The 121,896-nt window shown below is 41.8% G+C and overlaps 2 long non-coding RNA genes across 2 annotated transcripts; both read right to left on the bottom strand.

The window, feature by feature from the left end:
* Positions 1-123: 123 nt before the first annotated feature.
* LOC122199551 lies at positions 124-2,786 on the bottom strand. Its single transcript, XR_006193557.1, has 3 exons — positions 2,522-2,786; positions 1,149-1,172; positions 124-147 (listed from the first exon to the last, which is right to left on the bottom strand). It is a non-coding gene; the product is annotated as an uncharacterized LOC122199551 (long non-coding RNA).
* Positions 2,787-42,020: 39,234 nt separating this feature from the next.
* LOC122199548 lies at positions 42,021-121,578 on the bottom strand. Its single transcript, XR_006193554.1, has 11 exons — positions 121,487-121,578; positions 115,013-115,158; positions 86,662-86,683; positions 82,584-82,717; positions 80,822-80,919; positions 75,307-75,388; positions 73,677-73,844; positions 72,999-73,075; positions 66,249-66,423; positions 64,018-64,077; positions 42,021-42,050 (listed from the first exon to the last, which is right to left on the bottom strand). It is a non-coding gene; the product is annotated as an uncharacterized LOC122199548 (long non-coding RNA).
* Positions 121,579-121,896: the final 318 nt, after the last annotated feature.

Here is a 121,896-nt window from a genome sequence, read left to right on the forward strand (position 1 = left end):
GAATATTCTCCCGCACTGAGGGGCAGTGCTATTGCGTGAATATACTCTGGTGACGAGGGGGTGTGGAAGCATGACCTAACCCTTACCCTAACCATTAATGGTAATGCTAACCTGAACCCTTACCTTAAGAGTTGTCTGCTACTTCAGCTGTGAAAGGGAAAAGAACCATTCATGAAACGTCACATTTAATAGTGGCATCACTATTCGGTCATTGATGGGTGGCCCTCTGCATGGGTGACCTCCTCCCACACCAAGGTGGGGCTGTGCACATGTGTAAAAACCCTCCCATGCTGAGGTGGGCAAGACACATGCATGAACCATCTCCCATGCATAGGTGAGGTGTGCCCATGAGTGAATACCCTCCCACACCGAGAGGTGGTGGTGCACATGTATGAACAATCTGTCCTGAAGTGGGGACCTACGCATGTATGAAAGCCGTCCCCAGCGGAAGTGGAGTGGAGCATATGCTTCAATATTTTACCACTCTCAGGGGGTGGGGTGAAAGGGTGAACACTCTCCTTTGCTCAGGATAGCAGGGTAATGCGTGAAACATTCCCATGCTGAGAGGGGAGAGCAAGCATGACCTAACCCTTACCTTAACCCCTAACTGTAATGCTAACCCTACCCCTGACCTTAAGAGAATTATGCTTCTTCAGCTGTGAAAGTGAAAACAGCCGTCCATGAAAAATGAGATTTAATAGTGACGTCACTACTCCCTTACTGAGTAGTGGTGCTGTGCACAAGTGTCCCTCTCCAGCACCTCAGGGGGGCAGGGCACATGCGTGAACCCCCTCCCGCACCTGGAGGCATGTGCGTGCACATACCTGAACACCCTCCCAAGCCAAAGGGGACTGTGCGCATGCATGAACACCCTCCTCAGCCAAAGAGGGCAGGGCGCAGGGGCAAATGCCCTCCCTCGGCTAGGGTTGTGGTGCCCATGCGTGAACACCCTCACACACTAGAGGGGTGCAGGCTCATACATCAACACGCTCCCCCGCTGAAGGGGGCTGGGTCCTATTGATGAACACTCTCTCAAGATGTGAGTGGGCGTGGAGCATGTGTGAACACCCTCCCACTCCTAGGGAGGGTGCAGGCATGGCCTATCCCTTACCCGAACCATGAACGGCAATCCTAACCATAACCCTTACCATAAGAAATGCCTGCTTCTTCAGCTGTGAAAGTGAAAAGAGCCATTCATAAAAAAACACATTAAATAGTGGCATCACTACTCCTTTGTGGAGGGGAGGCAGGGTGCATGCCTGAACACCCTTTGGCACCAAGCGTGGCGGGGGTCAGGTGTGACCTTCCTCCCTTGCCAAACGGGGGGTGCAAGCATGACCTAACCCTTACCCTATCCCTCAGGGTAATCCAAACCCTAATCCTCATCATAAGAGATGCTGCTACTTCAGCCATGAAAGTGAAAAGACCCATTCATGAAATATCATATTTAATAGTGTCATCACTACTCCCTCACCACAGGGGGGGCCGGCACATGGATGACACCCTCCCATGCTGAGGGGAGGCAGTGTGCATGAGTGCCTCCCTCCCACACCTAACGGGGGGTGTAAGTGTGACCTAACCTTTATCCTAACCCCTAACTCTAACTCTAATCCTAACCCTAACCCTAACTGTAACATAAGACTGCTTCTTCAGCTCTGACAGTGATGAAAACTATTCAGGAAATGTTAGATTTAGTGGTGGCATCACTACTCCCTTGCCGATGGGGGAGTGCTAGCATGACACCCATCCATCGCCGATGAGGGGTTCAAGCATTACACCCCTGCATCGCCAAGTACGTGTATCAGGCTGTCCTAGAAGGGCGAAAGATATGATTCGCGTCCTGTAGGCGGTTGTTAGGGCTGTAACGATGAGCATTCATAGTAGGGCTCAGGCACTGGTATATGATCTTAAGATCTGAATACGAAAAAAAGCAACCAACCCCTAAGTTATGACCTGGTTAATTTCACAATAGAAGCAATAATGCTAGTATGTGCAACAAGAAGTATTTGTCCTTGCAGAAGCGTCTATCAGAGCAGATAACCATGGAATTACCCATAAGATAAAAATAACCTAACTGTAAAGTCAATATCAAACGAATTGTTGACCCAACACAGATAGGCAATCAAAGAAAAATGAAAAGAAATAAAAGGAACTCAGTGAACACAAACCCCGCCTGTTTACCAATAAAATCACCTCTAGCATTTGTAGTTTTAGAGGCCCTGCCTGCCCAGGGACATTTGTGAAATGGCCGTGCAAAGGTAACAAAATCATTTGTTCCCTAAATAGTGACTCATATGAATGGCCACACGATGGTTGTACTGTCTCTTCCAATCAGTGAAATGGAACTTCCTATGAAGAGATGGGAATAAGACAAGACCCTATGGAGCTTGAATTCACTGGCCTACAGAGACAACATCAATACAACAAATAGGGACAACACATCTCCCCATGGGCCAACATTTGGGGTTGGGGTGACTTCAGGGAATAATATTCCTTCTGAGGGATTTAGATGTACACTTACCAGTCAAAAGTACAAACTCACTTATTGATCCAAAATACATGACCAACACCTTAGGTTTGATACATGTACCCTGTTGGAGTTTCCTTTTGGGGGTAGGTGGTTGTTGTCTCCACATTCAGTGCAGGGTTATGAAACAGTGGTGGTGGGTGTTTTCTCCTCTTCCATAAAGAGTTCCAAGGGGACCATTTGTGGGAGCCAAGCAGTAGCTGGTCTGCTCCTGAATCCCTCTCTGCTTCGGGTTCCCTGTTGGGCGTCGTAGCAGCGGCCTAGTGGAAACATGAGAGAAGATGTCAGAAGACACTCAGGTAACCAAAGATGTGAAGGAAGAACCTCCTGAAATACCATCAGAAGACTATGGGACAGTGACACCATCCACAGTTACAGTCCAGCATCCAGGAGCATGTGGGATGCACTAGAGGAATGCAGTGTTACAGTGGATGAGAGGTGTCCGGCTCGTAGAAGAAATGTTGCGCACCCCTGATGCTGGTTGGGGAAATGTCGTATATGTCATCAGCTACGCCAAAGACAACAAAAGAATAATGGACGAGGCAGACACCCTGCTTCTTCAGGAATGAAACTGAAAAGAGCCATCCAGAAAATATCGGATTGAAAATGCTTTTAGGTACATTAATTTTTGAAAGAGACAAAGAACACAGGTGGGGCATAGGCAGAGAAGGAGAGAGACAGATGGTATCTGAAGCAGGCTCCAGATTCAGAACCATCAGCACAGAAGCCACCCAGGGCTCAAAACCAGACCGAGAGACCATGACCCAAGACGAAGTGGGACACCTAACGCAAAGAGACACCCAGGTGCCAAAGAAAACATCTGAATTAAAAGGAATATTACTGCTACATCACGGATAAAGGGGAGGAGATGGGACACATTCGTGAAGCCCTCCCACAACAAGGGGGATTGCGACCATGACCTAAACCTTACACTGACACCTAATATTAATGCTACCATAAACCTTATCTTATGAAACGCCTGCTTTTTCAGCTGTGAAAGTGAAAAGAGATATTCAAGATTTAATACTGGCATCAGTAATCCCAATCTAAAGAGTGGTGAGGCTCATGGGCGATACCACCTTACGCAGAGGGTGTGGTGGGTCGCATGTGTGAACACAACCCATGCACCAAAAAAGAAATGGGCGATATGTGAAATCCTAACATACCAAGAGAGGGCGCGGTTATGGTGTGAAACACTCCAGAGCAAAGCTGGAATGGGGCGAGGTGAGAACAACCTGCAGTGCAGAGAGACTGGGGTGATAGAATGAACACAATCCCTCGAAGATAGAGGGTGGTGTCCACGCATGAACACCTTCCCGCTCAAAGTGGGGGTGCAAGCATGACCTACTCCTTGCCCAACTCCTAACCCTATCACTAGACAAAATCCCACCCATAAACCTAAAACCTAACCATAACCATAACCCTAATGCTAAATCCTGCCACTACCCTTCCCCTAACCCACACCTAACTCTAACTAACCATTAACTTAAACATAACCTAAACTAACCCTAACCTTAAACTTAACCCTTTAACACTAACCCTCTAACACTAACCCTCTAACTCTAACCATAAAACCCTAGCCTTAATGCTCTAACTCTACCCACTAACCATAAAACTATAAACCTAAGGCCCTCTCCCCATGGGGATCCATATCGAAAGACTGACAACAGCATGCACATGGGGACCAGAAACAGTTCATGAACACTCGGCATGGAACGTAGACATCACCATGTATTTCCAAGTGAGGCTGCAGCTGCACAAGAGGATTCCTGAGGCCTGATATGTGACCCATACAGTTGTCTGGCCTTGGAACCCAAAAAATAATCCTGACCAGCACCCTCCCTTGTATACTCCACTCAGCCTTTTAGGGAGACAACTACTCTGCTGTGGGTTCAGTGCCTGGAGCCTCCTGGGACCTAAACTGAATGCTAACCAGAACTGTACGCTAAACCTCAACCTAAACCTAACCCTACCTCTCACGCTAGACACACATATTTACACCAGACCGGATACAGTTGTCTGTCCTTGGGACCCAAAGACTAATCCTGACCCACAGCCTCCATTGTGCACCAGAGCTGCACAGAGCTGCTGTGGGTACAGCGCCTGGAGACTCCTGGGGCCTAACTCTAAACCTAACCGTAACCCTAACTATAACCTTCAACCAAAACCTAACCCTATCTCTCACACTAACTCTATACCAGACCCATACCCTCGCAAGGGCTCTCACTTCAGCCCTCCATGAAATTCACGAGACTGGAGTCCCTCTGCCCTGGTGATGTCCCGGCACTGAATCCTAACCCTAGCTATGTCTCCTTCCTCATGGGGACCCAATTCCAGTGACGGACAACAGCACGCACATGGTGTAGAGAAGCGGTGCAGGATCACTCGGCGCGGAACCTGGAACATCACCATGTCATTTCCAAAGCCCAGAGGCAGCTGCACAAGGGCACCACTGAGGCCCAACTAAGGAGTGTCCTACACCCGAGGATTGCCTTGACACCCTAAGACTAAGAATGAATGGCACCATCCTTTGTGCCCTCCACTCAACCCTCTAGGAGACCTCTGCACTACTTAGGTTTCTGCACTTATGCGCCTCCTGGAACATACCCCTAACGCTCAACATGACCCTAGCCATATTCCTCAACATAAACCTCACCCCAGCTGTAACACTAACGCTACCCCTGACCTGCTACCACGCATGGCCCTCACTCAGACTCAATGGAGATAAATGGAATGTTGTTGCTTCAGCCTTGCTTATGTCCCTGGATCAAACTGTAACCCTAGCTATTTCTCTATCCCAATGGGGATCCAATTCGTAACGCAGAGAGTATCATGCACATGGGGCCCAGAAGCGGTTCAGGATTACTCCACATGGAACGTGGACCACCACCATGTCATGTCCAAATACCAGAGGGAGGTGCAAAAATGCTTGCTGAGGCCCAAATGAAGAGTGGCCCACATGCGACGCTGGCACTGGTAACCAAAGACGAAGCCTGACCAGCACCCTCCCGTGCGCCCTCCACTGAGCCATCCCGGGAGACCACCGCACTGCATGGGGTTCATCACCTGGGGACTCCAGGAGCTATCCCTCACCTTAATCATGACCCAAACCATACTCCTCAATCGGAACCTCACCCCAAGTCTAACGCTAACAAGAGGCTGGCCTTGGCACCCAAAGTCTAAGCATGACCGGCACCGTCCCATGCACCCTCCTCTTAGTCCCCCAAGGAAACAACTGCACTGCCTTGGCTTTAGCACCTGGGCCTCCTGGAACCTAGCCCCAACCCCAGCCATGACTCTCCCCGTACTCCTCAACCTATACCTCACCTCAACTCTAATGCAAACCCTACACCTGACCCTCACCCGTGCATTGGCCCTCATACAGGCCCCCATGGAGATAACAGGACTGGTGTCTCTTCAGCCCTGCTTATGTCCCTGGACGGAACCTCACCCTATCCGTGGTTCTCTCCCAATGGATATCCAGGTCCTAATTCTGAAACACCACACATATAGGTCAAAACCCCTGCAGTATTATTCGGTATGGAATTGGAACATCATCATTTCGTTTCCACTGCCGGGATGGAGCTGCCCCAGGAGGTTGCTGAGACCCAAATGAAGTGTGGCACACATGGGAGGCTGGCCTTGAAACACAAAGAATAAGTCTGAACTGAAGGCTCCCATGCAGCCACCACTCAGCCTTCCGTGGAGACCACTGTGATGGTAGGGGTTCACTGCCTGGAAATTCTTGGGCCCTAACCCTAACACTAACCACGACCCTCACCATACCCTGAACCTCAAACTCATTCCAACACTAACGCTAACCCTACAACTGACCCTCACCTGCATACTGGTCATCATTCTTCACCCCATGGAGGTAAGTGGAATGGGGTAGCTTCAGCCCTGCTTATGGCCTTTGTCTGAAACCCAACTCTATCTAAAGCTCTCTCCAGATGGTGACCCGATTGTTAAGTCTAAGCATACCTCACACATGGGGTCCAGAAGAAGAGGCGGATTACTCGGCATGGAATATGGAATATCACCAGGTAATATCCAAAGCCCGGAAGTTGTTTCAGAAGCTGTTCCTGAGGCTCAACCAAAGTGTGGCCCACAAAGGAGGCTCGCCCTGGGTCTCAAAGACTAAGCATGACCCACACCCTCCCACGTGCTCACCACTGAGCCCTCCGAGAAGACCACAGCACTGCTGGTGCTTCAGCGCCTGGAGCTACCTAGGACAAACCTAACCATTATATTTACCGGAGCCATACACATCATCCTCAACCTCACCCTAACTCTAAAGGTAACCCTACACCTGACCTGCACCCCTGCATGGGCGCTCATTCAGCCCTCCATGTAGATAATGGGACTGGTGTCGCTGTGGCCCTGCTTATGTCCCTGGACCGAATCGTGACCCTAGCTATGGCTCTCCCCCAATGGGGATCCAGTTCCTAACTCTGAGAACACCATGCACATAGGGCCCAAACCCCTGCAGTATTCTTCAGAATGGAATTGGAATATCATCATTTCATTTGCACAGCTGGGATGGAGCTGCACAAGGAGGTTGCTGAGGCCCAACTGAAGAGTGTCACACATAGGATGCTGCCCTGGCATGCAAAGATTAAGTCTGAACTGTAGGCTCCCATGCAGCTTCCACTCAGCCCTCCGTGGAGACCACTGCTCTGCTAGGAGTTCACTGCCTGGAACCTCCTGGGACCTAACCCTAACAGTAATGGTGACCCTCATCATACCCCTCAACCTAAAGTTCACACCAACTCTAACCATAATCCTAAACCTTACATGCATTAGTGCATGGGCCCTCACTTCAGCCTTCCAGGGCGATCACGGGACTCCTATCCCTTCAGCCCTATCTATGTCCCTGGGCCAAACCCTAACACTAGCTAAGACTCTCTCCCGATGAGGACCAAATTCATAAGTCTGATATGACCACACACATGTGGGCCCAGAAGCGGTGCAGCATTACTTTCCATGGAAAGTGGAACGTCACCAGGTTTTAGAGGGAGGTGCACAGGGGGTTGCTGAGGCCCAACTGAAGAGTGGCCCACACCTGAGGCTGGCCCTGGCAACCAAAGACTAAGTTGTACGACACCCTTCCATGCACCTTCCACTCTGCCCTTCAGGGAGACCACTGCACAGCTATGGGTTCAGCATCTGGGGATTCCTGGAACCTAACCCTAAACATAACCAGGATCCTTGTTGTCCTCCTCAACCTCAACCTCACCCCAACACTAATGCTAACCCTACATCTGATCCGCACCCGCACATGGGCCCTCATTTAGCCCCCCACAGAGACAACGGGACTGGTGTAGTTTCAGCCATGCTTACGGCCCTGGACTGAACCCTAACTCTAACTAAGGCTCTCTCCCAATGTGGATCCGGTTCCTAACTCTGAGAAAACCAGGCACATAGGCCCCAAACCCCTGCAGTATTATTCAGGATGGTATTGGAACATTATCATGTCATTTCTACTGCCAGGATGGAGCTGCAAAAGGAGGTTGCTGAGACCCAACTATAGAGTGGTACACATGGGAGGCTGGCCCTGGCACACATAGTGTAAATCTGAACTGAAGGCTACCATGCAGCCTCCACACAGCTGTCCATACAGACAACTACACTGCTTGCATTTCAGAATCTGGGGCCTCCTTGGCCCTATCCCTAACCTTAACCGTGACCCTCACCGTACTCTTCAACGTAACCTCACCCCAATTCTAAAAATAACCCTACAGCTGACTAGCATTCAGGCATGGGCCCCCATTTCAGCCCTGAAGGGCAAACACGGGACTAATGTCACCTCAGCCCTATCAATGTTCCTGGCATGAACCGTCAACCTAGTTATGGCTCACTGCTGATGGTGATCCAATTCCGAAATCTGAGAGACCACACACGTGGGGTTCAGAAGAGGAGCTGGATTCCTCGGCATGGAACGTGGAAAATGACCAGGTAATTTCCAAAGCCCAGAAGGAGCTGCACAAGGGGGTTGCTGAGGCCCAACCAAAGTGTGGCCTATACCCGAGGCTGATACTAGCCTCTAGAGATTAAGCCTGAATGGCACCCTCCACTGAGCCCTCTAGGGATACTGCTGCACTGCTTGGGTTTCAGCACCTAGGGCCTCCTGGAACCTAACCCTAACCCTAAGCATGACCCATGCCATAATGCTCAACCTAAACTTCACCCCAACTCTAATGCTAAACCTAAACCTGACACGCATCTGCTCATGGGCCGTAATTCAGGCCTGCATGGAGATAACGGAACTGATGTAGCTTCGGCCCTGCTTATGTCACTATACCAAGCCATATCTCTACCTAAGACTCTCTCCAATGATGACCCAATTTTTAAGTTTGAGGATACCACACACATGGGGTCCAGAAGAGGAGCAGGATTACTCAGCAGGATTATATCACCATGTAATATCCAAAGCCCAGATGTCATTGCAGAAGGGGTTGCTGAGGCTAAACCAAAGAGTGGTCCACAAAGGAGGCTCGCCCTGGCACACAAACACTAAGCACGACCCATACTCTGCCATGTGCCCTCTACTGAGCCCTATGGGAAGACCACTGCACTGCTGATGGCCCAGTGCATGAGGCCACCTGGGACGTAAACCCAACCCTAATACTTACCAGAACCATACACATCATCCTCAACTCACTCTAAGTCTAACGCTAACCCTACACATGATGCACACCCTGTGCATGGTCTCTCATTTAGAAATAAATGGAGATAATGGGATTAGTGTCGTTTGGCTATACATATGTCCCTGGTTCGAAACTTATCCCTAACTATGGTACACTCCCGATGCAGATCCAACTCCTGAGAAGACCACACACCTGGGGCCCAGAGCAGTGCAGGATTACTCAGCATGGAATGTGGAGCATAATCATATCATTCCCAATTTCCTCATGGAGCTGCACAACGGGGATGCTGAGGTCAAACTGAAGAGTTGCCCACACCAGAGGCTTGCCCTCGCCTTCACAGACAAATTCTGACAAGCATGATCCATGGGGCTTTCACTCAGCCCTTTTGGGAGACCACATCCATGCTGGGGTGTTTCCACATGGATCCTCCTGGGACTTAACCCTAACCGTGAACTTCAACATACCCCTCAACATTAAAATCACCCCTACTCTAAACATAACCATATAATTGACATACATCCTCGCATGGGCCCTCATTTCACCACTCCAGGGAGATCACGGGACAACTGTCGCTTCAGTCCAGCTCACACATCTTGATTGAGCCCTAACTATAGATAAAGCTCTCTCCCAATGGTCACGCAATTCTTCAGTATGAGGACACCACACACATGGCGTGTCCAGAAGAGGAGCAGGATTAATGGATATCAGATGTGGATTATCACCATGTAATATGCAAATCTCAGATGTAGTTGCAGAAGCAGTTGCTGAGGCTCAACCAAAGAGTGACCCACAATGGAGGCTCGCCATGGCACTCAAAGAATAAGCGTGACTGACACCCTCCCCTGTGTCCTTCACTGAGCCCTCTGGAGAGACCACTGCACTGCTGAGGGTTCGGCACCAGGAGCCACCTTGGACGTAACCCCAACCCTTAAAGTCACCAGAACCATAAACATAAATCTCAACCTCACCCCAACTCTAACGCTAACCATACACCTGACAGGAACCCTTGCATGGACCCTCATTCAACCCTCCATGGACATAAAGGGACTGGTGTTGCTTCAGCCCTGCTTATGTCCCTTGTCCAAACCTTCACCCTAGCTATGGCTCTCTCCCAATGGGGATCCAGTTCGTAAAGCTGAGAACACCACGTACACAGGGCCCAAATTCCTTGCAGTATTATTCGGTATGGAATTTGCACATCATCATGTCATTTCCACTGCCGGGATGGAGTTGCACAAGGAGGTTTCTGAGACCCAACTAAAGAGTTGCACACACAGGAGTTTGGCCCTGGCACGCAAAGACTAAGTCTGAACTGAAGGATCCCATGCAGCCTCCACTCAGCCCTCTGTGGAGACCACTGCACTGCTAGGGGTTAAGCATCTGGGGCCTCCTTGGAACTCTCTGTAACCCTATCTGTGACCCTCATCATAGTCCTTAACCTAAACCTCACCCCACCTCTAACACTAACTCTACACCTGACCCTCACCTGTGCATGGGCTCTAATTGAGCTCTCCATGGACTTAACAAGACTGGTGTAGTTTGGGCCCTGCTTACAGCCCTGGACATAACCCTTACTCTAAGGCTCTCTCTCAATGGTGACCCATTTCTTATGTCTGAGGATACCACACACATGGGGTTCAGAGGAGGAGCAGGATTACTTGGAATGAAACATGGAGTATCACCATGTAATATCCAAAGCCCAGATGTAGTTGCAGAACCAGTTGTTGAGGCTCAACCAAAGAGTGGCCCACAAAGGAGACTCGCCATGGCACTCAAAGACTAAGCATGACCGAAACCCTCCCATGACCATTCACTGAGCTGTCTGGGGAGAACACTGCACTGCTTGTGATTCAGCATCTGGAGCCACCTGGGACGTAAGCCAAACCCTAATAGTGAACAGAAACATACACATCAACCTCAACCTCACCCCAACTCTAACGCTAACCCTACACCTGACCCACAGCCGTGCATGGCCCCTGATTGTGCCCTCCACAGAGATGACAAGACTGGTGTGGCTTCGGCCCCACTTGTATCCCTTGCCCGAACCCTCACCCTAACTATGGATCCCTCCCAATGGGGATCCAGTTCCTCATTCTGAGAACACCACACACATAGGGCCCAAACCCCTGCACTATTATTTAGTATGCATTTGGAGGATCATCATGTCATTTCCACTGCCAGGATAAAGCTGCACAAGGAGGTTGCTGAGGTCCCACTGAAGAGTGGTATACATGGGAGGCTGGTCCTGGCCTGCAAAGAATAAGTCTGAACTGAAGGTTCCCATGCAGTTTCCACTCAGCCCTCCATAAAGACTACTGCACTACTAGGGGTTCACCGCCTGGAACCTCCTGGGTCCTAACCCTAATACTAACCGTGACCCTCACCATACCCCTCAACCAAAACCTCACACCATGTCTAACCATGACCCTACTCCTGAATTGCATTCGTACATAATACCTCATATCAGCCCTCCAGGGCGATCATGGGACTCGTGTAGCTTCAGCCCTCTCTACATCACAGGGCTGAACCGTAACCCTGCTAAGCGTCTCTCCCAATGAAGACCAAATTCCTAAGTCTGATATTACCACGCATATGGGGTCCAGAGGCGGTGCAGTGGTACTCACCAAGGGACGTGAAACATCACCAGGTAATTTCAAAAGCCCAGAGGGAGCTGCTCAAGGGGGTTGCTGAAGCCCAACCAAAGAGTGTCCCACAGCCAAGGCAGGCCCTAGGTCCCAAGACTAAGCCTGACTGGCACACTAACATACGTCCTCAACTCAACCCTCCAGGGAGACCACTGCACTGCTTGGGGTTCAGAATCTGGGGACTTCTTAGACCTACCCCTACCCCTAATCTTGACCCTCACTGTACTCCTCAACGTAAACCTTACCCCAACTCTGATGCTAACCCTACACCTGACCCTCACCCACTCACAGGCCCTCATTTATCCCTCCATGAAAGTGACATGACTGGTGAGATTCTGCCCTGCTTTTGGCCCTGGAAAGAACCCTAACTCTAACTAAGTCTCTCTCCCAATGATGACCCATTTCTTAATTCTGAAGATACCATACACATCATGGGGCCCAGAAGAGGAGATGAACTACTGGGCATGGAACGTGGAGTATCACCATGTAACATCAAATGTCCAAATGTAGTTGCAGAAGGGGTTTGCTGACAGCAAAGCAAAGAGTGGCCCACAAAGGAGGCTCGCCCTGGCACTCAAAGACAAAGCATGAGAGATACCCTCCTATGTGCCCTCCACTGAGCCCTTGGGGGAGACCATGCACTCCTGGTGCTTCAAAGCCTGGAGCCACCTGGGATATAACCTCAACCCTAATAGTGACCAAAACCATACAAATCAACCTCAACCTCAAACCACCTATAACGTTCACCCTACACCTGGCCAGCACGCATGCATGGGTCCTCATTCAGCCCTACATGGAGATAACGGGACTGATGTCTCTTCGGCCTTGCTTATATCCCTGGATCGAACCCCCACCCTAGCTATGTCTCTCTCCAATGGGGATCCAGTTCCTAACTCTGCGAACACCACGCACATAGGGCACAAACACCTGCAGTACTGTTCAGGATGGAATTGGAACATCATGATGTCATTTCCACTGCCGGGATGGAGGTACACAAGGAGGTTGCTAAGGCCCAACTAAAGAGTTGCACACAAGGGAGTTTGGCCCTGGCACAAAAAGACTAAGTCTGAACTGAAGGCTCCCATGCAGCCTCCACTCAGCCTTCCATGGAGACCACTGCATTGTTAGGGGTTCAGCATCCGGGGGCTCCTTGGACCTACCCCTAACCCTATCTGTGACCCTCATCATAGTCCTCAACCTAAACCTCACCCCAAATCTAACGCTAACTCTACATCCAACCCTCACCCGCACATGGGCTCTCATTCAGCCCACCATGGAAATAACAGGACTGGTATAGCTTTGGCCCTGCTTTCGGCCCTGGAAAGAACGCTTAGTCTAACTAAGGCTCTCTCCCAATGAAGACCCATTTCTTAAGTCTGAGGATACCACACACATGGGTTCCAGAAGATGAGCAAGATTACTCAGCATGGAATGTGGAATATCACCCATATAATATCCAAAGCCCAAATGCAGTTGCAGAAGGGGGTTTCTGAGACTCACCCAAAGAGTGGCCCACAAAGGAGGCTCTCCCTGGCACACAAAGACTAAGCATGACTGACACCCTCCCATATGCCTCCAATGAGCCCTCCGGGGAGACCACTGCACTTCTGTGGTTCAGAACCTGGAGCCACCTGGGAAGTAATCCTAACCCTGATAGTGACCAGAACCATATACATCAACCTCAACCTCACTCCAACTCTAATGCTAACCCTACACCTGACCCACACCTATTCATGGGCCCTCATTCAACCCTCCATGGAGACAACGGGACTGGTGTCACTTCGGCCCTTCTTATATCCCTGCACCAAACCCTCACCCTATCTATGGCTCTCTCCCAATTGGGATCCACTTCCTAACTCTGAGAACACCATGCACATAGGGCCCGATCCCTACAGTATTGTTCAGACTTGATTTGGAACATCATATCATTTCCACTGCCGGGATGGAACTGCACAAGGAAGTTTCTGAGGCCCAACTGAAGAGTCGCACACACGGGAGGCTGGTCCTGGCATGAAAAGACTAAGTCTGAACTGAAGGCTCCCATGCAGCCTCCACTCAGCCCTCAGTGGAGACAACTGCACTGCTAGGGGTTCACCACCTGGAACCTCCTGGGTCCTACCCCTAACACTAACCATGACCTTAAACATACCCCTCCACTTAAACTTCATACCAACTCTAACCATAACCCTACAACCATAAACCTGCAGGACACAGGGCCTTGTACATAGTGAGTACTCAGCACACACATGGTGCATCAATGAATGCATGCTCTGAAGCCAGACCTCTCAGATTCCCATTCAACCTCCACCACTTAAGGGCTTTGTGATTGGGCAAGTTATTTAAACTCTTTATGTTTCTTTGCTACTAAGAAAAGGGTACCAGAATCCTTACTTAATTAGGGTGTTGTAAGGGGGAAATGAGCTTGCACATAGTAAGGGCTCATTCAACAGGAGATTGGCAGCAGCAGCAGCAGCAGAAGCAGCATTCACAAGCATCATTTTCTGTCACACACAGTTAGGGCCACAATGCCCTCTGGTGACAACACAGCGTAAATGCACATGCATATGCACTTTGCCCTCCCTCCACCCTAGGTGGGAGGCTGGGGAGATATGGCCTGGAAAATCTTTTTCCTGCACCTGCCTTCCAGGTGCCCACACACAGACATGATGCCCTCTGTGTCCTCGTCCCTACCTCCCTTTTAATCAGCTACTGCCAGATATTCCATCAGGGCATTCTCCACCTCACTGACCCGATTCAGCACCTGGAGGATCAATGACTCCTTCTCGGTTTCTGAGCAGCTGGCAGGCCTGGGTGACCCAGGCCATCAAGTGTCATATTTTGGAGTGTCACATCTTACTTTGGTATGTGGGATAACTGTCTCAGGGAGCCCAGATACCTGTGACCTGCCTCTGTTTTGGGCCCCAAATATGAAGAATGGGCACTCCATGTAATAAATATGACGGTCACAGGGCATCTGGGGGGCTGACTGGGTGAAGCATCCGACTTCAGATCTGGTCATGATCTAGCAGTTTGTGAGTTCGAGCCCTGTATTACGTTCTGTGTTGACAGCTCAGAGCCTGGAGCCTGCTTTAAATTCTGTGTCTACGTGTCTTTCTGCCTCTTCTCCTTTCACACTCTATCTCTGCCCTCTCAAAAATAATAAGCAATAAAAAAAAAAGAAATATGATAGTCGCATGCTCCCCAAAGTTTCTTACCTCACTGTCTCTGGTCAGGGAAGAGGACACATATTTAGTCCTCCCTGAGCTCTGGGGCTTTGTCTGAAACCTTCAGGGAAGCTCTGCATTCTATTCCTCATTATATGAGCATGTTTTAGGAAAAAGAAGAAAAGACTCTCTATTGTTAAATATACATGGAAATGGGGTGCTGTAGGATAATGTAAACTTTTTTTCTAGAAAAATCACTTTATTTTACAAACATGTCCCATTCCTCCTTCTGCCTTCTCTCCAAGACTACTGAATATTCATTCAACAAATGTTAAGTACCTGCTATGTATCAGACATGATTCATCATCTTGAGGACACCGTAGAGAACAAACAGATAGGGTCCCTGCTCTCAGTAAGTTACATTCTCAAAATGATAAGAAGGTTACCACAGATTAAGCTGTTACAGTATGCAAGCGTAGTGCAGATTCATTTCCATACATCATGACTTCATAAAGGATTAGAAAATACACAGTTACTTCCCCAGTTTCTCTAAGGTAACACAGACTCAAATATGAAGTAATTTGTCCCATGTCACCAGTTAGTGTTGGGACTCAGTTGAATTATCACCTGTTTCATCCTAATGTTCAGGCTGCATGTTTTTTTTGGCACATGGACTGTAATCATAACAAAGTCAATAAGATTTTCTGATCTGAAGTTGAAGACTTCCTCCTACATGTCCTATTGTATTGCTACCTCAGCTTATGAGTTTCTTGGTTAATGAAAATGCCTCACTCTTGGGGCGCCTGGGTGGCTCAGTCCATTAAATGTCCGACTCTTGATTTCGGCTCAGGTCATGATCTTAACGTTCATAGGATCAAGCCCCACATAAGGCTCTACGCTGAGTGTGGAGCCTGCTAGGGATTCTCTCTCTCTTCCTCTCTCTGCGCCCCTCCCTCTCCCTGCACTCTCAAAATAAGCCAATAAACTTAAAAAAATATGCCTCGCTCCAACGTGTAGGCAGGTAACACACAGAGGTATGAACAAAGTCAACATTTCTTATACTTTGAAGGATTTTCTAAAATAATGTGGAGATACTCTGAACTTGAGATCCAAGACCTAGCTTTCCCGTGTGCTAAGGAACAATTGAAGGAACATGTAACTGAAGGAATATGTTCCCCTACATCCTTGTCTGTATCCAAGCTTCTGATTCATTCACTCACTCACTCATTCATTCATTCATTCATTCATTCCATGAATACTAACAGAAAGCCTATTCTCTTCTAAGCAAAGTACATCGTGGTGAACCAGAACACACGGCCCAGACTCATGGGATTCAGATACAGCAGAGGAAAAAAATTTAGCCTAATAACCGTGTAGTAAGAAAATAGCCACAAATGAAAATAAGTGCTATTAAGGGAAGGACCAGATAAGGCCACGAAGATACGTTTAGAAGGATATTACCAATTTTAGGAGAAAAATGATACCTTCCCTAAAAAGTCCTACTTGCCCTGATATCTGAAGGATAAATGGGACTTTACCAGGTGGGGTGGGGTGCCTGGAAGGGGGAAGCTCGCACCAGAGGAACTCTCAGAAGGGTCATGCACACACTACTGAGTGTCGGGGGTTGGATGTCAGGGGTCACTGAGAGGTGGGCTTGGTCTAGACCTTCCAGGCCATTTAGAGCCAAGATGATAACTATCATCCAACATCCATTCCCCCTTCTCTGTCACAGTAAGACAACAAGCTGAGTGGAGGATGAATAATCTGAGGCTCCAGAGAAGCTGAACAACTTGTAATGATCACAGAATCAATCTGGGTTGGATATTTTAATTGAGATCTTGACATACTGTGGGATGATTCATTGAGCACTTTTATGTAGATATTTTGTACTTTAATTTTTTTTTAGAAAAAGAGAGAAAAAGATATTTGCACACCATGAAATTTATCGTGGTGGATTTTAGTATATTCATAAGGTTCTACCAACATCACTGCTAGATGCACTTTCTTTTAAGTACTCTTCATTCTTATCAAAATTGTTTTTAAAATAATATTTGAGTTTATAAAATACAAAATTTAATTTGCACACATACTGAAAAACAGTTCAACGAATTTTTTACATGTGCATTCATCTGTGGAACCACCTACCACATCAAGATGCTTAGGACACCTCCAGCCACCTAGTTGGCTCCCCAGGCCCTCTCCCACTTGGTATGTTCTCCCTGAATGACCACTAACCATTCTTAAAGCCCCTTATAGTAGAGAACAAGAAGGCAGTGACTTAGAAGGGTCAGGTGTTGATCTCACACGTCATGCAGCAAAGAAGGGCTGATGAGGGAGGCCTTGCTCCATCACACACGCTTCCTCCTCGAAGTGAGTAGAAAAGTCCTGAGAGGCCTTGTCCATCTCAGAAGGGATGAAAGCAGCAACTATCGTGGCCCTGGTGGTGTGGGCATTAGAAAATTTCATCTTAGCCCTAAAACAGTCAGTTGCTTCAGACTGAACCATGCGGAAGAGATCATCCGGATCCTCATTAGGATCCACGGGTAGGATGATGCTGAGGGAACCAGCACTGGCCACTAACACAATGATATATCCTATGGAACCTGTTGCATGTACCACTGATCACTGTGATGGCTTTGTCATGCATCAGCACAGCACCACACACATTTCCTAACCCACATGTAACCTCCACACAACTGCAATGACTAAGTCATGCTTCCCCCAGGATCCAACTAAACCTTGTACAACTGAAAACACACTAAATTCTTTCCGTAGAAAGTTTTGTCCTTGGGTAATGTTCTCGTTTATTCCTCTCTAATTCATTCAAGTGTCTATTCCTCACCCTTCTTGCAACATTCTTGATGCTGGCCTCTGCTGCCAATGGTCTATGAGGTGTGAGATTTCAGGATGCTAAGAGGACTGATGCTGTAAAGTATTGAAATCATTCATAAAATGACAAAGGAGGATGTCATAGAGTTAGATCAGAAACATCGGAAGGAGAGAAAATGAACAGGAGGAATGATGTGACAAGCCCTTTAAGAAAAAAGAAAACGAGCAGATTCCATATCCTGAGAACATTTCTGAAGCCTTCAAATATTTTTCATAAAACAAGAACCATTTTGGGGTTGCTTGAGTGGCTTAGTTGGTTGAGCGTCTGACTTCATTTTGGCTCACGTCATGATCCCAGGGTCATGGGATGGAGACCTGCGTTGGGCTCCACACTGAGCATGGAACGTGCTTGAGATTCTCTCTCTCTCCCTCTCTGCTCCTCCCCCTGCTCATGTGCGCTGTCTCTCCAAAGAAAATTTTTAAAAAGAAACATTTTCATGATAGTATTGTACAATTAGGAATTGATTTCAAAACATTAAAGTATAGTTGACACATAATTGTTGTCAGAAAATTTGCATCCAAACTCTCCTGCATCAACACTTGACTCATTATGACTTTATGCCAGGAATGAGCACACAGTTGGAACTATAGCTTCAAAGTTATTACACAAAGTAAGGTAAAATACACAAGATGTTTTCAGGGCAAATTCTCAAACAGTTTGCTTTTTTTTCTCAACCCTAGTATTAAGTTTTGGATTCCAATACTTCAAATAAAAAATTAAAGAGCAAAACCAAGTAAGAAGTCATCCTCATCAAAGAACAAAAAGAGAATCCACAGACTGATAGAAAATATTTGTAAAGCACACACCTGTAAAGGACTGTTATCTAAAATATGCCTGGGGCGCCTGGGTGACTCAGTCGGTTAAGCGTCCGGCTTCGGCTCAGGTCATGATCTTGCGGTCTGTGGGTTCGAGCCCCGCGTCAGGCTCTGTGCTGACAGCTCAGAGCCTGGAGCCTGTTTCAGATTCTATGTCTCCCTCTTCCTCTGACCCTCCCCTGTTCATGCTCTCTCTCTCTCTGTCTCAAAAATAAATAAATATTTAAAATAAATAAAATAAAATAAATAAAATAAAATAAAATAAAATAAAATAAAATAAAATAAAATATGCCAAGTACTCTTCAAGCTCAACAGAAAGAAAAAAACAACCTGATAGAAAAATGGGCTATGACTTTTACAGATGCTTCAACAGAATGATACACACATAATAAATAAGCATATGATAATGTGCTCTACATCATATGTCACAAGGTAGATGCAAATTCAAACAGCAGTGATATACCAGTACACCTGTTAGAATGGCCAGAATCTAGGAGACTGATTACACCAAATGTTGTTGTGGATGTGGAGCCACAGAAACTCATACATACCTGGAGGGATTGTAAAATGATGGTATAGCCACTTTTGAGAGAGTTGGGTGGTTCTTACAAAACATTATCCTATGATCCAATAATTGTGGTCCTCAGTTACTTATCCAAAAAGTTGAAAACTTTTACCCACACAAAACCCTGAACATGGGTGATAAGAGCAGTTTTAATAATAATTTCCAACAGTGGGAAGTAACAAAGGTGTCTGTCAGTAGGCGAACGGATAAGAAAACCGTGGTACATCCATGGGGTGCCTGGGTGGCTCAGTCGGTGAGGTGTCTGACTTCAGCTCAGGTCATGATCTTGTAGTCTGTGGGTTTTAGCCCCGCATCGGGCTCTGTGCTGACAGTTCAGAGACTGGAGCCTTCTTCGGATTCTGTGTCTCCCTCTCTCTCTGACCCTCCCCCACTCATGCTCTGTCTCTGTCTCTCTCTCTCTCTCTCTCTGAAAAATAAATAATCATAAAAAATTAAGAAAAAAAGAAAGAAAACCGTGGTACATCCAGACAATGGAATATTATTCAGGGCTATAAAGAAATAATGTATCAAGTTATGAAAAATCATGGAGGAAAACCTAAACAGATGTTATTAGGTGGAAGAAGCCAGTCTGAAAAGGCTAAATGCACTGAGTCCAACTATATGATTTTCTAGAGAAGGAATGATGATGGAGATAGTAAAAAGGTCAGTGACTGTCAAGGCTTAGGGCAGAAGGAGGCGGAGGGATGAATAGGTGCAACACAGAGAATGTTTAGGGCAGTGAAACTAGTGGGTATGATAGTATAATGGTGGATACATGTCATCAAAAGTTGCCCAATCCAACAGAATGTACAGTCCAAGAGTGAACCCAAATGAAAACTATGGTATGTCATTCATAGGTACCTAGTGTCAAAGACATAACCTGTGTGGGATTCCACCCAGGAGTTGTGGGGGTGGGAGCGAGGGTGGGGATGGCGTGAATTTTTAGTAATGGACCTTCTCTAGCTGCTTCATTGGTTCCCAAGGACTCTCCTTTGGCCTACCTTTCAACTGACTGGAACCAATTAGGATTGCAAGGTTTACAAAAGGACGGTCTTCTGTAACACTGCAAGACCTCATTATTCCTTAGGATATGAGGGGAAATGGCCCATTAATGGGACATTAAGCTTCAGTATAACCTTTCCATTAGATCTCTTCTGCAGGAAACAGGGCACATGGACTGAGGTACTCTATGTCCAAGCCTGAATGGCCCTATATCGGGACCCTGATCTAAGGGCCTCTTGCAGAATGTGATTGGCCACTAACCAGGCTGATAAATTCCCTCCTGATATATTGGATGATTGTCTAAACAGGACTCCTCTGAATAAACCCAGCTTGCTGGAGAAACACAGGCCATCCCTATCAAAGGGGATGCTGACATTCTTCGTTCCTCCTTACAGATTCAGGTTCCTCTGGCTGTAAGTGGGAGCGACTCCTTCATTCATTTCCCAGGTTAATGGCTATGATAATTGGAGCCAATTGTCTCTGGTGAGTCTACCTTGGGACAGGGAGTTTAAGGAATATTCTCAAGCAGCTGCCAAAACTCCTTTGTTTCAGAGAAATTCCCTGTCTTCTCTGGGCAGATATGGACTGCCCATTTCCCCTTTTTTGTGTGTAAAAAACATCTTCATCTGGTCATCTGTCTGATGACAGGCGTTAGGACCAGAAAAGCCCTTTCTCTGCCCTCTGGGCTTTGTCTTGCCTCCATCCAGCTTTCATGGCAGCAGGAAGATGGTCTCCCATCCCTGCCTTCCCCTCCCCCTCCTCCTGTTTCTGCACCACCTTGGGTACTGCCTGCCTGACTCGTTCCTCTACCATCCTGGGTGCCTCTGGCACCATTGGCTCCTCCTGCTCCCTTCACTGTCGAAGAGAAAAGAGCACCCCTTGGACTTTAAATGCTCACTTCAGATTCCCCACCAATGTCCCAGGTACAAATTGACAATGGGGAACAAATTGGTTGACTTTTAAGTGGACACAGGTGGAACATACTCAACATTTAAACTAATTTCAGTTTGTTGGTTTAATTAAGATAGACATGTCTTTGGAGTTGTCAGCATGAAATGTGAAACTTTACCAACATTTGCTCAAGGTCACATAAGCTCCTGTTATCTCTGTGGCCATTTCTTAGCAAAGGGATGACTTGAAATGATGGTTACTCTCATCTGTCTCAAAGTTTTCATGAGTAATTGTTTTGTTTGTTTTTGTTTTCTTTTTTTAATTTTTAAACGTTTATTTATTTTGAGACAGAGAGAGACAGAGCATGAATGGGGGAGGGTCAGAGAAAGAGGGAGACACAGAATCTGAAACAGGCTCCAGGCTCTGAGCAGTCAGCACAGAGCCCGACATGGGCCTCGAACTCACAGACCACGAGATCATGACCTGAGCCGAAGTCGGACGCTCAACCGACTGAGCCACCCAGGCGCCCCTCATGAGTAATTGTTAAGATAGCTATCAAGAGGTTTGGTAACCTGAAACGCTGAAGTTTTGCTAAGTTAAATGATAAATTGGGTTGAATTCAATCGGTATCTAAGCATTTTCCAAATGAGATAAAATACGAAAGCAATGTTTCCTGAACGTAGTTTTGTGCTTTCAGCTTCTTATTGCACAGAACCTGAGGATACTTGGGTTTGTTGGTAAATATGCTTTGTGCTTTAATGAAAGTTTCTACTATGGAAAAATCTCTGTTTTAAAATTTCATATCTAGAAAAATTATGATGTAACAGTTCACAAATGGTCACTACTTAGTTTTCACTGGAGACTAAGTTTTCAAAGAGTTAAAATTCTTCTGCTAAATGTAATTAGGTTTGATGGAAATAAGGAAAGCAACTCTGAATTTTTTTTTTTTTTAATTTTTTTTTTCAACGTTTTTTTTTTTATTTTATTTTTGGGACAGAGAGAGACAGAGCATGAACGGGGGAGGGGCAGAGAGAGAGGGAGACACAGAATCGGAAACAGGCTCCAGGCTCCGAGCCATCAGCCCAGAGCCTGACGCGGGGCTCGAACTCACGGACCGCGAGATCGTGACCTGGCTGAAGTCGGATGCTTAACTGACTGCGCCACCCAGGCGCCCCAACTCTGAATTTTTTTAAAAAAAAGGTTGTAAAAGTTTTATGAAGGGAAATCTTTGGAAAGGAATTTTATGTGCTGTTGGAACAAGGTTGAAATAAATGGATTTTAACAAGTACACTGGTATAAGATTGAAATTCTACTTTTCTCTCTGTTAAAAAAGACAAAGGTTGCTTGGATTGTTGGTTGGCTCTTGATGAAAAAAAAAATGTAAACAAAGTTGTTTTTTTCTTCTCTTTTGTCTCCCTAGATAACCAAAGTTTCTATGTTTTGTCGTTACCAGGTCTTTGGTTACTTAAAAATGGTTAAAATTTCTCAATATGAAAGGAGCTAAGTTTTACTCACAACTATATAAATAACCCTACATATTTGCCTTCAAAATCTATTGCCACCTTCATTAAATAAATAATTAAGTTTTAAGTTTTATATTAAACCATAATCCTATTTAGACATGTACTTTAAAACTTTCTGAGGGTTGGGTTGCCTGAGTGGCTCATTCAGTTAAGCATCCACCTTCACCTCAGTTCATGATCTCACGATTTGTGAGTTTGGGCCCCACATCAGGCTCTGTGCTGACAGCTCAGAGCCTGGAGCCTGCTTTGGATTCTCTGTCTCCTTCTTTCCCTTCCCCTCCCCCGCTTGTGCTCTGTCTCTCTCAAAAATAGAGAATTTTATTCTCTGAGGGTTTTAACAAACTTCCCCAAGATGTGAATTGTAAATGAAGTCCTTTTGATTAATTAGGCTTTTTTATTTGGTATGTTAAATTACTTGGAAAGAACTCTCAAACAAATAATGATAAACCTTAGGTTGTATTGCTTGGGTAAATGCTGTAAGTGTTCAAATATATATATGAAATTCCAGAAGTTTTAATATGCTTTGATAATAAGGTCATCACTTGATATTCTGATTTTTGAAGTGTTCTGTGTCACAGAAATAACTGAATTTTCTTGTCAAGTGCATTACAGTCATTTGTAATTTGCAAAAGGAGTTTCATCTTCAAGGAGATTCATAAAAAGAACTTTTTTAAAAAAACAAATATGGTTTTTTGATATCTTCAAAATCATAAAAGTGAAATGGTGAAGACTTTCTAGAACTAAAAAGCTACATTCAAACTGAACAAAAGATTAGCAACATGACACTAAATGAACTGAAAAAATACGATTTTTATGACTTTTGTTTGAAACATTATTTGTTCTCTAATGTTTGCTCTTCCAGATTAGGAAGAGCTAAATCAGGCTTGAAGCTGAGCATGTAGTCTCCTTGAGGTTCTCTCTCCCCCTCTCTCCCCTCTCACTCTGCCTCTGCCCACTTTCCACAACTTGTGCTCACTCTCCTTAAAATAAAATTAAAAAAAAAATCCCAGTACAGCTCTTTCTGCCCACAGGTTCTGTCCCTGTGCTATAAAAAAAAACAAAAACAAAAACAAAAAACAAAAAACATTTTTGCACCAAAGACATCTCAAGAATTCTTTCTTAGCCATTCGCTCTCTCAAACCCAAACCTTCAAAAGATTTTTTCACATTTCATCAAAAACATGTATGAACTTGTGAAAATTAGTAACGGGAAACCTGACAAAATGGATACAGGATGTTTTGGTAGGGGCAGCTCTCCCACCCTACCATGGAAAATTAATTGTAGACACAACAGGAAGAGAAGGCCTTGACCTTACAAAGACTTGACCTTGCATGTGGACACTAATCTACTACTCCAGCCACAGGGGAGAAACTCTTTCCTCACCAACACCATCTCTGCAACAGCTCAGACAATGAGAAGTCACCACATTTCAAACCCCCATTTTACTCCAATGGACTTTTCATCATCGTTCCCTACTTACCCCCTTTCTCCTTAAAAAAGCATTCCTCTCCTTTGTTTCCTGTACTTGCTTATGGTTTTGCCACAGCTTGTATGTCCCAGATTACAATTCTCTTTCATACCTCAATAAAAACATCTTCTTCTGGTAAAATAACTGGTGGTTTCTATTTTTAAGGTTGACAATTCTTGGTGATCAGAAGTGGGCTCCAGAGAAGACCCCAACTGCTCCAGAGCTGGCTAGCAAACGGGTGCAGTACCCATGGACCTTTTTGAGTTGTTTTCATGCCTACCCTGGGGTTTTAAGGACAAGTTTTATCTTGGATTTCAAGCTCCATATCTCATGTCTCAGTTCTCCAGGATTTAATTGGGATCTATATATGATCTTTTTTTTTTTTTTTTTTTTTTTTTTTTTTTTTTTTTTTAATCATCTCAGAGGGTACTCGTTTGGTCTTCAGTCTAAAGGCACTGTGCTAGCTTTTGGTCTAATTCCTGTTTTGAATCAGACTGCACCTAATTGAACTGGGCTAGCCCTCAGTCTGAGTCCTCTTCACAATCAGACCTTTCCAGTTGGAACTGTGCCAGTCGGAATTGTGAGGCCGTTGTTCCTATTCTCCTTTGCAACTGGACTGTTCCCATTGGAACTCTGCCAGTTAGAAATATGTTATCTTTCAGTCTATGATCTGTTTGGGGCTCGACTGTTCTCTCTGGAACTGTGCCAGCCTTGGGTCTGATTCCTTCTGGAAATAGGGAATCCCTGAAAAATTTCTAAGAAATGGGATCCCACACATCAAAATGCTTTGAGGGCATCCTGCCTACTGGGACTCTGGATGGTTTTATGTTTAAAAACTATGGTCCCTCTCCATATGCACATTTATAAATGAATAGATTGACTTAACCAGAAGTAATTTAGAACTTCAATGGCCAAGATGGGGAACTTTCGGTCATCTCAAACTTAATTTTCTCAAAGCTAAATTGAACAACTATGGTCCTAAAACTGACAAAACTGAAAGAGATGCCTATTTCAATAGGTATTTTGAAGCTTCCAAACACTATCAAGAATCAAAAATTACATCTCTCCAAATACAATTTACAAACTAAATGACGCAAGCATAGATTAAAAACACAAAACGTGGCTTCTGAGTCCTCTTCTTCCCTTCCCCCACCTTCTCTGTCTAGACAGGAGGTAACCACCTTGTGCTCAGGCCACACCTCAGGCCCTGCCTCTGCTGACCATTTTCCTCTGTCTGACATAGTGTGTAAGGCCATGACTAAGGCCCCAGGTTTTCCTTAAGTCTCCTTTCCTGTTGTTTTGTTTTGATTTGTTTTTATCTCAGTTGTAATGTCCCCAATTGGCAGCTCATAAGACCACCTCCAGTATCCCTTCCAGGTCAATAGCCAAGTTTTTCAGCTTCCTCTGAATATCTGGGGGCAATTGAGTGACAAATTTGTCGTTAAAATCATCTCAGACTCAGGGGTGTCAGGGGAGATAGCCATATATTTAAAGAGAGCCTCCCTCAACCTCTCTAGGAAGGCCATCAGGCTCCCATTTTGTGTTTGTAAAATAGTGCCTAATTTAACATAATTTAAGGGCTTAACCTTCGACCTCATCAATGTCTCTAAAGCACAAGCTTGGAAGTGGTGGCAATACCATTTCTTAATGGGATGGTCATAGTCCCAGGTAGGATCTTGGGATGTAATTACCTGGGCCCAGTAGGAAACTGGAAGTTCCCTATAGGGCCTCCAACCCCATGATAATTAATGAGTTGTATTTATCTTTTTCTTTTAGAATTTATGGATCAAAATCATCCCAGTTTTTCAGAATGCATCCCACAGGAGTATTGGCCTTGGTTGGGGAAATGCCCATCTATAGGAAAAGGAGGAAGAGGCATCCCTTATCTTAATTTTCCATAGCTGGCCAGGAGAAGCTTCATGTCCTGACCCTGATAGTGGGACAGGAGAAGAAGCCTCATCTCCTAGCCCTACATTTTGTCTGGCTATTCGACTGGCAGCCAAAAGCTTTCTCAGTCTCATGAGATGCTGGGAGCAGTCACTCTAATCCAGGCTTGACCCTACCTCCTAGAATTGACCTAGTCTTCCCTGATTGCTCCTATCCCTCCGTTTTCCATGTGCAGGACTTTGGGGGTATCAACTACGACCAAGCAAGACTTCTCTGGATGTTGAAGGATGCACTAATTTTATTTTGGCCCAACAGTAATCGACTTTACAAATATATTTGAAAAGGCTTGCAAAAACCATTTTTTAGGACAAAATCGGCTGCCAAGAGGACTAAAAGGGCCAAAGTACAGGTCTATTTCCTTGCCTTTTTCAGCAGTGCCCAGAGCAATATGTTCCACCATTTAGAGGATCTAGGTTGTTACAAACTGGCAGACACTGGGCTAAGTGTAGCAAAATGGCTCCTATATATTCTAGTACAAGCTCTTTATATATTATAGTGATCGATCCCTTAAATGGCACAGGCATCCATTCCTATCTAAACAGAAACAACCCAAATGTGGAGCATTTGGAATCTGGCAGCGAGGACACTGTCACCATCTCCCCAGGATTTGGATCAAAGGAGGGGAAATTTCAACCAAGGCTAGAGTAAAACAAATCAAAAGAGTATGCTGTCCTGCCCTTTTGGTTAAAATCACATTTCTTCTATCTTTTTGGGCAGACAAAATGGGGGGGGGGGCTTTGCTTACCCTTTTTTTTTTTCTCAAAAGCATACCAACAATCCAAGAAACCTTTGCTTTTATTTGACAGAGACTAGGGCAGAATTTTAATCTTATACCACTGTACTTTTAAAATCCATTTATTTGAACCTTAGTCCACCCTGAACACATATAAAATTTATTTCCAAAGATTTACCCTCGCAAACCTTCTACAACTTTCTTTTGCTTTCAGATTGTGACCTAAGCCCCTTTTCTTCAAACAACCAGTCTCATTTGGGACAAAATTACTTTCTTTTATCTTCAACAAAAATCTATTCCCATTCCTTATATCTTTCTTATATATCTCCTACTTTTCTACATAATAAATTTCTTATTTGTATCCGTCTTAATTATATTAAGCAGAATTTTAACTCATAGAAACCTTAGTCTCCAGTGAAAACTAAGTAATTATCAATTGTAAACTGTTACAGCAGAATTATGCAGATGGCAAATTTATCAATTAAGCAAAAGCATGTTTTCGAAAGACCCAAATATCCTTTGTTTCTGTGCAGTAAGAAGTAAAAAGCACAAACCTATGTTTAGCAATCAGAGCTCTAGCACTTTATCTCATATGGAAAAGACCTAGATATTCAACGAATTCAATTTCAATTTATCATCCTAGCAAAACTTATACTTTTCAGGTTACCAAAGACTTTGAAAGCTATCGTCACAATTACCCATGAAAACTTTGAGAAAGAATTAGTCATCATTTTAAGTTACCTTTTGGCTAACAAATTGCAACACAGACAACATGAGCTTATTTGACCTTTAGTAAACCTAGATAGAATAAAATTTTGTATTTAATGTTGATAACGCTACTTTTTATAAGCCAACAAACTTAAACTCCTTTACATACCTAATTAAGTTTCTCTTGCATCCAGTTAAAAGAAGCTCAATTTGTTCCCTATTGCCAGTTTTTACCTGGGACACTGGTGGGGAGATATGAAGTGGGTGGTCCAAGGGAATGCTCTTCACTCCCTGACATTAGAGGGTGGGAGAGGAAACCAATGGTGCCTGAGGCATTGAGGATGGTATAGGAGCCAGTTATGCAGGTCTCACCCAAGGTGGTGCAGAAACAGGAGGAGGGGTGGAAGACAGAAGAGGCAAGATTCCGCCTAAAAGCCTGAGGCAGATAAAAGCCTAGAGGGCAGAGAGAGAGGTCTCCTGGTCCTAAAGTCTGTCAACTTGAACAGATGAGCAGACGCCAGGTTTGTTTCCACCAACAAGTGGAATTAGGCAGTCCATGTCAGGCTAGAGAATACAGAGAACTTCCACTGATTAAAAGGAGTTTTGGCAGCAGCTTGGGAACATTCCTGAAACCCTCCATTCTGAGGTAGACCAACTAGAGATAGTTGGCTCTAATCACCATAATCATTGATCCAGGAAATAAATGAGGAAGAAGCCCCCACATGCAGTTACAGTAACCGGAAGGTATTAGGAAAAACAGTAAACGGGTGTTAAAGTCCCCTTTGTTAGGGATAGTGTGTGTCTTTTTCGTTCCCCAGCACCCTGGGTTGGGTTTTGGAACACTTGTATATATTGCTCAGGGTTGTCTGCAACTTTGCTCAGGCCCTTTTATTTGCTTAGAATCTTGCAACAAAAATGGAACCTTCATGGGACCAAATTCACCATGAAGCATTTTAGTCAATAGATACATTGAATGTGTCTTCCTCTTGAGGAGAAGATTTTTCATCTCTGAAAATCCTGGATAACAAGGGTATGAGGGTCTAACAGGTGGCTTTTCCTAAGAAGAGCTCTCTGAGAGCAAGTCTGCAAGAACTTGCTTTTCTCGACGCCTTTAAGGTCCAGAAGGTTGGCACCTAACTTACAACTCTTACATGAGGAAATTTTGACCATTTGCCCTCTCATTTACAATATAGATCTAACTTTAAGATAGTACTGACTGAATGCCTCCCTCAGGAGACCAGGAATCTCTATCCTCAAAGAGGATTCTTTGAAGGATTTTCTAAAATAATGTGAAGATACTCTGAACTTGAGATCCAAGACTTATAATTTGACAACAGTAACCAAAATAGCAAAAAGGGGAAACAAATGATCCTTTGGTACCTTTTCTGTGCCGTGTCTGTGCCGGTACTATAGGTGAGTCTGGAAGTACTGATCATTTATTCCTATTGGATCAGCTACCATCCTCTATGGGCAAAATCTTCAACTGATATTGGCAGAATCCACAGTGTACCTCCCATCAAGATTCAAATCGATCCTGCAAAACTTCTCCCTAGAATTAATCAATATCCTATAAATTAAGAAGGCCTTCAAGGCATCAACATCATAATAGAATGTTACAAGCCTCATGGTCTCATGATCCTCTGCAGTAGTCCGTATAACACCTCTCTCATACCTGTGAGAAAACCCAATGCTGAGGAGAGTATTTTGTCCAGGACCTCCGAGCAATAAATAGCACTATAATCCCTCGACATCCCCTTCCTTCCAAACCTCACACTCTACCAACATTCACTCCACCTGAAAGCAAAGTTTTCACTGTACTTGACCTATGTGGTGTAGTTTTTAGCATTCCAGTTGATAAGGATAGCCAGTATCTTTTTACCTTCACATGCAGGGAATGACCATACATTTGGACTGCAACCTCCCTGGGTTTCACAGAGTGCTTCATGTTTCCCACAAACCTTAAAGGCTTATTTGTATGATAGAAAGTGTTCTGGAGCCTATACTTTGTTACAATGTCTAGATGATTTGCTTCTTTTCTCCCCTGATCATGCCTCTTCACACGAAGACAGCACCCCCCACCCTGGGAAAAATTTGGTTTTAAAAGGCCCATAAAGTCTCCAAAGAAAAACTGCAGTTTGCTCAAACTCAGGTTAGATATTTAGCTCACCTGTTCTCAGAACAAGGCCCACATCTAGATCCAGGCAGACTCAAGGTATCCACAACATCTCACAACCTAAACTAAGAGCCAATTACAAGGCTTTCTTGGACAGGCTGTCTACTCTCAAAACTGAATTCCCAACTTCTCTCTTAAAGCTCAGCCCCTATATGCTCTACTAAAAACAAAATAACAATCCTAATCCTACTATTCGGAAAGAGGGGGATGACACAGTCTCGGAAGACTTATACCTTTATGTTCTGTGGGCCATTAAGTATAGAAGAGAGCCTGGTCCTTTCCCACGACCACCTTGCACGTCATACCCCATGGACAGTCCTTTTACACCAGTCATGGGCTATTAGCCATCTCTCCTCCACCTCTTTCATTTGGTAAGATGACCTGAACTGGATGAGAACTTGTAAAGCATATTCACTTTCTTCGTGAAAAACTTGGAGGGAATGATGTAGAGATGCTTGTGAGGGCTTGGAAATTCAATGCAAACCTGCCTGAGGACAGTGTAACATATCTCAAGTTTCTCAGGACATATGTACAATGGTCTGTGTCAGTTCCCTGTAATGAGGTCAGCTGTACATTTCTCTTGTCAAAAAGAAAGAGGATTTTTACACAAAGGCAGATGTATTGGGAGTACAGTTGCATATTTTACAGATACAATTTTTTGAGTTCTGTGAAAGATAAGATGCACCCCTAAGTATAGGTCCCTCAGGTGTCCTGTGTGAAATGGGGCACATGCATTATATGACACAGACCTTGTAGTCACCATAATGGAAACACCAGTGAAGGAGTGGGGGAAACTTGAATCACACAGGAATAGAAGGGAAGTTGAGGACAAAAGCATAATTTGAGGAGGTGCAGAGGGGAGGGTGCTGGGGTCAGTGAGATGCAGTTGGAGGCCATTCGTGACCACAGCCTGAGCAGAGAGCATGAGGTCCACACATAGCTGCTATGTGGGATCACTCTAAGTGCACGATGCAGGGTTCATCTCTGAAATGTCATTTTTGTCAAAGTGCACCTAGGTAACCATCTAAAGAAGCTGTTGTCTCCCTGCATTTTCTAAAGGTTCTGGATACTTATGGGTGAAAATATGCCCTGGATATATAGGAAATTTAACTTGGTCTTAGGGAAATGTTTGTCTGCCTATGTTCATATCCCTCAGTGAGATGAAAAGTGAAGACAGGATCTAGATCAGCTGAGTGCCTGCATTGGCCTTCAGCCTCGGTCAACCTACAATTCAGGGCTGGCCAGATGCCACCCCTGTTGGACCCCTGTCATCACCCTGACTACAGCTTTGCATCTATCTCCTCAAACTTCTCTCACAATATCGCGAGGCTTTGCCTGTGTTCCTGCTCTCTCAGCCCGAATACCAATTCTCATTGTGACCTACACAGAGCCTGAGGTGTGTTATGTGTGAAACATGGGTAATATTTGTTTCTAAGGACATAACACAAAGAATACATTGAATACAGAATGCATCTGCAAAATATCTGGGAAGTGTCCACTCACCCTTCTCACAGTTTCAGTTAAGATATCTCCACACAAATGATCATCAAAAAAAGATGGCCACGGAAGTTCATTAAACTAAGACTGTTAACACCTCAGCCCAGTGATTGGGAATTGCCATTTTAAACAATAAGACAAGGACACGCTTTTTCTATTAAAATTCAGGCCATACCAGACAAAGAAACGATAATTACGAGAATGTGATATCAGAGATCTACATCTGAGATCTGAAGTCAATCTTATTCCATTACATAAAGACTCACAGATACAGCCACACACTAAAGTGTTCATCTCAGGCCACAGATAAACTACAGAAGACAGAATGCATGTAGGAAAACATAAGACCATAGGGAAATAACCCCAAATCTCATAAATCTCACTGCCTTATACGACAACTATTTTGAAATTTGAAGAGGACTGTGTGAGATGACAGAGTATGGTGATTATATATCTTAAAATGTGTCAGATCTACCTGCAAGCTTTCCCTGACCACCCTGCTCCCTCCACTTTGTTTATCTTATTATCCCTTAATACACCTTTCACCATTATGTCTCTGTTTCAGTGTCTGCTTCTAGGAGGACCTACTCTCACTCCCCACTGAATGCACACAGTGTGGTTCCTGTACACACAGGTAACAAACTAGCAGAAATTGTGGTGATGGAGGATAGTAGCAAGATAACCCTTTGTGCAGGGGAGCCCAAGAGAGCTTTTTGGGGGTGGTGGTAACTTCCTATCTCTAGATGCATGGGGTTCTTGTGCTCTGAGAGAATACCTGCTCATTTTTTAGAAATATTCACTGACTCCTGGTGCCTTGGGGTCAGAGAGACAGGTACCTGACCCTAGCATATGGCTGATTTCTAACCGTGGGTAAGGATCAGGGATGAGCAGTGACTGTGGGAGATGGGTGAGGAGGCCACACATGGAGTCAGATCCTCACTCAAGATGGCAGGTTTCCACAGACAGCAACCTTGTGCAGGAGGGCTCTGAGGATCAGATTTCTTGATCAGCCTTGTGAACTGCATAATCCTACTCCAGATTTCTCACTGAGGGATGGACAGGGCAGAGGCCAGCAGCTGGACACCCTGATCATGGCTGGAGTGGAGCAGGTGCCTTGGGGGATTGAGTCAGAGAAAGGGAAAGGCAGAGGGTAGCAAAGAGGAGTTTGAGAGATAAAAGGAAGAGGAGAGAAGGGAATGTTTTCTACTGACTTCACCCACATTTCTGTGTGAACCAAAGGAGATTCTTGTCTTGCAGGGAAGGGAAGAGGGCTGGCAAAAAGACAGAGTGACATTCTCAGCTCAAGTGCTCAGGATATCTGCCTTGCTCTTGAATACCTAACACAGGAAACCTGTGCTTTCTGTCATGAGTGGAACTTCAGTTCATACCATTTAGTGAAAATTAAAGCAATGATGAAGGCCTCATCATTAAAGTAGTGCAACAAAAGTATGTGAATATACAGAGAGATACAAGAAAAGAAGAAGTCCAAAGGTAGACCGAATGCAATACTTATGGAAATATAGACTATTGGAAAAGGAGGTACCCCAACGCAGGCTTTCAGACACCTGGACAATATCTGAAGACGTGAAAAAAAAAGTAGACCTTACTTCAAAAGCAACATTAGCTTTAGACACAAATGGATCATGATGGAAGGTTTAGGGAGAAACCATATGATTTCATGGTGCTGTACCCATGGTCCTGTGTCCTCATGTCTCATCAAATTATACCCTTTAACTTGAGGCTATTTGTCATATGTAAATTATACCTCAATAAAGAGAGTTTCAAAACATAAAATACTAGAAGCAAATGTGGGAAAGTTCCTTTATAATCCTGAAGTGCATGTGTGATATGAGTCTGTCTGTCCATGTCTCAAAACTCCAAAATGATAAGACATTTAAAAAATTAATAACAGAGTATGAGGACCCTGAGCTCACCCTGTCCCATGTTTTCAACTACATAACATCCACATTCAAGTCCATGAACCAGAGAGCGATCCAAAGACTGGCAGAACAAACTCCACACCTAAATAGAGAGAGGCTGTGTCAGAAAGTTTAGGAGGGCCAGAAAGGTGGAGGCTGGCTGTCTGCAGAAGGGGCAGAGAAAGTGAGCCCTCACACCAGGGAGCTGACACAGGGAAGACTAATCTCCATAACATTTGGCATTAAAACCCAGAGGGGCTGAATTCCCTTGAGTTTACATCCTGGAGCATTGGAGGTCAGCTGACCCAGCGCTGGGTGATCCAGGAGGATGAGTGATAGCCAGGTCTTTGCCTGTGTAGGGAGGCAACGTAAACATGGCATTTTACACAATACCGAGTCAACAGGAGACAGATGTATTCATGCTGATTCGAGTATTTGGAGGACTTGTCCAACAATGAGGGAGCTCACAGTCACCATTCTTCTCCCCCAGCCTCCCAGAATAAGCATAGAAGCACCCACCAGAGGGTGAGGCTGCACAGACACTTGCTACCTAACCCGTTAGAAGTGTGCCAGTCTCAAGGGCTCCTGGGGGACTCACCACACCAAGCCTGCTGGTCTCAGTGCAAACATTCTTAAAACCACAAGAGCACCCTGTCCGACAAGATGCTACAGCATGCTGTGCACATCTGAACCTCACCCAGCTGTGCATATCCAGGCACCCTCATCTCTCACCCAGGCACTTGTCCCCAGGCACAGACAAGGTCTGTGGATATCCTCAAGCCCCTAGCTTCCACTGCTGGTCCACAGTACCCAGCCACCAAAGGACATCGGGAAATCTGGCATAGGACTAGTAGTCCTGTGAAATTTTGCTAATACTCCTGCCCTGATCCCACCTTACCCAGCGGGCATACCACCCCACAGCTGGCCTGCCTGGGTCCCACTAACACGACTGAGAGCAAGCACAGCCCACAACAGGCACACAATCAGTGCAGACATCTGCACTGAAAGGAAAGGTAAACCAGACACAACATCAGGGAGTGAGCAATACCCATACGATATCCTCCTGGAGGTCCTGGTCCTATAAATGGAGACGTGCACTGCTGAGGTCTCCAGGACCTATTCTTCATAATAGCATTAGTTTCAAGAGCAGAAGGCACAGCTGACTTTTTAACACAGAGAAATAGAGCCAGAGAGACAGACAAAATGGACACACACAGATGTTTATCCACAATGAAAGACCTAGTCAAAGCCACAGCCAGAGATCTAAGCCACAGAGATATAATATACCTGATACAGAATTTAAGGCAATGATCATAAGGATACTCAATGGATTTGCGAAATGAGTAGAAGAGGGAGATAAGAAATAACACAGTACACATTGAGGACACAATAAAGGAGAAACATGCTTTCTGGAATGAACAGAGGGATAGAAGAAGCAGAGGAACGAACCAGTGACCTTGAAGACTGAGTAATGGAAATTAATCACACTGAACCAAAGAGAGACAACAGAATTCTGCAACGTGAGATGAGACTAAGGGAACTCAGTGACTACAGCAAACATAATAATATTCATATTGTAAGAGTCCCAGAATAAAGAGAAAAGGGGCAGAAAACTTATTTGAGAAAATAATAGCTGAAAACTTCCCTATGGGGGGAGGTAAACAAACATCCACATCTAGGAGACTAGAGAACTCCCATCAAAATCAACAAAATCAGGCCAACACCCAGACATATTATAAGCAAACTTGCAAATTACAGTGACAATAAAGAAAAACTCTTAAAAGCAGCAAGACAAAAGAGACCTTAACTTAGAAGGGAAGACCCATAAGGCCAGCTACCAGATTTCTGAACAGAAACTTGGCAAGCCAGAAATGAGTAACATCACATATTCAAAGTGCTGAATGGAAAAATCAGCAGCCAAGAATACTCTACACAGCAAGGCTACCATTCAGAATGGAAGGAGACACAAACTTTCCCAAACAAAAACTAAAGGTGTTTGTACCACTAAACCAGTCCTGCAAGATATATTAAGAGGGACTCTTTGAGTGGAAAGGAGAGACTAAAAGTGACAGTATAGAGGTAGAAGACACAAATCAAGTAAAAAAATGAATATTTCTGTAAAAAATCTGTTAAGGAACTCAGAGAAATGGATTTGAAATATAATAACATCTACAAAAAACCTAGGGAGGAGATAATAATGGGTTCCAAGGTAAATGACCATCAACTTAATACAAACTGCTAAATGCAGAAGAGGTTATATAAACACCTAACAGTAACCATATACTAAAACTAGCCATAAATATGCTAAGAAAAGATAAAGAAATCAAAACTATCACTAAAGAAAATAAGCAAAACATGAAAGACAGACAACAAAGGATCGGAGAAAATCATTAGAAACCACAAGAAAACAGGTAATAAAATGGCAATACATACACATCAATCATTTCTTTGAAGGTAAATGCAATTAATGCTCCAATCTAGATATGTAGGGTGTAAGAACGGATGAAAAAACAAAAGCTGGAGTAGCAATACTTGTATCAGAAAAAATACACTTTAAAAAAAACTACATAACAAGAGACAGAGGAAGACACTATATAACAGTAAAGGGTACAGTCCAAAAAGAAGATATAACAACTGTAAATATATCCCACAATTAAGTGGGATTTGTTCCCAAGCTGCAAGGATGGTTCAATATTTGCAAATCAATCAATGTGATACAATATATCAACAGGAGAAAGGATAAGAACCATACGATCGGGGCCCCTGTATGGCTCAATCCTTTAACAGGCCAACATCAGCTCAGGTCATGACCCCATGATTGGTAAGTTCAAGTCCCACATCAGACTCTGTGCTCAAAGCTCAGAGCCAAGAGCCTCCATCAAATTCTGTGTCTCCCACTCTCTCTCTCTGCCCCTCCCCTGCTCACACTCTGTCTCTCTCAAAATTAATAAACGTTAAAAGAAAAGAACCATACTGTCATTCAAATACATGCAGAAAAAAGCATTTGACACAGTACAACATCCATTCATGATTATAACCCCCTAAATAGGTTTACAGGGAACATACATCAATATAATAAATGTTTTCTATGAAAACCCCTCAGCTATAATCAACCTTAATGGGGAAAATCTGAGAGCTTTTCCTGTAAGGTCAGGAAGAAGACAAGGATGTTTACTCTAACCACTGTTAATAAACAATTTACTGGAAGTCCAAGCCACAGCCAGCAGATAAACGAAATGAAACAAAAAGAAACTAAAGTAAAGTAAAGTAAAATAAAATAAAATAAAATAAAATAAAATAAAATAAATCCAAATCTGGAAGTGATACTTTCACACTTTGCAGATTACATGACACTATATATAGAAAACCCTAAAGAGTCCACCCAATAACTGCTAGAACTGATAAATGAATTCAGCAATGCCACAGGATACAAAATCATTATACAGAAATCTGTTGCAATTCTAGACAACAATAATGAAGTGGTAGAAAGAGAAATTAAGAAAACAGTCCCATTTACAGTTGTACACCAAATTATAAGGTATCTATGAATAAATCTAACCAAAGTGGTGAGCGACTTATACTCTGAAAACTGTAAAACAGTGATGAAAGAAATACAAGATGACACAAAGAAATAGAAGGATATTCCATACTCATGGATCTGAAGTACAAATTTCATTAAAATGTCTATACTTCCCAGGGCGCCTGGGTGGCTCAGTCGGTTGAGCGTCCGACTTCGGCTCAGGTCACGATCTCGCGGTATGTGAGTTCGGGCCCCGCGTCGGGCTCTGTGCTGACTGCTCAGAGCCTGGAGCCTGTTTCGGATTCTGTGTCTCCCTCTCTCTGACCCTCCCCCGTTCGTGCTCTGTCTCTCTCTGTCTCAAAAATAAATAATAAACATTAAAAAAAAATTTAAAAAAAATGTCTATACTTCCCAAAGCAACTGACACAATTAATGCAATTGCCATCAAAATAGCAACAACATTTTTCATAGAAATAGAACAGTCCTAAAATTTGTACGGAATCACAAAAGACCCCAATCTTCTGAGTAAACAACCTTTATGTGAAGTGGTAATTATGAATGGCATTATGCCTCTGGATCTTCTGGTCCAAAACACAGTAACTCTGGCCTAAACATTTGAACAAACGTTAGACATATCCCAACCAAGGATCATTCTACAAAATACATTCTACAAACGTACCCTCAAAACTTTGCAGATTATGAAAAATATAGAAAATCTAAAAGCAGTCATGGCCAAGTGGAACCTAAGGAGACAGGATGACTGTAATGTGCCAGCTGGGATGAGTCTGGGACAGAAGAGGTTAAAACCGAAGCAATCTGAATACAAATATAAACTTTAGTTAATACTACCATATCTCTTTGGGATGTTGATTGTGATCATGTACCAACTCATACGACATCAATAGTCAGAAAAGAGTCTGATGTATGTGGAGACTCAATAATATCTTCCCAATTTTTCTGGTAACTACAAACCCATCACGAATGAAAAGATTATTAGTAATCATGGTTTTTATATTTTCAACACATTATATTATATGACTAGTTCCAGTATTAGTTACTAGTGATGGATATGTACCTATTCTTACTGTTCTTACTATTGTTTAATTTAAATAATAGCATTCATGGTACAGAAAACTGAATGCATGATACACACTTCATAGAAACATCTACTTTACATATTTTAAGATAATAACATATGTATATACCACTGTATTATGTGGTATGTAAATTAAGTGTTTTTTGTGATCTTGAACGAGCATGTCATTGAATGGCTTTTCATAAAGGTGGTTATCCTAGATAATGAATGACACTCAGATTTTCAGGATGTACTTCACATCATGCCTGAACATTGTCAAAAATAAAAATATACACACGGCCAGATGAATCATTGTGACTGGCTCACTTATTGTAAAGAATCCTTGTTTTAATATTTTCATGCATATTTTTGGCAGGAATACAAGAGTATCAAATATTTCCAAATCAAAGAGATATTCAAAGACTGGAATAACGATAGGGAGTTCAAGGGGTTTCAGAAGGAAAAGATGTGACCATGAAGTGGCAGTCACAGGCACGCAGCTTTCTCTGGTCCACTTTGACATGTTTGCATGAGGGGATGTCCATCATAGCATGTGATCTGCAAAAGGGTAAGACTCAGAAGTACCAGAGGAAAAGACAACGCTTTAGGGAGAGCTGACTTGGAAAGGGTGCTTCTGTGCCTAAGTGATGGCTCAGCAACCTGGTTGGGGGTCCCTGGGTCAAAACGTCAAAAGGCCAGCAGTAACCTAGACTCACAAAGATCTTAGTAACATACATCAACGTAACTTAGAGCCACAAAGATCTTAGAGCCACAGAGTTGATCTTCATCTATGATTAGGAGATGGTCACAGTTTTACAGGATATGATCATCGGGCCAGCAGTAGATAGCTAAAATATTATTTAGGGCTATATTTTTAATAAAAAAATGGATGTGTCAAAATTTGTGTTTGGAATGTTAAGAAAAATCACAGGCCCATCATGGAGTTACTTATGTTAAGGCTGTTGCATCCACACGACTCCTGAAACAGAATGCTACGGGCACCAGTGACAGTTGCAACAAAATTTATTACAATGAGAGGCAAGGCCGACCGATCAGGACCAACACTCTTGATAAGAGTGTGGCCCTGAACAGCCGGGGTACAGAGTTTTTAAAGCCGATCACATCGTTTTATCATTATCTGGGAACAGAACAGAAAAACAGTTGCCAGATGAGTCAGAAACAGTTATCGAATGAGGTGATTATTTTAGACTTTCTGCCACTAAGTTGCAACCAGTGGATCTCTTTGACCTTGTCTCTGACGCTCTTTTTTGAGGTTTTGTTCCCTTCATTGGTAAAGCCTGATTCACAAGAGTATGAAGTATGATTTACAAGAGTAAAAGCGAGGCTGTTATCTTTTGACCTTCAGTGTCAGAACAAAGTTGTTATCTTTCAAGCTAAGCATTAGCCCTACAGTACAATTTAACCCTTACAAGGCCCCATGTCACTAAACCTAATTTCATTCATGCAGGAATGTAACCTTTAACCAGTCAGCAAAGAATTTCCTAGTCAGTGTTGGAAATTTAACTCATAGACCTCTTCCATTCCCCTCAGGGAGGCAATCTTGCCTAAATAAGGTACTCCATGCCACTAAATTTGTTTTAAGTTTATTTATTTTGAGAGAGAGAGAGAGAGAGAGAAAGAGAGCACAGGCAAGGGAGGGGTGGGACAAGAGGGAAAGAGAGAATCCCACGACCACGAGGTCATGATCTGAGACAGGATCAAGACTCAGACACTTAACCAAGCCATCCAGGCACTCCGAGAATGTGGAGTTTTAAAGGTTAGCAGGCTTGGCTGGGATACAGGCATTAGGGCACTGGCCTACTCCTGAAGAGAAGGCAGCAAACAACTTGCAGGCAGATGGCATGGAAACAGAGGTCTGTACATCGCCTGGGCACACAGTGGGGAGATTATACACTCATTGTGGAGAGCACCCCTGAGAGGTAGTGTTCACAATGAGGGGACAAAGGAGCTAGGACAGAGGAGCTGGGTGGCGCCATTGTCCTCCTCTTCCCCCAGCATGAACATACAGCCAAATGCTGGAAACCAGGCAATTCCCACAATGGCTGCCTACGCTGCTTACACCAACCTCACCTTCCTATGCTCTGGCGAGACTGCCCTTCTAGGTCATTCAAGGTTGCCTCAGACCCAATGGAGCTGGCCCCTTCCCCAGAAGACCAAATGAAGCCCATGACCACACCACCTCTCTTGTCCAGACAGTTGTGCAGGGCTTCACTTCTAGTGGCAGTCGTTTCAAGTCTCATTTAACAAGCAGATGAGAGCAGAACTAGATAAGACTCACCACATTCTGGCCAAGGACCATACATTGCCCGTACAACTGGCCTGAAGAATATTGCAGCCAGAACACAAAACAGTGCATGCAACACACACCACAGACACTCCCTGATGGGCCAGTCCCTGGACACTAGATCACTTCCTCTTCATAAAGCCATTCATCTCACAGGCAGGTAACATCATGAGCTTTTATAACACAGAGAAGGCAAATACTCAGCCAAAATTCCAAGACAAGAGGAATGCATTCCAAATGAAAAAAAAAGATAAGATCATGGCCACAGAAATGGAAGGAACACTTCCAAACGCATTCTATGAGTCCAGTATGGCCTTGAATCCAAACTGGACAAAGAACCCACTAAGAAGGAAAACTGCAGACCAATTTCCCTTATGAACCTGGATCCAAAAATTGTCAACAAAAAGTAGCAAATTGGATCCAACAATACATAAAAAGAATGAATCCCCACAATAAGGTGGGATTTATTACTGGGAGGCACAACTGATTCAATGTCTGCAAATCAACTAATGGGATACAACACATTGATAAAAGAAAGGATAAGAACCACATGATCCTCTCAATAGATGCTTAAAAAGCATTTGACAAAATAGAGCATCCTTTCTTGATGAAAAAAAAACCCTCATGAAAGGAGGGATAGAAGGATCGTGCCTCAACATGAGAATGTCCAGATACAAAAGTCCCACAGCTAATATCATTTTCAATGGGGAAAAACTGAGAGCTTTCCCCCTAAAGTTAGGAACATGACAGGCATGACCACTCTCACCACTGTTATTCAACATACTGTTGGAAGTCCCAGCCTCAGCAATCAGACAACAAAAAGCAATACAAGGTGTCCAAATTGGCAAGGAGGAGTCAAATTTCTCTCCTTGCAGACATGATACTCTCCGTGGAAAATCCAAAAGACTCCACCAAAAAACTGCTAGAACTCGTAAAGGAATTCAGGAAAGCCTCAGGATATAAATCGCTATACAGAACTTGATTGCATTTCTATACTCCAATAATTAACCAGTAGAAAGAGAAATCAAGGAATTGATCTCATTTACAATTGCACTGAAAACCATAAAATACCTAGGGATAAACCTAACCAAAAAGGTAAAAGACTAGTACACTGAAAACAATAGAGGGGTGCCTGGGTGGCTCAGTCGGTTAAGCGCCAACTTTGGCTCAGGTGATGACTCCCCAGTTTGTGGGTTCAAGCCCCATGTCAGGCTCTGTGCTGACAGCTAGGAGCCTGGAGCCTGTTTCAGATTCTGTGTCTCCCTCTCTCTCTGCCCCTCCCCTGCTTATGCGCTCTCTCTCTCTCTCTCTATCTCTCGTTCTCTCTCTCTCTCTCTCTCTCTCTCTCTCAAAAACAAACATTAAAAAAATTAAAAGAAAAAACAACAAAATGTCTATGAAAGAAATTGAAGAAGACACAAAGAAATAGAAAAACATTCCATGCTCATGGATTGGAAGAACAACTATTGATAAAATGTCAATACTACCCAAAGCAAGTGACACATTCAATGCAAACTCTATGAAATAACACCAGCATTCTTCACAGAGCTAGAACAAACAATCCTAAAATTTGTATGGAACCAGAAAAGACCCCAAATAGCCAAAGTAATGTTGAAAAAGAAAAACAAAGCTGGAGACATCACAATTCTGGACTTTATTGTGTATTACAAAGCTGTAATCATCAAGACAGTATGGTATGGGCACAAAAACAGACACATAGATCAGTGGAACAGAATAGGGAATGTAGAAGTGGACCCTCAAACATATGGCTGACTACTCTTTGACAAAGCAGAAAAGAATATCCAATAGAAAAAAAAAAGAATCTCTTCAGCAAATAGTACTAGGAAAACTGGACAGTGAGAAGAATGAACCTGGACCATGTTCTGAAACCATACATACACACACACACACACACACACACACACACACAACCTCAAAATGGATGAAAGATCTAAATGTAAGACAGGAAACCATCAAAATCCTAGAAGAGAAAACAGGAAACCTACCTGTTTGATCCTGGCCGCAGCAACTTCTTGCTTGTTGTGTATCCAGAAGCATGGAAAACAAAAACAAAAATGAACTATTGGGACGTCAAGATAAAAAGCTTTTGCACAGCAGAGGACACAATCAGCAAAACTAAAAGGCAGCTGAATGGAATGGGAGAAGATATTTGCAAGTGACATATCAGATAAATGGTTAGTATCCAAAATCTATAAAGAATTTATCAAACTCAACACCCAAAAAAACAAATAATCCAGTGAAGAAATGGGCAAAGAGGTGAAAAGACACTTTAACAAAGATGACATCCAGATTGGTCACACATGGAAAGTTGCTCAACCTCACTCGTCATCACTGAAATACAAATCAAAACCACAATGAGATACGCCCTCACACCTATCAGAATGGCTAAAATTAACATATCAGGAAACAACAGGTATTGGCAAGGATGCAGAGAAAGCGAACCCTTTTGCAATGCTGGTGGGAATGCAAACTGGTGTAGCCACTCTGGAAAATAGTATGGAGATTTATCACAAAAACTAAAAATAGAACTACACAATGACCCAGCAATTGCACTACAAGGTATTTATCCAAAGGATACACAAATGCTGATTCAAAGTGCCACATGCACTCCAATGTTTACAGCAGCATTATCAAAAACAGCTAAATTATGCAAAGAGCCCAAATGACCATTGATTGATGAATGGATAAAGAAGATGTGGTATAATCATACAGTGAAGTATTACTCAGCAATCAAAAAGAAAGAAATCTTGCTATTTGCAATAACATGGATAGAACCAGACTCTATTATGCTAAGCAAAATATGTCAGAGAAAGACACACATCCTATGATTTCTCTCATCTGTGGAATTTAAGAAATAAAACCCATGAACATAGTGAAAGGAAAGCAAAAATAAGATACAAACATGGAGTCAAATGATAAAAGACTCTTAAATACAGAGAACAAACTCAGGGTTCCTGGAGGATTACTGAATAGGGGTATGGGCTAAATGGGTATTGGGCATTAGGGGGGCACTTGGGATGAGTACTGGGTATACTTTGTACTTGTTGGATCACTAAATTCTACTCCTGAAATTGTATTCCACTATAAGGTAACTAACTTGGGTTTAAATTTAAAAAAGAAGAAATATTAAAAATAAGTAAAGAAATGCACTACCAGTAAAAAAAAAAAAAGAGTATTTAAATCGTACCCATTTAGTGGAAATGAAAGACCAAAAGTTATATAGACAACAAATGATCAGAGAAAACATCAAGAAACAATGGCAAAACGACTAGTAAAATGACACTAAATATATACCTATCAATAATTACTCTTAATGTAAATGGACTAAATGCTCCAATCAAAAGACATTGGGTAGGGTGTCAGAATGGACAAAAGAAAAAAAAAAGAAACAAACAAACAAACAAAAAAGCAAGACTTATCTAGATGCTGCCTACAAAGCCTTATTTGGACCTAAAGTCACCTGAAGATTTAAAGTGAGGGAATGAGAGAGGAGCCAAGATTGCAGAACAACATGGAAGCTTTTTGTGTGTCTTGCATCCATGAAATGCAGCCAGACCAACACTAAACCATCTTACACACCTAGAAAACTGACTGGAGGATTAACACAACAATCTGAACAACATGTACCATAGAATTCAGCAGGTAGATGGTGCAGAGAGCTGAAATTGGGGAGTGAGATGCTGTGAAAGTTAGGGAACACCTTTTGCAAGTGGAGAGAGGATAGAGACTGGGGAGAGGGGGAGCATATTGGAAAAGCACCCCTCCCCAAAAGCAGCTGGAGAGAAAGTAGAAAATTGGAAACAGCCACAGGGACTAAACTAAAAAGGGAGAAAGGAAAAAGGAGAGGGTTTTAAATTACATTAAGACTGTAAACAAGGAGAGCACAAAGGCTGCAACTCCACAGCTTGACACCTGGTGTTGCTCTGGTGGGAAGGGCGAATCCCCAGGAACAAAGCGAGGTCCAGGAGTTTCTCTGGCCACACGGGGAAAAGCAGTTCCACTGCTGGAAGGACATTTGGTAGAGACTGTTGAAGCCACCTGGTCCCAGAAGGCCCCAGAAGGCGGCCACATTAGCTGGTGCTGGGGCAAGGTCGTTAAAGGTGAAGCCTGGTGCCAGATGTGTGTTGTGATTTTCCACGGTCCCTGAAACACTGAGACTACCCTGTCTCATGATCCTTTTTTGGGGTGGGCTGGTGCCTGGCCACAGTCTCAGGGCACCAGCAATAGCAGAGTCCAGTGGGCGTTCCTGGGTGCAGCCGATATTCAGCCATTGCTCATTCAGCCATTGCTCGGTGAGACCCTCCTGCAGAGGTGCGGAAGGGTCAAAGCCACAGTCCTTTGGAAGTAAGGGGCCAGGGAAAACAGCCGCATCTGAGACAAAACTTGGGAGAGAGGTACAGCCTGGAGCCTGATCACAGAGAGTGAAAAAGCAAGGAGTGGATGAAAGCTGAAGATAGAGGACCAGTGCACAATTGCTGATCTGGGAGAACAGACTGGGTACCTGGGTGGTGGGTCTTCACTGCTCCCACACATGCGCATACGCACCTACAAGCACGCAACCATCCACCCCAGTAAGCTACCAGCACCATCTAGAGGAGAGCGGAGGTGTTACACTGAACCCCACCCAGTGGGCCAACTTCGCTCTTCAAGAACACAAGCCTCATCGCTGGCTTAATTTATGGACTATAGAGAGCTACATAGGCTGACATCTAGGGGAAAATGAGGCCATTTCAGTCCTACTACAATCTGTCAACAGGTTCAACTATTCAATTTTTTTCATTTTTTTTCCTTGTTCCTTTTCCTCTTTTACAATTCTTTTCTTTTTCTTGAATACAGAAAGAGAAAAAATTCATTTGTATTTTCAATTTTGATTAAAAATATCTGTCTTTAATTTTTATTCCAAATGTTTTACTTTTGTGTAAATTTTTTCAACTTCTACTTTACTTCCAACATTTTATTTTAGTTTACTTCAGTGTAATCACATTTTCAAATTTTCAAACAATTTCCTTTTTTTTCTTTTTTTCCTCTCTTTTGTTTCTTTTCCTTTTCTTGAATGCAGAAAGAGAAAAACTTCATTTTTCCTTTCAATTTATTTTTAAAATATTTTTATTTAATTTTTGTTGCTATATTTTTTACTTTTATGTAAATTTTTTCAAATTCTATCTTACTCCCATCATTTTATTTTAGTCTACTACAGTGTATTCACTTTTTCAAATTTTCCAATGATTTCTTTTTTTCTTTTCTTTTTTTCCTTTTTTTTTACTCTTTTTCCTTTTCGTTTTTTTCTTAAATACAGAAAACAAAAAAAAATCAGATTTATTTTTAATGTTTATTAAAAATACTTTTCTTTAATTTTTATACTATATTCATTACTTTTGTGTATATTTTTTCAAACTCTATTTTACCCCCATCATCACATTTTAGTCTACTTCAGTGTATTCATTTTTTCAAATTCTTAAACGATTTCCTTTTTTTTTCTTTTCTCTCCGCCCTTTTTTTCCCTCTAACCTGTCAAAACACATTCAACACACAGACCAAAACACACCTAGGATGTAGCATTATCTATTCGATTTGTGTGTGTGTGTGTGTGTGTGTGTGTGTGTTTAATTTTTAATTTTAATATTTTTTAATGTTATTTTTTAACTTCAATTTTTTCACTTCATTAATTCCTTTTCTCCCTTCAAAATGACAAAACAAAGGAATTCACCCCAAAAGAAAGAGCATGAAGAAACGACAGCCAGGGATTTAACCAACACAGATACAAGCAAGAGGTCTGAACCAGAATTTAGAATCATGATAATAAGAATACTAGCTGGAGTTGAAAATAGATTAGAATCCCTTTCTGCAGAGATAAAAGAAGTAAAAAATAGCCAGAAGGAAGTTTAAAATGCTGTAACTGAGCGGCAATCACAGATGGATGCAGCGGCGGCAAGGACGGATGAGGCAGAACAGAGAATCAGTGATATAGAGGACAAACTTACAGAGAAAAACGAAGCAGAAAAAAAGAGGGAGATTAAGGCAAAAGAGCACAATTTAAGAATTAAAGAAATCAGTGACTCATTAAAAAGGAACAACATCAGAATCATAGGGGTCCCAGAGAAGGAAGAGAGAGAAATAGGGGTAGAAGGCTTATGTGAGCAAATCATAGCAGAAAACTTTCCTTACCTGGGGAAAGACACAGACATCAAAATCCAGGAAGCACAGAGGACCCCCATTAGATTCAACAAAAACTGACCATCAACAAGGCATATCATAGTCAAATTCACAAAATACTCAGGCAAGGAGAGAATTATGAAAGCAGCAAAGGAAAAAAAAAAGTCCCTAACATACAAGGGAAGACAGATCAGGTTTGCAGCAGACCTATCCACAGAAACTTGGCAGGCCACAAAGGAGTGGCAGGATATATTCAGTGTGCTGAATCAGAAAAATATGCAGCCAAGAATTGTTTATCCAGCAAGGCTGTCATACAAAATAGAAGGAGAGATAAAAAGTTTCCCAGACAAACAAAAATTAAAGGAGTTTGTGACCACTAAACCAGCCCTACAAGAAATTTTAAGGGGACTTTCTGAGGGGAGAAAAGATGAAGATAGATATAAATAGATATATATGTAGATGATATAGATATAGATATAGATATAGATATAGATATAGATATAGATATAGATATAGTTATAGTTATAGATATAGATATAGATATAGATAGATAGATAGATAGATAGATACCAAAAGCAACAAAAGATTAGAAAGGACCAGAGAACACCACCAGAAACTCCAACTCTACAAGCACCATAATGGCAATAAATTCATATCTTTCGGTACTCTAAATGTCAATGGACTCAATGCTCCAATCAAAAGACATAGGATAACATAATGGATAAGAAAACAAGATCCATCGATATGCTGTTTACAAGAGACCCAATTTAGACCTAAAGACACCTTCAGATTGAAAGTAAGGGGATGGAGAACCATCTATCATGCTAATGGTCAACAAAAGAAAGCCAGAGTAGCTATGCTTGTATCAGACAATTTAGACTTTAAAATAAAGACTGTATCAAGAGATGCAGAAGGGAATTATTTCATAATCAAGGGGTCTATAGACCAAGAAGACTTAACAATTGTAAGCATTTATGTGCCAAATGTGAGAGCACCCAAATATATAAATCAATTAATCACAAACATAAAGAAACTCATCGATAGTAATACCATCATAGTAGACTTCAACACCCCACTCACTGCAATGGACAGGTCATCTAATCAAAAAATCAACAAGGAAACAATGGCTTTGAATGACACACTGGACCAGATGGACTTAGCAGATATATTCAGAACATTTCATCCTAAAGCAGCAGAATATATATTCTTCTCCAGTGCACATGCAACGTTCTCCAGAATATACCAGAATATACTGGGACACAAATCAGCCCTAAGTAAGTACAAAAACATGGAGATCATACCGTGCATATTTTCAGACCACAACACTATGAAACTCAAAGTCAACCACAAGAAATTTGGAAAGGTAACAAATACTTGGAGACTGACGAACATCCTACTAAAGAATGAATTGGCTAACCAAGCAGTTAAAGAGGAAATTAAAAAGTATATGGAAGTCAATGAAAATGATAACATCAAAACCCAAAACCTCTGGTTCACAGCAAAGGCGGTCCTAAGAGGAAAGTATTTAGCAATCCAGGCCATCCTAAAGAAGGAAGAAAGATCACAGATACACAACCTAACCTTACACCTTAAGGAGCTGGAAAAAGAGTAGCAAATAAAACCCAAATCCAGCAGAAGACAGGAAACAATAAAGATTAGAGCAGAAATTAATGCTGTCAAAACCAAACCAAACCAAACAAAACAAAACAGTAGAACAGATCAATGAAACCAGAAGCTGATTCTTTGAAAGAATTAACAAAATTGATAAACCACTAGCCAGTTTGATCAAGAAGAAAAAGGAAAGGACCCAAATAAATAAACTCAGGAATGAAAGAGGAGAGATCACAACCAAAACAACAGAAATAAAAACAACAATAAAAGAATATTGTGAGCAATTATATGCCAATAAAATGGGTAATGTGGAAGAAATGGACAAATTCCTAGAAACATATACACTACCAAAACTGAAACAGAAAGAAATAGAAAATTTGAATGGACACAAAACCAGTCAGGAAATCAAATTAGTAATCAAAAATCTGCCAAGAAACAAGAGTCCAGGGCCTGATGGCTTTCCAGGGAAATTCTACCAAACATTTAAGGGAGAGTTAACACCTATTCTTTTGAAACTGTTCCAAAAAATACAAATGGAAGGAAAACTTCCAAACTCTTTCTATGGAGCCAGCATTACCTTGATTCCAAAACCAGACAGAGACCCCACTAAAAAGGAGAATTATAGACCAATTTCCCTGATGAACATGGATGCAAAAATCCTCAACAACATATTAGCCAACTGGATCCAACAATACATCAAAAAAATTATTCACCACGACCAAGTGGGATTTATACCTGGGATGCAGGGCTGGTTCAATATCCGCAAAACAATTAACGTAATTCATCACATCAATAAAAGAAAGGACAAGGACCATATGATCCTCTCAATAGATGCAGAGAAAGCATTTGACAAAATACAGCATCCTTTCTTGATAAAAAGCCCCAAGAAAGTAGGGATAGAAGGATCATACCTCAAGATCATAAAAGCCACATATGAACAACCCAACGCTAATATCATCCTCAATGGGGAGAAACTGAGACCTTTCCTCTAAGGTCAGGAACAAGACAGGGATGTCCACTCTCACCACTGTTATTCAACATAGTATTGGAAGTCTTAGCCTTTTCAATCAGACAACACAAAGAAATAAAAGGCAACCAAATCGGCCAAGAGGAGATTAAACTTTCACTCTTCACAGATGGCATGATACTCTATATGGAAAACCTTCATGAATTCAGCAAAGTTGTAGGATATAAAATCAATGCACAAAAATCGGTTGCTTCCTATACACCAACAATGAAGCAACAGAAAGAGAAATCAAGAAATCGATCCCATTTACAGATGCACAAAAAAACATAAAATACCTAGGAATAAATCTAACCAAAGAGGTGGAAATCTACACACTGAAAACTATAGAAAGCTTATGAAAGAAATTGAAGAAGGCACAAAAAAATGGAAAAAGATTCCATGATCCTGAATAGGAAGACCAAATATTGTTAAAATGTTGATACTACCCAAAGCAATCCACATGTTCAATGCAATCCCTATCAAAGTCACACCAGCATTCTTCACAGAGCTAGAACAAATAATCCTAAAATTTGTATGGAACCATAAAAGACCCTGAATAGCCAAAGCAATCTTGAAAAAGAAAACCAAAGCAGGAGGCACCACAATCCCAGACTTCAAGCTATACTACAAAGCTGTAATCATCAAGACAGTATGGTACTGGCACAAGAACAGACTCTCAGATCAATGGAACAGAATAGAGAACCCAGAAATGGACCCACAAACGTATGGCCAACTAATCTTTGACAAAGCAGGAAAGAATTACCAATGGAACAAAGACAGTCTTTTCAGCAAGTGGTGCTGGGAAAACTGGACAGCGACATGCAGAAGAATGAACCTGGACCACTTTCTTACACCATACACAAAAAGAAACTCAAAATGGATGAAAGACCTCAATGTAAGACAGGAAGCCATCAAAATCCTCAAGGAGAATGCAGGCAAAAACCTCTTTGATCTTGCCCACAGCAACTTCTTACTCAACAAGTCTCTGGAGGCAAGGGAAACAAAAGCAAAAATGAACTATTGGGACCTCATCAAATAAAAAGCTGCGCAGCGAAGGAAACAATCAGCAAAACTAAAAGGCAACTGACAGAATGGGAGAAGATATTTGCAAATGACATATCAGATAAAGGGTTAGTATCCAAAATCTATAAGAAACTTATTAAACTCAACACCCAAAAAACAAATAATCCAGAGAAGAAATGGGCGAAGGACATGAATAGATACTTCTCCAAGGAAGACATCCAGATGGCCAACTGACACATTAAAAAATGCTCAACATCACTCATTATCAGGGAAATACAAATCAAAACCACAATGAGATGCCCCCTCACCCCTGTCAGAATGGCTAACATTAACAACTCAGGCAACAACAGATGGTGGCAAGGATGCAGAGAAAGAGGATCTCTTTTGCATTGTTGGTGGCAATGCAAGGTGATGCAGCCACTCTGGAAAACAGTATGGAGGTTCCTCAAAAAACTAAAAATAGAACTACCCTACGACCCAGCAGTTGCACTACTAGGCATTTATCCACGGAATACAGGTGTGCTGTTTAGAAGGCACCCCCATGTTTATAGCAACACTATCAACAATAGCCAAAGTATGGAAAGAGCCCAAATGTCCATCAATGGATGAATGGATAAAGAAGATGTGGTGAGTGTACACACACACACACACACACACACACACACACACACACACACACAATATGGAGTATTACTCGGCAATCAAAAAGAATGAAATCTTGCCATTTGCAACTACATGGATGGAACTGGATGGTATTATGCTAAGTGAAATTAGTCAGAGAAAGACAAAAATCATATGATTGCACTCATATGAGGACTTTAAGAGACAAAACAGATGAACATAAGGGAAGGGAAACAAAAATAATTTAAAAACAGGGAGGGGGACAAAACAGAAGAGACTCATAAATATGGAGAACAAATTGAGGGTTGCTGGAGGGGTTGTGGGAGGGGGCATGGACTAAATGGGTAAGGATCATTAAGGAAACTACTCCTAAAATCATTGTTTCACTATATGCTAACTAATTTGGATGTAAATTTTAAAAAAATAAAAAAATTAAATTAAAAAAAATAAAGTGAGGGAATAAAGAAACATTTCTCATGCCAATAAGAAAGCCAGTAGCAATACTTATATCAGGCAAAATAAACTTTAAAACCAAGACTGTATTTCTGTTCCCTTTGGGTAAATACCGAATAGTGAAATTGCATGCACCCAATATTTATACCAGCATTATCAACAATAGCCAAACTATGGAGAAAGCCCAAATATCCATCAATTGATGAGGGTATAAAGAAAGCGTGAGGTGTGTGTGTGTGTGTGTGTGTGTGTGTGTGTGTGTGTGACTGTGTGTATGTGTATATATATGTAGACACATACACACATATATATGTATATACATATATACATACATGAATATATACATACAATGGAATATTCCTCAGCCATCAGAAAGAATGAAATCTTTCCAATTGCAATGATGTGGATGGAGCTAGAATGTATTATGCTAAGTGAAATATGTCAACCAAAACAAGACAAATACATGATTTCACTCATGTGTAGTTTAAGAAACAAAACAGATGAAAACATGGGAAGGGGGCAGGAAAAGAGAAGAGTAGTAACAAACCATATGAGTCTCTTAATGATAGAGAAAATTTGATGGTTGATGGAGGGAGATGGGTGGAGAATGGGTACTAAGGAGGGCACTTGTTGTGATGAGCACTGGGTGTTGTATGTAACTGATGAATCACTGAATTCTACTCCCGAAACCAATAATGCACTATATGTCAACTACAGCTTAAATTAAAAAAAAAATAATAAATAAAGCTGTAACAAGAGATGAAGACAGACACTATCTCATAATAAAGGGGACAACCAAACAAGAAGATCCAAGGATTGTAAACTTTTATGCACCAACATGCCATCACCAAATATATAAAACAATTAACAACAAACATAAAGGAACTCATTTATAATAATGTAAGGATAGTAGAGGACTTTAACCCATCACTCACATCAACATACAGAAACTCTGAACAGAAAATCAACAAGAAAACAATGGCTTTGAATGACACACTGGACCAGATGGGTTTAACAGATATATTCAGAACACTCCATACTAAAATGGCAGAGTACACATTCTTTTCAAGTGCACATGGGACATTCTCCAGAATCGATCACATTTTAGGTCACAAATCAGGCCTCAACATGTACCAAAAGACAGAGATCAGACCAAGCATCTTTTCTGACAAAAAAGCTAGGACCCTTGAAGTCAACCACAAAGAAAGAAAGAAAAAAAGAAAGAAAGAAAGAAAGAAAGAAAGAAAGAAAGAAAGAAAGAAAGAAGAAAGAAAGGAAGGAAGAAGGAAGAAAGAAAGAAAGAAAGAAAGAAAGAAAGAAAGAAAGAAAGAAAGAAAGAAAGAAAGAAAGACAGGCCACAAATAAAGGGAGGTTAAACAACACACTACTAAATGAATGGGTCAACCAGGAAATCAATGAGAAACTACACTGAAACAAATGAAAATGAAAATGCACTGGTTAAAACCTTTGGAATGCAGCAAAAGCAGTCTAAGATGGAAGTATATAGCAATATAAGCCTACCTTAAAGAGCAAGAAAAATCTCAAACAATCCAAACTTACAACAAAAGGAATGAGAAAAAGAACAATCCAAGCCTAAAGACGGCAGAAGGAAGGAAACAATAAAGATTAAGGCAGAAAATAAGTGATATAGAAACTAAAAAAACACTATACTGCATCAATGAAACCAGGGGCTGGTTCTTTGAAAACAGTAATCAACTTGAAAACCTCCTAGGCAGACTTTTCACAAAGAAAAGAGAAAGGACTCAAATAAATAAAATCACAAATAAGAGAGGAGAAATAACAGTCCACACCACAGAAATACAGTTAGAAGATAATATTAGAAAAAACTATATGCAGCAAATTGGACACTCGGAGAAAAATGGATAAATTCCTTGAAACACATAAACTACCAAAAGTGAAAAAAGAAGATACATAAAATCTGAAACCAGAAAGAAATTGAATCAGTAATAAAAAAAAAATATCTCCCCCAACACAAGAAGAGTTCAAGGCCAGCTGGCTTCACTGATGAATTCTACTAAACATTTAAAGAAGAGGTAATATCTATACTTCTCGAATTATTACAAAAAATAAAAAAGTAGGAAAACTTACAAACTCAGGCTATCAGGCTATCATTACCCTGATACCAAAACCAGATAGAATCCACTAAAACCGAAAACTGCAGGGGCACCTGGGAGGCTTGGTCGGTTGACTGTCCGACTCTTAACTTCAGATTAGGCATTATCTTGTGGTTTCTGGGTTCGAGTCCCACATTGGACCCTGTGCTGACAGTATGGAGCATGCTCAGGCTTCTCTCTCTCCCATCCCTCTGCCCTCCTTCACCTTTATGTACTCTGTCTCTCTAAGTAAATGAATAAACATTTAAAAATATATTTAAAAAAATTTTTAAATCTGCAGACCAATAGCCTGATGAGTATGTATGCAGAAATTCTCATTAAAATACATTCAAAATAAAGTCAACAATACATTAATAGAATCATTTACCATAATCAAATGGGATATATTCCTGTGCTGCAAGGGTGGTTCCACATTCACAGATCAATCAACATGATGCACCACAGTAATAGAAGAAAGGATAAAAACAATACGATGCTTTCCGCAGATGCAATATGATGCATTTGACAAATGTCACATCCATTCATGATAAAAAAACCCTCAGCAAAGTACATTGTGACTCAACATACCTGCACATAATAAAGGCCATCTATGAAAAACCCATAGCTAATCTCATCTTCAATGGGGAAAAACTGGAAGCTTTTCCTCTAAGGTCAGGAACAAGGCAGGGATGACCCCTCTCACCACTATTACTCCACACAGTACTGGAAGTCCTAGACACAGCAATCAGACAACAAAAAGAAATAAAGGCATCCAAATTGGCAAGGAAGAAGTAGAACTCTCTCTATTTGTAACTGACATGATGCTCTCTATAAAACACATGAAAGACTTCCATAAAAACTGCTAGAAGTGATATATGAATTCGACAAGTCACAATATACAGAAATCAATGTACATAAGTCTATTGCATCTCTATATACAAATCATGAATTAACAGAAAGTAAGGAATCAATCCCATTGACAGGGGCACCAAATACCCCAATACCAGGAATAAACCTAACCAAAGAGGTGAAAGACCTATACTCTAAAGGCTATGAAACACTGATGAAAGGACATGAAGCACTGATGAAGAGGACACAAAGAAATGAGAATGCATTTCATGTTCATGGATGGGAAGAACAACTACTGTTAAAATGCCTACACTCCTCAAAACGATCTATACATGTATTGAAATTCCTATCACATCAACAAAACATTTGTCACATAACTAGAACAAATAATCCCCAAATTTGTGTGGAATTACAAAAGACCCCAAACAGCCAAAACAAACTTGAAGAGAAAAGAAAAGCTGGACACATCACAATTCCAGACCTTAGGTTATGTTACAAAGCTGTAGTGATCAGAACAGTATGGTACTGGCAAAAATAATAATAAGTAAAAAAGAAAAAGAAAAAACATACAGACGCATAGATCAATAGAATGGACAAAGCAGTGCATTGCTGGCAGCATGCATGGTACTAGCTGTGTCTGCAAATGTAGGGAAGGAAGTGGCTAGTCTTAAAGGATCAGAGGGATAATTCCAGACTACTAAAGAAAGTCTGTTCCACACACACAGGCTTCTATTTCCAGGACTACTCTCTACCCAGCCCTTCACCACCTCAACAGCTCTGTCTGGCATAATAAGAGCTGAAATGATGAGGAAGAATTATGTTTTCCTATCATTCATTTACATCTTCAATGCATTTCAAGTTCATACTTGTCAGTGGTGTACCATACGGTGCTAACCTTTATTCTTATACATGTGAATATCCAATTTTCCCAGCACCAGTTATTCAAGAGACTAGTTTTCTCCACTGTGTATTCTTGACACCCTTGTCAAATACTAGTTGACTGTGCATGCATGGGTTTAGTTTGGGCTATTTCTGTTCCATTGTCTTGTGTGTGTGCTTATGCCAGTGACATAACTGATTTCGTTAGTGTTACAATGCAGCTTGAAATCAAGAAGTGTGATGCCTCCTGTTTTGTTCTTTCTTGCTTTGGCTACTTGGGGTATTTTTCTGGTTACAAATACATTTTAGGATATGTGTTTCTAATTGCATAAAAATTGCATTGGAGTCTTGATAGAGACTGCACTGAATCTCTAGATGACTTTGGGTAGTATGGACATTGTATCTATATTAATTCCTCCAAAATATGGACATGGGATGGCTTTTCACTAACTTGTGTGTTCTTCCGTTTTTTTCATCCAAATTGAATTTCTTCCATTTCTCCACACAGGTTTTATGGTTTTCTGTAGAGGGATCTTTCACTTCCTTGGCTAAATTTATTCCTATATATTTTATTGTTTTTGATGTTATTGTAAGTAGGATTGTTTTCTTCTTTTTAGATACTTTTATTAGTGTGGAGGAATGCTACAGAATTCAGTATGGTGACTTTCCATTTTGCAACCTTACTGCATTTCTTGATTAGATATTAACAGGCTCTTTTATATTAAACTTTTTATTTCATTCCTTTATTTTAAAAAATCATTTTATTTGGGAATAGCTGACACACTATGTTACATTAGTTTCAGATGAACAACATAGTGACTGGACAAGTATATACATTCTGCTACACTAACACAGGTGTAGCTATCATCAGTCACCATGCATCGCTATTCCAGTACCATTCACTATGCTCCCTACGCTATATCTTCTATCTGTGATTTATTCATTCCATAACCAGAAGCCCACATCACCCAATCCCCTTCACATATCTAGGGCATCCTTGTCTTGTGCCTGCTATTAGAGGAAAATCTTTCACAATTTAAATATTGAGTATGATGTTAGGTGTGGGCTTCACATTCATGGCCTTTCTTATGTTGAGATATGTTCATTCTACACTGAATTTTTAAGGAGTTTTTTAGCACAGATGGATACCAAATTTTCTCAGAACTTTTTTCTGCATCTATTGACAAGGTGATATCAGTTTTCTTTTTAATTTTTAAAACTTATTTATTTTTAATTTAAATTTTTACACAATTTATATATTTATTTAGTATTTATTTTTTCAAGTTTTTATTTAAATTCCAGTTGGTTAATATACAGTGTAATATTACTTTCGGGTATAGAATTTAGTCATCATTCACTTACATACAACACCAAGTGTTCCTCACTACTAGTGCCCTCCTTAGCCCATCACCCATTTAACCCATCCCCCACCACCTCCCTTCTAGTAACCCTCAGTTTTCTATTTACAGTTAAGAGTCTGGTTTCTGGTTGATTTTTCTTTCATTCAACTATGTGAGGGGTCACATTTATTGATTTGCATTTCTGAAACATCCTTTCTTTACAGGGAAAAAAAGCCCTTCGTCACAGTAAACGAGCCTTTTAATGTGCTGCTGAATTTGGTTTTCTTTTATATTATTGGAAAATTTTCATCTATATACATCACGGGGATATTGGCCTATAGTTTTCTGTTCAGGTAGTATCCTTTGCTGGCTTCCTAACATAACAGGGTAATTACACTCTCATGAAATGAGTTTTGTGGTGTTCATTCCTCTGCAATCAGTGAGAGGACTGCTGTTAGTTTCTTCTACAAATGTTTGTTCAAATTCACCAGTGAATCCATCTGGTCCTGGGCTTTTCTTCACTGGGAGATTTTCAATTACTGATTCAAATTACTTTCATTGGTTATGTTCTGGTATTGATACAGTCTTCCTTTAATTGGTCTGTGAAAACCTTCTCTTTCTTCTTGATACAGTCTTGGTAGGTTGTGTGTTTCTAAGAACCTATCCATTTCTTCTAGATAGTCTGTTTTCTGGCATTTAATTTGGCCATAGTCGTCTCTTTGCCTCCTTTGTTTCTGTGGCATCAGATGTAATGTCTTCTCTTTTATTTATAATTCTTTTGATTTGGGTCCTCTCTCTGTCTTAGCCTACTCTATGTACAGTCTTGTCAATTTTGGTTAACTTTTCAGAAAACCCACTGTTGGTCTTCTTCATATTTTCTATTGATTTCATGGTCTCAGTTTCATTGGTTTCCACTCTCATGTGTATTACTTTCTCCCTTCTGAGAACATTGGACTTAGATTGTTGTTTATTCTACTTCTTTGAAGTTAAAGTTAGGTTGTTCATTTGCATCCCAAATCTATCATCCATACATGCAAGTCCAGTGACTCATCAGAGAACCTTCAATAAATCTTTCCTGTCCGGTCTCTCATTCTCAGAACTCTGAGAAACAGAACCAGAAAATTTATTTGAAGACACAAAAGATGAAAACTTCCCTAATGTGGGGAAGGAAACAGATCCAGAAGCAGGAGCACAAAGAACCTCCAATATATTCAACAGAAGCAGAACCATACCAAGGCATATAGTAATTAAAACGCAAAATGTCGTGATAAAGAAAAATTTTAACAGAAGGAAAACAAAAGATGACAATTACCTACAAGGGAAACCCCAGAAGGTTATCACTGGATGTTTTTCAGAAGAAACTTTGAAACTGTAAGTGACCAGCATGGTATGATAAAGGTGCTAAATGGAAAACATCTGCAGCCATAGAGTCTATCCAGCACACTGTCATTCAGATGGAAGTAGAGATCAAGAGGTTCCCAAATAAAAACTAAGCGAGTTCACAACCAACAAACCACCCCTGCAAGAAATGTTAAAGGGGACTCTTTGAGTGGAAAATAAACACCTAAAGTGACAGTATTAAAGTGTGAAACGCTAAAGCAATAAAAATGAGTATTTCTGTCAAACATCGGTCAAGGTATTCGCAATATAAAAGGTTTTGAAATATGATACTACATATCTACAACACAGGGAGGAAAGGAGTAAAGAAGTGGCTCAAACTTAAACAACTATCAACTTAACATAGACTTCTATATGCAGAAGTGGTTAGGTACAAAGCTAATAATAACTACAAACAAAACACCACTAATACATGTGCAGCGAATAAAGACAAGCAATTTCAAATGTGCTTCTAAAGAAACCCAGCAAACCATAAAAAAGAGAAAGAGAAGAAAGGATCAGAAAGATTCAGAAACAACCAAAATCAAGTAATAAAATGACAACAAGTACATGTCTATCAATTACTTTCAATGGAAAGAGAATAAATGTTCCAATCAAAGGCACTGGGTGACAGATAGGGGCACCTGGATGGCTCAATCGCTTGAGATTTTGACTCTTGATTTCAGCTCAGGCTGTGGTCCCAGGATCATGGGATTGAGCCCCATGTTGAGCTCTGCACTGAGCATGGAACTTGCTTAAGATTCATTCCCATTCTCATTCCCCTCCTCTCTCTCTCTGTTTCTGTCTCTCTGTCTCTCTGTCCCTCTCTCTCTCTCTTCCCACTCCCCCCCAACCTCCCATGCCTGTGCTCTCTCTCTTAATAATAAAAGGCACTGGGTGATAGAATGAATAAAATATAGGACCCATCTATCTTCTACTTACAAGAGAGTAATTATAGAACTAAAGTATCAAAAGAAAACTTCAGTAGCAATACCTATATCAGACAAAATAGATTTAAAAATAAAAATTTAACAAGAGACAAAGAAGGACACTATAATAATAAAAAGCATAATCCAACAAAAGATAAAACAATTGCAAACATACATGCGCTCAACCTGAGAGCATCCAAATACACAAGTCAAAAACAAAAGTAAAGGAATTGATAGTAATACAATCATAGTAGAACACTTTAACACCCCCAATGGTATCAATGGAGAGATCATTCAATCATAAAATCAACAAGGAAGTGGTGGCTTTGAATGATAGAGTTGACCAGATGGACTTAACTGATATATTTAGGACATTCCATCCTAAAACAGCACAATACACATTCTTTTCACGTACACATGGAACATTCCCCACACTAGATAAAATATTAGGTCATAAAACAAGCCAAAACAAGATCAAACACATCGAAGTCATACCATGTGTCTTTTCAGACCACAATGCTATGAAAGTAGAAGTATACAACAAGAAAAAAAAATCTGGAAATAAACACAAAAACAAGGAAGTTAAATAACATGCTCCTAAACAATCAATGAGTCAACCAAGATATCAAAGAAGAAATCCAAAGGACAAGGAAACAAATGAATATGAAAACACAACAATCCCAACTTTTGTAAATCAGGAAAAGTGGTTCTAACAGGGAAGTTTATAGCAATACAGGTCTGCCTCAGGGGAAAAAAAACTGAAGTAAACTCCATAACCTTATAACAATAAAAGCTAGACAAAGGACAACAAACAAAACCCCCAAACATCAGAATGAAGAAAATAATTAAAAGTAGAGGAGAAATAAATGATATAGAAATTAAAACTACAGAAGAACAAGATAAATGAAATTAGGAGGTGCTTCCAAGAAAAGATCAATAAAATTCATAACCCCTAGCCAAACTAATCAGACAACAGAAATGACACATATAAATAACAATGAAAGAGAAGAACAACCAACACCTAAGAAATACAAACAATAGTAAAAGAATATTATGAAGAACTATATGCCAACAAGCTGGACAAACTGGAATATACGGATCAATTCCTAGAACATGGAACCTACCAAACTGAAGCAAGATGAAATAGAAAATTTTAACAGATTGTTTACTAGTAAGGAGACAGACTCAGTAATCAAAAATCAGCTAACAGACAACAGTCCAGGACCAGAGGACTTCACAAGCACATTCTATCAAACATCCGGAGAAAAGTTGATGCCTATACTTGTCAAACTATTCCAGAAAACAGAACAGGAAGGAAAATACCCAAATTAATTCTATGAGGCCAGCATTACCCTGACACCAAAACCAGACAAAGACACCATAAAAAAAAAAAAAACAAAACTAAAGGTCCATATAGTTCATGCACACAGATACAGAAGTCCTCAACCAAGATTTAGCAAACAGAAACCAACAACACATTCAAAAAGAAAAAATAGTCCACCAGCATAAAGTGGGATATCTTCCAGAATGCAAGGGTAGTTCCATATTCAAAAATCAATCAACCTCCAATATCACAGCAATAATTGAAAGGATAAAATACATACCATTTCTACAGACACAGAAAACTTATTTGACAAAGTACAACTCCCATTAATGATAAAAGCCCTCTAAAAGAAGGCTTAGAGGGAACATACCTCAGCTTAATATAGTCTATCTATGTAAGCCCACAGCAGACAACGTACTCAGTGGAAAAAACGGAGAGTTTTTCTCCAAGGTCAGTAAAAAGTAAAGATCTCCACTCTTACCACTTCTATTCAACATAGGTACTGGCAGCCCTAGTCACAGCACTTAGCCAACAAAAAGAAATGAAAGGCATTCACATTGGGAAGGAAGAAGTACAATTTCACTACGTGCACATGATGTGATACTCTATATAGAAAATCCAATAGATCCCACCAAAAATCTACCAGAACTGAAACCTGAATTTAGTAATGTCACAGGATGGAAAAACAATGTGCAGAAATCAGTAGCATTTCTATAATAATAAAGCAATAAAAGGGAAATTAAGGAAACAATACCAATTACATTTACACACATACACACACACACACACACACACACACACACACACACAAATAATAAGATACCTAGGAACAAACCTAAGCAAACAAGTGTAAGACCTTTATTCTGACCACTGTGAAACAGTGATGAAAGAAATTGAAGACAACACAAATAAATGGAAAGGCATTCCATGCTCATGCACAGAAAGAACCAGGGGTGCCTGGGTGTCTCAGTTGATTAAGCATCCGACTTCAGCTCAGTTCATGATCTCATGTTTCTGGGTTTGAGGTCCGCATCAGGCTCTGTACTGACAGCCCAGAACCTGGAACCTGCTTCAGATTCTGTGTCTCCCTCTCTCTCTGCCCCTCCCCCATTCGTGCTCTGTCTCAGTCTCTCGAAACTAAATAAAACGTTAAAAAAAATTTTTTTTAAGAAAAGAAAAGGGACACCTAGCTGGCTCAGTCAGTTAAGTGTCCGACTTCCACTCGGATCATGATCTCACAGTTTGTGCCTTTGAGCCCCACATTGGGCCATGTGCTGACAGCCCAGAGCCTGGAGCCTGCCTGGGATTCTATGCCTCTGTCTCTTCCTGCCCCACCCCCACTCATGCTCGCTCTCTCTCTCTCTCTCTCTCTTTCTCAAAAATAAACAAACTTAAAAAATTTTCAGTAGATAAATGAAAAAGAAAGAACCAATATTTTTGAAATGCCTACACTACCCAAAGCAATCTACAGATTTAATGTAATCCCTATCAAAGTACCAACAGCATTTTTTCACACAACAAAACAAAAATCCTAAATATATATGGAACCAGCAAAGATCCCAAATTACCAAAGAAGCTTTGGAAAACAAAAGCAAAGCTGGAGGGATCACAATTCAAGACTTCAAGTTCTAGTCCAAGGCAAGAGGCAGTAAAACAATACAGTCCTGGCAGAAAAATAAATACATACGTTGAGGGACAGAATAAAATATTCAGAAATAAACCTACAGTTTTATGTTCAATTCATCCTCAACAAAGCAGGAAGGAATATCCAATGGGAAAATCAGGCTCCTCAACAAATGGTGCTGGAAAAACTGGTCAGCTATAAGCAGAAGAATAAAATTGGACCACTTTCTTACACTATACACAAAACTAAATTCAAAATGGATTAAGGTCCTAACATGAGACATGAATCCATAAACATCCCAGAACAGAGAACAGGCAGTAATGTCTCTGGTAACAACCATAGCAACATTTTTCTAGGTATGTCCCCTGAGGCAAGGGAAATAAAAGCAAAAATAAACTCTTGGGACTTCATGAAAATACAAAGCTTCTGCATAGCAAAAGAAACAATCAGCAAAGCTAAAAGGGAACCTACTGAATGATAGAAGATATTTGCAAATGACATATCCAAAACAGGGTTAGTATCCCAAATATATAAAGAATTTGTGCAAATCAACCCACACAAAAATATCCAATTAAAAAATTAGCAGAAGAAATGAACAGATCTCTCTCCAAAGAAGATACAGAGATAGCCAGCAGACACATGAAAAGATGCTTAACGCCTCCCCTCAGCAGGGAAATGTAAATAAAAAGTAAAAGGAGACATCAATTCATACCTGTCAGAATGGCTACAATTAACAACAGAAGAAACAAGGGTGGAATGGGTTGCGCAGGAAAAGGAGCTCTCGTGCACTGTTGGTAGGAATGCCAACTGCTGCCACACTGTGGAAACAGTATGGAGGTTCCTCCACAAGGTAAAAAATGGAACTACCCAATGATCCAGCAACAGCACTACTGAGTATTGACCACGAAAATACAAAAACATTCTTTCACAGGGATACATGCACCCCATGTTTAGGCAGCACTATTTACAAGACAAATTATGGAAGAGCACAAGTGTCCCTAGATAGATACATAAAGAACTATATATATGTATATGTACACATGTATATATATGTATGTATGTATATATATGTATGTATGTATATGTGTATGCGTGTATATGTATGTACACACACACACACACACACACACACACACACACACACACAATGGAATCGTACCAGCCATAAAAAAGAATGAAATATTCCCATTTGCAATCACATGGATGGAGCTACAGAGTATACTTCTACGTGAAATAAATCAGTCAGAGAAAGGCAAATACCATATGACTTCGCTCATGTGTGGCATTTAAGAAACAAATGACTGAAGGAAAAAGAGAGAAAGAGAGATGAGCCATGAAACAGGCTCTTAACTCTTGAGAACTGATGATTACCAGAGGTGGTGGGGTGGGGGATGGGTGGAATCACTGATGTGGATTAAGGAGTGGACTTATTATGATGTGCTTTGGTGATGTAGAAAATTGTTGAAACTAACAGAATGCTTGAAACTAACAGAACAGTGCATGTTAACTATTCAGCAAATAAAATATACTAAAATAAGTAACAGCTTTGAATATAAGTGGACTAAATGCTCCAATCAAAACACACAGGGTGCCTTAATGGATAAAAAAGCAAGACCCACCTATGTGCTGCCACATGAGTCTCATTCCAGAGCTAGAGACACATGCAGATCAAAAGTGAAAAGATGGAAACACATTCATCAAGCAAATGGAAGTGAAAAGAAACGAGGGGTAGCAATACTCCAATCAGGCAAAATAGACTTTCAAACAAAGACTGTATCAGGAGGGCAAGAACTCTACATAGTGATAATGGGAACAATCTACAAGAAGACATACCAATTATGAATATTCATCCAACCAACAAGGAGCACTGAAACATATAACACAGCTAACAGCAGACATAAAAGAAGAAATTCACAGCAATACAATATTAATACAGGATTTTAACATCACCTTAAAACAATGGACAGATCATCCAATCAGAAAATCAAAAAGAAAACAGTGGCTTTGAATGACACATTGGACCAGATGGATCTAATAAATATATTTCACACATTCCATCCCCAAACAGCAGAATACACATTCTTGTTAAGTGTACATGGAACATTCTCCAGAAGAGATCACGTGTTAGGCTACAAAACAAGTTTCAACAAATTCAAAAAAGATGAATGTATCTCATGCATCTTTTCTGACCACAATGGTAGGAAACCACAAATCAATCACAGGGAAAGAATCAGGAAATGCAGGACAAATAACATGCTCCTAAGCAATGAATGCATCAACCAAGAAATCAAAGAGGAAATCCAAAAATATAGGGAGACAAATGAAAAAGGAAACACCAGGGTCCAAAATTCTTGGGATGCTGTGAAAGATCGAAGAGGGATGATTACAACAAACCAGACCTCCCTCAAGAAAAAAATCTCAAACAAAGCACCTATACTTACACACGTAAAGGAGTTAGAAAAAGAACAAACAAACCCCAAAGATAGCGGAAGGCTTCAAAGAAACCAGAAGCTCATAGTTTCAAGGAATAAACAAAATTGATGCACCTTTAGCTACACTCATCCTCCTCCCCCCAAAAAGAGAACTAAACTAAAAGCAGAAATTAAAGAGGATAAATAATGACAGACATCACAGAAATACAAAGGATTATAACAATATCATGAAAAAATATGTACCTACCAAACGGACAACCTACAAGAAATGCATCAATTCTTAGAAACATCACATCCAAAAGTGAACCTGAAAGAAATAGAAAATTTGAACAGAATGATGAATAGCAATCAAATTCAACCAGTAATCAAAAAACTCCCAACAAACTAAAGGCCAGGATCCGATGGCTTCAGAGCTGCATCCTTTCAACCATTTAAAGTGGTAACACCTGAGGGGAGGAGCCAACATCGTGGAGAAGTAGGGAAATCTAAACTTCCCTCTTCTCCAAAACAAAGAGGTATTGAAGCCAAAGGACTTTGAATCCCAAGAGTCCGGGAGGAAAAGAGACAGTCGCAATTCCAGGGACCCACCGGGACAACCTGACAGGCCATAGGTACATGATTGTGAACTGGGAGAGACGAAATGAACAGAGGGTGAGATCTGCTTCTTTGGAGAGACAAAGGGAAGAGAAAGGGTGGCTGGGGAAATATAGGACTGTATCTGGACAAGAGAGAAACCTCAGACCAGGTCAGAGTAAGATCCAATCTCAACTGCAGGGTGTGCTGCAAAGTGGGGCCAGCTGCCCAGATCATGAACCGGGGGAGGAGGGGAGCCAGCCCCGGGCTCAGGGGCTAGGTGAGGAGTGCAGTTCGCACTAGGAGAAAGCGATCTCCTCCCAGGAGTGCTGTGGGACGGGACAAAGCCTGCCTGCACCCGCCAGCAAGGGACCACATATAAGGTGGTGCAGAGAGACACTTCCCCAGTTCTGGGGCCTGTGGAGCAAGAGTTTGAATCCCAGCCAAGTGCCAGGCACAGGAGTCGGGGGAGCGAGACAGACTGCCTCATTTGTATCCATGGCACATTGAGGACAGCTGGAACAGAATGGTCTGCAGAGGAGAGACTTTGGGGGAGTATCACCATTTTTCTCCCCACAACCACCAAGAAAGGGCCTCAGGGATCAGACAGCAGAACCCACAGTGGACATCCCCTCCTCCAGACCTGTGCTGCTACATTGCCTGGTTTAATTCTTGGGCAATTCTAATTATATAGATACATTCTTCCTTCTTTTTCTCCTTCTCATCTCTTCCCTCCTCTAGTCTGGTTACTCTAGTTGTTGGTTTGTTTAAGAGACATATTTAATCCATTCTCTTGATACATGTTCCACACCTCCTTCTTTATTCTCCATTCTTTCTCTCTGGATTAAGCCCTATAGTTCCTCTTTCTGGACTTTATCTTACTTCATTCTTCTCCGCTTCATTCTTCACTTTCCTTTCTCTCTCTCTTTGGATTAAACTGTACAGTATGTAGTTTTTCTGTCTAGATAACTTTATTTTCTTTTTCTTTTTTTCCCCACCTCCTTCTTTATTCTCCTTTCTCTTTCTCTGGATTAAGCCGTATAGTTTCTCTGGTCCATTTTTACTCTTTCTTTTCCCTGCCCCTTTCATGTCTTTCTTTGCATGGGATAAGGCCTCTTCCATCAGCACTGCCTCAACTCTGTGGTTTACTTGTAGCTGGTGTTTCTGGTTTTTTTGTTCTAGGTTTTTTTAGTTTGTATGTTTGTGTGTTTGCGTGTTTTTGTTTTCTGGTTGCTTTTTGTTTGTTTGTCTGTTTGTTTTCCTTTCCAGGGCTACTTCAATGAACAAGTTAAAGCACACGTAGTGGAGGGTCCAAAATATCACTATGAGTTGTGAGATAAAGGACCGAAGGTCACGACAAGAGAGAGAAAGTAACACTCTCCACAAAAACATCTCTGGAAGGGCCAAGCCCTGGACAGGGCACGGCCCCTCTTTAATATAGAAGTGCTCGCAGGTGCAGGGCACCTAACAAGCTTTTAAAACAGAAAACTAGCCAAAATGATGAAATGGGAGAGTTCTCCTCAAAAGAAATTCCAGGATTAAATGACAGCTGAAGAATTGATCAAAAAAGATATACACAATATAATTGCACAAGAATTTAGAATAATAGTCATAAGATTAATTGCTGGGCTTGAAAAAAAGCATGGAAGAAAGCAGAGAATCTATTGCTGCAGAGATCAGGAAACTAAAAAACAGTAATGATGAATTAAAAAATTCTATAAATGAGCTGCAAAATAAAATAGAGGTGGTCACAGCAAGGATTGAAGAGGCAGAGGGGAGAATAGGTGAGTTAGAAGACAAAATTATGGGGAAAGAGGAAGCTGAGGAAAAGAGAGAAAACATTCTGGATCACAAGGGGAGATTTAGAGAACTAAGTGATTCAATGAAACGGAACAATATCCTTACCACAGGAGTTCCAGAAGAAGAAGAGAGAGAAAGGGGCCGATGGTGTACTTGAACAAAACAAGGTGAGAACTTCCCCAACCTGGGACAGGAAACAAACATTGAAATCCAGGAGGCAAAGAGAATTCCCTTCAGATGTAACTTGCATCAATCTTCTGCACAACATGTCATAGTGGAACTGGCAAAATACAAAGATAAAGAGAGAATTCATAAAGCAGCTAGGGATAAACGGGGCTTAACATATAAGGGTAGACAGATAAGGGTAGTAGCTGACCTGTCTACTGAAACTTGGCACGCCAGAAAGGAGTGGCAGGAAATTGTCAATGTGACAAACAGCAAAAAGATGCAGCCAAGAATCCTTTATCCAGCAAGACTGTCATTCAGAATAGAAGGAGAGATCAAGGTTTTCCCAAACAAACAAACAAAAACTGAAGGAATTCATCACCAATAAACCAGCCCTACAAGAGATCCTAAGGGAGACTCTCTGAGTAAAATGGTGCCAGGACCACAAAGAAAAGAGACATCACTACAAGCATGAAACCTACAGATAATACAATGACTCTAAACCCATATCTTTCAATAACAACACTGAATGCAAATCAACTAAATGCTCAAATCAAAATACATAGGTTATCAGAATGGATTAACAAAACACAAGACTCATCGATTTGCTGCCTACAAGAGACCCATTTTAGACCTGAGGACACCTTAAGATTGAAACTGAGGGGATGGAGAACAATCTACCATGCTACTAGAAGTCAAAAGAAAGCTGCAATAGCCATACCTATATCAGACAAACTAGATTTTAAAGTAAAGGTTGTAACAAGAGATGAAGAAGGGCATTACATAATAATTATGAGATCTATCCATCAGGAAGAGCTAACAATTAGAAATTTCTATGCACCGAATTTGGAGGCACCCAAACAGATAAAACAATTAATAACAAACATAAACAACCTTATTGATAAGAATGTGGTAACTGCAGAGGCATTAACACTCCACTTACAACAATGGACAAGTCATCTAGACAGAAAAACAATAAAAAAACAATAGCCCTGAGTGATACACCGGACCAGATGGACTTGACAGATATATTTAGAACTTTTCATCCTGCAGCAGCAGAATATACATTCTTCTCTAGTTCACAGAGAACATTCTCCAAGATAGATCACATACTGGGTCACAAAACAGCCCTCAATAAATATGAAAGAATTGAGATCATACCATGCACACTTTCAGATCACAATGCTGTGAAATTTGAAATTAATCACAGGACAAAGTTTGGAAAACATCCAAATGCATGGAGGCTAAAGAACATCCTACTAAAGAACGAATGGGTCAACCAGGCGATCAAAGAAGAAATTAAAAAATATATGGAAACAAAAGAAAATTAAAACACAACAATCCAAACCCTTTGGGATGCAGCAAAGGCAGTCCTAAGAGGAAAATACATTGTAATCCAGCCCTATCTCAAGAAACAAGTCCCAAATACAAAATCTAACAGCACACCTAAAGGAACTAGAAGCAGAACAGCAAAGAAACCCCAAACCCAGCAGAAGAGAAACAATAAAGATCAGAGGAGAAACAAACAATACAGAACCCCCCCCCAAAAAAAAACAGTAGAAAAGATCAATGAAACTAAGAGTTGGGGTTTTTTTTTTGAAAAACTAAACAAAATTGATAAATCTCTAGCCAGGCTTCTCAAAAAGAAGAGAGAGGACCCAAGTAGATAAAATCACGAATGAAAAGGGATTTCTTGCAACCAATCCCTCAGAAATACAAGCAATTATCAGAGAATACTTTAAAAAATTCTATGCCAACAAATTGGACAACCAGGAAGAAATGGACAAATTCCTAAACACCCACATACTCCCAAAACTGAAATGGGAAGAAATAGAAAATATGAACAGACCCATATCTAGTAAAGAAGTTGAATCAGTTATCAAAAATCTCTGAATAAATTAAGAGTCCTGGACAAACATGGCTTCCCTGGGGAATTCTACCAGACATTTAAAGCAGAGTTCATATCAATCCTTCTCAAGCTGTCCCAAAAATATAGAAATGGAAGGAAAACTTCCGGACTCATTCTATGAAGCCAGCATTACTTTGATTCCCAAAGAGACAGGATCCCCACAAAAAAAAGGAGAACTACAGGCCAATATCCCTGATGAACATGGATGCAAAAATTCTCAATGAGATACTAGCAAATCGAATTCAACAGCATATAAAAAGAATTATTCACCATGATCAAGTGGGATTCATTCCTGGGCTGCAGGGCTGGTTCAATATTCACAAATCAATCAGTGTTATTCATCACATTAATAAAAGAAAAGAAAAGAACCATATGATCCTGTCAATCAATGCAGAAAACATTTGACAACATACAGCATCCTTTCTAAATAAAAACCCGCAAGAAAGTCGGGATGGAAGGAACATATTTAAAGATCATAAGAGCCATAGATGAAAAGCCCACAGCTAATATCATCCTCAATGGGGAAAAACTGAGAGCTTTCCACCTGAGATCAGGAACATGACAGGGATGTCCACTCTCACTGCTGTTGTTTAACATAGGGTTGAAAGTGCTAGCATCAGCAATCAGACAACAAAAGGAAATCAAAGGCATCAAAATTGGCAAAGATGAAGTCAAACTTTCACTTTTTGCAGATGACATGATACTATACATGGAAAACTTGACAGACTCCACCAAAAGTCTGCTAGAACTGATACATGAATTCAGCAAAGTCGCAGGATACAAAATTAAGATACAGAAATCAGTTGCATTCTTATACACTCATAATGAAGCAACAGAAAGACAAATAAAGAAACTGATCCCATTCAATTGCACCAAGAAGCATAAAATACCTAGGAATAAACCTAACCAAAGATGTAAAAGATCTGTATGCTGAAAACTATAGGAAGCTTATGAAGGAAGTTAAAGAAGATATAAAGAAATGGAAAAACATTCCCTGCTCATGGATTGGAAGAATAAATATCGTTAAAACGTCAATACTACCCAAAGCTATCTACACATTCAATGCAATCCCAATCAAAATTGCACCAGCATTCTTCTTGGAGCTAGAACAAGCAATCCTAAAATTTGTATGGAACCACAAAAGACCCCGAATAGCGAAAGTAACATTGAAGAAGAAGACCAAAGTGGGAGGTATCACACTCCCAGACTTTAGCCTCTACTACAAAGCTGTACTCATCAAGACAGCATGGTATTGGCACAAAACAGACACATAGACCAATGGAATAGAATAGAAACCCCAGAATTAGACCCACAAACATATGGCCAACTAATCTTTGACAAAGCAGGAAAGAATATCCAACGGAAAAAAGACACTCTCTTTAACAAATGATTCTGGGAGAACTGGACAGCAACATGCAGAAGAATGAAACTAGACCGCTTTCTTACACCATTCACAAAAATAAACTCAAAATAGATAAAGGACACGAATGTGAGACAGGAAACCATCAAAACCCTAGAGGAGAAACCAGGAAAAGACCTCTCTGACCTCGGCCGCAGCCATTTCTTACTTGACACAGCTCCAAAGGCAAGGGAATTAAAAGCAAAAATGAACTATTGGGACCTCATGATGAGAAAAAGCTTCTGCACTGCAAAGGAAACAATCAACAAAACTAAAAGGCAACCAACAGAATGGGAAAAAATACTTGCAAATGACATATCAGACAAAGGGCTAGTATCTAAAATCTATAAAGAACTCACAAAACTCCACACCCGAAAAACAAATAATCCAGTGAAGAAATGGGCAGAAGACATGAATAGACACTTCTCTAAAGAAGACATCCAGATGGCCAATAGGTACATGAAAAGATGCTCAACGTCGCTCCTCATCAGGGAAATACAAATCAAAACCACACTGAGATGCTACCTCACGCCGGTCAGAGAGGCCAAAATGAACAAATCAGGAGACTATAGATGCTGGCGAGGATGTGGAGAAATGGGAACTCTCTTGTACTGTTGGTGGGAATGCAAACTAGTGCAGCTGCTCTGGAAAACAGTGTGGAGGTTCCTCAAAAAATTAAAAATAGATCTACCCTATGACCCAGCAAGAGCACTGCCAGGAATTGACCCAAGGGATACAGGACTGCTGATGCATAGGGGCACTGGGACCCCAATGTTTATAGCAGCACTTTCAACAATAGCCAAATTATGGAAAGATCCTAAATGTCCATCAACTGATGAATGAGTAAAGAAATTGTGGTTTATATACACAATGGAATACTACATGGCAATGAGAAAGAATGAAATATGGCCTTTTGTAGCAACTTGGATGGAACTGGAAAGTGTTATGCTAAGTGAAATAAGTCAGGCAGAGAAAGACAGATACCATATATTTTCACTTTTATGTGGATCCTGAGAAACTTAACAGAAGACCATGGGGGAGGGGAAGGAAAAAAAGGGTTAGAGATGGAGGGAGCCAAACCGTAAGAGACTCTTAAAAACTGAGAAGAAACTGAGGGTTGATGGGGGTTGGGAGGGAGGGAAAGGTGGGTGATGGGCATTTAGGAGGGCACCTTTTGGGATGAGCACTGGGTGTTGTATGCAAACCAATTTGGCAATAAATTTCATATTAAAAAAAAACAAACAAAAAGGGCTTAGAGACCAGGAAAAATAATATTCTCTTCCAGAGAATGGGGTAGGGGAGAGGGAGAGAAATAGCAAGGGTTTGACTGAAAGGAAAGTGAACGGGGCTAGTCTAAAAAAAAGTATTGTTATCTTTTTAACAAAAAACCCAAAAGCCTCCTTCTTTTTGACAAGAGAAACCTGAAGCTCACCTCATTGCAGGGAAATGGCAAAGCCCATTGTATGTATGTCCTGAGAAACCTTGGATTTATATTACACTGTCCTCAGGCAGGTTTGCAGTTGAATTTCCAAGCCTTCACAAGCATCTCTACATCATTCCCACAAAATCAATCATCAAGAAGATGAATACGCTTTATAAGTCACTCATCTAGTTCCGGTCATCTTACCAAATTGAGTACATGGAGAAGCTGGTGGAGGAGGGGGAGGTGGCCCATAGCCCATGACTGGTAATGAAGGGCAATCCATGGGGTACAACCTAAAAGGCAAACCTCGGAAAGGACCAGGCCCTCTTGCATACATAATGGCCTGCAGAACAAAAATGAAAGCTGTGTTCATAGGACAGAACCAAGCACCAACACCAGCAAAAAGAAAAACCTAAAGAAGCAGTGCTCATCTCCTGCCAGCTTTCCCACCACCAGATTCCAAGCGGGCAGCATCAGCATCAAAAGAACTCTACCCATACTTTGGGTTCTGCTGAGAGCTTTGGGGGTGGGGAACGGAGGCTATGGGAAGAAAATAGTGTCCCCATATGTCTGCAAATGTAGGACAGCAAGGGCTCTTGTCCTAGAGGACTCATGGAGTGAATATGGAGTAAATTAATAAAATAGCATATTCCCGATATGAAGGCATCTAAGTCCAGAATCAACCACCACCCCTCATCCTCCTCCACCACAGAGGCTGCTTATTTGTATGTGAAGAATTACAAAATGAGAAGAAATGACAATGCCAGTGTCCACACATGGAATCATAGCCCTCGTGGCTCAAAGCTCTTCCTCTAAGCCCCCGCCTGTACCCAATCTGCTTCTCTCCTGACAATGGGGTCTTCTCCTCTCTGGAAGTGCTATCCATGGGCACAGACACACATGGGGCAATGGGAATCCTGAGGTCATGCAGATAACCTGGAAAAGCATGTTCCTAGAGAAACATGTTACCTATACATGTTAGTTAGGCTTAGGTAATTTATTTTAATTCAGTGGTACTTCTCAGTTTAAGTACAGTATAATTTGCAGGGTAATCATGTCCTCTGGAAAAATGAACTGAAATTCTAATTAACAGAATTAACACAAATGCACTTTCATTTCTGCTTTACATTTCCATGCTTCACCTGTAACACTGACACAGGACACAAGAGAACGTGCTCATGCGAATACAAATGAAGGACACACTGGGGAATTACAATGCAGGTAATAACGGATTTTCTCTCTTTGCCACTCATGTTCCAATGCATGTTTTCTTGGATAAATATGTCACCTCTTATAGTTCAGAGTATTTAGACTGAGGGCACATGTGAAGGGATTCCAGACAGCACATTTACAAAAGAAGAAAGAAAGAAAGAAAGAAAGAAAGAAAGAAAGAAAGAAAGAAAGAAAGAGGAAGGAAGGAAGGAAGAAAAAAGAAAAAAAGGCTAAATGTTGATGGGTATGAAATTTATTTTGTCTAAGAATACTCTAAATGACACATACAAAAATAAAGTTGGAGTGAAGGCATTTTGCATTTTCATACCATAAGGATAACCGTGGCTTTTCTGAACACGTTAATCCCCTAGACAGAAACAGAACAGAAGTAACAGCAAAAGCAATGATTTAACTTTGAGGAGGTCCAGAAAAAATGAGGCATGCCAGAAGACTTCCAGGTGGAGTGTGGTGTCATCCTCCTTGGGTTATTTCCAGGAACATACTGGAAAAGCCCTCAGGTCCTCAGCCCTGACCATGTTTGGCTTCTAAACTTGCCACAAGGAGTTGACGGGATGAAAATAGAGAACCCGTAGACACTTGGGTTAAGGTTGTGCATTTTGAAAATAAGAAAAACAAGCAGACATATTATACAACACAAAAAACAGACACAATGCCAGGAGAGAGTGCTGAACAGAAAAATAAGGGTTTCCACAAAGAGTTACAACTGAAAATGTCCACAGCACTTACCTTGTCCTTCTTGGTCCTTTTGGTAGAGTCAGTTTTGTTGTCAATCACGGGAGCAAAATCTGGATCTGCAAAAGACCCTAGAAGGGATGGAGGTTTATTTTGATTGGAGTAGATTGTGCAGACAAAAAAAAAAAAAAAAAAAAAAAAACTACAAACAAAAACCATCACCTCATTCCTCAAACAACTTAAACTCTTTGGCCCAGTCACATCCCAAATCACATGCAGAGGGTATCCCACATGCTTCAGGCCAAGGTGAAGGGGAGAACCATCCCTTAAACTTTGATGAAGACCTGCTATAGCCCTGGTTCAGGTGCTTTCATGACTCATCAAACAACTGTGGATGAGTGAGGGCTCAACTGGATAGATATACGTTAGGCTGAGCCTCATGCCTCCACCGCCCAGCACATGGACTGTGTACGGCACACATCTGCTGAAGCGCTATGCCTGCTTTTCTGTATATGGCCCCATTCCATCTCCACAAGAGACATATGTACCAACACAGAGTGGGGGAAATGACACAAAGATGATATGTGGATCATGAGACACTTGAGGAATGTAGTAATTGTGGTAAACACATTTCTCTTGCATTATAATGCCCAGTGGTAATACCTCTGCACTTTGTCCAAGACTCAACAACAACAAAAATTAGATGAATGTGTTTTGCAAGTCAACACATACCGCTCAGATCATTTTACCAAGTGGTGTAGGTGGAGGGGTTTAGGGTGTTCCTCAGAGCCACCAAGGTTCAGGAGGCAGATGTGCCCAGGAGCCCATAGGGTGGCCTTTAGGGGAGGGTGTGCAGAATCTTCCAGTTAAGAGAGGAGACCCCCACGGATCCACACTGCCCTGCAGAAAAGAAGTATCTGCTACATCCATATGCCAGACAAGAGAACCAATATCCAAAGGAGCTGAAACCCAGAGAAGTATGTGTCAGCACCTGCCACCTTGTCTGCCACTAGGATCCAAGAGAATAGCATCACTACCTGAAAACTCTATCCTCCCACTGGGTACCACCTACAGCCTAGGCAAATAAATGCAGGAGGCTAAACTACTGTCACCACATGTCCCTGCCCATGTCTGAGAATGGAGAACAAAATGATCCCATCTTAGAGGATTAAAAGAAGTAAGTCCAAACAAATGAAGTAGCATATTCCAGACAGGCAGACATCTATGTCCAAGATTACTCTGCATCCCTCCACTACAGTGACTGTAGAAGCTCTGTTTTTGGCATCTTCAGAACACACACACACACACACACACACACACACACACACACAAACACAATTCGTGCAAATAAACAGCTCGTTATCTGCACACACAAAAAAAATCACAGCTACTAACTACTGGGGAAAAGTTCTGCCTGCCGGCCCCTCACTTTGCCCCCCTCTGCTTCCCTCCCTGAGAAAGGGGTCTTCCCCATCTCTCATTGTGCTGTCAAAGGCCTAAGAGGACACTGGAGAGTTGGGGGGTGCCTGGCATTTTGCAGGGCAACTGAGAAAGTGTTTGCTGTGACAAACATATTACTTGTCAATGTCTACTAAGCCCACATGTGTTTATCTGAATTCATAAGGAATTCTGATTTTGAGCACACTACAAGACACAGAGTAATACATCATATGGGAAAAAAGAGGAAGGAATTCATGTAACAGAATTAATGTGAACATGTTTTGATTTTGGTATCAATTCCCAGGGATGTGTCATGAGTGATGGTATCAGCTCTAATATGGATTGGAGACACAACTGAAGGACTTTGTGTTCAGAATATTTTTTACCTAAGATACAACTTGAAGGATTCCAAAGAGCTCATTGACCAATGAAGATGTGAAGGTGGTGAGTTATGACAATGACTTTGTCATAAATTGTACAGAGCACACAATATCAAAATAGAGGGGCATCTTTTCGCATTTCCAATTAACACATAGCTTTAACACGTAATCGCATGACCAGAAAAAGGAAAATAACAACAACACTGATCCCCCAGAGAGGCAGTATGGTAGGAGTCAACAAGCCTAGAGACTTTAGTATGGAGTGCAGTATTATCTTCCTGGTGTTATTTCCAGAACATATGGGAAAAGCCATAGGGTCCTCAATCTCTGAGTTCCTTTGGCTACTAAACTTACCAGAAAAAGGTGACAGACTGAAAAGAGAGAAGCCTGTAGACTCTTGGGTTAAGGCTGTGCATTTGGCAAATAGAAACAGGCAGACATATCACACAACACACAAAACAGGGAAAAGGCTGGAGAGCACGCTGTATCGCAAATGAGGGTGTCCCAAAAGATGGATAGCTGAAAATGGCCCCAGCATTTACCTGGTCCTTCTTGGCATTTTGGTAGAGTGCTTGTTGTTGTGACTCACGGGAGTGACACCAGCTTCTGGATCGGCTAAAGTCTCTAGAAGGGATGGAGGTGTATTCTGCTTTTAGTAGACTGTGCAGAATTGAAACAAACACCACATCTTGTGACATCTTAAACTCTTCCCCACACTCAGGACCATGAAGAGAGGCAGATAGTAACCCACAAGCCTCAGGTGACCCCGACGATAAGGGGGAGATCCATCCCCTCATCTTAATGAAGAAACCATAGGGCCCTGGTTCTTGTTCTTCATAATTAGTCAAATAACTTTCAACAGGTCAACTCAAATGGAAATCTGGAAATCGTCTCCAAAACAGCCATTTCTTAATATACATTAGGGGTAATAAATCACCATCTCATGATAGATAAGAATTAAAATGAGAGTGTCAACTGGTATAACATCAATAAATCCTCAAAAGAAGAGCATGGGTGTGTTTCTTCTGGCTCCAGGAGAATTGTTCAATCTTTCAGCTTATCTATAAGCTTCCTTTCACATGTGAGCAGGTATTATATAACTATTTCTGAATACAAATCTACTTAGACTAATATTACAGTCAAGAGAAGAGATCTGACCCTGACCCTTGAGAAAAATTCCACAGGGCCTTGGTTCAGGTGTTTTCATAACTGATCAAGCACCTGTGAATAGCTCAGGTCTCAACTAGCTAGAAATAAATTTAGGGGTGTGTGTCATCCCTCAGAGAGCCCAACACGTGGTCTCTGTAACAAGCTACATACTAAGGAGTGCTATGTCTTTCCACCTGTATAAGACCTGTTTCTGCTGTATAAGAGACACTTGCTGCCCAGCTGACCATTTGGAAATGACAGCCCATTTCATGCGTGTCCTGAGAATGTTACAATGCCCTCAGTCAGGTTGACCTGAAAGCCCTGTGATGCCATCACTGCACTTCCCCCAAAGACTCAACAAGAAAAAAAGATGAAATGTGTTTTACAAGTCAACTTCTACTATTCAGATCATCTTACCAAATGCTGGAGGTGGAGGGAGAGGTGGAGGTGGAGGTGGAGGTGGAGGTGGAGGTGGAGGTGGAGGTGGAGGTGGAGGTGGAGGTGGAGGGTGAGGTCCCAGAGACCACCAGGGTGGAGAAGGTGAGGGTGGCCCCAAGCCCATGAATGGTGATGAAGGGCAGCCCATGGGATAGTGCCCCATGGAGGGCACTTCTGGTAAAGAAGGAAATGCTCTGGCAGCCATGTTGACCTGTAGGACAGAAATTAAACTTTTGAGATGTGTTAGGGTAAAAGGTGAAAAATCCAACACCAACACCAACACTAACATAGCTGAACCACAATGAAGCAGGAATAGTGCCTGTCTCCTTCCCTTCCACCTGGTTTCAACAGGGCAGCATCAGTGCCACAAAACTCCACCCTTCCCACTGGGTCCCACCTAGACCTTACAGGAGTTTGAGGAGCCAAGACAGAAATTTCTGGCAGCATGCATGTTACTGGCTGTGTTTGCAAATGGAGGAAGGAAGTGGCCGGTCCTAGAGGATCAGAAAGATAATTCCAGACTACTAAAGAATGTCTGTTCCACACACCCAGGCATCTATTTCCAGGACTACTCTCCATCCAGCCCTTCACCACCTCAACAGCTCCATCTTGGAATATTAAGAGCAGAAATAAGGGTGGGAAATTATGATTTCATAGCATTCATTTAAATCTTTAGTCCATGTGCAGTTAATTCTTATGAGTGGTTTAACCCCAGAGACTCATGAGAGAAACTTGTACAGGTCTTTCATGACCGAGCTCTGATTCTCAGAACTCTGCAAGGTAAGGATGGCCAGCCACACCCTGCTCTAAATGTAAGGAAACAGGCTCTAAGAGGAATGAAGGTAAAAGGCTTGCAAAAGGTGAAGCAGGAGTTGATACCAGCTCTGCCTGCAAGGTCCTGCTAGCAGCCTCTGCTTACCTGGCTCCCTCTCTGGACCTGCTGTCCTAAAGCACAAGATCTATGGGGAGATGACATCCCTAGAGCTTACAGGGGAATTGGGAAAGTGTTTTCTGCAGGAACAGTGCCACCTACGGGAGTCAGTTAGGAAAAGTTATAGATAATATGTGAATTCACAGGTAATGCCAAATTTTTACGTGCACTGTGACACACAGGCTAATTTTGTCCCATGGAAAACTATGTTTGGAATTTGAAATGACAGAATTAAAATGAATATGTTCTGATATCAAAGTGGAAAAGACAGTTAGGTATGAATAAAAGATGCCAGCTATAACAGCTACAGAGGCCATAAAAGAACCTGGTTACATGAACATGGCTTCAGCTCTTTTCCAGAAACTGGCACATCAGACCTGACTTTCACTCTCTGTTCCTTCAGTTCCAGTGTACATTTTCTACTGCAAATATGTCTTCCCTGAGAATTCATATTTTTACTACTTGAACAGCTTCAGTGACTCTGCAAAAGCACATTTCCCAAAAGAGATGGGAAAACGGGTGAATTATGAAATTTAGAAAAAAATAACCTTCGAATAAGAGCATTCAAAATTGCACCTCTCAGAAAGTTGGGCTTTTCATGTTTTTCAGTTAGTGAGGATTACAATCGATGTTCTAAACAGGTTAATGACTAACTCTGGACAGAAAAGGAGTAAAAGAACAACAACACTACTGTTTCAGTTTTCAGGAACATTCCCATGAAAGGAGGTCTGGAAGAAGTGAGCCAGGCCAGGAGACGTAAGTGTGGAGTGAGATGTCATCCTCCTCATATTTCCACAAACACACAGTGACTTCCCTGTGGTCCTCAGCCTCTAAACACTTATGGCTTCTGGAGGCACCATCAAAGATGACAAACAAGCTAAGAACAGAGAGGCCCATAGGCTCTTGGCAAAGAGTTTTACTCTTTGTAAAGTAAATAACTCCATAGATATATGTCAGAACGCACAACCTTGAGACAAGACCAGGAGAGAGTGCCGTATAAAGAGACAAAAGATTCCAGAGAGAGACTTACAACTGAAAATTGTCACATCATTTCCTTTGACCTTCTCTGTGCCCATAGTAGGGACAGAATTCTTGTTCCTCACAGAAGCTGCACCAGGTTCTGCATTTGAGAGAGGCCAAAGAAGGGATGGAGGTTTCTTCTGACTTGCATAGACTGGGTGGAAAAAAAAAACCTCCGTACCTTCCTCCACCATAGTACACTGCTTGCTACAATCAGGTCCCTTACAAGAAGCAGAGGGTTTTCCACATGGCACAGGTGACTGCTTGGGACTCAGGGGAGCCTCGAGGAAGGCACCAGAAGGCTTTCGTTAGATATTTGATAATCAACCACCTGTGGATATGTCAGGGCTCAATTCATTGGAAATCAACACTAAAAGAAGGGTTTCCTAATACACATCATGGGAAAAGACAATTTATCACAGATTAAAAATGAAAATAAGAATGGCTTAGTTAGGATAATGTCGGTAAACATCCGCATGAAAGCACACTGTCCTTTTCTACAAGGCATGGGTGGGATTTTTGAAGTGGTTTACTGTATACATCATCCGCCTTATGTATCTGACAAGGGATTATGTGAGGATTCATGAACAGAAATTGCCTTGAAGAGACTAATGCTATAGTAATTAGGTAAGGAAAGGTTAATTCCATGTGTGGAATGACCTGCAAAGCTTTAGAGTTACACTAATAAAATATTAGAGGAGTGAAATTTCACAAGGATTTACTTTACTAATGGAGTACTATAGTTCACAATACAAAAAAAAAAACTTTTAAAGAATAAAGAGACCTCTAAACAGAGGAAAGAAATGTCTGCTTTCTTTATAGAAAGCATATTTTCTATAGAGCATTTATCCAAAAGCCAAATCAAGGAAGCTCATTGGGACATACAGCCTGCAATTCATGCTGTTGTTCACGTTATTCATGTGAAACAAAAGAAACAGCCTTCAACATTGTCTCAAGGTGAAAGGGGGGCTGACCCATGTCCATTCTAGCATCCACTCTCCAGTTAAGTGTAACTGGGAGGTTGCAGGGGGGCCCACAATCATTGGAGGGGCGTGAGCTACACCACTCACAAGGGACAGACCCAAAGAGCCCTGCTGGCTGGGGGCATCTGAGGGAAACAGTGTACTGTCACCACTTTGAGACAACTTTGCCCTCTAGTAACCACCTGGGACTGTTTGCAGGAGACCAAACAATTACACCCACGGTAACAAGAAGCCGATTGTGCGGATGTTGCCACAGAAGTTAAACTACTGCATTTCACAATGTGCTCCATACCTCTCCATGGAGGGATGTCCCTATCAGGTCCTCTTGCCATTGGTTTGTGCCTCCTGAATTCCTCTGGAAGCCTCTGTCTTTGGATGACTTCCAGTCTTGAAGATCGAGATGAATCAGTTTCACTAAGAGTTACCACACCCAGGCCTCCACTGGACACCGAACGGTTTAGCCTTTTTAAAAACCTCACAGCAGCCTTAAAATAAATATGTCAAAATCCTGTACCTGCACTTCAAGTAGGCCACCTCCCTGCTCTGCTCTGCCACCACCCTCTGCTGATCATGAGCCCTGAGGTGGGAGAGAGAAACACATCCACGTTCAGCTGTGGCAGGGTGTGCACAAGAGGAGGAGAGAAAAACATTCTTACTCAGTTGTCCTGAGCTGCCTTCTCACAAACAGCAATCTGAAAGAGTCAGCACATCAATAAAAACCCATGTGGAGAGATTCAGTGGCCCATTATGATCATCTGCATTAGGTGCTGAAGCACTCATGAACTACTGGGCAGAGTGCAGATACCTGATGGCCGAAGGTGAGCTCTGACTGCTGCAGCTGTTCTTGTGTTTCTTCTACTCTTCTCCTGGGTGTGCAATGGCTTTCATCAGATGAAGCACCATGTTGAGGGTGATGTTAATTGGCCCAGGTTCCCAGTATAGTAACTGAACTCTTATACACACAACCCAATCATATAAGACACATTTCACATGAGGAGGAGAGTACAGAAAGCTCAAAGCCATTGCTACATCATCTTGGATTTATTATTTGATGCCTGTGGGGCTCCACGTTGACACGGTCTCCTTACCTGTGGTGACAGCTCCCTAATTCTGCAATGAGGATCTTTCATTGCAAAGTTCAAATCTTTTCTTTGTATCCTCATCATATTTCTCATGGTTACAACAAGTGGGTCTCTCAAACGGGATGGTCATACTTGTCAATGTGATTCATCCTCCACCAAACTGCTTCCTGAGGTTTGTAATCATTTCCAGCACCTCCAGAAACATGTTCAGGAATCACATTTCCACATAGCCTGGCCAGCACCAGGGATCAGGAAATCTTTAGTGACTTAACTTGTTTAGATTAATATTTTTAATTTAACATCTGGAAAATGTCACATTTCTCTTGAAGTGTCTATATAAATAAATGTCTCCTGAATATTTGTGTATATTTGTGTGCTACTTGGGTCTAACTGTACAAAGTTTCAAAGTAATACAATGGGTGTCGTGTGAGATGCTGGCAGGAGCTGAACTCACTTGTAGTTCCACAGCTCTTCTGCAGCTAATTTCAGTTTCTCCTCTGTGGCTGACAGCTGCTTCTCCCCTTTCACCTGCTCCCGTTCTTTCAGTCGCAGCTTCATTAAAGGGAAAGAAACATAGATTACCTGGTAGCCCATGTGAAATTATGTCTTTCTTCCCTCCCTGAAATCTGAAGGCAGGTCTCAAATGTGCCCTCTCCCATTCCCCGTAAATGCACAGATCCACAAACACAACCAGGGGAAAGCATTGATGCCCCCTATTAAGGGACTAAACAAATGGAAACTCCAGAATGCTGGCAAGTCTTTGGCAACTCTGAGCTTCTCTTCATAGCTCTCTATTCCTACTCATCAATACATCACATAAATATAAAAAGCCCACACGAGGTGCACTCAGGCTCTTGTGATTGGGACAGCATAAGTGTATTTCTTTGCAGTGTACAAAACCAAGCCTGACCAACTCATCACAACTAAACACACAAGGATGATGCAGGGGTTCCTGACTTGTCTGATTTCTCCCAAGAGCCCTGAACTCTCAATCAAGGCTCGGGCCATGACAATGCCATAGAGACATCTTTCTTGGACATGGTATTATTAACACTGTACAATGACCTACTGGACATTTCTACACTTCATGAGGGAACTCCTGCCACCTGACTCAAAGACATCAGTTGAGAAGAATGCAAAATACACTGACAAAAAGAAAATGATGTGAATTTCCCACTTTCAGAATATTGTCTCCTGGAAAAGGAATGTGGGGAAGGGAAGGGAAGGGAAGGGAAAAGAAAGGAAGGAAAACTGAATTCACAGTAATGCCAGCACCTCTGATCTCCTACCAGACATAAACTTCCATCTCATCTGCAGCAAGATACCATCCCAGTACACATGAATTCTCCTCCCAATATTTCCTACCCAATGTCTAGAGTTTAACAACAAAATATATACATATGGCAGTCATGTTGCTACGATGGGGCTGAAATGTAAAGAACAATGAAAATGAACCCTGAGGTTTCCACAAAGTGAAGGAAGGTGCAGATCACAGAAATCAAGGCAGAAGGGAGAAACACAATTCTTTACTGATTACTATGGTAAAAGTATGGTTGGTGTTAAACGTGCTCAAAGAAAGAAAATTATCCCCGCTGTCTGACACATTCGTTCTTACAACAGTGTTTGTAACAATTAACTCCTGAAAGTCTTACTCTTCTGTGAGCTTCTCTCTTTGTCCACACATTCCAACACGAACGTCTACATTCTTCTTCAGCGTGTCCCATTTGGGGTCCTTTGCCCCTTTCCCACACCTAGGTGCCTCACAGTTGTCCCCCAGCTCTCTTCTGCTGCCTGTCGAGCATAAAACAGTGTACTTGGGGGTGTGCACCTGTTCCCATGAGTGTGGCGATGAGGGGGGAGAGGAGAAAGAACAGGATTCCCAAGGCAGGAAGCCACTTTTTACCTTCCCAGAGCAAACTCATTCTACCAACTGCGGTTTTCTTCCCTCTAAACAACACCTCTTCCAGGTTTATGAGACGTCAAGACTCTCTGCATGAATCCTTGATGCGTGCACTCGTATCCCCTGACGTTAAGACAGACTTGAGAAAGGTGAAGAACGTGAGTGTACTTACCACTACTAAAATGTATACTTAAAAGTTTATGCTGGGAAACTTTCTAATGCATGTATTTTACCACAGTTAAAGAAGAGAAACTTAAAAAGGAAGTAATGGTGTTCATTTCTGATTTATATAACAGTTGATGGTAAATTTTTTTACCTGATTCTTGTGTACCTTAAGCTGAGCATTTTCTGTCTGCACAGGCTGTTATCTTCAGACTTCGATCTCACTTCCTGTTCTTCAGACTTCAATTTCACTTCGCTGGTATGAACTTCATTAAGGGAGAGGTGAACCTGAGCAAAACATTCTCTCTAGTGACTTCTTCCCAAGAAGAAGATCACTCAGTAGATAACATATAAATCGAATATTCTAAGATATGAAAAATTTGTTTTTCTTCAAAGCTAAAGTGTACAATGGAAATCCTGCAGGAAATAGAGGGAATTTACTTCTGAAACTTCTGAAGTGTTTACTAAATTAGCACCTTTCAAGTTCTTTATAGATTTTTCCTTTCCCCGATTTGCAAGTAGGATAGAAATAAAACGTGTACTAGGCTTTCCAAACAAACACTGGACAATGTGTCACAAAGAAGCATTGTCAATAGCACATATCCCACAGTCAGTCCCTGTATCATTAAAAACAGTCAATCCAGTTTGGGCCAAAGAGAAAAGCCAGACACATAAAGAAATGAAGGATTTAGAGAACAGTGGAAGGTGTAAATGATTCAGAGCAACTATGTTGGTTTTGAGACAATGGAACTGTAACTGGATGACAATGAAAAAATGAAGAAAGTGTAAAATCTTTCAAGCCAAACAGCCCAATGAATGACTTTTCTTTATGGAATAGAAATATTGTCACCCGATTCTCTTTCAAAATTCTCTGCTCTGCATTAAGAGGACCAGAACTGTTCAACATGGCAAGAAACTTCTAGTGCTCTCTCCCAGCAGCAGTGAATGATATAAAAATTAAGCCAGGGTTATGAAAACAAATTCTGCCTCACTCCTATATAAAAGAGGTACTGTGGTGTTACTGCTTGAAACAGCAGTGAACAGCATGGAAGGTTGAGGGGCTCAATTCACCTAATGACCAGAAGGGCACAGACATCAAATTATGGTAACTCAGGAAGCCCCGATTCTTGACATTCTGATTTCTCTCAGATTGCAACGAAGCATGCGCACTTGGAATGATGTCATTGAAAAATTCATTAGTGCGCTCAAGTGTCTCACTGTTATTCTTCAACAAAACACATAGTCATCAGGAATACTTACTCATTACTTTTACTTCCATTTTTAAGGGACAAAGAAGGGATTTTAATACTTTAATTTGTGTTTTGAGAGAGAGACAGAGCAAGTGAGCATGGGAAGGGCAGAGAGAGACAGAGGCAGAGAATCCCAAGCAGGCTTCCCACCATCAGCATGAAGCCCAATGCAGGGCTCAAACTCACGAACCATGAGACTATGACTTGAGCTGAAACCAAGAGTTGGATGTTTAACCGACTGAGCCACCCAGGCACCCAGGACAAAGAAGGGATTTTTATCTTACATCTATGTGCTTCGTAAGAGGGAAGCTTATTTTGCCATATTGTTTCCTGAGCACATTTCTTTGCTCCGTTGATCTACACAAATACGTAATAAAGGATTCAGAATTCAAAAATATTAATTATGCTGACATAAAAACCTATCTCTGGTGGGTAAGTCATTACAGAAATAAAAAATGTGGTATTTTACATATGTGATGATTACTTTGAATTTAGCCTGTTAGAGAATGGAATGAAATGGAACATCAGGATGAAAGAGGAGATGGCAAAATCAGTGAACCAGAAGTGAACATAATTCCAGGTGAAATCAAGAAAATGAAAAAAAGGGGGGGGATGGTTATACCTTCTATTCACAAATGGATATGTTTTCTGCACATTTTGCATTTTCCTTAATGTAGTACTTAATCTTATCAGAAATTTGATCTAAATTAACCAAAAAGGTAAAACAGCAATCTCTTAAGATTAGTACCAAAACCAGTAAAATCAAATTACCCATTGTGTCAACAGCAAAGGCACATGATCTGGCACTGTGGTCACATATAACATTTTGGCATTACTGTGGTCCCTGAAGAAAGTAAGTTTTAGTTAGTGGCATTTTATTTTTCTTTCTCTCATTCTCTCCTTCCTCTCTCTCTCCCTCTCTCTCTGTCTCTCTCTCTCTCCTCTTTTCTTTTTCTCTCAGAGAGAGAGAGAACACATGAGTGGGTGCAGGGTAGGGAGAGAGAGAGAATCTTAAGCATATTCCAGGCTCAGTGCAGAGTCCAAGGCAGGGCTCGATCCCATGACCTTGTGATCATTGCCTGAGCCAAAATCAAAAGTCAGATACACTACTGACTGAGACACCCAGGTGTCCCCTAATATCCCATCATTAAGCGACATTCTTCTTAGAATATATGAAGAGTTCAAACTGCTCTGGCATCACCAGAGGAGAAAAGGAGAAAAACCAAGTATCCTACATACTTATATTCTGTCCTTCATTATCAAATAAACAAATCAGTGTAATTACTTTAAAAACAAGAATCAAAAAGAAAAAATAACCCACCTAATTTCTTCCAGGTTTCCCCCCACCTTCACCCACCCTTTAAAAATAATGAAAGGGGCACCTGGGTGACTCAGTCAGTTGAGATCCAACTTCAGCACAGGTCCTCATCTTACCGCTCACAAGTTTGAGCCCCATATCGGGCTCGCTGCTGTCAACACAGAGCCTGCTTCGGGTCTTCTGTCTTCCTCTCCCTCTGCCCCCTCCTCACTTGCACTCTCACTCTCTCTCAAAAATAAACAAATCCTTTAGATAGATAGATAGATAGATAAACAACAATAACAATAATAAGAGAGGCGGGCACCTGGGCACCTAATAAGTTGATTTTGGTTCAGGTCATAATCTCACAGTTGGTGAGATTGAGCCCCATGTGAGACTCTGTACTCAAAGTGTGGAGGCTGTTTGGGATTCTCTCTCTCCCTCTCTCTCTGCCCCTCCACCACTCATGCATACATTCTCTCTCTCAAAATAAGTAAATAAACATTTAAACAAATACTGAGAGAGAAATTATTCTAAATGTCACTTGTTTGGCACTCAGAGGCCTCCAACGTCTTTCTGCTGCTCCAAGGGTCCCATCCATGAGAACCAGGGTGGGATGCTCACTCAGGTGCATATGGCCTTGGAATCAAACACACTTGGGTAAAATCTCAGCTTTACTACTCACTAGCTAGAACCCTGGATAACTCCCCAAATCACAAGATGGTGAAAACCCAAGATCCAAACGTTACCACCTGCATCACTGGTAAATACCATGCAGGAAACACTCACCTTACACGTGGATAGCACAAGGACAGCACGTAGAACAGGGCCCAGCACTCCAGAATCTTCTGACAGGCATTGAATTCTATCATTCGGTTCCAAACGGTAACCTTACCTTCTATTTGTACAATGTGAGAGCTCTGCTGCCCTGAGGTCACCCTTCTCTATACCAGCAGTGCTGTATTCCCCATAGCAACACCAGAATTTGAGGACCCGCTATGTGCCGGGTCACTTAGTCAGCACAGTCCATGAAGCCCATACACAATCCATTAGCCCCATTTTGCATCTTGTTCACTTCCGCTCAGTCTCCACTGACATTAGAGGCTCTCTCCACCCAGGACTCATAACACATGTTTTAAACCTCTTTAGTGATACACACGTGGTGTGGCAATATCTGACTTCTTCTCTAAGCCTTGAGCTTCTTGACAGGCTCAGACAGTGCCCTAATCTGTACATTTCCCCCAGTGGGCAGGTCATGCCAAAATACTCCTGCCACTGGATTCTTAAACATTTAGGACCAGAGTTAAACTCATCCACTTCTCTCTAATTGTCTGATTTTTTCCTCTACTTGGTCACCTGTGTCAGTTGTCTCAGGCAACTCAATCTGTGTTGTCACTTAGGATGCAAACAAGGAGGCTAAGTGGCTAACTAGTTAAGGCGCTAACTAGACTTGATAATCAATGTCTTTACTTCTAGCTGAATTAGAAACCACAGTGAACGGCTGTATTAAGAAAAGATTACAGGGCACCTGGGTGGCTCAGTCGGTTGAGCATCCAACCCTTGATTTTGGATCAGGTCATGATCTCATGGTTTGTGAGATCGAGCCCCACGTCAGGGTTTGAATATTTTAAAAAGAGATTTAAAAAAGAATAGATTACAAGGAAAATAGAAGCCCAAAAGCTTACCTTCATATAATCGACTCTTTACCTAGAAGAGGGACAAAGAAAATTAAATTTGATATAGAAACAATATTTTTTATAAAAGTATAGTTCATGTCAAAAAAGTCAAAATCATAATCCAATGTGGTATTATAATAAAGGTGTGGTTCAGCAAAATAAATTATTTTCTTAAGTGTTGCAATTCTAGTATAGTTAATATACAGTGTTATGTTCGGTTCGGGTGCATGTATTAGGATTCAACAGTATTGTACATTACTCAGGGCTCATCAGGGTAAATGTACTCTTTAATCCCCATTACCTATTTCTCCCATCCCCCCCCCCACCAACCTCCCCTCTGGTAACCATAACTTTGTTCTCTAAAGTTAGAAATCTGTTTCTTGGTTCGTCTATTTTGTCCACCTTTGCTCATTTGTTCTGTTTCTTAAATTCCACATATGAGTGAAATCATATGGTATTTATCTTTCACTTAGCATTATATCCTCTATATCAATCCATGTTGTTGCACATGGCAAGATTTCATTCCTTTTTATGGCTGAGTAATATTCTTGTGTGTGTGTGTGTGTGTGTGTGTGTGTGTGTGTACGTGTATTAACGTATATATCACCTCTTCTTCATCCATTTATCTATGGATGGACACTTAGGCTGCTGCCACAATTTGGTTATTGTAAATAATGCTGCAGTAAACATAGGGGTGTGTCATAGACTATAAGTCTAAAGTTCTTTTGGCCAGCAAAAGAGCAGATGCAGGATTCAAACAAGAGATGGCTAATGTCCAGGAAAAAGACAAGAGCCCCAAATAAGGGTTCTTGCCTCATATTTATTCATATCAGAAGGCTTGCAAACATGATGGGGCATACAAAGAGACAAAGAAACTAGGAACATTAACTTGTGGATGTGAGGGTGGGGGAAGGGGATTTTGAAGATATACAGTGTTTGGGGTTTCAGTCAATATAAAACAAAATCCAGGCACCAGGCAGATGGGTAGATGGTTGTTAACAGCAGACAGGAGGTGCCGTGCCTGTTTTTCTTTCTCAGCCTAGGGGATGAGACAGACAGGGGGAATAACCTCAGGTTAATAAGCCACCTTTTCTTTTGTTAACCATCTCCACTCCGGGCTGCTTTGCCTGAATTGCAGTGGTCCAAAGTCCAATTCACCAATTTGCCTAACCTGGCCCTATTCTCCTATGAAAGCAGCTTTCTGCCATACTATTAAATTTGGGGTGTTTTCACCCTGAATATCTAATCTTGTTATTTCTGTGTATTGGCCACCTTTGCACCATTTCTATTTCAGTCCTTTGCCTCTCTCTATATATTTGGGGGCTCAGCACCCCCTCCCTATTTTGGGGTATCTTTGCACCTCCCTATTCCTGGCACCTTTGTTCCTCCATATTCTCAGAGTGTCTTTGCACCCCCCCATTCTTGGGGTGCCAATCTGGTTTACCCAAACTCGGTTGTATTATCTTAACTATGTATTTCTTTGTGCCTTGTTGACCCATTGGTGTAAGCCCAGGGGATTCCTAAACTCATCCCGCACAGGGGTACTTATATCCTTTAGAAGCAGTTTTTTTTTTTCTTTTGTATTCTTTGGGTAAATACCCAGTAGTTCAATTACTCCATCACAAATTAGTTCTATTGTCAATTATCTGAGGAAATTCCATACTGTTTTTCAAAATGGCAACAGCCATTTGCATTCCCAGCAAAAGTGCATGAGGGTTCCTTTTTCCCCACATCCTCGCCAACTCTAGTTTTTTTCTTGTCTTATTGATTTTAGCCGTTCTGACAGGTGTAAGGTGATATCACGTGGTAGTTTTGATTTGCATTTCCCTGACCATGAATGATGTTGAGCATCTTTTCATGTGTCTGTTGGCCATTTGAATGTCTTCTTCACGGAAATGCCTGTGACTTCGGCCAATTTGTAAATTGTATTATTTGTTTTCTGGCTGTTGAGTTGTATAATTTCTTTATATATTTTGGGTACTAATCCTTTATCAGCTATGTCATTTGCAAATATCTTCTCCCATTTAATAAGTTGCCTTTCAGATTTGTCGATTGTTTACGTCGCTGAGCAGGAGTGATTTATTTTGATGCAACCCCAATTGTTTTTGTTTTTATTTCCTCTGCCTCAGGAAACACTCTAGGAAAATGTAGTCATGGCCTAGCATACTAAAAACTTAGAAGTAGAATAAGCTATAGAAAGAATTTCCTTTCTACTTGCTGATATTTCAACAACCATTTCTATGGAAGAGAATTAAGCTAGATATCTTTTGACCAAAAGCTCTGTTTCCATTCTATTAAACAGATACCAAACTACTAATCTTCAATAATGAAAATGGCAGACTTACTTTAATTTAATTACCAATGCACCATTTACTTGCAATTCTTTTTTGTCAAGTCCAATAGCCATAACAAACTCTAGGACCACAAATATTTCAGAGATTCAGAAAAAAACAAAAGTAAAGGCAAAATCTTTACACTAAAAGATGCCTCTGACTCACCAGAAACACTGGAGAAATGTCTCCTGCAGTTGGCTATTTCCTGAACTGACAAACAATTCTATCAAATCAGGTCCTATGATTTTTCTCACATCACCAACAAGGTTTTCAAATGAGAAAGGAAGTGGGAGATGGCTAGAGAAAACACACAAGCAACAACAGAAATGAAAACAAAAGTTTCCAGAAAGTGCAAAAAGTGCTTCCTTGACCAGAGTCACTCCCTAAGACATTATAAAATTATAGCAGGTACTTGAGACGTCACAGAGCGATCTGAACAAAGTAAACGAAATCATAGGAAGTATGTTCTCAGACCACAAATCACTCAAACTAGACATCAAGAACAAAAAGTTCTTAGTTGGACCATGATAAAAAAATGAGATTAAACAACAACCTTCTCAAAAAGACATGGATTCGAGGGGAGTTGGGTGGGGGGATGGCTGAAAGAGGTGAGTAGATCAATAATACACTTGTGATGAACATGAGAAATGCATGAAATCACTGAATCATACGGAACACCTGAAACTGATATTGCACTGTATGTTAATTATAGTTGAATTAAAAAAAAAAAAGTCCATGTAGGTCAAAGAAGACATTTCTACAGAATTTTTAACGTATTTAGTCTAAATGATAATGAAAATTGAACGTATTAGAGGGAAATTTGTAATACTGAGTGCATATAAAAGGTCCAGCTATAAAATTTTCTGCTTAATTATGATTACAAGTCTATCTAAAGGTACTTTAGTATACTCACAGCAAAAACAGTTCACTGGAGGTAAATTAGACAAGCATTATTTCCCATGGAGGCAGGAATAATACTATGTTTCCAGTGAATTTCAAACACATCAGAGCCAAGAGGGGAATGGTCAGGCAAAATATGGACAGGCTGAAATAATATTGGAGATGATGAGGAATCTTATATATCTGTCATATCTTATACATCTTATACATCTTATATATCTTATATCTAAGATATCTTATATAAGACAGATATCTTATATATCTGTCATAAACAATCATCTTTATAAATCCTCTACCAGCCTCCAGGAGGTTAATAAGCACACCTCTCAAATGTCCCCTCATGGAAGAGCGAGAGGACAGATGGCTTACAAAGGAGCAGGTACAAACTTGTGGGGGTGATGACTGTGTTTGCTATCTTACTGTGGTCATGGTTTCATTGCTGCTTACATATGTCAAATATCAACGAACTGTATTCTTTAAAAGGATGTTGTTATTCTATACAAATTATACGACACTGAAGCTGTAGGAAAGATGTAATAGGCAACACTGAGAAGTTTTATTTTGCTGACAAAACATATTTCAACTGTGTTTTAATAGTAAGAATTTGTAAGCCAATATATAATAGAAAAATTAAGAAAATGCAAATTTATAGTAGATAAGAAGTCAATGACTTCTAGTGTACATTCACAAAGTACCTGGATAAAATCCTTTGGAATATCTCCAAACTATGCCCCAAATTCATGGAAGAATGAAAGAAAGTAAAAACACAAAATGTACTAGAGATACAAATGAGATTGTTCTAGAGAAAGATGTTTATAGATATGGATATATCTGAGAGAGACGGGCAACTGCTATGATAATAATATGGGATTATTCTTCCAAGAAAATAAATTACATATTATGGTTCACTTTTTGATGTTTTCATTCAATGTTCACTTTGATTCTGAATCACAGCTCAAAATGTCAGATTTCTTAGGCACATAAAGATTTGCATAATGAGGTGATCGTGTATATTTTGATAATATCTTTGGGATTTTAAGTTACCTGAACACACATCTCCAAATAACCAATGAAAGGAATTCATGTTTCTATTTCATGGTATTGTGCTAAAATCAATCAATAGCAACTCTGAAAATTGATCTCTCAAAGAATACAAAATTCCTGAATATGGTCACCAAAACAACAGAACACACCTCATTCTACAAAAACTGGACTTAAAAGTATTTTAGGAGCAAAACACTCACAATGCAATTCACACTAATTCACATACCAAGCTTAATTTTGTGCAAAGGAACCTGTCTAGAAAGTAGCCTCTGAAATGTATAACATTTTCATCTTGAGCTCTCAGAGATGAGGTCACAAAAATGTGTAACGGTGGGAAATCCCACTGTCTTTGACTAGCCACCGTCTGAAAGAAAGAAGTAGCTGTAAGCACAATGGTTGATCATGGGGCTCTAAAGCACCAAAGACGCCATCTTTTCATGAAGGTAAAACATCTTTGGCTGTGGGCACTGTTGGTGCATCTGGCAGCTGTCTGACTGCTGGTATTGGTAGTTGATGCTGAACTAGATTAGATCCAATGGGGCCAATAACACTAGGTTCTCACAGTCAATGGCCATGAGTAGGTGGAGGTGGGAAATGCAAGACAAGATAGTTGATGGAAGAATTCAGAGATGAGGTAGGGAGAGAGAGCTGAACCAATCTGTGAGAGGTAGCCTAGGTACAGGGGGAAAATTCTCATAAAGATGATCAAGAATTTTCCTCCTTCAGAGTCTCAAAAGAAATAGAAACGATTCTATTTAGATGGGAGGCATTCGTGTGGAATGATTCTGCCTCAATGCAAGGGTTATTCCTGACTACTGGGACTTTCCAGATCCCACTCTAAGGATCTGGTATATGCCAATCTAAAGAAATCTACTTATCTCTATGGTGTTCCCTGTCTGTCTGTCTGTCTCACTCTCCTAGGGGTACAAGTTTTGCTTTTCAATATTACAGTGAAATAGTCACACTGGGTACCAGGTATTTCATTATATTTGGACAATACTAAGGACATTCAGAACCCTTCTTGCTTTGAGGAAATCAACACTCTGCACATACTTAGCTAAAGAAAGGGCAACAATTCTTTCACTTCCTGATCATGTCGCTCCTCGTGATTTTCCTATTGTAAATATCCAAGCAAGATGCAGCCACTTAGTTTCTTCTGGGCTTATGAGGCTCCCGTCAACACAGTTGGACACAGAATCTCTGGGGACAGCCTCCAAGACCAGAGACAAAGGGATGACTCAGAAGTTGCTAAAAGCCCACAAACCAGGAAGCACAGAGCCCAAAGACATTTCACTTTTTAACACTCTAGTGCCAACATCAATGCTTCAGTTACCACTGTTCCCAGAGCTACCAAACTTCACAAATATGAACAACGTGCTGATAGGAAAACGAACTACATAGAAGATGGACCCTAAGCTTACAAAGCTTGAAGCAGGATCTTAACAGGGCTTCCAGGAGCCAGTCTAATACCCATAGTTCCTATTAAATAAGAGTTCTTGACATTTTTTAAAGCAACTTTAATGAAATAATTCACACATCGTAGAAACACCTATTTGAGTCAGTCAGCTCAATAGCTTTTAGTATCCTCACAAATCCTTCCTTCTTGACACTATAAAACTACTATGTTCGGGTTTACATCCTGTCACCACTGCTCTTTTTGGACCAAGCAGCACAGACAGGGCCCAGAACTTGATGTGGACACTTGTGGCCGCAACCACTTCAGGCTGGGGGAAAAACCTGCCCTGTGGTCCACAGTCTTCAGGAAGAAATGAAGTTCTTCTGAAGTTCCCAGCAAAAGCCCCATGGAAAAGCTGTTGTTTAACCACAGTGTGAAATAACCCCCAATAGGAAGGGAGAATCCACCGACGTCCATGTTTACTCACATTTGTGTTTGGGTAACCAGGACACCCAAGCACAAGGAGCCAGATAAGCAGTCTCTGCACCTTCCTGTCCTGGTCCTTTAAGGGGACTCTAGGGTTCCAGGCAGGAGGTGGAGACAGGGGGTTAGCAAGGGAGGAGTAGGGGGGGTGGGAAAGGGAGAGGGGTGGTAATTGGGGATGGGGGAGGAGTATAAAAAGGGGGTGGGGTTAGGGATGTGTCAGGAGAAGATGGGGGTCAGAGACAGTACCAGGATCAGATCAAGTACGGGGGGTGGGGGGGAGGGTTCACACAGGCTAGTAGGTCAGCAGGTCAGTAAATCACTAGGTGAGCAGGACACAAACAGCAGGTTAAGTGGACTCTCAGGAGCAGGTGGAGCAGAGGAAGATCCTTCTTCTTCCAAGCCCTCACCTGTCTGGGTGTTGCCTTAGCAACCCAGAGCCTTGATACTCTCTCTCGACCAATCAGCTGCCCTCACCCCTGGTAGAGTAATATGGACACCCCACGTGATCTCATTTTAAAAAGCCACTTCCCACCTGGTGCACCACCACGTGCCATCCCAATGACAGTTCCTCTCTGGAAACTTGGCTGACCTTCTGGTTTCTGGGCCCTCCCAACCCAGCTCCCCGTCACCTCTTCTGAGTGCTCTCTGCTTCCTTTCTGAACTCCCATCTCCCATGGGCAATAGCTGAACAATCGAGAAAGCAAAGGAGGACACAACTGCAAGAACAATCAAATACGCAAGCAGACAGGAAAGTTTAACCCTCTCTCAGTAAGTCAAAGCAGATAGAACATCCATAAGGTAGTCATCTTGATAGCAAACCATCTGAATCCCACAGCTATATCCATATATGTGTCCACATGGACATAACACTGTAGAGGACGCATTCACTTTAGGCACAGAGGATACAGTTACAAACATTCACCCTATTTATTACAGCCATAAGGGAAATTTCAAAGGAATGAAATGATTTCAGAGAAAGGAAATCACACAAAGCATGTTTTGGTAATAGAATGTGCTAGAAATCACTAATAAAGAGGTAACTAGAAACTCCCATATGTTTAGAAATTGAGAAGTTCCTCTAGAAGTAGAATATGAGTCAAGAAATCCCAAAGAAAAAGAGCTATATTTGAACTGAATGATAGGTGCACGATACAATTGTAATAAAAAATGTCTCCTGGCCTGGAATATCCTGGAATATTGGTGTAAGAAGATTGTCTGGTCCCCAAATCATCTCTAGTTGACCTAGGCATTTTAACACCACAAACGGTGGTAGATCTGTCACTTATCTGTGTGACCCTCCTACCTATTGGCATGGGCTGTACATTATGAACCATACGGGGGGGGGGTGGGGGGTGGGGTGGGGGGAAATCCAGCTGACTCACAGGGGATCTCCTGCAATCTCCAGGAATGAGAGCATTGTAAGAGAAATAGTTCATCAGCTTCTCTCCTGGGGGAACTGGGACAATACCCAGATTGTTGGCAGTACCAGGTGTGCTGGGCGAGGAGGGCCAAGCAGGTGGGCATAGGCCAGGGACCCAGGTGACCAGACAAACCTACTGTGATCACCTGTCCTGGGCTCTGTCCTGAGCTGAGCTTCCTAGTTTCTCTACACGATTGACTCAGTGATTCCCCAACTGAAAATCATTGATCTAAATCCCCTCACTTTTATTTTTATGTAAATTTATTGTAACAGGAACCACTCTGCCACTGCTAAAATAGCAAAGCAAGGGCTCCAACCTAAATATAAAGAAACCATACAAGACAACCAAAACCAAAACAAAGCAGGAGTGAAAAACCAATAGTGTTACATTCCCTTTAGATCCTGCTGCCTGCCTAAAGAGCCCCAGTGTTGGGCTGTCCTGGTGGTACAAGGAGAGGCCAGCTACAGAGGGGGTGGAGTCCGACTGGCCCAAAAGTGAATGGGAGAGAGGCCCTGACTATAAGGGGGCCTAGGGAATTCCATGAAGGGTGGCCAGGATCACCCTGATTACAACTGGAGCAGGAACCAGGGAAAGAGGAGGCAGTGAACAGAGTTTGGGGGGCCTTGAACAAGTGAGATCATTCATGGAGGTGAGAAAGTGTCCCCAAAGCCAATGTCAGCCTCCCATCTGGGGAGTCCTTCGTGGCCCCTGGGGGCAGGGCCAGGAGCATAGAGTTTGAGATCCAGTGTGCTGCTTACCAGCTGTGTGAGCCTGGGCTGGTTTCCTACAGTAAAATGGGAGTGTCCATGCCTGTGTCCAGAACTGTGCTGAGGACAAGAGGAAGCCACGTGCTGTGCACTAGCAGATATCAGTGTCACCACCTCCCTGGGGCATGAGTCTTCCCAGTCTGGTGCCTTAAAAGTTGCACAGCTGTTAAAGGCAACAAAGGGGAAAACCTCAGTTCCCTCCAGTTTCAGGCCTGTGCCAAGCCTTTGCCTTCGCAGACATCACCTCTCAGGACCCAGCGGCAGTACCGTCTCTAACCCCTTGCACAGATGGGGAACCAGGCTCAGAGCCCTCAAGGGGAAGGCTGGACCCAGGCTGAGAAAAGGCTCACTGCTGACTTGGGTCTGGGAGGGGATGTTGGGAGAGTGGGAAGCTGGGGCCTGGGGACTCCAGAGGGAGCAGGGACCACAAAGATGCTTGGCCCCATAGCCCCGCTTTGTTCCAGGTCAGCCTGTACAGAAGCTGAGGCCAAACGAGACAGCAAGGTCACAGCCTTGCTCCTGCACCTCAGGTTGCTGGTCATTCATCTCTGTGGTGATGACAGTGCTGTCATATGCTAGTCCTGATGATGCCATTAGTGCCATTATTGCTGTGGGAGCAGGCACAGCCCACTTTGACACACCCCAAGGATCCTGGAGGGACTCGCCTGTCTCCCTCACCTGACCCGGTCCCATGCAACACCCCCACTCTAAGTGTACCCTGTCTCTGCCCTGTGCCCCTGTCCCTGTGGCCACCCTATCCTGGCCACTCTCTGGAATCCAGGCCTGGGCACAACCCTCCATAAGGCACTGACATGGGACACATGCCCAGCACAGGGTTGGAACCAGGAAAACACCCCCTTCCATGACAACTTAGATGGGAAAGGTCATGCCAGGGTCTGTGCACCCCTTCTGCTTGTAGTGGCCTCCACTGGAGTGCCAGAGCCGTCCTGGAGTGTGTGTGTGCGTGCATGCCCTTGCACACGTGTGTAATCTGCATCATGCACCTGTGAGTTGGAGTTCTGTGTCTGTGGTTATATTGACTGTGGACATGAATTGCCTGTTATTTGGCCGTTTTCATGTTTTCTGATGAGGTTTTGGGGTGACAGTGGGGTTCGTGGGGAAAGGATTTTTGAAGTCATCTTTGGTGCAAAAACGTGATTTCATTAAAGCATGGGACAGGACCAATGGCCCTGGCTGAAGAGCTGCCCAAGCACCACGAGGAGAGACTAGTTATATACTATGGAGCTGGGGGGAGGGAAGTTTCCAGTGAGAATTTCATATGCTAAATAAGACTCCCAGGATGCTGGAGGACTCGCTAAGGTCAAACTAGGGTTGTTTGCCCTCTAGCAAAGCATTAGCATTAGGACACAGGGATTTCCTGGAGAAATGTTTCACTCTGCTAGCCTCAAGTATCTGTCAATGGGCTGCAGGTTATAAGGAAATTTAGTTCTATCTGCCATTCCCTTCTGCCTTAGTTTCCTACATCACTATGGAGGGATGATGTTGGGGCTCTAGGAAACCAAGTCCATAGGTTTCTGGAGATTACCATTGTCTTTTTCTCGTGATTTATTAAGATATTTATAAATAGATGGAGACGGCCCTGCAGGACAATGATCTCTATCTGTTAACCATTTGTTTTTCTTTTCTTTTCCTTTGTTCTTGGGCAGCCAGGAGTGCCCAAGGGTTATCACACATATCCCACCTGAGGGTGGGGGAGGGGTTTGAGGCCTGGCAGCTTGCCTAATGCTCCCTCATCGTTTTCCTCTTGTGTTTATCTGTATGCATGTGTATCTCTGTGTCTGTGTCTCTGAATGAGCATATGTCTGCTGTGCAAATCTGTGTCTGTGACTGTATTATCTGTATCTCTCAGGTACATGTGTCCCTGTGGGAGTATCTGTGTGTATCTGTGTGTCGTGTCTGTGTGCGTATTGGTTGTATGTATGAATTTGCTATCACTTTGAGTGTTTCTGATTACAACTGTGTGTGTGTTTTCTGTGTGTCCAGTGTGTGTAGGGTTTGCTTCTTGGGAGTGTTGCACATGTCCCTGAATGTGTGTATGTGTGTATCCCTGAGTGTGTGTATCTACGTGTGTGTGTGTGTGTGTGTGTGTGTGTGTGAGTGAGAGAGAGAGAGAGAGAGAGACAGAGAGAGACAGAGAGAGAAATGTGTGTGTGTGTGTGTGTGTGTGTGTATGTGAGAGAGAGAGAGAGAGAGAGGGAGAGAGAGTGTTCCCCTCTGGGTGTCTATGTCTGCAGTGTGGGTCTGTGTGTGAGCCTGTCCAAGAGCCCATACCTGAGTCCCCAGATGAGGCTGTGGGTGGTTCCATGCCTGTGTGTCTCTGTGTTTGTGGTGTCTATTTCTTCCTCTGTGCATGTGTACTTCTGTGCACCTCAGAAATGAGCAGTTGCAGAGGGTACCCTTCAAGGGTGACTCCTGGAGTGGGTGAACAAGAGACAATATATGCTTCCCCCACCCTCAAGCTCAGCTCCCTCTGCCCATTTTTCTCTCATCCTCCCATGTCTCCCCTTGTGATGCCATCTCAGTCCCCAAGGATGGACGGAGTGAAGGGTCAGCTCAGGATCACAGGCCAGCATCTGGGAGAGCTGCAGATGGCAGGAGGAGGTTATAAAGTGTGTGTGTGTGTGGGGGGGCCCTCTGGGCCCCTAGCAAGGCTGAGGGATTCCTGTGCCCTGGGAGGGGTGCATGAGTGTTTCCATCCAGGTGGCATCAGTATTAGGTTAAATAGTAACTTGAGTTCCTCTGTGTGTGGGTTTCCCCAACTAGACTTGTCTGTATATCAGACATCAGAGGGAATTTCCCCCATTTCCTCTATAGGCCACAGAGGCCACAACACAAATAAGAGTGGGAGCATTTGAAAGATGTACATATTCTATAGGACCCAGTAGCACCCACATTTCTGGAGACAGTGGGCTGTGCATGGAAAATTATAAAACTTTGATGAAAAAAATTCAAGAAAACAGAAACAAATGAAAAGATATCCTATGTTCACAGAAGAAATAATATCATTGAAATGTCCATATTACCTAAAGTTATCTATAGGTCAATGCAATCTCTATCAAGATTCCAATGGCATTTTCACAGAAGTAGGGAAAAAAAACCCTTAAATTTGTATGTAACCACAAAAGATTCCAAATAGCCAAAGCAATCTGAGGAAGTATATAAAGTTAGAGGCATCATACTTCCTAATTTAAATTGTATCACAAAGTTACAGCAATCAAAACATTACGGTACTGGCATAAAAAAAAAAAGACACATAGGCCAACAGAATAAGGAGCCCAAAAATAAACCCATGCATATGTGGTCAGTTAATTTATAACAAAGAAGGCAACAATATACAATGGGTAAAGGACAGTCTCTTCCATAAATGGTGCTGGAAAAACTGAGTAGCTACATGCAGAAGAATGAAATTGAACTCATATTTCATAGCAGTCACAAAAACTAACATACTTAAATGTTGTACATGAAACTGTAAAACTCCTAGAAGAAAACCAACAGGAAAAGACCCTTAATATTGGTCTTGACAACATTTTTTGGATGTGACATTGAAGCACAAGCAATAAAAAATAAACAAGTGTAACTACATGAAACTAAGAAGCATCTCACAGTAAAGGAAATTGTTATGCCCAGAATTCGTGATCCCCAAAGACCGCCAGGGAGCCGAGTCCGATGCAAAAGCAAAAGAGCCTTTATTCGAGCTAGCTAGAGCTCAATCCCCTACCTGCATGACGCAGTGGTGAGATACTGGGGAGAGAGAGCGAGTTTCAAAAGGACAAAGGTTTTATTGGGGCCTAGGGGCAGTTGGTGAGGTAATGGCTGTGGCCTCAGCCGATTGGCTGGGGAAGGGTCCGAGTCCTGTTAGGCAGGTGGGTGGGGGGGGGGGGGTTGCTCAAGGGGAGGAGGTGTGGTCAAGGTGAAGGACACAGAACAAGATGGAGTCTGCCGGCATAGTCCCGCCCTTTCAGAAATTATCAACAAAATCAAATGTGAACCTACAGAATGAGAGAAAATATGCGCAAATCATATATCTGATAAGGGATTAATATCCAAAATATATAAAGAACTCATATCACTCAATAGCAGAACCCACACCTGGTAATTTTTCTCTTAGTCTCTCAGAGCTTCCAACTCTTGATCTCAGGGTCATGAGTTTCAGTCCCACGCTGGGTGTAGAGATGGCATAAACAAACAAACAAAGAAACTTAAAAAAAAATAGAACTAGCATATGATCCAGCAAACCCACTCTGGATGTACAACCAAATCTGTTTATTCTCTTGGGAAACAAAATCACTACCTCAAAGAGATATCTACCCCTGCATGTTCATTGCAGCATTATTCAAAATAGCCAAGACATGGAAACAACCAAAGTATCCACTGACAGACGAGTGGATAAAGAAGATATGATTTATACATATGTGGCATATAGACATATATATAGATAGATATGTCTATATGACATATATATAACAGATGGATATATGGTATGTCATATGAATATCACAAATATATTGAAATATTATTCAGCCATAACAAAGGAAATCCTCCCATATGTGACAACAGGGATGGACCTTGAGAGCATTATGCTAAGTGAAATAAGTCAGAGAAAGACCAATCTTGTATAATACCACTTATTTATGAATCTAAAAAAGTCAAATTCACTCATAGAAACCAAGAGCAAATTGGTGATTGCCAAGGGCTCAGGATGGAAAGATGTTGGTCAAAGTGCACAAGCTTCAAGTATAAGATGAGTAAGTTCTGGGGATTGTGCAGTGTCGTAGACTCTAAGTCTAAAGTTTTTGTCTAGCAAAAGAGTGGATGCAGGATTAAAACGAGAGATGACTCATGTCCAGGAAAAAGACAAGAGCCCAGAATAAGCGTCCTAGCCCTGTATTTATTCAGATCAGAAGGCTTGCAAATGTGATGGGCATGTACAAAGAGACAACGAAACTAGGAACATTAACTTGTGGATCTGAGGGGGGAAAGGGGGTTTTGAAGATATACAGTGTTTGGGGTTTCAGTCAATATAAAACAAAATCCTGGTGCCGGGCAGATGGGTAGGTTGTTAACAGTAGACAGGAGGCCCCAAGCCTGTTTATCTTTGCCAGACTAGGGGACGAGACAGATGGGGGGAATAACCTTAGGGTTAATAAGCACCCTTTCTTTTGTTAACCATCTCCGTTCAGGGCTGCTTTGCCTGCAGCACAGTGATCCATAGCCCAATTCACCAATTTACCTAACCTGGCCCTATTCTATGAAAGCAGCTTTCTGCTATAGTACTAAATTTGGGGTGCTTTCACCCTGAATATCTAATCTTGTTATTTCTGTGTATTGGGCACCTTTGCGCCATTTCTATTTCAGGCATTTGCCTCTCCCTCTCTACTTTTGGGGGCTCAGCACCCCCTCACTATTTTGGGGTGCCATTACACCTCCCTATTCCTGGCACCTTTGTGCCTCCCTATTCTTGGGGTGTCTTTGCACCCCCCTATTCCTGGAGTGCCAATCTGGTTTACCCAAACTCAGGTGTGAGCATTTTATTGACTTTGTATTTCTTTGTGCCTTGATAACCCATTGGTGTAAGCCCGGGGGATTCCTAAACTTATCCCCCACAGGGCAGCATGTGACAATGGTTAACAATACTGTGTACTTGAGAGTTGCTAATAGAGTTAAGTATTTTTAGCATCCCCCACCCCACATACACAAACAGGTAACAATGTGAGGTGTTGGATGTGTTGACCAACCTTACTGTGGCAATTATTTCACAATATATATGTGTACCAAATCATCACATTGTACATCTTGAACTTACATAATGTTATTTGTCAATTATATCTCAACAAAGCAAGAAAAAAAATCAGGTCAAGCATCTACTTCCTTATACAGCCTTTCTGGGACCTTTTTCCCATCCAGTGAGAGTTGACTCAGTTCTTCTGTTCCAACCATACTATGGAATATGTTCTAATAATAACATTAATCACATTTTATTACACTTATCTACCTATATGCCTATCACCCACGAAGAGACAGGGGACTGTCTTTGAGGACAGGGACTATTTTATTCATCTTTATACCTTTCATGACTAAAATACAGCTTGACATAATTAGATTATAAATGGAGGGGGAAAAGGATTATAAATGGGAAATGAATAAACTTTGCTTATCCAATAAAAATTCAAACTGGAAAAAAAACTGCTGTCAGAAATTTGGCTCAAACTTCTCAAGCATGCCTTAATAATTCTATTTGAGGGGCACCTGGGTGGCTTGGTCAGTTAGGCATCCGACGTCGGCTCAAGTCTTGATCTCGCGGTTTGTGGACCAAGCCCTGCGGCGGGCTCTGTGCTGACAGCTCAGAGCCCGGAGCCTGCTTTGGATTCTGTGTCTCCCTCTCTCTCTCTCTCTGCCCCTCCCCTGCTTGTGTTCTGTCTCTCAAAAATAAATAAACATTAAAAATTTTTAAAAATTCTATTTGAGCTGACAACAAGGTATAACTTTTTAAAAAACCAAGAGGGAAACAAGAAGTTGTGACATATCCTGAGGTCATACCTCAGGCATGAGGTCATGCCTACATACGTAATGCCCTTAAAGTCTGAGGCAATGAACATAATACAAAAAAAAAACAATCTGTTTATTCTCTTGGGAAAAATAACTGTTTACACAAATGACTGATATGTTTTACATGGGAATAACTGCTCACTTGTAAGGAATTTTCTATTTGGTAGTGTGCTTGTTAAAAACGCAGATTCCTAAAGCCCATGCCAAACAAGCCCTATTGGATCTCACTCTCTGAGCAGGTGTAACTTTTGCAAGGTTCCCAGATGTTTCCTGACATTTGACCACAGCTTCTCTACCCCCAGTTTATTGTCAGAGTCCCAGGTTCTACTCCTGGGGGCTGGGGTTGTTTTCCCCTATTTCCTGACAGTTCTTAGAACTGGAGATTTTCTTCTCTGATTCGAACCTAATGGCCCAATTATACATAACTTTCTAACCCGAAATCTTATTATTGCAAAGCACATTTTTGCTTTTAAAATTACTTGAAAGTGAGAGATAACCCAAACATTCACTGGCTTATCTGATTAAGACTCTAAGCCCTTCTGATTACATCACACCTGTCCTCTTCCCTCTGCACTAGCAGCATCCGATTTGCTTCAGGGCACAGGCTTATGGGCTAGAATCTGATCAAACCTAACAGCAGAGTTGCAGAAAATATACATATATGTCATTATGCTGTCATTAACGTCAGTAAGTGAATCAATATAAGATTTTGTTGTAGTAAGTTATATGCAGTACCTATTGGACACAAGTGGTAGAATTTTTCTTATCAATCAAAGCAATACTATTATAGTATTTTCAACAAATTTATAACAATGTAGAGGTGAATTAACAATTAGTGATCCTCATAGATACCAGTTTACCAAGATATTATTCTATTCTCTTAGGAATGGAGCTATAAAGCCCTCCAAATAAGACAATAGATTATGTTACAATTTCACTGTTGGTCTCATGGAACTTTTCCAATAATCTATGAGGTTTTCTGAAGGTGTTAGAATTACATCCATTCGAACAACAGAAAATATACAGGTTTCTATTTATACCTATCACGAGTCAAATGTTCAAACATAGCTTTTTCTCAGATTGGTGCCACAAATGCAAAATAATCCATACCCAATGGAGCCTAACAGAATTCCTTACATTCTTTTCTTATCAGAGAAGTAGGCTCTGCTTTGAGAGTGGCTGGGTGTTTTTATCTGTCTTTTCACTAATTTTACTAGGAAACAAATGCATAGATTACTTCCACATATAAATTCACAAAGCTGTAGAACAAAACAGCCAGAAGGGACTTTAGAGGTCAACCTCCTTGTTCCAGGTCAGTGGCAAAAATGGGACTAAAACCAGATCTGCTCTTTCTACTGTTCCATAAATTCAGTTTAGTTAATTTAACATATGTATATTAGATACCAGCTTTGTATAAAGGAAACATCTTTTGAAGCATAATGTTTGTAAAGTACAAATGTCCCAAAATATCTGCCACAAACCCCTCCTTCAATATGACACCGTCTGTTGATAAAGTTTTTGTTAAAACAGAATGCATACCCAGTAGCAATAACATAATCTGAAAAGAGAAATTCTTTGTCCACCCATGACTCATTCATTTGTCCAGTCAATTATCAAGGATAGAGTAAGAGTCTTCCCATGTCAGGCACAACTAAGTCTAAGGGTAAGTAGATCCATCAGAGATGGTTCCTACCCTTGAGTTTACTGGCTAGTGGGGAGAGACGGAGATATTAACTAAGGACTAACAGCATTATGATCAAGGCAAGGAAAAGTTGAGATAGTGGTTTAACACTTAACCTGAAGGAAGTCAATAAGATAACATTTGTAATGGATTTGGAAGTACACCTGGTCATCTTTCTTTAAGGTTTGAGTGCAATTAATGGGACGCTATCTCGGCTATGCTTGGAGTTGCCAACCTTCAGGTACTGTAACAGAAAGTTCACTCATTCTGAATCTCTCAGATTCTCTTCTCTTTCATACATCAAAACAGCAGTGGGTTTCAGTTTTGCCCTAACCCAGTTTGCTAAGTGGAGATTTAAAACCTGGCATCAGCAGGCTGTGTTGGAAGCATGGTACTGGGGGCTCAGAAGTTATCTCAAGGAGTAAGGCAGCATCTATTCACAGCCGTGAAGATTCTGAGGATGGAAGAACGCACTCCCCAGCATTATGCTCAGAGAAGGGGCCAGGACTCTGAGGATCAATGCTCTGTCATTCCCTCGCCTATGCATATTCGTAAGGCATAAGGCAGCCCCAGAGTGGTGAGGTCAAGGCAGGTTTTTAGAGACTGCCTGTCACCTCAAGGGTTAGTGATTATGGAGTTCAGGCTGTGAGAGGAACCTTTTTAGGAATAATGGCAAGAACTGAACAGAAGGCTGTAGGGGGCTGTGCTCCTGCAGAAGAAACTTTTTCCAAAGCCCCTATGACGACAACTATAGGGTTCGGTTGAGATGATGTCTTGCCCTAATGGGCCCAGTTTTCAAGGCTTCCCTGAGCCAGTTTTTCAGTTCACCAGCCCAGTTGCTTACAGGAGAGCTATCTGGCTGGGTTGGGACTAGTTCCAGGGTTTGCTGCATCATAGAAACAGAGCACTCTCTTTGCTTCCTGCCACAACTCAGAACTATTTCTGATCCGATGTCTCACCATGACAGTAAGAGTTGTCACCTTCTCCAACACCGTTAAGCACCAGAAATGAAATCATAACTCAACCTTTCTTCCTGAAATATCCACAGACTCCTTTATGCAAATTTATCCAATCATTTTCAAGAATACTCAGATGCCATCACTAAGAGAAATTGGCTTCCATAAGTCAAATGAAAGTCTCTATTCACCTTTTCTGCAGACCTCCTTAACACAACTTCTGTCTCTAAGCAGCATAACACAATGGTTGAAAGTACAGCCTTTAGAGCCATATTCCTTGAGTTTAAAATATCCTGGCTCCACCACTTACTACCTGTGTAAATTTAAATGTCCTGTGTCAACTCATCTGTAAAATAGACATTACAATAGCTCCTACTTCATGGAGTTGTTATGGTACCTATAAAAGAGATAAAGCATTTAGATCAGAGTCAGCATAATATAACCGGTAGTGATGATGATGATGATGATGGTGATGGTGATTATCATTATTATTTTAGTAAAAGAAACTAGGAGCTGTTTTCATAAGAGAGGAAAATCTCTCTGACAGGATGCTGTATTACCAAAAAAAATTTTAAAAATTGCAAAACAAACAGCGTTCAGGACATCTCAGAGGAAAGAGTTCATATAAAGATACGAAGGTATTCGATCTTTGAACATGTATTTATTAAAGCCCTGTTCAAAGCAACAGGGATACAGGCATTCACAAAACAGACCATACTCTCTGTCCTCATGGAGCTAATACTCAATGGGGGAATTGGGGAACAGATAATTTACCAAAAACATAAGCAAAATGACATAATATATGAGCTCGGGATGAGTATTATGGAAAAAAATAAATGGGTATGAGAATTCAAAGTTTGGAAAGAAGGTGTAATTTAGTTAGGGTAGTTGGAAAGCTTTATTGACAAGATAGCATTTGCTCTAGGGCCAGAAGGAGGGAAGGCTGCAATCCATGTGTATAGTTGAGGAAATCCTTTCCAAGTTTCTTGCAAAGTTTCGGAGACAAAAAGTTGGTGTGTTTGAAAACCAGCAAAGAGGTCAATATAGGTGGAGGAGAGTGAGGGAAGGAGAGACTGGTAGAAGATAAGGTCAAAGACTAGCAAGGATGGGGGCAGATAATATAAGATCTCATTAGCCACAGGGTAATGACTTTAGGTTTTACTCTGAGAGAGATGGAAGACAATGCAGAATTGTGAGTGGAAGAGTCACACAGTTATACTTCAGTTTTTAAAGGACCATTTTGGCTTCTGTGTTAAAAAAATAATAATAAAATTATGAGTCAGAGAGAAAGCAGGATACCAATGAGAAGACGGCTACAATGTTCTAGATGAAGAATGATGGTAGCTTGGACCAGGGTGGTAATTTCAGAGAGGATGAAACAGAGTCTGATTTAGAAGTATGTTAAAGGTAAGGCCAACAGTACCTGCTGACATTCTGGATATGAGGGTAGGGTATGAAACAAAGTGGGGAGTCAAAAAAACTCCAAGATATTAAAACCCAACACCTGGAAAAATAGAATTTATATTTACTATGGGAAGAGGACTGTGGAATGAGAAGTTTGTAAGAGGATCACGATTTTCATTTTGAATATAATGTGTTTGAGATGTTTGTTAGACAAACAAGCAAGGGCATCAAGTGGAGAAATAGGAGACAGAAGTTCAGGGGGAGGTCTGGGCTGGTGATTTAAATTTGAGGATCATCAGGGGGAAAGGTATTTAGGAGAATGATAACAGCGAAAAGAAGAGATGTAAGGATTGAGATGGGGAGCCTCCAATATTTAAGGTTTGGGGAGAAACAGGAATCAGCAAAGAAAACACTGAGTAAGAAGAGACTTGATCGATATGGTATATTGTAAGCTAAGTGATGAAGCTGTATCAATAGGAGTGTCTTAGTTCTGATTAATATAACAGAATACCACACATGGGTGGCTTATAACCAATACAAATTTATTTCTCAAAATTCTGGAGTCTGGAAGTCCAAGATCAAGGAGTATCATGGTCAGGTTTTGGTGAGAGCTCTCTTCTGGGGTGCAGATTTCTCTTTGTATCCTCATGTGGCAGAAGCAGAGAAACGAGGCAGGCTCTCTCATGATTCATTACAAGGGCACTAATCCCATCCCTAAAGACATCATCCTCATGATGGCACCTAATGCTAATTACTTCCTGAAGGTCTCACCTCCTAATACTATCATATTGGGGAGTAGAATTTTAACATATAAATATAGGGTAGAACATAAACATTCAGTCCTTAACAGTGAACATTTGCATTGATCTAAGTATTATTGATAGGTCAAGTAAGATGAAGACTAAGAATAAAGAAAGAAGTCTAGTATTGCCCAAAGGACTTAGCAATATGGAGGTCTTTGGTGACCTTGAAAAAACAAGAAGCCTGATTTGAGTAGCTTCTAGAGGTCATGGATGAGAGAAACTGGAAAAAATGAATGTATCTCTGGTTTAGGCAGAAAAAGGGGAATGGAAACATGAAATGGTATCTAAGAACTAGGAATGGGATCAGGAGAGGAATATTTTTCTTAGGGGAAAAGCAATAGCATGTTTATATGCTTTGGGGATGATGCAGTCAAGAGGGGGAAATTGACATGCCACGGAGGTGAGAGTTGCCAACATCCTAAGTAAGGGGGAAGGAATTGAATGTAGTGAATCTAATGGGATCTAATGTAAGGCTGGAGGAGCTGGCCTCAGGCAGGACCATGGACAATTCCTCCCTCGGAGCAGCAAGATATATCTCCTAACTAATTCTGCTTTTTCAGTGGAATACAGTACAAAGGAATCAGCTGAGACGAATGAACAAGGCTGATGTATTAGAGAGGTGCCTGGGTGGCTCATTCAGCTAAGCATCCGACTCTGGCTCAGGTCATGATCTCACAATCTGTGGGTTTGAGCCCTGCATCAGGCTCTGCTGACAGCTCAGAGCCCGGAGCCTGCTTCAAATTCTGTATCCTCTTCTCTCTGCCCCTCTCCTGCTTGTGCTCTCCCTCGCTTTCTCTCTCTCTCTCTCTCTCTCTCTCTCTCTCTCTCTCTCTCTCTCTCTCTCACAAGAATAATGAATAAACATTAACAATTTTTTTTAAAACACTGATGTATTACAGATTGGAGGAGTGAAGGAAAGCTATGGAGCAGTCATGTAGGTGAGTGGACCAGAGAAACGCAGTAGGATGGCAGGATGGCACCACCACCCGATTAATATTAGCACTTATTAGCAACCTGGGTGGCTCAGTCAGTTAAGCGTCCGACTTCGGCTCAGGTCATGATCTTACAGTTTGTAAGTTCAAGTCCCGCATCAGGCTCTGTGCTGACAGCTCAGAGCCTGGAGTCTGCTTTGGATTCTGTGTCTCCTTCTCTCTCTGCCCCTCTCCAACTTGTGCTCTATGTCTCTCAAAAATAAATAAATGTAAAAAGAATTTTAAATATTAGCACTTAGGAATTCCAAGGAAACCAAGCAGCTGGAAAAGGCAGGCACAGAAGAGGTGAGAGTGAAGAGTTGGAGGGTTTGGTGAATAGTATAAAAACTAACCCAATCGGGGAGGAGCCAAGATGGCGGAACAGCATGGAAGTTTTTTTTTTTCCATCTTGCATCCATGAAATACAGCCAGATCACACTAAACCATCGTGTACACCTAGAAAACTTATTTGAAGATTAACACAACAATCTGCACAACCTGAACCACAGAACTCAGCAGGTACACAGCGTGGAGAGGTGAATGGGGGATAGAGAAGCCACAGAGGTCTGGGAACTGTTTTTGCTTCCAGAGAGATGACAGAGATGGGAAGAGAATGCAGGAAAAGCAGCCACCTCCAAAGCAGCTAGAGAGAAAGTAGAAAACTGGAAACAGTCACAGGGACTGAACTAAAAAGGAAGAAAGGAGAAAGGAGACGGTTTGAATTCCATTAAGATGCTGTAAACAGGGGAGTGCAGAATGTGAAACTCCACAACTCAATACCTGGTGGTGCTGTGGTGGGAAAGGTGAATCCCCAGGAGCAGAGTGGGATCCGGGAGGTCCTTGGGCCACCCAGGTAGAAGAGGTTCCACTGCTGGAAGGACATTTGCTATAGGTTGTGTGGCCACCTGGTCCCAGCAGACCCCAGAAACAACCACATTTGCTGGTGCTGGAACAGGGTCGTTGAGGGTGAAGTCTGGTGCCAGATGTGGGTTGTGATTTTGCCATAATCCCTGAAATGTTGCTGCTATGGGATTGCGTGAACTTTTTCTGGGGCGGGATGGCACCCAGCTGCAGTCTCTGGGCATCGGCAGCAGCATGATCCTCTGTGTGGCTGGCACCTGGCCATTGCTCAGTGAGACCCTCCCTGAGAGGATCTGAGCAGGTCAAAGCCACAGTCCCTCAGAAGTGAGGGGTTGGGAAACACAGCCACATCTGAGATAAAACCCAGGAGGGAGGTGCACCTGGCAAATTGATGGCTTGGGCACAGTGTTAAGGCAGGGAGTAGAAAGAAACTGGAGACAAAGGATGGGTGTCCGATTGCTGTTCGGGCAGAGCACAGAGTACCGATACTAGAGACTGGGTAGGTGGGTGACGCCATTTTCACCATTCCCCTGCATGCACATACACACCAACAAGCGCCACAACATTCCACCCCTGCCCCCCGTAAGCTAAGCAACGCCACCTAGTGGAGAACAGAGCCATTACACTAAGCCCCGCCCAACTGGGCCAAACTCACTATTCAAGAACACCACAAATCTCTGCACCCACTTAGTTTATGGACTACAAAGTGCTTCATAGTTTCACTTGTAGGGAAAAGCGATGTAATTTCAATCATATTTCACTCTGTTCGTTGGTCCGTCTTTTCAAATTTTATTTATTGCTCTTCTTTTTCTTGAATACAGAAAGGGAAAAAATTATTTTTATTGTCAATTATTATTAAAAATATTTTTCTTTATTTTTCTGCTATGTTTTGTACTTTTTTGTAATTTTTTCAAATTCTATTTTACTTCCATCGTTTAATTTTATTTTTTTTCATTGTATTCTTTTTCTCAAATTTTCAAACATTTTCCTTTTTTTCCCCCTTTTTATCTAATCTATCAAGCTCCTTTCAATAGCCAGACCAAAACACGCCTAGGATCTAGCATCATTTATTTGATGTGTGTGTGTGTGTGTGTGTGTGTGTTGTTTTTAATTTTTTAATTTTTTTCCTTATTAATTCCTTTTCTCCCTTCAAAATGACAAAACAGGAATTCACCCCAAAAGAAGCAGCAGGAACAAACGACAGCCAGGGACATAATCAACACAGATACAAGCAAGATGTCTGAACCAGAATTTAGAATCACGATAATAAGAATACTAGCTGGGGTTGAAAATAGGTTAGAATCCCTCTCTGTGGAGATAAAAGAAGTAAAAGCTAGTCAGGATGAAATTAAAAAATGGTATAACTGAGCTGCAATCTTAAATGGATGCTGCGGCAGCAAGGATGGATAAGACAGAGCAGGAAATTGGCGATAGAGAGGACAATCTTATGGAGAATACTGAAGCAGAAAAGAAAGAGGGAGACTAAGGCAAAAGAGCACCATTTAAGAATTAGAGAAATCAGTGACTCATTAAAAAGGAACAATATGAGAGTCATGGGGGTCCCAGAAGATGAAGAGATGGAAAAAGGGGTAGAAGGGTTGTGTGAGCAAATTATAGTGCATAACTGTCCTAACCTGGGGAAAGATAAAGACATCAAAATCCAGGAAGCACAGAGGACTCCCATAAGATTCAACAAAAACCGACCATCAATAAAATATATCATAGTCAAATCAACAAAATACTCAGGCAAGGAAAGAATCATGAAAGCAGCAAGGGAAAAAAAGTCCTTAACTTACAAGCAAAGGCAGATCATGTTTGCAGCAGACCTATCCACAGAAATTTGGCAGGCCAAAAAGGAGTGTCAAGATATATTCAGTGTGCTGAATCAGAAAAATATGCAGCCAAAAATTCATTATGCAGTAAGGTTGCCATTCAAAATAGGAGAGATTAAAAGTTTCCCAGACAAAAAAACAAAAACAAAAACAAAAAAAAAACAACTTAAAGAGTTCATGACCACTAAACGAGCCCTCAAGAAATTTTCAGGGGCCTCTCTGAGGGTTGAAAAGACGAAGAAAAAAAAAAAAAAAAGACCAAAAGCAACAAAGACTAGAAGGCACCAGAAAACACCACCAGAAACTCTAACTCTATAAGAAACATCATGGCAATAAATTCATATCTTCCAGTACTCACTCTAAACATCAATGGACTAAATGCTTCAATCAAAAAACACGGGTAACAGAATGGAAAAGAAAACAAGATCCATCTATATGCTGTTTACCAGAGACCCATATTAGACCTAAAGACACCTTCAGATTGAAAGTAAGGGGATAGAGAACCATCTATCATGCTAACGGTCGCCAAAAGAAAGCCAGAGTACCCATACTCATATCATACAATCTAGATTTTAAAATAAAGACTGTAACAAGAGACGAAGAAGGGTGTTATATCATAATTAAGGGGGTCTATCCATCAAGAAGACTTTACAATTGTAAACATTTATGTTCCAAATATGAGACAACCCAAATGTATAAATCAATTAATTACAAATATAAATAAACTCATTGATAATAATACCATAAAAGTAGTGGACTTCAATACCACACTTACAACAATGGAAAGATCATCTAAATAGAAAATCAACAAGGAAACAATGGCTTTTAATGATACACTGGACCAGATGGACTTAACAGATATATTCCTAACATTTCATCCTAAAGCAGCAGAATATACATTCTTCTCCAGTGCACATGGAATGTTCTGCAGAATAGATCACATACTGGGACACAAATCAGACCTCAACAAGTACAAAAAGATCGAAATCATACCTTGCATATTTTCAGACCACAATGCTAAAAAACTCGAAATTAACCACAAGAAAAAATTTGGAAAGACAGCAAATACTTGGAGACTAAAGAACATTCTATTAAAGAATTAATGGGCTAACCAAGAAGTTAGAGAGTAAATTAAAAAGTACATGGAACCCAATGAAATGATAACACGACAGCCCAAAACCTCTGCGATGCAGCAAAGGTAGTCATGAGAGGGAAGTATATAACATTCAGGCCTTTCTAAAGAAGGAAGAAAGGTCTCAGACACACAACCTAACCTTACAACTTAAAGAGCTGGAAAAAGGGCATCAAATAAAACCCAAAACCAGCAGAAGAAATGATACAGATTAGAGCAAAAATCAATGCTATCAAAACAAGGAAACAAACAAAAACCAGTAGAACAGAAGCTGGTTCTTTGAAAGAATTAACAAAATTGATAAACCACTAGCCAGTTGGATCAAAAAGAAAAAGGAAAGGACCCAAATAAAATCAAGAATGAAAGAGGAGAGATCACAACTAACACAACAGAAATAAACCAATAATAAGAGATTATGAGTAATTATATGACAATAAAATGTGCAATCTGGAAGAAATGCACAAATTCATAGAAATATATAAGCTACCAAAACTGAAACAGGAAGAAATAGAAAATTTAAACAGACCCATAACCAGTATAAAATCGAATTAGTAATAAAAAAATCTCCCAAAAAACAAGAGTCCAGGGCCAGATGGCTTTCCGGGGGAATTATACCAAACATTTAAGGAAGAGTTAATACCTATTCTCTTGAAGCTGTTCCAAAAAACAGAAATGGAAGGAAAACTTCCAAACTCTTTCTATGAAGCCAGCATTACCTTGATTCCAAAACCAGACAGAGACCCCCCATAAAAAGGAGAACAATATACCAATTTCCCTGATGAACATGGATGCAAAAATCTTCAACAACATATTAGCCAACCAGATCCAACAATACATCAAAAAAATTATTCACCACGAGCAAGTGGGATTTATACCTGGGATGCAGGGCTGGTTCAATATCTGCAAAACAATCAATGTGATTCATCACATCAATAAAAGAAAGGACAAGAACCACATGATCCTCTCAATAGATGCAGAGAAAGCATTTGACAAAACACAACATCGTTTCTTGGTAAAAACCCTCAAGAAAGTAGGGATAGAAGGATTATACCTCGCAATCATAAAAGCCATATATGAACGACCCAACGCTAATATCATCCCCAATGGGGAAAAACTGAGCACTTTCCCCCTAAGGTCAGGAACAAGACAGGGATGTCCACTCTTGGCACTATTATTCAACATAGTATTGGAAGTCTTAGCCTCCGCAATCAGACAACACAAGGAAATAAAAGGCATCCAAATCAGCCAGGAGGAGGTCAAACTTTCACTCTTAGCACATGGAATGAAACTCTATATGGAAAACTCAAAAGATTCCACCAAAAAACTGCTAGAACTGATCCACGAATTTAGAAAAGTGGCAGGATATAAAATCAATGCACAGAAATCAGTTGCATTCCTATACACCAACAATTAAGCAACATAAAGAGAAATCAAGGAATTGATCCCATTTACAATTGCACCAAAAACCATAAAATACCTAGGAATAAATCTAACCAAAGAGGTGAAAAATCTATACACTTAAAACTTTAGAAAGCTTATGAAAGAAATTGAAGACACAAAAAAAATGGAAAAATACTCCATGCTCCCGGATAGGAAGAACAAATATTGTTAAAATGTCAATAGTATCTAAAGCAATCTACATATTCAATGCAATACCTATAAAAATAACACCAGCATTCTTCACACAGCTACAGCAAACAATCATACAGTATGAAAAGACCCTGAAGAGCCAAAGCATCTTGAAAAAAGAAAACCAAAGCAGGAGGCATCACAATCCCAGACTTCAAGCTGTATTACAAAGCTGTAATCAAGACAATATGGTACTGGCACAAGAACAGACACTCAGATCAATGGAACAGAATAGAGAACCCAGAAATGCACCCCAAGATGTATGGCCAACTAGCCTTTGACAAAGCAGGAGAGAATATCCAATGGAATAATGACAGTCTCCTCAGCAAGTGGTGCTGCGAAAACTGGACAGCAACATGCAGAAGTATGAAACTAGACCACTTGCCCATACCATACACAAAAAGACACTCAAAATGGATGAAAGTCCTAGATGTAAGATAGGTAGCCATCAAAATCCTCGAGGAGAAAGCAGGCAAATAACTCTTTGACCTTGGCCTCAGCAACTTCTTACTCAACACGTCTCTGGAGGCCAGGGAAACAAAAGCAAAAATGAACTATTGGGACCTCATCAAAATAAAAATCTTCTGCACAGTGAAGGAAACAATCAGCAAAACTAAAAGGCAACCAACAGAATGGGAGAAGATATTTGCAAATGACATATCAGATAAAGGATTAGTATCCAAAATCTATAAAGAACGTATCAAATTCAACACCCAAAAAGCAAATAATCCAGTGAACAAATGGGCAAAGACATGAATAGTCACTTCTCCAAGGAAGATAACCAGATGGCCAACCAACACATGAAAAAAATGTTCAACATCACTCATCATCAGGGAAATACAAATCAAAACCACAATGAGATACCACCTCACACCTATCAGAATGGCTACCATTAACAACTCAGGCAACAACAGATGTTGGCGAGGATGCGGAGAAAGAGGAACTCTTTTGCATTGTTGGTGGGATGGAAACTGGTGCAGCCACTCTGGAAAACAGTATGGAGGTTCCTCAGAAAGTTAAAAAGAGGACTACCCTACAACCCAGCAAGTACACTACTAGGTATTTATCCAAGGGATACAGGTATGCTGTTTTCAAGGGACACATGCACCCCAATGTTTATAGCAGCACTATCAATAATAGCCAAAGTATGGAAAGAGCCCAAATGTCCATGTCCATCGTTGGATGAATGGATAAAGAATATATATATATATATATATTTCCAAATCTTGCCATTTGGAACTATGTGGATGGACTGGAGGGTATTATGCTAAGCAAAATTAGTCACAGAAAGACAAATACCATATGACCTCACTCATATGAGGACTGTAAGAGACAAAGCAGATGAACATAAGGGAAGGGAAACAAAAATGATACAAAAACAGGAGGGGGGAAAAACATAAGAGACTCTTAAATATGGAGAACAAACAGAGGGTTACTGGAGGGGTTGTGGGAGTGGGGATGGGCTAAATGGGTAAGGAGCATTAAGGAATCTAGTCCTGAAATCACTGTTGCACAATATGCTAACTAATCTGGATGTAAATTTTAAAAAATAAAATTATTAAATAAATAAATAAATTAATTAATTAATTAATTAATTAATTTTAGCTTCATTTTTCTGAGAAACAGAGAGAGAGAGAGAGAGGGAGAGAGAAAGGCTGGACACAAGTGGGAAAGGATGCAGAGAGAGAGGGAGACACAGTATCTGAAGCAGGCTCCACGTTCAGTGCCGTCAGCACAAAGGCCAACCCAGGGTTCATACCCACAAACTGTGAGACCATGACCTGAGCAGAGGTGGGATGCTTAATCCACTGAGTGACTGAGGCACCACAAAAAAAGTCTGACCTATAAGGAACATCACTGCTACATCGCTGATGAAGGGATGTAGAAGGGGCACATGTATGACCCCCTCCTGTGCTGTGGTGGGGCAGAGTGCATGAGTGACACAACTCCTTTGCTGAGGCGACGACGCAACGGTGACACCCCCCCCTCCCCAAGGGCAGGGGCACATGCGTGAACCCCCTCCTGTGCCGAGGGGTGATGGGGCGCATGCATGAACCCCCACACTCATTGAGGGGAGCAGAGCGCAGGCAAGATCCCCTCTTTCGCCAAAGGGTGGGTGCAAGCATGACCTAACATTTACCCTAAGCCCTAATTCTAATCTTACCCCTAACCGTTACCTTAACAGTTGCCTGCTTCTTTAGCTGTGAAAGTGAAAAGAGCCATTCAGGAAACGTCATATTTAATAGTGGCATCACTACTCCCTCACCGATGGGTTGCAAGCGTGACACGTCTCCATCGCTGATGTAGGTGTATCGAGGCTGTCCTAGAAGGGCAAAAAATATGATTCCTGTACTGTAGGCAGCTGTTAGGGATGCAGTGATGAGCATTCATAGTAGGGCTCAGGCATTGGTATATGATCTTAAGATCTGAATACCAAAAGTAGACAATCAACTCCGAAGTTGGGACCAGGTGAATTTCACAAGAGAAGCAATAATGCTAGTATGTGCAACAAGAAATATTTGTCCTTGTATCAGCTTCTATCAGAGCGAATAACCATGGATAGTTAACAATAAGATGAAAATAACCTAACTGTAAAGTCGATATCAAAGCAATTGTTGACCCAACACAGATAGGCAATCAAGGAAAGATGAAAAGAAGTAAAGGAACTCAGCGAACACAAACCCTGCCTGTTTACCAATAAAATCACGTCTAGCATTTCTAGTACTAGAGGCCATGCCTGCCCAAGGAGATTTGTGAAACGGCTTTGGTATCCTGACCATGCAAAGGTAGCATAATCACTTGTTCCCTAAATAGTGACTCATATGCATGGCCACACGAGGGTTTTACAGTCTCTTCAAATGGGTGAAACAGACCTTCTCATGAAGAGGCGGGAATAGGACAAGAGTCAAGAAGACCTATGGAGCTGCTTTAAACTGTTTTTACCTTCATTTCATCCCTCAAAGAGAGAGGGAGAGAGAGCTAAATGTTTTTAGCTTCATTTCATCCCTCAGAGAGAGAGGGAGAGAGAGAGAAAGACAGAACACGAGCGGGGAAGGGGCAGAGAGAGAGGGAGACACAGTATCTGAAGCAGACTACACATTCAGAGCTGTCAGCACAGAAGCCCACCCAGGGATCAAACCCACAAACCGTGAGACCATGACTTGAGCGAAGTGGGACGTTTAATCCACTGAGCAACCGAGACACCACAAAAAACATCTGACCTAAAAGGAACATTACCTCTATATCACCGATGAATGGACGCAAAAGGGGCACCTGTGTGACCCCCTCCTGTGCTGAGGGGAGGCAGAGCACATGAGTGACACCATTCCCTCCCCGAGGCGACGGTGCAATGGTGACCCCCTCCTTCACCACGGGGGGTGGGGGGGAGGCCATGCTGAACCCACTCCTGTGCAAAGGGGGGCACGCTAATGCCTGAAAACCTTCCATGCCCAGGGGGGAGGAAGCATGACCCAAGTCTTACCCTACCCCTGATGGTAATGCTAACCCTAACCCTTACCTTAAGAGATGTGTTTCTTCAGCTGTGAATGTGAAAAGAACCATTCATGTAACATCACATTTAATAGTGACATCACTACTCCCTCCTTAAGGGGTGACCCTCTCACCCACTGATGGGGGCATGGGGGCGAGGCGAAAGCCTCAAACACCTCATGGGCTGAGAGGGGCGGGGCACCTGTGCAAACCCTCCTCGCAGAGCGGGGTTGTGCACGTGCATCACACCCTCCCACCACAAGGAGTGGCTGTGCACACGTGTGAACACCTACCGTGCCAAGGTGAGTGGGGCACATGCGCGAACGCCCTCCCTGGCTGATGAGGGGTTGTGTGTCTGCGCAAATGCCCTACCTCACAGAGCGTAGGTTGTGGGCATGCATGAACACCTTTCTGCCACAGGGGCTGTGTGCATATGAAGGGGGGCTGTACGCATGCATGAACACCCTTCCATGCCAAGGGAAGTGGGGTGCATGCGAGATTGCCCTCTCTCCCTGATTGGGGGGGGGGGGGTGCATGTGCAGACACCCCACCTCGCTGAGCCTGGTCGTGCTCATGCGTCAACACCCATCCTCAACTAAGGGGTGCTGTGCACATGTGTGAACACCCTCCTGCACCAAGGGGAGTGGGGAGCATGTATGAACGTCCTCCGTGGCTGGGGGGTGTTGTGTGCATGTGCGAATGACTACCTCCCAGGGAGAGGGTTGTGCGCTCCCTAGAACACCCTCCCGCCACGAGGGGGAACAGTGCGCATGCATGAACACCCTCTGCCAAGGCGGGGGTGGGGGATGGATGCTTGAACCTTTCGGCACCGAGGGGAGTGGGGCACATGCGCGATCGCCCTCCCTGGCTAAGGGGGTGTTTTGTGCATGTGCAGATGCCCTACCTCACCCAGCAGGGCTGTGTGCATGCGTGAACAACCTTCTGCCACGAGGGGGCGCTGTGAGCATGCGTGAACTCCCTTGCGGAGGGGGTCTGTGCACATGCACAAATGCCCTACCTCATCCAGGGGGTTGTGCACATGCGGGAAAACCCTCCCGCCAGGAGGAAGGGCTGTGCGCATGCGTGAACATCCTCTGGCATTGAAGGACACGGAGATGCATAGTTTGCACCTTCCCTCCCCGAAGACCGGTGATGCACATGCGTGAAACCCCATCCCCAGTGAATGGGCGAGGCGCATAGCGCAACACCCTCCCCTGCCTGAGTGCCGTTTGGTGCGTGGGTGAACGCACTCCAATACCAAAGGGGGGGCGCACTAATGCTTGAAAACCTCCCGTGCGCAGGGAGGAGTTGGCTTGACCTAACCCTTGCCCTACCCCTGATGGTAATGCTAACCCAAACCCTTATCTAAAGAGTTGCATGTTTCTTCACCTGTGAAAGTGGAAAGAACCTTTCATGAAACATCACATTTAAAAGTGACATCACTACTTCATCCCTGAGGGGTGTAGCTGTGCATGAGTGAAACTCTCACGTGGGAACCTGAGGAGAGGCAGAAGTGTATACACCACCTCTTGGGCCCAGTGGGTCGGGGCGATTTGTGAACATCCTACCTTGCAGAGGGTGGGTTCTGCTCAGTTCCATGCCAACAGAATTGGGGCACATGAGCAAAAGGCCTACGTCACTGATGGGGCATGATGTTCGTGCGCAGAGGCCCAGCCCAGGGGAGCAGCATTGTGAGCATGAGTGACCACACTTCTGTCATGAGGCGTGCTGTACGTATACGTGAGCAAGCTTACCAGCAAGAAGGGACTGCACGCATACTTCAACATCCTTCCGCACGGTTGAACGTGGGGACCATGTGCGATCACCCTCTCTCTTTGAGCGGAGGTTTTACGTATGCACAGACACATTACCTCTCCATGCCTGGTTAAGAGCATGCACCAGCAGCCATCCAATACCAAGCTATACTGTACCCATGTATGAAACAACACCCTCCCGCTCCCATAGTGGGGAGTATGCGCAAACACCCTTCCTAATGCTTGAACCCCTCCTGTGCCAGGAGAGAAGTGGCTTGAATTAACACTTACTCTACTCCTGATGGTAACCCTAATCTTAGCTAACCCTAACTTTAATCTCCTAACCCTAACCGCATAACCCTAATCTCTAACAATAAACCCCAAGTCCTAAGCCTCAAACACTAAACCCTAACCACTAGCCTTAACCTTCTAACCCTAACCCCCCCTAAACCTAACCCTCTAACTCTAACCCTAAACCCTAATGCCAAACCCTAACTGCTAACCCTAACCCTCTAACACTAAACCATAACCCCTAACCCTCTAATCCCCTAACCCTAACAAGTAACCCTCACCCTCTAACCCTAATCCTCTAACCCTAACCCCCTAACCCTAACCCACTAACACTGAACCCTAACCCTACACCCTAACCCTGACCCCTAACCCTTATCCCTAGCCCCAACTCTAACCCCTAACCCTAACTCTAACCCCTAGCCCTAACCCCTAACCCCTAACCTGAACCCAAACCCAAACCTGAACCCTAACCCCAACCCCCCCATTTCTAAATCCAACCTTCCCTAACCCTCAACCCTAACCCTTAAACCCTCACCTCACCTTGATCCTGACCCTTTACCCTGACTTTATACCCTGACTTTCACCTTGATTCTCAATTTACTCACCTCTTCTTAACCCTGATTCTGACCCTTAACCCCTACCTTTATCTTTTACTTTGGCCATAACCCTGAATGTCACTGTAACCTTTACCCATCCTCATCCCATCCCCATAATTTATTCTGGACACAGCCATAGTTCTTTAAACCCTAATACCTTTTCTAGTCATATAACATCAATACAACACAAAACCAGAAAAAAAAAACATATTTGTATCCCTTTAAATACAGATCTAACAATCCTCCAGAGAATACAGCGATATAAAACCAAAGCACATAAAAGAGTCACGCACCATAAGCAAGTCTACCCCAGACATTCAAGGGTTATTCAACACGCTAAAGCCAAGCATTGTTATGCACATTTTTTTAAATGAAAACACGTGATCATATTAATTGATACAGAAAAAGCTCTAAACAAAATCCAATGCTAGTTTATGATATACACACAAGAAAGAATAAAGAGTAATTTGTTTAATAAACCTAGAGCAAAAATCATTCTCACTTTTGAAGACTGTAAGGTTTCCTCTGATACCGGGAACAAGACCAAGATGCAGGCTTTTCACTCATTACTCAATACTGTACTGAAAGTTCTATCCAGAGCAACGAGGAAAAAAAAAGTCATCCACATGTGAAAGGAAAAGGTAGAACTACATCTATTCAGAAACCAGAGATGACATCATCTTATATAAAGGACTTCCAAAAAACTCAACAAAAATTACTGGAGTTAGTCACCTAATTCAGGAAAGTTACAGGGCAAAATTTTGATGCACAAATATCTCACTTATTTTTATACACTAACAATGAATCCTATGAAGAAGAATTTAAGAAAACAATTCCATTTTAGGTAACATCATCAATAAAATACTTGGTAAAAGATGTAAAAACACTGCTGAAAGAAATTAAAGATGATCTGAAATGTACTATTGCTACATGGCGATAATGCACAATGCAACATGTAGATTCAATGTGATTCCCAGGAAAATTCACAAAGGCCTCTGAGAAGAAATGCACAAGCTAATCCTGACAGTCATGTGGAAAATCAAGGGACTACAAAATAAATAAAACAATCAAAAAAATAAAAGGTAGAAGCTCATACTTCCCAATTCAAATCTTCAAACAAAGCAACAGTAAATAAACATTGTGATACTGTCATAAACGTATACATACAGATCAGTGGGATTTAATTGAAAACACAGAAATACACCCTTTCGTCTATGGTCAACTGAATTTTGACAAGGGTGGACAACATGCCATTATGGATACAATGGTCTTTGCGACAAAAGGGTGCTAGACAACTGACTATCACATGCGCAGAGGAATGAAATTGGACCCTTACCCTCACACCACATACAAACATTAACTCAAAGTGGATCAAAAACTCAAATGTAAGAGGTAAACTTATAAACTCTAGAAGAATAAATGGGGATAAATCTTCATGAGCATTGAGTTTAACAATGCTCTTAGAGCTGACACCAAAGCACAAGCAAGGGGAAAAAAGTAGATAATTAGTTTCCTCAACATTAAAAACCTTTGTAGATCAAAAGGTGCTATCCCAAAAGTGAGAAGACAATACCTAGAAGGGAAGAAAATATTCGCACATTATTTGTGTTGTAAGAGTCTGTTATACAGAATATATAAAGAGCTTTTACGACTCATCATCAACAATAACAACAACAAACAAGTTTTAAAATGGACAAAGGACTCAGATGTACCTTTCCCCAGGGAGATCATGGTGAATAGACATGTAAAGATGTTAAACATCATTAGTCCTTATGGAAATGGAAGATTTGAACCACCGTTAGCTAGCCTTTTACACACACTAAAATCGCTATAATCAAGAAAACTACAAAATAACAAATGTTGGCAAAGATATTGACAAATTGGAACCCTTAATGTGGAAATGTAAAATGGTGGAGCCTATGTGTAAAATAATTTGGCATTTCCTCAAAAAGATAACAACACAGGGGCGCCTGGGTGGCGCAGTCGGTTGAGCGTCCGACTTCAGCCGGGTCGCGATCTCGCGGTCCGTGAGTTCGAGCCCCGCGTCGGGCTCTGGGCTGATGGCTCGGAGCCTGTTTCCGATTCTGTGTCTCCCTCTCTCTCTGACCCTCCCCCGTTCATGCTCTGTCTCTCTCTGTCCCAAAAATAAATAAAAAACGTTGAAAAAAAAAAAAAAAAGTTGAAAAAAAAAATTTAAAAAAAAAAAAAAGATAACAACACAGAATTACCATATGGCTCAATAACTCTACTCTTAGATGTAGATCCCAATGAATTGAGAACAGTACTTTAAAAAAAGAGCACGTGCACAAACATATACAGCAGCACTGTTCACAGTAGTGGAATGGTAGAAACTATGCCAATGCCCCGCGGTGGGTGAATGGATAAACAAACTGGGGCAAACCCACGAACAGCAATATCATTCTGTCCTATAAAGGAATGAAGAAACATGGTGAGGCTGTAGAGAACAGTGCAGTGGTTCCTCATAAAGTTAACGCAGGACTCCACCTCTGCACACACGTACCCAGAAACTGAAAGCGAAGCCTTGAGCCCTCATTCCTGTTCCTGTGTTCATAGCCGCTTCTTCACAGCAGCTAAAACATGGAAGCAACCCAAGTGACGCCGGACAGATGAATAAATAAACAAGATGTGATCTCTACGCAATGGAACAGGCTCAGCCTCACAAAGGAAGGGAATTCTGACACCTGTTACAACATGGACTGAACCTTGCAGTCATCGTCCTGAGGGAAATACGCCAATCACAGGAGGTCAAATACTCTCTTCTTTCCAAATAAACCCGCTTTTGCTGGGAGAAACTGGAGGTGTTGTTTTTAAGGTAAACAGAACTAATAAATAAGCACACTCACAGGATACGAGACCAACACACAAACACCACATGCACATCTACAGACTCCTGACGACCCACAGGAAGAA

This window comes from Panthera leo, chromosome D1 (genome assembly GCF_018350215.1).
Source record: "Panthera leo isolate Ple1 chromosome D1, P.leo_Ple1_pat1.1, whole genome shotgun sequence".
Taxonomy (NCBI): Eukaryota; Metazoa; Chordata; class Mammalia; order Carnivora; family Felidae; genus Panthera; species Panthera leo.